The 144,179-nt window shown below is 44.3% G+C and overlaps 1 protein-coding gene and 2 long non-coding RNA genes across 4 annotated transcripts; 1 reads left to right on the forward strand and 2 right to left on the reverse strand.

Annotated features, from left to right (window-relative positions):
* Positions 1-2,012: 2,012 nt before the first annotated feature.
* LOC135556561 (peroxisome proliferator-activated receptor alpha-like) lies at positions 2,013-81,115 on the reverse strand. Of its 2 annotated transcripts, none has more exons than XM_064989864.1 (7): positions 80,958-81,115; positions 45,523-45,771; positions 43,320-43,477; positions 27,706-27,844; positions 18,195-18,394; positions 7,130-7,586; positions 2,013-6,910 (listed from the first exon to the last, which is right to left on the reverse strand). In XM_064989864.1, the coding sequence occupies exons 2-7, from the start codon at positions 45,761-45,763 to the stop codon at positions 6,666-6,668; spliced, it is 1,440 nt and encodes a 479-aa protein (XP_064845936.1). In that variant the 5' UTR covers positions 45,764-45,771; positions 80,958-81,115; the 3' UTR covers positions 2,013-6,665. The 2 variants fall into 2 exon arrangements, with proteins under 2 accessions (XP_064845936.1, XP_064845935.1); XM_064989863.1 differs by having other exon boundaries at positions 80,953-81,115.
* Positions 81,116-91,918: 10,803 nt separating this feature from the next.
* Positions 91,919-123,234, reverse strand: LOC135556564 (uncharacterized). The gene is made up of 3 exons (XR_010458011.1): positions 122,753-123,234; positions 109,444-109,519; positions 91,919-91,964 (listed from the first exon to the last, which is right to left on the reverse strand). It is a non-coding gene; the product is annotated as an uncharacterized LOC135556564 (long non-coding RNA).
* Positions 123,235-125,602: 2,368 nt separating this feature from the next.
* LOC135556565 (uncharacterized) lies at positions 125,603-131,594 on the forward strand. The gene is made up of 2 exons (XR_010458012.1): positions 125,603-126,022; positions 126,239-131,594. It is a non-coding gene; the product is annotated as an uncharacterized LOC135556565 (long non-coding RNA).
* Positions 131,595-144,179: the final 12,585 nt, after the last annotated feature.

Genomic DNA, 144,179 nt, shown 5'->3' on the forward strand with positions numbered 1-144,179 from the left:
AATAGTACGCAAGTATAAACACCATGGGACCACGCAGCCGTCATACCGCTCAGGAAGGAGACGCGTTCTGTCTCCTAGAGATAAACGTACTTTGGTGCGAATAGTGCAAATCAATCCTAGAACAACAGCAAAGGACCTTGTGAAGATACTGGAGGAAACAGGTACAAAAGCTTCGATGTCCACAGTAAAACGAGTCATATATTGACATAACCTTAAATGCCGCTCAGCAAGGAAGAAGCCACTGCTCCAAAACCGGCATAAAAAGCCAGTTTTGGAGGAATGTCCTCTGGTCTGATGGAACAAAAATAGAACTGTTTGGCCATAATGACCATCGTTATGTTTGGAGGAAAATGGGCGGTGCTTGCAAGCCGAAGAACACCATCCCAACTGTGAAGCACGGGGGTGGCAGCATCATGTTGTGGGGGTGCTTTGCTGCAGGAGGGACTGGTGCACTTCCTTCATGAGAAAGAAAATTCTGTGGATATATTGAAGCAACATCTCAAGATATCAGTTAGGAAGTTAAAGCTGTCATAAACCTACCCCCAGGCCAACTTCATGACACAGTGAAGGGAAATAGTAACGCTACAGCATACAATGACATTCTAGATGATTCTGTGCTTCCAACTTTGTTGCAAAAGTTTGAGGAAGGTCCTTTCCTGTTTTAGCATGACAATGCCCCTGTGCACAAAGCGAGGTCCAAACAGAAATGGTTTGTCGAGATCGGTGTGTAAGAACTTGACTGGCCTGCACAGAGCCCTGACCTTAACACCACCGAACACCTTTGGAATTAATTGGAACGCAGACAGTGAGACAGGGATAATCGCCCAACATCAGTGCTGTACCTCACTAATGCTCTTGTGGCTGAATGGAAGAAAGTGCCTGTAGCAATGTTCCAACATCTAGTGGAAAGCCTTTCCTGAAGAGTGGAGGCTGTTATAGTTGCAAAGAGGGGACCAACTCTATGTTAACGCCCATGATTTTGGAATGTGATGTTCGACGAGCAGGTGTCCACATACTTTTGGTCGTGTAGTGTACACACTTCGAAACCCAGAACAGAAATCGTGTTTAATTGCGTCAGTTGCTCAATTTAGTTCTGGGGGCAGGTATATTCGAAAATGTACTAGAACGAGGGCTGTAGCCCCACCTCCTCTCTGTGCAAGTTTCAGGAAAGTCTATGGGCCACATGTCATCCTCTCTTCTGAAATCTAAAAGATGCGAGCACCTGCAATATCGTGATTTGTGAAAAATGATCAGTGACGAAAGATCTGAGTACCGTAACAAACTTCATCCTGATCCCACAGTCTGTTGAGAGACGCTATGATACCATTTATGTTACGTGCGTCTGAGAGATTGCACAATTTAAGACATCATTTGCAGTTGTTTCTGAAGACCAGCAGATGGTGTCCTCAATCTCAACATCCCATGGCTTCATGCATTTACAGGTAACTGCCAAAATAAAGAAAACACTTGAGTTGTTTGAGCTTTTATGGGGTGTATTGTCCTGGCATGGTTTAGTTCCACTCAACCTCTTAGAGGGCAAGGAAAACACCAATAAATACACAGCCATTCTGAGTGATTGCTTTCAACCTATGGTGAAACATTTCTATCCTGATGGGAGTGGTCTCTTCCAGGATGACAATGCCCCCATCCACAGGGCACGAGTGGTCACTAAATGGTTTGATGAGCATGAAAACGATGTCAACCATATGTCATAGCCGTCTCAGTCACCAGATCTCAACCTAATTGAACACTTATGGGAGATTCTGGAGCGGCACGAGTTTTACACCAACATCAAAAAAACTATTCTTTGTGGAAGAATGGTGTTGCATCCCTCCAATAGAGTTCAAGACACTTGTAGAATCTATGCCAAGGTGCTGCCATTGAAGCTGTTCTGGTGGCTTGTGGTGGCCCAATTCCCTTTATTTTGTCAGTTACAATACCTTTCATTTATTCAGCTCTCACTGTCAATCAGATGTTATTATTTACTTGAAATAGATGGACAATAACGTTGATTTTTTTTAAATAATTTTTATTTGTGAATTTATTCAAAGTCAACTTGTTTTGTTGTTTAAATTACTAGATAAACATTCATCAAAAATGTACTTTATTGTTACCAAGCCACAGTATACATAAACAAAGCATCAAAAGACTGTCTTCAGTCTCTTTGCATGACACTAGCCATAAAAACACTGCATCAACTCTTTACTACAAAATACAAACCTTTTCCTATATCTTCTGCACTCATCATCTCTGCAGAGTTGTATTTATTATTATTATTATTATTATTATATGTGTGCTGTATGGCAGGGCACTATAAACTCACTTGAAAAATAAAAGAACAGTACCTCGCTATGTCCTGAGCTAGTATAAACTAAGGGACACAATATTTTCCCTGATACTTGTCAAAAGTCCCTTGTCAATTCAACACAAAACAATATAGATCCTTAAGGGTAGCAGTCATCTTCAATTTACCAATCACATAACTTATCCTCTGGGTTTTTCCTCTCGTGTTTGAACCATTATATAATCTTGTTTGTATTTACACTATTGCAAGAGAGCAACCTCTCTAATGTGGAGGAATGTAATTCCAAACAGTCGTTATGTTCCACAGATTCAACAATGGTCTGTCTGCCTATCACAATTTTGAAACCTTCCTTATTCTATCATGACGCCATATCCTCTCGTTGTGTATCTCTGTACTGTGTAGTATCATATCCATACCAGCAGCTTCTGGCAGGAGGACACAGAACTGTACAGAACTGTGTGCAGCTTTCCTTTACTCCATTGTGTCTAGTGTTGTATGTCATAGGTTAAGGCACGGGTTGAGTTTCATCCCTAATGTGTTCTGTTCACTTTGTGATTCTAGAATCTAGTGGATTAAAGCAGCGTTGCATTTCGCAGAGGTCTGACAATCCAGAGCAATAGATATTGTAGAACTGCCATTACAGGCAGCTTGAAATTCAGTCATCTAACATATGACATGATTATAATGATTATACTTCAGTAAGTTAGAACACAGCAGCGAGTGAGGAGGGAAGCCAGTAAAACGCTTGATACAGCGGAAGCATGTTAATTAAGCAATAAGGCCAGAGGGGGTGTGGTATATGGCCAATATACCACGGCTTAGGGATGTTCTTATGCGCAACGCAGAGTGCCTGGATACAGCCCTTAGCTGTGGTATATTGGCCATATACCACAAACCCCAGAGGTGTCTTATTGCTATTATAAACTGGTTACCAACGTAATTAGGGCAGTAAAAATACATGTTTTGTCATCATACCCGTGGTATATGGTCTGAAATATCAACCAATCAGCATTCAGGGCTCGAAACACTCAGTTTCTAATAAACAATATACTGCATGTTTACTGCATTTAGCTGATTTCTGATGAAATCACTGTTCATTGTGGACAAGTTATGAGTGTGTAATGTTCTATATACTGTACATGTATCAGAACAGAGAGGGGATATAGTAGGGCCACAAAAACAACAAACCGTTTGGCTTGAAGAACATAATGAGACAGTTATGGAGCATTTATGTTCTGAATAGTGAAATTACGCCCTAATCATCCCCTTTATTACCTAATCTTCCACCTGAGACCATAGCAGAGAAGGAAACCTGCAGTATTGATGTAGGATCTGTGCCACGATAGCTTATTATCAGTCTTAACGCTGATGATTTACTTATGCATGTTCAAGACGAATAATATATCCAGATCATGTTGTTGAGTGAAAATAGTGTCAATAACCCATGAAAGGTTTTGCGTTCAAGTGTTGATATTTGCTATGAGTGCTTTTAGTATCCCTACACCGAAGCACAGCACATAGAGAACATGTTAACTCCCCCTCTCTCTCTCCCTCCCTCTCTAGTGTGGGAATTAACCAAAGGAATGTTCCCAGTGGGAATCACATCTATGGTTGTATCACCAGATACTTAGCTATTCTATTTACATTGCATTTTTCAGCCTAGTTATTCAACGAAACAATTTCTGATATACTCATATATATATATGATCCAACTCAATTATAACATTGTCAAATTAGGTAGCGCTTAATCAAAAACATACCTACATTTCTGTACCATTTAAAACATTGAAATGTATTTACCAGACAAAAAGGAATACAAAACATACCCAATAATAGTTAGTATCTTGCATACCTCTGGTTATAGTTGGGGAAAGCAATCACATAATCACTGAATCTATGTACAAAGCATTAATAGAACGTGGTGCAGAGAGTGAAGCTAGGTCCATTACACCAATAAAAAACATTGATTTGTGGATTCATGAGAATTTGCTACGGTAAGCAAAGAACAAACAACATTCCCTCACGGAAAATACACACACGTACTGTATATCCTTTCCATCAGAAAAGCATGCACACAGGAAAGATCATTTCATTCTGTCTTTGAAACATTCTCAACAGTTCTGGCAAGGATGGATGGCTGGTTTGATGAGGCAGCTTTAGTATTTCATCTCTACTAGATAAACAAAACTGGTGTAAATAGTATCAAAATACCCACTGAACCCTAGTCTATGGAGTAATGAGAGGGAGAGAGAGAGAGAGGGGAGAGAGAGAGAGGGGAGAGAGGGGAGAGAGGGGAGAGAGAGAGAGAGAGAGAGAGAGAGAGGGGGGAGAGAGAGAGAGAGAGAGAGAGAGAGGGGAGAGAGGGGAGAGAGAGAGAGAGAGAGAGAGAGAGGGGGGAGAGAGAGAGAGGGGGGAGAGAGAGAGAGAGAGAGAGAGAAGGCTGTCTAGTTAATGGCTTAAAATGCTGTAAATCTGCTCTCAATCTGCCTTTGTTAAGGTTTGAATATAGTTTGAAGTCATATTAGCCCTTTAATACCAGTATACAAAACAAGATGGAGTGCCAAATATTACAGTATATAAAAGAGTCTCATATCATATCTCGTAAGCACACTGTGCTTTAGTGTTGCGTTGTGGGTGCATTTACACAGTGAATCTCTGATTGGTCATTTCCAAATCAGTCTGTTTTGAATGAAATCAAACCACTTACAAACAAATGTCCTGATGGAGCCATGTTCTGAACGGTGGGGGTAACACTATTGACATGCTAGTTTGTTTACTTTTGTTTGTGAAAGTATTGAAAATGAAAAAATCTTTGAAATCATTGAGCTTCACCATGGTTTTATAAAATGAATATAATGTACACAAAGCCTCCGTGTTAGAGTTTGGTCTAGATAGGAGAGGAAAATGAGATGAAGGGCAAGGTATGTGAAAACCATCACTAAAAAGCACATAGTGAATTCTCGGTCAAAGTATGACTGATGAGTAACTGACGTTTGAACAACTGAGACCTGTGGCAGCCAATAATGTGTCCCTCCAACTGAGGCTGTGGGTCTTTGCCCAAAAGAGCAAAGGACTAAAAACTCAGTGGGATAAATGGGGAGCACTGAAACTCTGTAGCCTCATTCATGATAACATTAGCAAATATGCAAATGTTAAATGAACAATTATAGCTAAAGTCATTTTTTTCCCCCAGAGGAATCCAAATTTCTTAGACATGATAAGTTATAGCCTAAGCAGGAGCAAGAGCTTAGAAACGCACAGGAGAGGTTTCCCCAAATGAATTAAGCAATATGTTACATTTACTTGTACTGTGAGTTGGATTTTGAGCCGCTACAGCCACATCTGAGGGACAGTAACCTGGTACAGTGTTAGGAAACTGAATATAGGAGAGACACACACACCGGCAGTGAGAGAGACAGACACTCCTGAGGACCTTATTGACCATGCAATCCCATAACCTCACTGGGGGAGAACATCCAATCGCTAAAAAGCTGTCTTACAGTGAGACACAGTCACTCACATCTGAAATCTGTATTCGGCATTGAAGTCGCTTGGGTGTCTTTACTGCAAAATAGGTGTGCAACATTATCATTATTTTCTCTCACTCTGAAGTTCGTTACAAAATGACATAGTTATGAAGATACTGCTGGAGTGGTGATTCTGTTGATACGTCCTGCTGTTCATCACTCAAGGGCCTGATTAGGTCAGAGATGTGTGTACCGTATAGGAAAGGGATGCCCTCTAGCAGGGACTCTTGTGGCTATAGTCTGACTGAATCATATGCTGCATTTAGACAGGCAGCCCAAATCTGATCTTTTTCCCACTAATTGGTCTTTTGACCAGTCACATCAGATCTTTTCATATCAGATCTTTTTCAGAGCTGATCTGATTGGTCAGAAGACCAATTAGTGAAAAAAATATCAGAATTGGGCTGCCTGTCTAAACACAGCCACTGTTATCTAAACAAGCAATTGATTATTTGATCCGTGTACTTATTTCTGACGTTGGACAAAGGTGTCTAAACCTAGTTAGGACAAACCCTGGAACAGGACACTCAGTTCAGCTTCACATTGCCCATCCACACAAGGTAATATGGCCATATAGGTCCCTGTGGGGATAGTGGACCCCACTACAGGTGCCCAGAATATAGTCCTATTGTCCTCACCGGTCCTGTCTGAAAGATGCATCTGGGGGTCCAGTGGTTCAATCCTTTCATGGTGGGACTATTCAGAGAGACTGTTCACGCATGTGTCCCCAAAATGGAGAGCAACCTCCTTTCTAGACTCAGTACATGTCCCCAAGATGGAGGGTGAGGTGGGTGTGTGACACAGCCCCCACCCTCCTTTCTGGGCTCAGTGTCTCAGTACATGTCTCTGTAGATCTCCTGCAGCAAGGGGTGGAGTGACATGTCCTCTGTTTTCTTGATCTCCTGGACCAACTGAGCGTGCTCAGTGACCAGCTGCCGGAGGTCGGACAGTTTCTGCAGCAGCTTGGGGAAGAGGAAGGTGTCGTCTGGGTGGTTGGCCAGCAGGTGGAGCCGCAGCACCTGAACAATGTTCTCCTGCATGCGCTCAATGTGGCCAACGTTCACCAGGCCGGGACGGTCTGAGGGAGAGGAAAGAGGACAGCAAAATTAGAGAAAGAAGGTGGATTATGCCAATCCAAGAAGAGACATTATGATTTGCATAGAGCTGAAGAGCAAATCCATCAAGAAGATAAGTAATAACACTAGTAATTACCTACCAATTAGTGGCAACTACCAATTAGTGTACCAATTAGTGGTCATTAACCCCGGATCCCAGCCTCGACCTCTCTCTCTCTTACCTCCACAGCAGATGATGGCGGCCACAAACAGGGCCAGGTCACTGTCATCCAGCTCCAGCCCGTTGAACTTCATGGCGAACTGGAACTTGGGTTCCATCATGTCGCTGAAGGGCCTCCTCAGACTCTTGAGAAACTCCCTGGTGATGAAGCCCGACCCGTAGGCCACCAGGAGGCCGTCCTTGTTCATACATGAGGCCAGCAGGGCGAACAGCGCCTCGTACACTCCATACTTCAGCAGAGTCACCTGGTCGTTCAGGTCCAGGCTGGAGAAGCCGGGGACAGACTTGGCGAACTCAGTCAGCTCTGTGACCGTCTCCACGGAGGTGCACTGGCAGCAGTGGAAGATGCGGACCTCAGCCTCCTTCTCCAGCAGATGTCCCCCAGCCGTGCCCACCATCTTGGCAACGAGGGTCTGCTCTGCCAGCTGGAGGGTATCCATGTCGTGGATGACAAATGGCTGCAGGGGCATGAAGGGAGACAGGTTGGTGAGGAGACATACATTTTGATTGAGCTAAAGCACGGATCTTCCACGCTCCGGTTTGAATCTTGGAAATAGTCTGTAGTCATGTGTAATGAATGCCCATTATGTAGCAACGTTGGTAGATAGGAATGGCCCTATTTCAAACACTTGCCCCTAGAAAGGTTACTGTTGGACTAGTAACCGGAAGGTTGCAAGTTCAAACCCCCGAGCTGACAAGGTACAAATCTGTCGTTCTGCCCCTGAACAGGCAGTTATTAACCCACTGTTCCTAGGCCATCATTGAAAATAAGAATTTGTTCTTAACTGACTTGCCTAGTTAAATAAAGGTAAAATAAATTAAAAAAGACCCTGTGGAAAAGGTAAGTATTTGCAATATTACTACTACTAGAGTGAGGAAAGGAAATATGTTATTTCAGGAAGTTTATATTCTTATTGTGACATAATCTGATCCCTGTCCTTGACCCTAGCGTAAGTTTAGATCTCCCCCGTCTCAAAACCTAAAATGGACTTTATGCCATTATGAATCTGGCGAGGTTAACTTGTTTCTACTGAAATATGTTTAGGGACAGGGAAAACAGGTCTAGATGTCCTACGCTGTAGCAAAACAAACAACAGGCAAATCTAATATACAGGAATCACGTGTGTACCCTTTGACACGGAGCCATGTCTTACAAAAACACTGCTGCCTGTGCTTCCTCAACAAGCACTGCAAAGACACCAACTCAACATGATTCCAACAGGAAATACACAAGGACTGTGTTTACTTAAATAAACTCAACAGTTATCTAACTCTACTTTGCAACGGGTTAAAAAAGAACACGTTTGTTTTTAGATTGTAAGGCTGCTAAACAACTGTCTCTGGGTCACTGTTTTGGTGGGGCTGTTTTGGAAGTAGGCTACACTACCAGAGATGCAGTGGTGAAAGTTCCCACAGACGCCAATCCAGCACCTGCTCCTGTATATCAAACCCAGAGCTCTGAAACGTTAATGCTGCGCAAACGATAAACTACATGCTACACACAGTTTACTCAACTCACAATATGATACGCTCCCAACATTTCACTGGCAATGCATGCCAAAATAGTATTGTTGATGGTGGCAACTGGGTGGAAGGCGGAGCAGCTTGATCAAAAACAGAAAATGTGTTCAATCTGTGCATACTGTATGTAGAAGGCACTACACTGTAAATAGAATGAAAAAATATTCAACATATAATTGTAAGGCAACCAGCTGCAATAGGATTGTGTTTGCTCAACATTTGTGAATATTGCTGAAACAATATACAGTTGAGTGAACAAACCTTAACACATTAGCTTCAATTCTTGCCCATTTGAAGTCCACTCAACTCACAGAATAATGCTGATTAAACCATTGATTAAGTTTGCTTTTTTCTTTCTTTTTTTACAGTGTACTGGAGAGTGTTTGGGTAAATTGAGAATTTATTTTTTGTGGCGGGCCGGGCGCAGTGCGCGCTAACCAAGGTTGCCAGGTGCACAGTGTTTCCTCCGACACATTGGTGCGGCTGGCTTCCGGGTTGGATGCGCGCTGTGTTAAGAAGCAGTGCGGCTTGGTTGGGTTGTGTTTCGGAGGAAGCATGGCTCTTGACCTTCGTCCCTCCCGAGCCCGTACGGGAGTTGTAGCGATGAGACAAGATAGTAGCTACTACAACAATTGGATACCACGAAATTGGAGAAAAAGGGGTAAGAAAATTAAAATAAATAAAAAAGAGATATCTATATACAATGAGTGTACAAAAGATTTCCATGACAAAGCTATGATCCCTTATTGATGTAACTTGTTAAATCCACTTCAATTAGTGTAGGTGAAGGGGAGGAGACAGGTTAAAGAAGGATTTTTAAGCGTTGAGAGAATTGAGATGGATGTGCCATTCAGAAGATGAAAGTTCAAGACAAAATACTTAAGTGGCTTTGAACGGGGTATGGTTGTAACGGCGTTCTTCGTTTGTCGAAAGAGAGTCGGACCGAAATGCAGCGTGTTGGTTACTCATGTTTCTAATAGACAAATGACGATACATGAAATAACAAAAACAACAAACGGAATGTGAAAAACCTATACAGCCTGTCTGGTGAACACTAACACAGAGACAGGAACAATCACCCACGAAATACAAAGTGAAAACCAGGCTACCTAAATACGGTTCCCAATCAGAGACAACGAGAATCACCTGACTCTGATTGAGAACCGCCTCAGGCAGCCAAGCCCACACAACACCCCTACTCAGCCGCAATCCCAAATACTACAAACCCCAATACGAAAATACAATACATAAACCCATGTCACACCCTGGCCTAGCCAAATATATAATGAAAACACAAAATACAATGACCAAGGCATGACAATGGTAGTACATGCCAGGCACACCAGTGTGTGTGTGTCGAGAACTTCAACACTGCTGGGTTTTTCACGCTCAACAGTTTCCTGTGTGTATCAAGAATGGTCAACCACCCGGACAACCAGCCAACTTGGGAAGCATCGAAGTCAACATGGGCCAGCATCCTTGTGGAACGCTTTCAACACCTTGTAGAGTCCATACCCTGACGAATTGAGGCTGTTCTGTGGGCAAAAGGGGTGAAACAAACAAACACTTTGTACTTTTTAATTACACTTTTAACATAGGCCAGGCCCTGTTGTTACCTGATATCCCTGCAATAATTCCTTGCATTACGCCTGGTAAGAAAACACTTTAATTTGCTTAACTTGCCATTAGTTCCAACATTGGCAAAATTTTCTCCATGGCCAATGGATCATCTTACCCCAAGGCAAACCTTTTGACTATATTAGCTCACACAGCTACAAGGATGGACTTTCATGCTAGGTTTAGGACCTCATATGGTAGCTTATAAAGACCCCAATGTATAGAACAATCTTCAAATGATCTACTTTGGTTTAGATCACCAACAACTGAATTTGGCTCTGCACGGAGTATCCCTAAAGTACCCTTCATGTGCATTTTACCAGTAGGTCTATGGTCTCATAAGTTTTCTCAAGTACCCCCAGCTGATAGGCCAAGTACCCCCAGGGGTCCTAGTACCCCTGGTTGGGAACCACTGGTTTAGATACAAACATCATAAAACCTCTAACACAATAAATTCATTTGACTTGGCGAAAATCTGTTTTTTGGAACTAACTTTCATATCACTTTTTCAATGTGGTTTCTTCCCCCACAGACTCCATGAAATTATGACCTCTTCCTAAATATTTGGTCACATGATTAATTTTGTGTACAGTGCATTTGGACCCCTTTCCTTTTTCCAAATGTTGTTACAGCCTTATTCTAAAATTAATTAAATAAAAAATGTCCCTCATCAATCTACACACAATACCCCATAATGACAAAGCAGTTAAACATTATTTTTTTTGCAAATGTATTAAATATTCAAAACAGAAATACCTTATTCACATAATTATTCAGACCCTTTGCTATGAGACTCGAAATTGAGCTCAGGTGCATCCATGTTTCCATTGATCATCCTTGAGATGTTTCTACAACGTGATTAGGTCCACCTGTGTTAAATTCTATTGATTGGACATGATTTGGAAAGACACACACCTGTCTGTATAAGGTCCCACAGTTGACAGTGCATGTCAGAGCAAAAACCAAGCCCCGAGGTCTAAGGAATCGTCCTTAGAGCTCTGAGACAGATCTGGGGAAGGGTACCAAAACATTTCTGCAGCATTGAAGTTTCCCAAGAACACTGTGGCAACTATACTATTCTTAAATGGAAGAAGTTTTGAAACACCAAGACTATTCCTAGAGCTGGCCACCCGCCAAACTGAGCAATCGAAGGAGATGCGCCTTGGTCAGGGAGGTGACCAACAACCCTATGGTCACTCTGACAGAGCTCCAGAGTTCCTCTGTGGAGATGGGAGAACTTTCCAGAAGGACAACCATCTCTGCAGCACTCCACCAATCAGGCCTTTATGGTAGAGTAGCCAGACGGAAGCCACACACATGACAGCCTGCTTGGAGGTTTGCAAAAGGCACCTAAAGGACTCCCAGATCATGAGAAACAAGATTCTCTGGTCTGATGAAACCAAGATTGAACTATTTGTCTTGAATGCCTAGCGTCACATCTGGAGGAAACCTGGCACCATCCCTATGGTGAAGCATGGTGGTAGCATCATCATGCTGTGGGTATGTTTTTCAGCAGCAGGGACTGGGAGACTAGTCAGTCGAGATTCTTGATGAAAATCTTCTCCAAAGCTCTCAGGACCTCCGACTGGGGCGAAGGTTCACCTTCCAACAGGACAATGACCGTCAACATACAACATACAACGCAGGAGTCTCTAAATGTCTCTAAATGTCCTGAATAAATGGGTCTTCCTACAAACAAGGGAGGCTCAACTTACCCCTTGAGCTCAACTTAACCCACTCTCCCCTCAAGGCATTGCTAAAGGCTATGCTAAAGCTAAACTGAGTGTCTATCCATACAGTGTAGTTGGTCCACAGTTTCTGCTCACTGTTTACAACACTGTGATACCATGAGCTCATTGGGAAACCTGGAGAAGATCAAACCATGCTCTTAGCTGCTTGGACTGAATCACTTCTAACAACTGGACTAGACTATCATTAACTCTTGTAACTAGTAACTGGACCTGACTACTGAACTCTGAGTGGATACTCAATGGATAATGCCAGAGAAGCCGGTGTTTGCAAGATATATTGGCACGCCTGCAAACAGTGGCAGCTCTGCTTCTAGCTCCTAAGCAACTTTGCTGTATTTTGTTTTTTTGGTGTGTTATTTCTTACATTATTAGCCTAGAACGTTTAAAAATATATATATATTACATACAGCCGGAAATAACTTTTGGATATCAGAGCGGTGGTAACTCACCAGCATTACGGCCAGTAATACGACTTTCCTGAATTGGATCCTTTACTTGTATCCCCTAGGGCAATTGAACTTATCCCAGAGGCTGACGTGGCCAAGACGTGGCCGGAAGAAAATAGGTATTCGGAGTGGACTTCTAGTCCGAACCAGGAGGAGGGCACACCATCCACCGCTTCCGAGTGTATTACTCGCTAATGTTCAGTCTCTGGACAATTAAGTCGACGAGATCAGGGCAAGGATCTCCTTCCAGAGAGACATAAGGGACTATAACATACTCTGTTTCAGGGAATCATGTCTCTCGGGATATACTGTTCCCGTCCATGCAGACAGGAGTAAAGAACTTTCTGGGAAGAAGAAAGGCGGGGGTGTATGTTTCATGGTTAACTACTCATGGTGTGATAACATACAGAAATGGTATATTCCCACTCAAGCCGATACCACAACAGCCCTCAAGGAACTACACTGGACTTTATGGAAACTGGAAACCACATATCTTGAGGCCGCATTTATTGTAGCTGGGATTTTAACCAAGAAAATTGAAAGAAACCGCTATGGAAGTTCTATCAACACATTGGCTGTAGTACTCGCTTAGGAAAAACACTAGGCCACTGCTACTCGCCTTTTCGAGATGCCTACCTTCGGCAAATCAGATCACTGCTCCATTTTTCTCCTCCCTTCCTATAGGCAGAAACTCAAACAAGAAGTACCTGTGCTAAGGACTATTCAACGCTGGTCTGACCAATCAGAATCCATGCTTCAAGATTGATCACAAGGACTCTGATATGTTCTGGGTAGCCTATGAGAATAACATTGACGTTTACACGGACACAGTGACTGAGTTCATCAGGAAGTGTATAGGGGATGTTCCTAAGGTGACTATTAAAACCTGCCCAAACCAGAAATGGAAAGATGGCAGCATTCACGCAAAACTGAAAGGGCAAAAAACTGCATTTAACCATGGCAAGGTGACTAGGAATATGGTTGGATACAAACAGTGTAGTTATTCCCTCCGTAAGGCAATCAAACAGGCAAAACATCAGTACAGAGACTGAACTAGCACTCACTTCTGTCATCATGAAGTGCGTTGAGAGGTTAAGGATCATATCACCTCCACTTTACCTGACACCCTAGACCTACTTCCATTCATTTGCTTACCGCCCCAATAGATCCACAGATGATGTAATCACCATCACACTGCATACTGCCCTATCCCATCTGGACAAGAGGAATACCTACATCAGAATGCTGTTCATTGACTATAGCTTAGCCTTCAACACCATAGTACCTTCCAAGCTCATCATTAAGCTTGGGGCCCTGGGTTTGAACCCCACCCTGTGCAACTGGGTCCTTCAACCTCAGGAGGCTGAAGAAATTTGTCTTGGCCCCTAGGACCCTCAGAAACCTTTATAAATGCACAATTGAGAGTATCCTGTTTGGCTGTATCACAGACTGCACCGCCCGAAACCACAGGGTTCTCCAGAGGGTGGTGCTGTTTGCCCAACGCATCACTGGCGGCACACTACCTGCCCTTTAGGACACCTACAGCACCCGATGTCACAGTAAGTCCAAAAAGATCATCAAGGACATCAACCATCCGAGCTATCATCCAGAAGGCGAGGTCAGTACAGGTGCATCAAAGCTGGGACCGAGAGACTGAAAAACTGCTTTTCTCTTAAAGCCATCAGATTGTTTAATAGCCATCACTAGCCGGCTACCACCTGGTTACTCAACCCTGCACCTTAGAGGCTGCTTCCCTATATACATAGACATGGAATCACTGGCCACTAGTCACTTTAATAATGTTTACAAACTGCGTTACTGATCTCATATGTATATACTGTATTATATTCTAATGTATTTTAGCCATTTATTTGATTTGATTTTCGGTTGCCAGAGACGCGACCCAGTCATTGTCTTTTTGTTCTGTATCTATGGACATGACCGAGTAGTTCGTTCTAAATGTTCCATTGCCATACTGTCTGCCAACGTTCTTATCCCTTGCTTGCTACCGTAGCTAGCCAACTACGGCTAACTTCCAGTCACGCCAAACAGTGCAGCCAGAATAACAACAGTAGCTGCATTTGCGTTTGTTTAAACTGTTTTGTAGTGACATTTTATTTGGATACATTCATAACAATGAAGCGCGATTTCGCCTGGCATAAAAAATGTGCTCTCTTGTCAGGACACAGTTGTTCAGAGGAGCTAGCCAACAACACAGCCAACACAATCACTTCAAACTTAAACTGGAAAGACTGCAAACGAGCTACACTTTGTTTCTTTTTACCTTTTTTCAATTTACATTTCTTTGTACATGCAGTTGAAGTCGGACGTTTACATACACCTTAGCCAAATATATTTAAACTCAGTTTTTCACAATTCCTGACATTTAATCCGAGTAAAAATTCCCTGTTTTAGGTCAGTTAGGATCACCACGTTGTTTTAAGATTAATAGTAGAGAGAATTATTTATTTCAGCTTTTATTTCTTTCATCACATTCCCAGTGGGGCAGAAGTTTACATACACTCAATTAGTATTTGGTAGCATTGGCTTTAAATTGTTTACCCTTGGGTCATAAGTTTTGGGTAGCCTTCCAGAAGCTTCCCACAATAAGTTGGGTGAATTTTGGCACATTCCTTCTGACAGACCTGGTGTAACTGAGTCAGGTTTGTAGGCCTCCTTGCTCGCACACGCTTTTCCAGTTCTGCCCACACATTTTCTATAGGATTGAGGTCAGGGCTTTGTGATGGCCACTCCAATACCTTGGCTTTATAGTCCTTAAGCCATTTTGCCACAACTTTGGAAGTATGCTTAGGGTCATTGTCCATTTGGATGACCCACATTTTAAGATGTCTTGAGATGTTGTTTCAATATATCCACATCATTTTCCCTCCTCATGATGTCATCTATTTCGTGAAGTGCACCAGTCCCTCCTGCACCAAAGCACCCCCACAGCTGCCACCCCTGTGCTTCATGGGTGGGATGGTGTTCTTCGGCTTGCAAGCCTCTCCCTTTTCCTTCAAACATAACGATGGTCATTATGGCCAAACAGTTTTATTTTTGTTTCATCAGACTAGAGGACATTTCTCCAAAAAGTACGATCTTTGTCCTCATGTGCAGTTGCAAACCGTAGTCTGGCTTTTTGAAGGCGGTTTTGGAGCAGTGGCTTCTTCCTTGCTGAGCCGCCTTTCAGGTGATATCGATATAGGACTCGTTTTACTGTGGATATAGATACTTTTGAACCTGTTTCCTCCAGCATCTTCACAAGGTCCCTTGCTGTTGTTCTGGGATTGATTTGCACTTTTCGCACAAAAGTACATTCATCTCTAGGAGACAGAACATGTCTCCTTCCTGAGCAGTATGATGGCTGCATGGTCCTATGGTGTTTATACTTGCGTACTATTGTTTGTACAGATGAATGTGGTACCTTCAGGCGCTTGGAGATTTTCCCAAGGATGAACCAGACTTGTGGAAGTCTACAATTTTATTTCCGAGGTCTTGGCTGATTTCTTTTGATTTTCCCATGATGTCAAACAAAGAGGCACTGAGTTTGAAGGTAGACCTTGAAATACATCTACAGGTACACCTCAAATTGACTCAAATGATGTCAATTTCGCCTATCAGAAACTTCTAAAGCCATGACATAATTTCCTGGATTTTCCCAAGCTGTTTAAAGCCACAGTCAACTTAGTGTATGTTTTCTTCTGACCCAATGGAATTGTGATACAGTGAAATAATATGTCTGTAAACAATTGTTGGAAATATTACTTGTGTCATGCACAAAGTAGATGTCCTAACAGTAGATATCCTAACCTAATTTGTGGAGTGGTTGAAGAACAAGTTTTAATGACTCCAACCTAAGTGTATGTAAACTTCCGACTTCAACTGTATCCATAAAAACTATGCCAGCTGATTGATGATTTCGACTGGCTGAGAAACACTGCCTGCTGATGTTGGTCGGGGCAGGGGTAGCCAGGTGGAAAGCATTGCCAGCCATAGGAAAATGCTTATTGAAACTATCGATTATCGTAGATTTATCAGTGGTGACAGTGTTTCCTATCCTCAGTGCAGTGGGCAGCTGGGAGGAGTTGCTCTTATTCTCCATGGACTTTACAGTGTTCCAAAACTTTTTGGAATTAGTGCTATAGGATGCACATTTCTGTTTGAAAAAGCTAGTCATAGCTTTCCTAACTGACTGAGTATATTGGTTGCTGACTTCCCTGAAAATTTGCATATCGCAGGGGCTATTTGTTGCTAATGCAGAATGCCACAGGATGTTTTTGTGCTGGTCAAGGGCAGTCAGGTCTGGGGTGAACCATGTCTGTTCTTAGTTCTACATTTTTTGAATGGGGCATGCTTATTTAAGATGGTGAGGAAAGCACTTTTGAAGAGGAACCAGGCATCTTCTACTGATGGGATGAGGTAAATATCCTTCCAGGATACCCGGGCCAAGTCGACTAGAAAGGCCTGGTCGCTGTGTTTTAGGTTTTAGGGAGTGTTTAAAGGGAGCGTTTAACAGTGATAAGGTGTGGTCGTTTGACTGCGGACCCATTACGCATGCTGGCAATGAGGCAGTGATCGCTGAGATCCTGGTTGAAGACAGCAGAGGTGTATTTAGAGGGCAAGTTGGTCAGGATGATATCTAAGAGGATGCCCATGGTTACGGATTTAGGGTTGTACCTGGTAAATTGCTTGATAATTTGTGTGAGATTGAGGACATCTAGCTTAGATTTTAGGACGGCCTGGGTGATAAGCATGTCCCAATGTAGGTCACCTAACAGTATGGATTTTTAAAAGTAGAAGCTTGAATTGTTTGGGCACAGACCTGGATAGTATGACAAAACTCTGCAGGCTATCTCTGCTGTAGATTGCAACTCCGCCCCCTTTAGCAGTTCTATCTTGTCGGAAAATGTTATAGTTAGGAAAGGAATTTCTGGATTTTTGATGGCCTTCCTAAGCCAGGATTCAGACACGGCTAGGACATCCGGGTTGACGGAGTGTGATAAAATAGTGAACAAAACTAATTTAGGGAGAAGGCTTCTAATGTTAACATGCATGAAACTGAACCACTGAACAGAGGAACTACAGTAACAGTTTGCTCTGTGTTACATGTGGATGTCTATTTCAACTGACCTGTGACCACTGACCGCTTACTGACTGAATCCTTTCTGACCCTTGCCACACCTACACCCACCGATGATGGAATTCACCAATTTACCAGAAACATAACACTTATCCCACCCATATAGTCTACTCTTGGAGTCCACAGATCTAAGGGCATAATCTTTAAAGAAAGATGGAAGGAGTTTTTTTCCAAATACTGTTAATAATGGTCCTTTATGAGTCAGGATCATACAGAGTGTCTCTTCATAAAGTATATTCAGACAGATGTGTCCTAGAAATGTATTTCTGTCGTTGCATGATTCTTTGGCTCCTATTGGGTAGTTGTTGCCAGGTTATATTGACACATAAGGACTGTTTGATTGCCCATTTCATCACATTTAAACTGGATCCAAATGCAGCCTACACACTCCAAAGGGAATCATTCAAAATATAATATTGGACCCTTCTGGTTGCACAAAAAAAGACATGGTGTAATCATTAGGGTTGGAACAAATAGTATGGCATTTCCAATATTTGAATTATTCGCTTTGGACAGTGAGTTTCAGTTTGGTCCAACATGCTCGCATGCATGCAAGCAAGCAAGCCCCCCCCTTCCACACACTGCTCTTACTGGAGTGCTGGTCTTTCCGGTGAGGATGGTGCGGGCTTTGGCCTTGTTCATGTTGAAGTTTTTGAGGTAGGCCTCATAGATGTGCCTGGCCAGGGTCTTCTGGTCGGCTTGCTCGGGGTCCTCCACCTCCCTGTCCCCCGTCTGGATCTCTGCCTTCAGCTTCAGCTTCTCTGACTGGGGCATCCGACCAAAACGGATCGCTAAACAGAGAGCAGAGAGGAGAGGAAGAAAACACATTAGGTGCAGCATGGCAGTGACGTGTCATTTTTATTGAATTAAACTGCAACGGACAAATATGTATCTGTTTTGCTGAGACAGATATGCAGATGCATGCCAATTGTACGGTATATTGTTTATCAAATCAACATAAGAAAGATATGGAGGTTCAAGACAATTGAGAACTGTTTGCCAAATCATGAACACTGTTGTTTTAAGTTTTCTAGATATAAAGACAGGTTATGGATCCCTGGAGACATGAGTTTAATGTCCTGTATGTTTCAGGAACAGTTGAGAGAATTGGGGGCAGGATGAGGGCTAGTTGAAGATGAATGTGTTAGCACACTAAAGAAAATAGGACAAATCAGGTAGCTAGTGTGTGTGTGACTCTGATCCTAAGTGTCTAGCTAATCAGATTACAGTTGCACTACCAATAACCCCTTCCCTCTGACACACACGCACACGCACACACACACACACACACACACACACACACACACACACACACACACACACACACACACACACACACACACACACACACACACACACAACAGCAGGTGCACCTATTACATATATTTATGGCACTCTAAAGGGATACAGCTGGGCTCAGATTTCACTGGCTTCTACAGCACAAATGTGTTCTATTGTGATTAACCACACCACACACACACACACATTCACTGACTGGTAAATTACAGTAAAACAAGCCGGTGTTCAGAATGGGGCCATATTAGATTACTGTATAAGTGAATGGTTCCTCTAAACTTGGCAGATCCCTGGGAAGGATGACAAACCTGGGTTCAAATACTATTCAACATCATTTCAAATACTTCGCTTGGGCTCGATTGAGTTTACCTGGCAGACTAAAGCAAACGCTTAAAGTATTTGAAACATTTCAAATAGTAGTTGAACCCACGTCAGGAGGATGGGGATCCTGAGGCAGCAGCCAACTGTCATTAGAGAAAGAGGAAATGAGAGATGCTCTGAGTGGGGCCCAGGAGACTCGGGATAAGAACATCAGACTAAGTGGAGGATGAGGATGAGTCTCTGACTCACTAAAGCAGAGCACAGGGACGGTGTGGGACAACAATCTGTCAGAGCGTCTGTCAAACAAACAACAAACAACCCAATCTATGCTTCTGAAAGGCTTAAGGAGCAGGGAGGAATTTGTAATGTCTCCTCTGGAGTGCTGTAGTCCTGCTGGCCTTCAGGCAAACAAAAGTCTACCAAGGCAAGAGTGACTACCAAAATAAATTGCACACAGAACTCAGACTTTTGTGCAAATCTTTCATTGAAATCCATGCATGATTTATGCAAAAGTGGGAGAGAGAAAGAAAAGGGGGGGGGGGTCTAAAGCCTCAGTGTATCAGGTTCTATATGTTCCATGACCCTCTCCCATGTCATTGTCCTGTACACTTTTACATTTAGGTAACGTATGAAACACCCCTAAAAAAATATATAAACAAATTAAATAAACATATGAAACACAAGACACATGCACAGATAGAGGGACTGTATGTACAGATAGAGGACTGTATGCACAGATAGAGGACTGTATGTACAGATCGAGTACCTTATGTACAGACAGACAACTATATGTACAGATAGAGGACTGTGTGCACAGATAGAGGGATTGTGTGTACAGATAGAGGACTGTATGTACAGATAGAGGACTGTATGTTCAGATAGAGGGATGTATAAACAGATAGAGGTCTGTATGTACAGACAGAGGACTGTATGTACAGATAGAGGGACTGTGTGTACAGATAGAGGACTGTATGTACAGATAGAGGACTGTATGTACAGATAGAGGGACTGTGTGTACAGATAGAGGACTGTATGCACAGATAGAGGGACTATGTGTACAGATAGAGGGACTGTGTGTACAGATAGAGGACTGTATGTACAGATAGAGGGACTGTGTGTACAGATAGAGGACTGTATGCACAGATAGAGGGACTATGTGTACAGATAGAGGGACTGTGTGTACAGATAGAGGACTGTATGTACAGATATAGGAAGTGCAGATAAGATAAGTGAACACCCACTTTATTGTTCCTGGGGGGAAACTTGTCTTGAACACACAAGTGCTGGTCCCACATAAACATTTTGAAATGAATACTAATATGGAGCATCAATCCCAGACCTGGGATCAGATACCATTTATGGTATTTCAATTACTTTAAAAGACATTTGGAAGTATTTATTTATTTTTTATTTGAAAAGACTAGTTGAATATTGGAATGTATTTGGAAATATACGTGGCAAGTATTTGAAAATACTGAAATACACTGACTCAAATACACTCCCATGCATTTAACCCATTATTTGAAAATAACATTTTAAATATGTATTTTAAAATACTTTCAAATAGTAGGCTATTTATAGTTAATTATTTTAAAATACTTTCAAATAGTTCCAATAGAAGCAGTTGATTTTGTGCTAGACATGCACCCGTCTAGGCTAAAGAAAATGTAGACAAATCTCGACCCTGTATGTGACCAATGTAGAGACACTTCTGCAGATCTTAAGCATGTTTTTGATCAAGTGTTTTTGCCAAATCTGTAACCAGTGTAGTTTTTGAAGTCAACGTAGAATTGTGCCCCCTGGTGGCCCTTTTTAGTCTACCACCTACTGCCTTAATGCTCTCCAGACCAGTGCAGGATGCACTTGCTTTCTCTACTATCATCTCCAAGAGACGTACAGTTGTTAAGTAGAAAAACGTCCACCGTCCATTGCACAGTCGACAGTTAAATGATTTTATTCACTTTTTAAAACTAGAAAAAAAACATGTTATACTTTAAAAGGGAAAAAGTATGTATTTCATTCCACCTGGGTACTCTTTATAGACCTGCTACTAGGGCCAGACCCTCCGTATGACTTAAAAATTGTCTGGCTTACTGATGCTGTTGCCATTTGTTGTTATTTATTTTTTTAATATTTGATTTGCATCCATTATGTGTGGATGGCTTGGTCTGGAAACAACCTGTCACCATACCTGTCTGTATCCTTCTGAGTTGTGATAGAACCTATCTGTAGGGTTAGGTGGGGGCTGAGTTGTGATAGGTTCTATCAGTAGGGTAAGGTGGGGGCTGAGTTGTGATAGGTTCTATCTGTAGGGTTAGGTGGGGACTGAGTTGTGATAGGTTCTATCTGTAGGGTAAGGTGGGGGCTGAGTTGTGATAGGTTCTATCTGTAGGGTAAGGTGGGGGCTGAGTTGTGATAGAACCTATCAGTAGGGTTAGGTGGGGGCTGAGTTGTGATAGAACCTATCAGTAGGGTTAGGTGGGGGCTGAGTTGTGATAGAACCTATCAGTAGGGTAAGGTGGGGGCTGAGTTGTGATAGAACCTATCAGTAGGGTTAGGTGGGGGCTGAGTTGTGATAGAACCTATCAGTAGGGTAAGGTGGGGGCTGAGTTGTGATAGAACCTATCAGTAGGGTTAGGTGGGGACTGAGTTGTGATAGGTTCTATCTGTAGGGTTAGGTGGGGACTGAGTTGTGATAGGTTCTATCAGTAGGGTAAGGTGGGGGCTGAGTTGTGATAGGTTCTATCTGTAGGGTAAGGTAGGGGCTGAGTTGTGATAGAACCTATCAGTAGGGTAAGGTGGGAGCTGAGTTGTGATAGGTTCTATCAGTAGGGTAAGGTGGGGGCTGAGTTGTGATAGAACCTATCAGTAGGGTTAGGTGGGGGCTGAGTTGTGATAGGTTCTATCAGTAGGGTAAAGTGGAGGCTGAGTTGTGATAGAACCTATCAGTAGGGTTAGGTGGGGGCTGAGTTGTGATAGAACCTATCAGTAGGGTTAGGTGGGGGCTGAGTTGTGATAGGTTCTATCAGTAGGGTAAAGTGGGGGCTGAGTTGTGATAGAACCTATCAGTAGGGTTAGGTGGGGGCTGAGTTGTGATAGGTTCTATCAGTAGGGTAAGGTGAGGGCTGAGTTGTGATAGAACCTATCAGTAGGGTTAGATGGGGGCGGAGTTGTGATAGAACCTATCAGTAGGGTTAGGTGGGGGCTGAGTTGTGATAGGTTCAATCAGTAGGGTAAAGTGGAGGCTGAGTTGTGATAGAACCTATCAGTAGGGTTAGGTGGGGGCTGAGTTGTGATAGGTTCTATCAGTAGGGTAAAGTGGGGGCTGAGTTGTGATAGAACCTATCAGTAGGGTAAGGTGGGAGCTGAGTTGTGATAGGTTCTATCAGTAGGGTAAGGTGAGGGCTGAGTTGTGATAGAACCTATCAGTAGGGTTAGGTGGGGGCTGAGTTGTGATAGGTTCTATCAGTAGGGTAAAGTGGAGGCTGAGTTGTGATAGAACCTATCAGTAGGGTTAGGTGGGGACTGAGTTGTGATAGGTTCTATCAGTAGGGTAAGGTGGGGGCTGAGTTGTGATAGGTTCTATCTGTAGGGTAAGGTAGGGGCTGAGTTGTGATAGAACCTATCAGTAGGGTAAGGTGGGAGCTGAGTTGTGATAGGTTCTATCAGTAGGGTAAGGTGGGGGTTGAGTTGTGATAGAACCTATCAGTAGGGTTAGGTGGGGGCTGAGTTGTGATAGAACCTATCAGTAGGGTAAGGTGGGGGCTGAGTTGTGATAGGTTCTATCAGTAGGGTAAAGTGGGGGCTGAGTTGTGATAGAACCTATCAGTAGGGTTAGATGGGGGCGGAGTTGTGATAGGTTCTATCAGTAGGGTTAGGTGGGGGCTGAGTTGTGATAGGTTCTATCAGTAGGGTAAAGTGGGGGCTGAGTTGTGATAGAACCTATCATTAGGGTTAGGTGGGGGCGGAGTTGTGATAGGTTCTATCATTTGGGTTAGGTGGGGCGGAGTTGTGATAGATCCTATCATTTGGGTTAGGTGGGGGCGGAGTTGTGATAGAACCTATCATTAGGGTTAGGTGGGGGCGGAGTTGTGATAGGTTCTATCATTTGGGTTAGGTGGGGCGGAGTTGTGATAGATCCTATCATTTGGGTTAGGTGGGGGCGGAGTTGTGATAGAACCTATCATTAGGGTTAGGTGGGGGCGGAGTTGTGATAGAACCTATCATTTGGGTTAGGTGGGGCGGAGTTGTGATAGATCCTATCATTTGGGTTAGGTGGGGGCGGAGTTGTGATAGAACCTATCATTAGGGTTAGGTGGGGGCGGAGTTGTGATAGAACCTATCATTAGGGTTAGGTGGGGCGGAGTTGTGATAGATCCTATCATTTGGGTTAGGTGGGGGCGGAGTTGTGATAGAACCTATCATTAGGGTTAGGTGGGGGCGGAGTTGTGATAGAACCTATCATTAGGGTTAGGTGGGGGCGGAGTTGTGATAGAACCTATCATTTGGGTTAGGTGGGGCGGAGTTGTGATAGATCCTATCATTTGGGTTAGGTGGGGGCGGAGTTGTGATAGAACCTATCATTAGGGTTAGGTGGGGGCGGAGTTGTGATAGAACCTATCATTAGGGTTAGGTGGGGGCGGAGTTGTGATAGAACCTATCATTAGGGTTAGGTGGGGGCGGAGTTGTGATAGAACCTATCATTAGGGTTAGGTGGGGGCGGAGTTGTGATAGAACCTATCATTAGGGTTAGGTGGGGGCGGAGTTGTGATAGAACCTATCATTAGGGTTAGGTGGGGGCGGAGTTGTGATAGAACCTATCATTAGGGTTAGGTGGGGGCGGAGTTGTGATAGAACCTATCATTAGGGTTAGGTGGGGGCTGGGGGAGAGACAATGCCAGGAGTTGTTGAGCATTTCCCTCCAACAATATATATATACAGTGCCTTCGGAAAGTATTCAGACCCCTTGACTTTTTCCACATTGTTATGTTACAGCCTTATTCTAAAATGTATTAAATTGTTTTCCCCCTCTTTAACCTACACATAATAGCCCATAATGACAAAGCAAAAACAGGTTTTTAGAAATGTTTGCTACTTTATTCAAAATAAAAAACAGAAATAACAAATTCACATACAGTACCAGTCAAAAGTTTGGACACACCTACTCATTCCAGGGTTTTTCTATATTTTCTACATTTGTAGAATAATAGTGACAACATCAAAACTATGACAATGACCCAAAACAGCTCCAGGCTGTGTAAGGGCTTTTTGACAAAGAAGGAGCATGATGGTGTTGCATCAGATGACCTGGCCTCCACAATCACCTGACCTCAACCCAATTGAGATGGTTTTGGATGAGTTGGACCGCAGTGAAGGAAAAGCAGTCAACAAGTGCTCAGTATATGTGGGAACTTCTTCAAGACTGCTGGAAAAACATTCCTCATGAAGCTGGTTGAGAGAATACCAAGAGTGAGCAAAGCTGTCATTAAGGCAAAGGTTGGCTACTTTAAAGAATCTCAGATATAAAATATATTTTGATTTGTTTAACACTTTTTTTGGTTACTACCAGATTCATAGTTTTATTTCATAGTTTTGATGTCTTCACTATTATTCTACAATGTAGAAAAAAGAAAAAAGAAAGAAAGACCCTTGAATGAGTAGATGTGTCCAAACTTTTGACTGGTACTGTAAGTATTCAGACCCTTTACTCAGTACTTTGTAGAAGCACCCTTGGCAGTGATTACAGCATCGAGTCTTCTTGGGTATGACACTACAAGCTTGGCACACCTTTCTCCTCTGCATATCTTCTCAAGCTCTGTCAGGTTGGATGGGGAGTGTTGCTGCACAGCTATTTTGAGGTCTCTCCAGAGCTGTTAGATCGGGTTCAAGTCTGGGCTCTGCCTTGGCCACTCAAGGACATTCAGAGACTTGTCCCGAAGCCACTCCTGCTTTCTCTTGGCTGTGAGCTTAGGGTCGTTGTCCTGTTGGAAGGTGAACCTTCGCCCCAGTCTGAGGTCTTGAGCGCTCTGGAGCAGGTTTTCATCAAGGATCTCTCTGTACTTTGCTCAGTTCATCTTTCCCTCGATCCTGACTAGTCTCCCTTTCCCTGCCGCTGAAAAACATCCCCATAGCATGATGCTGCCACCACCATGCTTCACCGTAGGGATGGTGCCAGGTTTCCTCCAGACGTGACACTTTGGCATTCAGTCCAAAGAGGTCAATCTTGGTTTCATCAGACCAGAGAATCTTGTTTCTTATGGTCTGAGGTGTCTTTTGGAAAAATTAAGCGAGCTGTCATGTGTATTTTACTGAGGAGTGGCTTCAGTCTGGTTGGTGGAGAGCTGCAGAGATGGTTGTCCTTCTGGAAGGTTCTTCCATCTCCACAGAGGAACTCTAGAGCTCTCTCAGAGTGACCATTGGGTTGTTGGTCACCTCCCTGACCAAGGCTCTTCACTCTAGATTGCCCAGTTTGGCCGGGCGGCCAGCTCTAGGAAGAGTCTTGGTGGTTCCAAACTTCTTCCATTTAAGAATGATGGAGGCCACTGTGTTCTTGGGGACCTTCAATGCTGCTGAAAGCTTTGTGGGAACTCCTTCAAGACTGTTGGAAAAGCATTCCAGGTGAAGCTGGTTGAGAGATTGCCAAGAGTGTGCAAAGCTATCATCAAGCCAAAGGGTGGCTACTTTGAAGAATATAAAATATAAAATATGTTTAACACTTTTTTGGTTACGACATGATTCCACATGTGTTATTTCATAGTTTTGATGTCTTCATTATTTTCTACAATGTACAAAATAGTAAAAATAAAGAAAAACCCTTAGTAGATGTTTCCAAACTTTTGAGTGGTACTGTATATAAAATAAGTAGTTGATTTGGGCCACATTATTTGAAAATACTCAAATACACAGAAAATAGTCTGCCTGTCTGTCTGTCTCTGTCAACTCTGACCAACTACTACAGTGACCTTGCTAAGCTCCCCTTCACATCACATCACTCCACACCACGCACAAGTCACCCCTTAATTCTATTTCAGTCCATTGTAAACAGCAGGACATGGACCTTAGGGTCAGAATGCCATGTTGCATGTTGACACAAAACACACAGGTAAACATCATCCTTCAAATAGGGCCAAAGACTTCAAATCAAATTGTATTGGTCACGTACACAGTTTAGCAGATTTTATAGCGGGTGCAGTGAAATGCTTTGACCTCATTATCCTATATCAAGTTTATTGTTCATAGATTAACTCTATATAAAGGAAAGATCATTATGTTTATATTGCGAATAGTCTGTCTGTCTGTCTGTCTGTCTGTCTGTCTGTCTGTCTGTCTGTCTGTCTGTCTGTCTGTCTGTCTGTCTGTCTGTCTGTCTGTCTGTCTGTCTGTCTGTCTGTCTGTCTGTATGAGAGTGATTGTCTGTGATTTTTGTCTGGACAGTGGACCCAGTTTTTAGTAAGGTTCCACTAGTAATGTATCCTATTGAAAGAGCCCCTGCTCTACACTGCACAGCTCACTATCAGTCTAAAAGACCTTAAATTCTCCACTCGTTTAGTTCATTGATCAGTGGGCAGCCCTGGTCATGTGACCTGTAGGCCCAGACTGAGACTCACACTGCTTGTCTCTGTTCACACCTAAAGGGTGACAGGGTTCAGCCAATGCAATACAGCCCCACCTTACCGTTCTCCTGACCTTCACAATTACACACCACCACGCAGAGAGACTGCATAGAGTCTTGATAGAGACCGCACAGAGACCGAGTAGAGATCGCGCAGAGACAGCGTAGAGACAGCGCAGAGACCGCTTAGAGACAGCACGGAGACCGCGCAGAGACCGCGCAGAGACCGCGTAGAGACCGTGTAGGGACAGTGCAGAGACCTCGCGGAGACAGTGCAGAGACAGTGCAGAGACAGTGCAGAGACAGTGCAGAGACAGTGCAGAGACAGTGCAGAGACAGCGCAGAGACCGCATAGGGACCGCATAGGGACCGCATAGGGACCGCATAGGGACCGCATAGGGACCGCATAGGGACCGCATAGGGACCGCATAGGGACCGCATAGGGACCGCATAGGGACCGCGCAGAGACAGGGAGACATGCATCAATTGCAATTCTGCATCGTTTTCTTCTAGATACAGCAACATATGAAATGGTGCAAATGCTTACATGGGTTTATGAATGAATGAATGCTATAGGATTCACAGCTGTCACTCATTCATCTTGAAAAGCAACCATACACCATAATGTGGTTTTGAATGGCGTACAGTACGTGTGAGTGCGTGTGTGTGTGCGTGCGCGTGCGTGTTATTGTGTGTGTGAGCATGCACGCTCCTTCCTGTTCCTACAAGAGTGGGGTTTTGAATGGCGTACGTGTGTGTGCATATGTCCACGTGCAAATGTGTGTGTGTGTGCTCCTCTCTGGTTGCTACTGGCAGGTTGTGCTGTAAGCAGTAAGCAGTACTCAGGGCTCTGGCTTTGTCTGTGTTCCTCACCATTGTGGGACATGCCCACAGACAGGCACTTCTGGAAGCGGCAGTATTGGCACTTGTTCCGGTTCTTCTTCAGGATCTTACATCGGCGTTCACACTTGTCATATTCCAGCTTGAGGCGGATGGTCCGCCGAAAGAAACCCTGCAGGGAGAGAATCAGGAGAGAGATAAATGTTAGACTGCACTCATGATAAAAGTCACCCTCGACTCAGTAGGGTAACTCAACCACATACAGTATTGTGACTTGGTAAAAGAAAACAATTGCCAGTTTGTACCTGGTATCGTTATATTTCTCAACCTTGGAGCAAACTTCATGCATCTGAGATCTCTCTCAACCTAAGTGAACTATCAGCAAAGCAAAGGCAGTATCCTGACCTGCAACATGCCACTAAGAAAACCCCATTTTCCTCCAATCAGCCAACAGACACTTTCTCTGTAGAAAAAGTGAAATACAGAGAATGGACCCAATGACTGGAGCATGACACTATCAGCCTGGACATACATGCTTATCACGTTCCAAATGGGATTTCACTAGTGTTACACAACTCTGACAAACAGCAGTGTCTGGTTATGGGCAGCTTTAGACGTACTGTCCTGAGTGGTTTAGGGCTTGGACTGGGGTTGGGAGGGGGGGTAGTGAATTGCTTAAGAAGAACATTTAGCCAGCCCCATCCCAAGATGTTGATTTCATAATTCTTGTGAAAGATCTCCTTAATGTGTCCCTACACACGACATGCATTAACGCTTGCAAGGACACGCCACATGCACGCAAGTATGCACATACACCCCTCAAGGGTGACGTGAGGGCAGAATGCTTGTCAAACACAACGACCTCCTGCCAGGCCTGTCTCTGCCTCATGTTTCCATCTCTGCCTCATGTCTCTGTCTCTGCCTCATGTCTCTGTCTCTGCCTCATGTTTCCATCTCTGTCTCTGCCTCATGTTTCCATCTCTGCCTCATGTCTCTGCCTCATGTCTCTGCCTCATGTTTCCATCTCTGTCTCTGCCTCATGTTTCCATCTCTGCCTCATGTCTCTGTCTCTACCTCATGTCTCTGTCTCTGCCTCATGTTTCCATCTCTGTCTCTGCCTCATGTTTCCATCTCTGCCTCATGTCATTGTCTCTAACTCATGTCTCTGTCTCTGCCTCATGTTTCCATCTCTGTCTCTGCATATCATCTCTGTATTACTATGTGACAGCTATGACCAGTATTACTATGTGACAGCTATGACCAGTATTACTATGTGACAGCTATGACCAGTATTACTATGTGACAGCTATGACCAGTATTACTCTGTGACAGCTATGACCAGTATTACTCTGTGACAGCTATGACCAGTATTACTATGTGACAGCTATGACCAGTATTACTATGTGACAGCTATGACCAGTATTACTATGTGACAGCTATGACCAGTATTACTATGTGACAGCTATGACCAGTTTTACTCTGGGACAGCTATGACCAGTTTTACTCTGTGACAGCTATGACCAGTATTACTCTGTGACAGCTATGACCAGTATTACTATGTGACAGCTATGACCAGTTTTACTCTGTGACAGCTATGACCAGTATTACTATGTGACAGCTATGACCAGTATTACTCTGTGACAGCTATGACCAGTATTACTATGTGACAGCTATGACCAGTATTACTATGTGACAGCTATGACCAGTTTTACTCTGTGACAGCTATGACCAGTAGTACTCTGTGACAGCTATGACAAGTATTACTATGTGACAGCTATGACCAGTATTACTCTGTGACAGCTATGACCAGTATTACTATGTGACAGCTATGACCAGTATTACTATGTGACAGCTATGACCAGTTTTACTCTGTGACAGCTATGACCAGTATTACTATGTGACAGCTATGACCAGTTTTACTCTGTGACAGCTATGACCAGTTTTACTCTGTGACAGCTATGACCAGTATTACTATGTGACAGCTATGACCAGTATTACTCTGTGACAGCTATGACCAGTATTACTATGTGACAGCTATGACCAGTATTACTATGTGACAGCTATGACCAGTATTACTATGTGACAGCTATGACCAGTTTTACTCTGTGACAGCTATGACCAGTATTACTCTGTGACAGCTATGACCAGTTTTACTCTGTGACAGCTATGACCAGTATTACTCTGTGACAGCTATGACCAGTTTTACTCTGTGACAGCTATGACCAGTATTACTATGTGACAGCTATGACCAGTTTTACTCTGTGACAGCTATGACCAGTATTACTATGTGACAGCTATGACCAGTTTTACTCTGTGACAGCTATGACCAGTTTTACTCTGTGACAGCTATGACCAGTTTTACTCTGTGACAGCTATGACCAGTATTACTCTGTGACAGCTATGACCAGTATTACTCTGTGACAGCTATGACCAGTATTACTCTGTGACAGCTATGACCAGTATTACTATGTGACAGCTATGACCAGTATTACTATGTGACAGCTATGACCAGTATTACTCTGTGACAGCTATGACCAGTATTACTATGTGACAGCTATGACCAGTTTTACTCTGTGACAGCTATGACCAGTATTACTATGTGACAGCTATGACCAGTTTTACTCTGTGACAGCTATGACCAGTATTACTATGTGACAGCTATGACCAGTATTACTCTGTGACAGCTATGACCAGTATTACTATGTGACAGCTATGACCAGTTTTACTCTGTGACAGCTATGACCAGTATTACTATGTGACAGCTATGACCAGTTTTACTCTGTGACAGCTATGACCAGTATTACTATGTGACAGCTATGACCAGTATTACTCTGTGACAGCTATGACCAGTATTACTATGTGACAGCTATGACCAGTTTTACTCTGTGACAGCTATGACCAGTATTACTATGTGACAGCTATGACCAGTATTACTATGTGACAGCTATGACCAGTTTTACTCTGTGACAGCTATGACCAGTATTACTATGTGACAGCTATGACCAGTATTACTCTGTGACAGCTATGACCAGTATTACTATGTGACAGCTATGACCAGTTTTACTCTGTGACAGCTATGACCAGTATTACTATGTGACAGCTATGACCAGTTTTACTCTGTGACAGCTATGACCAGTATTACTCTGTGACAGCTATGACCAGTATTACTATGTGACAGCTATGACCAGTATTACTATGTGACAGCTATGACCAGTATTACTATGTGACAGCTATGACCAGTATTACTCTGTGACAGCTATGACCAGTATTACTATGTGACAGCTATGACCAGTATTACTCTGTGACAGCTATGACCAGTATTACTATGTGACAGCTATGACCAGTTTTACTCTGTGACAGCTATGACCAGTATTACTATGTGACAGCTATGACCAGTATTACTCTGTGACAGCTATGACCAGTATTACTATGTGACAGCTATGACCAGTTTTACTCTGTGACAGCTATGACCAGTATTACTCTGTGACAGCTATGACCAGTATTACTATGTGACAGCTATGACCAGTATTACTCTGTGACAGCTATGACCAGTATTACTATGTGACAGCTATGACCAGTATTACTCTGTGACAGCTATGACCAGTATTACTATGTGACAGCTATGACCAGTATTACTATGTGACAGCTATGACCAGTTTTACTCTGTGACAGCTATGACCAGTATTACTCTGTGACAGCTATGACCAGTATTACTATGTGACAGCTATGACCAGTATTACTCTGTGACAGCTATGACCAGTATTACTATGTGACAGCTATGACCAGTTTTACTCTGTGACAGCTATGACCAGTATTACTATGTGACAGCTATGACCAGTTTTACTCTGTGACAGCTATGACCAGTATTACTATGTGACAGCTATGACCAGTATTACTATGTGACAGCTATGACCAGTTTTACTCTGTGACAGCTATGACCAGTATTACTCTGTTACAGCTATGACCAGTATTACTCTGTGACAGCTATGACCAGTTTTACTCTGTGACAGCTATGACCAGTATTACTATGTGACAGCTATGACCAGTTTTACTCTGTGACAGCTATGACCAGTATTACTATGTGACAGCTATGACCAGTTTTACTCTGTGACAGCTATGACCAGTTTTACTCTGTGACAGCTATGACCAGTATTACTATGTGACAGCTATGACCAGTATTACTATGTGACAGCTATGACCAGTATTACTCTGTGACAGCTATGACCAGTTTTACTCTGTGACAGCTATGACCAGTTTTACTCTGTGACAGCTATGACCAGTATTACTCTGTGACAGCTATGACCAGTATTACTCTGTGACAGCTATGACCAGTATTACTCTGTGACAGCTATGACCAGTATTACTATGTGACAGCTATGACCAGTATTACTCTGTGACAGCTATGACCAGTATTACTATGTGACAGCTATGACCAGTATTACTATGTGACAGCTATGACCAGTTTTACTCTGTGACAGCTATGACCAGTATTACTCTATGACAGCTATGACCAGTATTACTATGTGACAGCTATGACCAGTATTACTATGTGACAGCTATGACCAGTTTTACTCTGTGACAGCTATGACCAGTATTACTATGTGACAGCTATGACCAGTTTTACTCTGTGACAGCTATGACCAGTATTACTATGTGACAGCTATGACCAGTATTACTATGTGACAGCTATGACCAGTTTTACTCTGTGACAGCTATGACCAGTATTACTCTGTGACAGCTATGACCAGTTTTACTCTGTGACAGCTATGACCAGTATTACTCTGTGACAGCTATGACCAGTTTTACTCTGTGACAGCTATGACCAGTATTACTATGTGACAGCTATGACCAGTTTTACTCTGTGACAGCTATGACCAGTATTACTATGTGACAGCTATGACCAGTTTTACTCTGTGACAGCTATGACCAGTTTTACTCTGTGACAGCTATGACCAGTATTACTATGTGACAGCTATGACCAGTATTACTATGTGACAGCTATGACCAGTATTACTCTGTGACAGCTATGACCAGTTTTACTCTGTGACAGCTATGACCAGTTTTACTCTGTGACAGCTATGACCAGTATTACTATGTGACAGCTATGACCAGTATTACTATGTGACAGCTATGACCAGTATTACTATGTGACAGCTATGACCAGTATTACTATGTGACAGCTATGACCAGTATTACTCTGTGACAGCTATGACCAGTTTTACTCTGTGACAGCTATGACCAGTATTACTATGTGACAGCTATGACCAGTATTACTCTGTGGCAGCTATGACCAGTATTACTATGTGACAGCTATGACCAGTATTACTCTGTGACAGCTATGACCAGTATTACTATGTGACAGCTATGACCAGTTTTACTCTGTGACAGCTATGACCAGTATTACTATGTGACAGCTATGACCAGTTTTACTCTGTGACAGCTATGACCAGTTTTACTCTGTGACAGCTATGACCAGTATTACTATGTGACAGCTATGACCAGTATTACTCTGTGACAGCTATGACCAGTATTACTATGTGACAGCTATGACCAGTATTACTATGTGACAGCTATGACCAGTATTACTATGTGACAGCTATGACCAGTTTTACTCTGTGACAGCTATGACCAGTATTACTCTGTGACAGCTATGACCAGTTTTACTCTGTGACAGCTATGACCAGTATTACTCTGTGACAGCTATGACCAGTTTTACTCTGTGACAGCTATGACCAGTATTACTATGTGACAGCTATGACCAGTTTTACTCTGTGACAGCTATGACCAGTATTACTATGTGACAGCTATGACCAGTTTTACTCTGTGACAGCTATGACCAGTTTTACTCTGTGACAGCTATGACCAGTTTTACTCTGTGACAGCTATGACCAGTATTACTCTGTGACAGCTATGACCAGTATTACTCTGTGACAGCTATGACCAGTATTACTCTGTGACAGCTATGACCAGTATTACTATGTGACAGCTATGACCAGTATTACTATGTGACAGCTATGACCAGTATTACTCTGTGACAGCTATGACCAGTATTACTATGTGACAGCTATGACCAGTTTTACTCTGTGACAGCTATGACCAGTATTACTATGTGACAGCTATGACCAGTTTTACTCTGTGACAGCTATGACCAGTATTACTATGTGACAGCTATGACCAGTATTACTCTGTGACAGCTATGACCAGTATTACTATGTGACAGCTATGACCAGTTTTACTCTGTGACAGCTATGACCAGTATTACTATGTGACAGCTATGACCAGTTTTACTCTGTGACAGCTATGACCAGTATTACTATGTGACAGCTATGACCAGTATTACTCTGTGACAGCTATGACCAGTATTACTATGTGACAGCTATGACCAGTTTTACTCTGTGACAGCTATGACCAGTATTACTATGTGACAGCTATGACCAGTATTACTCTGTGACAGCTATGACCAGTATTACTATGTGACAGCTATGACCAGTTTTACTCTGTGACAGCTATGACCAGTATTACTATGTGACAGCTATGACCAGTTTTACTCTGTGACAGCTATGACCAGTATTACTCTGTGACAGCTATGACCAGTATTACTATGTGACAGCTATGACCAGTATTACTATGTGACAGCTATGACCAGTATTACTATGTGACAGCTATGACCAGTATTACTCTGTGACAGCTATGACCAGTATTACTATGTGACAGCTATGACCAGTATTACTCTGTGACAGCTATGACCAGTATTACTATGTGACAGCTATGACCAGTTTTACTCTGTGACAGCTATGACCAGTATTACTATGTGACAGCTATGACCAGTATTACTCTGTGACAGCTATGACCAGTATTACTCTGTGACAGCTATGACCAGTATTACTCTGTGACAGCTATGACCAGTATTACTCTGTGACAGCTATGACCAGTATTACTATGTGACAGCTATGACCAGTATTACTATGTGACAGCTATGACCAGTATTACTCTGTGACAGCTATGACCAGTATTACTATGTGACAGCTATGACCAGTTTTACTCTGTGACAGCTATGACCAGTATTACTATGTGACAGCTATGACCAGTTTTACTCTGTGACAGCTATGACCAGTATTACTATGTGACAGCTATGACCAGTATTACTCTGTGACAGCTATGACCAGTATTACTATGTGACAGCTATGACCAGTTTTACTCTGTGACAGCTATGACCAGTATTACTATGTGACAGCTATGACCAGTTTTACTCTGTGACAGCTATGACCAGTATTACTATGTGACAGCTATGACCAGTATTACTCTGTGACAGCTATGACCAGTATTACTATGTGACAGCTATGACCAGTTTTACTCTGTGACAGCTATGACCAGTATTACTATGTGACAGCTATGACCAGTATTACTATGTGACAGCTATGACCAGTTTTACTCTGTGACAGCTATGACCAGTATTACTATGTGACAGCTATGACCAGTATTACTCTGTGACAGCTATGACCAGTATTACTATGTGACAGCTATGACCAGTTTTACTCTGTGACAGCTATGACCAGTATTACTATGTGACAGCTATGACCAGTATTACTATGTGACAGCTATGACCAGTATTACTCTGTGACAGCTATGACCAGTATTACTCTGGGACAGCTATGACCAGTATTACTCTGTGACAGCTATGACCAGTATTACTATGTGACAGCTATTACCAGTATTACTATGTGACAGCTATGACCAGTTTTACTCTGTGACAGCTATGACCAGTATTACTCTGTGACAGCTATGACCAGTATTACTATGTGACAGCTATGACCAGTATTACTCTGTGACAGCTATGACCAGTATTACTATGTGACAGCTATGACCAGTATTACTCTGTGACAGCTATGACCAGTATTACTATGTGACAGCTATGACCAGTATTACTATGTGACAGCTATGACCAGTTTTACTCTGTGACAGCTATGACCAGTATTACTCTGTGACAGCTATGACCAGTATTACTATGTGACAGCTATGACCAGTATTACTCTGTGACAGCTATGACCAGTATTACTATGTGACAGCTATGACCAGTTTTACTCTGTGACAGCTATGACCAGTATTACTATGTGACAGCTATGACCAGTTTTACTCTGTGACAGCTATGACCAGTATTACTATGTGACAGCTATGACCAGTATTACTATGTGACAGCTATGACCAGTTTTACTCTGTGACAGCTATGACCAGTATTACTCTGTTACAGCTATGACCAGTATTACTCTGTGACAGCTATGACCAGTTTTACTCTGTGACAGCTATGACCAGTATTACTATGTGACAGCTATGACCAGTTTTACTCTGTGACAGCTATGACCAGTATTACTATGTGACAGCTATGACCAGTTTTACTCTGTGACAGCTATGACCAGTTTTACTCTGTGACAGCTATGACCAGTATTACTATGTGACAGCTATGACCAGTATTACTATGTGACAGCTATGACCAGTATTACTCTGTGACAGCTATGACCAGTTTTACTCTGTGACAGCTATGACCAGTTTTACTCTGTGACAGCTATGACCAGTATTACTCTGTGACAGCTATGACCAGTATTACTCTGTGACAGCTATGACCAGTATTACTCTGTGACAGCTATGACCAGTATTACTATGTGACAGCTATGACCAGTATTACTCTGTGACAGCTATGACCAGTATTACTATGTGACAGTTATGACCAGTATTACTATGTGACAGCTATGACCAGTTTTACTCTGTGACAGCTATGACCAGTATTACTCTATGACAGCTATGACCAGTATTACTATGTGACAGCTATGACCAGTATTACTATGTGACAGCTATGACCAGTTTTACTCTGTGACAGCTATGACCAGTATTACTATGTGACAGCTATGACCAGTTTTACTCTGTGACAGCTATGACCAGTATTACTATGTGACAGCTATGACCAGTATTACTATGTGACAGCTATGACCAGTTTTACTCTGTGACAGCTATGACCAGTATTACTCTGTGACAGCTATGACCAGTTTTACTCTGTGACAGCTATGACCAGTATTACTCTGTGACAGCTATGACCAGTTTTACTCTGTGACAGCTATGACCAGTATTACTATGTGACAGCTATGACCAGTTTTACTCTGTGACAGCTATGACCAGTATTACTATGTGACAGCTATGACCAGTTTTACTCTGTGACAGCTATGACCAGTTTTACTCTGTGACAGCTATGACCAGTATTACTATGTGACAGCTATGACCAGTATTACTATGTGACAGCTATGACCAGTATTACTCTGTGACAGCTATGACCAGTTTTACTCTGTGACAGCTATGACCAGTTTTACTCTGTGACAGCTATGACCAGTATTACTATGTGACAGCTATGACCAGTATTACTATGTGACAGCTATGACCAGTATTACTATGTGACAGCTATGACCAGTATTACTATGTGACAGCTATGACCAGTATTACTCTGTGACAGCTATGACCAGTTTTACTCTGTGACAGCTATGACCAGTATTACTATGTGACAGCTATGACCAGTATTACTCTGTGGCAGCTATGACCAGTATTACTATGTGACAGCTATGACCAGTATTACTCTGTGACAGCTATGACCAGTATTACTATGTGACAGCTATGACCAGTATTACTCTGTGACAGCTATGACCAGTATTACTATATGACAGCTATGACCAGTATTACTCTGTGACAGCTATGACCAGTTTTACTCTGTGACAGCTATGACCAGTATTACTCTGTGACAGCTATGACCAGTATTACTCTGTGACAGCTATGACCAGTATTACTATGTGACAGCTATGACCAGTATTACTCTGTGACAGCTATGACCAGTATTACTCTGTGACAGCTATGACCAGTTTTACTCTGTGACAGCTATGACCAGTATTACTCTGTGACAGCTATGACCAGTTTTACTCTGTGACAGCTATGACCAGTATTACTATGTGACAGCTATGACCAGTTTTACTCTGTGACAGCTATGACCAGTATTACTATGTGACAGCTATGACCAGTTTTACTCTGTGACAGCTATGACCAGTTTTACTCTGTGACAGCTATGACCAGTATTACTATGTGACAGCTATGACCAGTATTACTATGTGACAGCTATGACCAGTATTACTCTGTGACAGCTATGACCAGTTTTACTCTGTGACAGCTATGACCAGTTTTACTCTGTGACAGCTATGACCAGTATTACTATGTGACAGCTATGACCAGTATTACTATGTGACAGCTATGACCAGTATTACTATGTGACAGCTATGACCAGTATTACTATGTGACAGCTATGACCAGTATTACTCTGTGACAGCTATGACCAGTTTTACTCTGTGACAGCTATGACCAGTTTTACTCTGTGACAGCTATGACCAGTATTACTATGTGACAGCTATGACCAGTATTACTCTGTGACAGCTATGACCAGTATTACTATGTGACAGCTATGACCAGTATTACTCTGTGACAGCTATGACCAGTATTACTATGTGACAGCTATGACCAGTATTACTCTGTGACAGCTATGACCAGTATTACTATATGACAGCTATGACCAGTATTACTCTGTGACAGCTATGACCAGTTTTACTCTGTGACAGCTATGACCAGTATTACTCTGTGACAGCTATGACCAGTATTACTATGTGACAGCTATGACCAGTTTTACTCTGTGGCAGCTATGACCAGTATTACTCTGTGACAGCTATGACCAGTATTACTCTGTGACAGCTATGACCAGTATTACTCTGTGACAGCTATGACCAGTATTACTATGTGACAGCTATGACCAGTATTACTATGTGACAGCTATGACCAGTATTACTCTGTGACAGCTATGACCAGTATTACTATGTGACAGCTATGACCAGTTTTACTCTGTGACAGCTATGACCAGTATTACTATGTGACAGCTATGACCAGTTTTACTCTGTGACAGCTATGACCAGTATTACTATGTGACAGCTATGACCAGTATTACTCTGTGACAGCTATGACCAGTATTACTATGTGACAGCTATGACCAGTATTACTATGTGACAGCTATGACCAGTATTACTATGTGACAGCTATGACCAGTTTTACTATGTGACAGCTATGACCAGTATTACTCTGTGACAGCTATAACCAGTATTACTATGTGACAGCTATGACCAGTATTACTCTGTGACAGCTATGACCAGTATTACTATGTGACAGCTATGACCAGTTTTACTCTGTGACAGCTATGACCAGTATTACTATGTGACAGCTATGACCAGTTTTACTATGTGACAGCTATGACCAGTATTACTCTGTGACAGCTATGACCAGTATTACTCTGTGACAGCTATGACCAGTTTTACTCTGTGACAGCTATGACCAGTTTTACTCTGTGACAGCTATGACCAGTTTTACTCTGTGACAGCTATGACCAGTATTACTATGTGACAGCTATGACCAGTATTACTATGTGACAGCTATAACCAGTATTACTCTGTGACAGCTATGACCAGTTTTACTCTGTGACAGCTATGACCAGTTTTACTCTGTGACAGCTATGACCAGTATTACTATGTGACAGCTATGACCAGTATTACTCTGTGACAGCTATGACCAGTATTACTATGTGACAGCTATGACCAGTATTACTCTGTGACAGCTATGACCAGTATTACTATGTGACAGCTATGACCAGTATTACTCTGTGACAGCTATGACCAGTATTACTCTGTGACAGCTATGACCAGTATTACTATGTGACAGCTATGACCAGTATTACTCTGTGACAGCTATGACCAGTATTACTATGTGACAGCTATGAACAGTTTTACTCTGTGACAGCTATGACCAGTATTACTATGTGACAGCTATGACCAGTATTACTCTGTGACAGCTATGACCAGTATTACTATGTGACAGCTATGACCAGTTTTACTCTGTGACAGCTATGACCAGTATTACTATGTGACGGCTATGACCAGTATTACTATGTGACAGCTATGACCAGTATTACTATGTGACAGCTATGACCAGTTTTACTCTGTGACAGCTATGACCAGTATTACTCTGTGACAGCTATGACCAGTATTACTATGTGACAGCTATGACCAGTATTACTATGTGACAGCTATGACCAGTATTACTCTGTGACAGCTATGACCAGTATTACCCTGTGACAGCTATGACCAGTATTACTATGTGACAGCTATGACCAGTATTACTCTGTGACAGCTATGACCAGTTTTACTCTGTGACAACTATGACCAGTATTACTCTGTGACAGCTATGACCAGTATTACTCTGTGACAACTATGACCAGTATTACTCTGTGACAGCTATGACCAGTATTACTATGTGACAGCTATGACCAGTATTACTCTGTGACAGCTATGACCAGTTTTACTCTGTGACAGCTATGACCAGTATTACTCTGTGACAGCTATGACCAGTATTACTCTGTGACAGCTATGACCAGTATTACTCTGGGACAGCTATGGCCAGTTTTACTCTGTGACAGCTATGACCAGTTTTACTTTGGGACAGCTATGGCCAGTATTACTCTGGGACAGCTATGACCAGTATTACTCTGTGACAGCTATGACCAGTATTACTATGTGACAGCTATGACCAGTATTACTCTGTGACAGCTATGACCAGTTTTACTCTGTGACAGCTATGACCAGTATTACTCTGTGACAGCTATGACCAGTATTACTCTGTGACAGCTATGACCAGTATTACTCTGGGACAGCTATGACCAGTTTTACTCTGTGACAGCTATGACCAGTATTACTCTGTGACAGCTATGACCAGTATTACTCTGTGACAGCTATGACCAGTATTACTCTGGGACAGCTATGACCAGTTTTACTCTGTGACAGCTATGACCAGTTTTACTCTGGGACAGCTATGGCCAGTTTTACTCTGGGACAGCTATGACCAGTTTTACTTTGGGACAGCTATGGCCAGTTTTACTCTGGGACAGCTATGACCAGTTTTACTCTGTGACAGCTATGGCCAGTTTTACTCTGGGACAGCTATGACCAGTTTTACTCTGTGACAGCTATGGCCAGTTTTACTCTGTGACAGCTATGGCCAGTTTTACTCTGGGACAGCTATGACCAGTTTTACTCTGGGACAGCTATGACCAGTTTTACTCTGTGACAGCTATGGCCAGTTTTACTCTGTGACAGCTATGGCCAGTTTTACTCTGGGACAGCTATGGCCAATTTTACTCTGGGACAGCTATGACCAGTTTTACTCTGTGACAGCTATGAAGCGAAGGGGAGGGTAGTGGAGTGGAGTGGAGGGTAGGGGAGGGGAGGGGGTAGGGGAGGGGAGGGGAAGGTAGGGAAGGGGAGGGGAAGGTAGGGAGGGGGAGGGTAGGGTAGGGTAGGGTAGGGGTGGGTAGGGTAGGGGTGGGTAGGGTAGGTGAGGGTAGGGGTGGGTAGGGTAGGGGTGTGGTGGGGAGGGTAGAGTAGAGTAGGGGTGGGGAGGGTAGAGTAGAGTAGGGGAGGGTAGGGTAGGGATGGGTAGGGTAGGGTAGGGGAGGGTAGGGGTGTGGTGGGGAGGGTAGAGTAGAGTAGGGGTGGGGAGGGTAGAGTAGAGTAGGGGAGGGTAGGGTAGGGATGGGTAGGGTAGGGTAGGGTAGGGGAGGGTAGGAGTGGGTAGGGTAGGGGTGTGGTGGGGAGGGTAGAGTAGGGGTGGGGAGGGTAGAGTAGGGGAGGGAAGGGTAGGGTAGGGTTGGGATGGGTAGGGTAGGGGAGGGTAGGAGTGGGTAGGGTAGGGGTGTGGTGGGGAGGGTAGAGTAGGGGTGGGGAGGGGAGGGTAGAGTAGGGGAGGGTAGAGTAGGGGTGGGGAGGGGAGGGTAGGGAACACTGCGGCCCACTCTGCTCTGCTATCGCCTGCCATCTGGAACTCAGTGTAACAGTGTGTTGACATGTGGGGGAGGAGCACCGCCAACTTCGCCAAGTGACATCCATTTTCAGACAAAGTCCTGGCACAGGGATAGATGGGCTGGCCATGGGTCCAGAAGACATCGCCCACGCGTTCAGAGTGAAAGAGTATGTAAGAAATGTAGTGGATGACAAACCAATTATATTTGCTTGGCTTTCACAGCAAGGTGAGAATTGACTCTTCTCCTTCGGGCCGAGGCATGCAGTCACAGAAGTAATACAGCATCAATGGAATCAGTACCATCACCAGTTACTTTTGGGTCACAGCTAACGACTGGGTTATGTTTTCTTTGGTGGTTAGTGGTTTGTGAGTCATAATAACACCAAAACTACATTATCTTACAGTCACGTGTGATCTAGTGGCTTTCCAGTGGCACATTAAGAGCTCCTCTGTCCTCCAGTGGCTTGTGACAAAACACAGTAGCCTTGGGTTGCTCTTCAACAGGCTCATAAACAATTAACCCAGAGAGCATCCACACTGTGTTGGAGGGCACATTCTTGTGTCCTGTTTGTGTGTTCAGTCATTATTATTATCTCCAATCCAAAGTTAAATCTAGAATTGTCTTCCTATTTCGCAACAAAGCATCCTTCACTCATGCTGCCAAACATACCCTTGTAAAACTGACCATCCTACCAATCCTCGACTTTGGCGATGTCATTTACAAAATAGCCTCCAATACCCTACTCAACAAATTGGATGCAGTCTATCACAGTGCCATCCGTTTTGTCACCAAAGCCCCATATACTACCCACCATTGCAACCTGTACACTCTCGTTGGCTGGCCCTCGCTTCATACTCGTCGCCAAACCCACTGGCTCCATGTCATCTACAAGACCCTGCTAGGTAAAGTCCCCCCTTATCTCAGCTCGCTGGTCACCATAGCATCACCCACCTGTAGCACGCGCTCCAGCAGGTATATCTCTCTGGTCACCCCCAAAACCAATTCTTTCTTTGGCCGCCTCTCCTTCCAGTTCTCTGCTGCCAATGACTGGAACGAACTACAAAAATTTCTGAAACTGGAAACACTTATCTCCCTCACTAGCTTTAAGCACCAGCTGTCAGAGCAGCTCACAGATTACAGCACCTGTACATAGCCCACCTATAATTTAGCCCAAACAACTACCTCTTTCCCTACTGTATTTATTTTATTTATTTATTTATTTATTTTGCTCCTTTGCACCCCATTATTTCTCTCTCTACTTTGCACATTCTCCCACTGCAAATCTACCATTCCAGTGTTTTACTTGCTATATTGTATTTACTTTGCCACCAAGGCCTTTTTTGCCTTTACCTCCCTTATCTCACCTCATTTGCTCACATCGTATATAGACTTGTTTCTACTCTATTATTGACTGTATGTTTGTTTTACTCCATGTGTAACTCTGTGTTGTTGTATGTGTCGAACTGCTTTGCTTTATCTTGTCCAGGTCACAGTTGTAAATGAGAACTTGTTCTCAACTTGCCTATCTGGTTAAATAAAGGTGAAATAAAAATAATAATATTTTTTTTATCGTTAGACTGTTGTCTGAAGGTTGGTCCAGTCAAGTCCACCCTCACTCTGACTAGGTGTGTGCATATGTATGGCTACGTATGCGTATTTTAATGTTTGTGCGGGCATGCGCTTGTGTGCTTCACATACGTGGACGTGTGTGATGGCTGGTCCATCTCACCTTGCAGCCCTCACAGGCGTGAACTCCATAGTGGTATCCGGAGGCGCGGTCGGCACACACCCGACACTCCAGGTTGAGTGAGGTGGAGGAGAACTCTTCCTGCCCTGCAACCGCCCCATACACTCCCGACGATGGGCTGGAGGCTGGGGTCAGAGCATCTGTAGAACACACACACACACAGAGTACACATTCATGAACTCACTTATGCATGCACAGACAACACACACACACGCACATTAATACACTCATTGCACAGAAAACAGACACACACTCATAACTGTTGTGAAACAATAAACAAACTGTGAAGCCTCTTTGCTCGAGCTGGCAGATGACTACTGTACCAGTGGAAAGTCTCTGTAGTCTCAGGCCTTTGGCCCGACACAGAGGAAGACCACATGTAATATGTGTTCCATTACATCTCTATTAATACGTACAGACCGCCATGCACACCACTGAGTGGATCAGCAACACTTTTAAATTCAGGCGATGAGTCGAATATTGGCCCAAGATACACACACTGTGTCTATTTTAATACCTGAATACGAAACACAGCAAACACACACCAAACACAGCAGCGCTAAGTCAGCCCACATGAGTTGGGTGAGAGAAGCCAAAACAGGCTTATAAATATTAAGGCCTTGGGCCACCTGCACGTGTCACACAGACCACACTCTACAGCCTACACTGTAGACAGGAAAATAATATGATATCACAGATAGTCAGTGTCTGCTTCTCTCTCTTCCTCCCTCAGTCACCATTCCATCAACAACCATAAACAGCCAGCACTTCTCCAACACACTCTCCATGACTTTTCCATGACATCATCAATGCTATTTTCCATGATGCTCCCCCCTCCACTCCTCTTTCCCTAAAACCTCTTCCCCCTCTTCCATTTTGTCAATACACCATCCCCTCTTTTCCTCTAGATTTAAATTCTAACACCCGTCACTCTTTCAATGCCTGTTGCATACTAACTACTATGTAGTAACATATTTGCTAACACATCCAGGTGGTTTCTATTGGACACAAACAAGTTATTGTTTACACAAATATAGTGTGTCTGTGTCCAAAATGGCACCCTATTCCCTATATAGACTAGGGCCCTGGTCAAAAGCAGTGCACTCTATAGGTAATACAGTGCCATTTGGTACACAGATTGTGAGTTGAGGAATGTTTGTGGATTGAGGAAGTCTTCCGTGGAAGTGTGGGGAACAGGAACGTGGCCTTGGGGTGTAATGTATGTCAGACAGACAATCTGTTTGGGGGTGGGGTGTAACATAACAGTTAACCCCTCTGCCAAAAGCATCTCTGTTACCCTGGGTAAGGTCAGAGGTTAAACAAGCCGAGTGTCCTCTCTGAACCCTCTGACTCAGGGTGAATTAGCGATGAGCTATGTGAGGAGGGCTCCTGAATGATCAGGAAACACATGGTCAAACAATAACAACATAGAGATACTACTGCACTGTTGGAGCTAGGAACACAAGCATTTCGCTACACTAGCAATAACATCTGCTAAATATGTGTGTGTGTGACCAATACATTTTGATTTTGATTTGATTTAGAGCTGGTTTACAACAGGATTACTACACCGTAGACTACTCATTCTTACTTTTAGGAAAACTAAGAAACTATTAGACAGGCCCACTAGGAAAAAACCTGGCCCTAAGTATAAGGCACTTGAAGTCTCAACATTTCTATAAGGGAAATCTCAATGTTTATATAAGGGAAGTGTCAACGTTTCTATAAGGGAAGTCTCAACGTTTCTATAAGGAAAGTGTCAACATTTCTATAAGGGAAGTGTCAACGTTTCTATGAGGGAAGTCTCAACATTTCTATAAGGAAAGTCTCAACGTTTCTATAAGGAAAGTGTCAACATTTCTATAAGGGAAGTGTCAACGTTTCTATGAGGGAAGTCTCAACATTTCTATAAGGGAAGTTTCAGTGTTTCTATAAGGGAAGTCTCCACGTTTCTATGAGGGGGGTCTCAACGTTTCTATAAGGGAAGTCTCCACGTTTCTATGAGGGGAGTCTCAACGTTTCTATGAGGGAAGTCTCAATGTTTCTGTAAGGGAAGTCTCAACGTTTCTATAACACTACCATCACACTACTATCACACTACCATCACACTACTATCACACTACCATCACACTACTATCACACTACCATCACACTACTTCGAACCATTGAAGGTATGGCTCTATACCTAGAATGGTGGATCCTTCAGAGCCAGAGCCGTTACTGGACTGGGACTGGTACTCAGGGACGTCAAAGGAGCTGTGGGCATCACCATCGATGGATTGGGAGATGTCCTGCAGCTCCTCCATGCCCCCGATGAAGTCCCCACACAGCGGGCTGCCCAGCACCGAATCCTCCAGGGGGGACGGAGGCCGGCAGTGGCTCTCCATGTCGACCATGACGGGGGACGGGACTAGGGGGAGGATCATTCATCAGACTGAAGAGAGAGAAACGGGGAGAGGAAGGGAGAGAGAGAAAGAGGGTTAGTAAAAGCCCCCAATGCAGCCATTTTATATATCAAATAATTTATGGGCAACAACTTACTATAATAGTTATCCAATAAAATGGACCAAAAAAAATATATTTTTTTGCAAAAAACTATTCCTTAAGAAAGAATTTTGCCAAGACTATGGTCTGAGTTTTGAGGGGAAAACAGAAAACTAGCTGTTATTGGCAGAGAGGTTTGGAACTCTCTTTGTTATTGGTCTATTAACTAATTTATCTCCTGGTGATGTCACCAGCCAAGCCGAAACTCCACCCATGCAAGGTCCTGTGTAGATTGTATTTTCAGCCAGCAATTATGAAGGACACTGATATAGAAAATCACACTTTTACAGTGTTAGTTTAATCAGTTATTGTACAGTATGATACAACAACAACAAAAACTTAATGTTGACTGCACTGAGCCTTTAATGGAATGTCCAGATCATAGGAAAGAGTAAACAAGAAAATCTCACTCCTGTTCTTACATCATTGCACTCTTTCCATCACCAACAAACATCGCATCAACACATGAAGTGTTAACAACACTGATAAGAGTTCCTAATGAGGTGTATCCTTGAAGCCAAGGGTTGAACTGAAGCTGTTCAGCCTGGTCTCATAGACTTAACAAAGTAAATGTAAAATCTAACCCCATCCTTCACCCTTTAACCTTTTAACCTAACTCCTAAACCTAACCGTAACCTTAACCCTAATGTACTGGAATGTAGGGCCCTGTGCTGGGCTAAATTGGATGATGTGGTGGACGTTTGAGGGGTAAGAACAGAGAGAAGGTATCAGACCTCATAGTTCCAGGTAGAAGCTACCCTAAGTCAAAGAGGATCAGCTTATCCTCACCAAATCCTAACCTGAGTCTGTAGGGGCACCAACCCATATATCCACACCAAAACTTGGTCAAGCTATAGTAAAGCTCCCTGGTCAGGCCTGGTGTAGAGAGAGGGGTGTGGGTGCTGAGTATTTGCGAGTAGGGCATGGAGCAAGGAGACAGCAGCTGCTCCATCTGAGACCAACCCGCAGTAAGCTACCAGGGCTTGATCCTATGGAGTCTAAGTCTAACCTAACAGACCCCATACAGTACTCATGTCTATTTTGTGCTCTGGTCAATGACTGTCTAATGGACGTGTCTAACAGTACGTACATGTTCACGTTCAAAGATGAATTCCAGCCCCACACCTCTCAATGTATTCCAAGGTCACAGATGAGAGAAATGCATGGTATTTCATTGAAGCATAGTGTCTAGCCGTAGGTCTAAGCTGGCACTGCAGCAGGTGTTTTGAACACAGAGAGAAAGAGACAGAGTGTTTATTTACCCAGGAGGAATAGAGCTGGCCTCTATAACATAGTCCTCCTGCTTCTAGAGGTCTTCATTTAGAGGACATCCTGTTTCAGGACATTCACTCATCACTATGTCATTACAACACTGGGCCTCTCCATGGCAACCACAGTACCAAGTACAACAGTACCTAGGCTAGACACTGCTGTGCCAATGTAGATAATAAACTATTTGTTTCAAGAGTAACAATTGGCCCAGCGTCGTCTGGGTTAGGGGAGGGTTTGTTTCGGGGGTACGCAGTGGCTGTACAGTAACATGCTATACATGACGTCAGAGCTCAGGTTGTGTGCTTCACAACGCTGTATGTCTTTTCACTGACAGCTTTTCCAAACTTGAACACCACATGCGACAAGAAGCTGCCCCCATCCCTCCCGCTAATTGAGCAACTTTTGCTCATTTGTTGTTGTCTGAGTGAGGGAAAAGCTGTACATTAAGATGACAGGATGTATTCTGAAAGATGAGACTTTGAGGATTATAATAAAAAACGCTTTGATGTCAAACAAGCTGGCCATAAACCTGTGAGTCCAAATGTGCACTTCACATTTCCATATCATAAAACTTATGTCATATACAGTCAACGTGTTTAATATACAGTTACATAATGACATGGTGTCATATGACATGGTGTCATTGGGCTCCCGAGTGGCGCAGCGGTCTAAGGCACTGCATCTCAGTGCTAGAGGTGTCACTACAGACCCCGGTTCAATTCCAGGCTGGCTGTGATTGGGAGTCATGGGGTAGGCCGGCATTAAGAATTAGTTCTTAACTGACTTACCTCGTTAAATACATTTAAAAAATACCCTGGGTTCTTCTGAACAGAATGAGCCTATGCTTGTCTATTGTGAAGAAAATGTAATGTGCAACACACAGCTGAGTTCACACATGACTCCTTTCTATGCGCACCAAAACTGAATTGCCCCGTGAAACCCTAATACTCTAAGATCATACACTGCTCAAATAAATAAAGGGAACACTGAAATATTCTTATTAAATGCTTTTTTCTTTACATAGTTGAATGTGCTGACAACAAAATCACACAAAACTTATCAATGGAAATCTAATTTATCAACCCATGGAGGTCTGGATTTGGAGTCACACTCAAAATTAAAGTGGAAAACCACACTACAGGCTGATCCAACTTTGATATAATGTCCTTAAAACAAGTCAAAATGAGGCTCAGTAGTGTATGTGGCCTCCACGTGCCTGTATGACCTCCCTACAACGCCTGGGCATGCTCCTGATGAGGTGGCGGATGGTCTCCTCCCAGACCTGGACTAAAGCATCCGCCAACTCCTGGACAGTCTGCGGTGCAACGTGTCGTTGGTGGATGGAGCGAGACATGATGTCCAAGATGTGCTCAATTGGATTCAGTCACATGTGCTCAGTGTGAACCTGCTTTCATCTGTGAAGAGCACAGGGCGCCAGTGGCGAATTTGCCAATCTTGGTGTTCTCTGGCAAATGCCAAATGTCCTGAACGGTGTTGGGCTGTAAGCACAACCCCCACCTGTGGACGTCGGGCCCTCATACCACCCTCATGGAGTCTGTTTCTGACCGTTTGAGCAGACACATGCACATTTGTGGCCTGCTGGAGGTCATTTTGCAGGGCTCTGGCAGTGTTCCTCCTGCTCCTCCTTGCACAAGGGCGGAGGTAGCGGTCCTGCTGCTGGGTTGTTGCCCTCCTATGGCCTCCTCCACGTCTCCTGATGTACTGGCCTGTCTCCTAGTAGCGCCTCCATGCTCTGGACACTACGCTGACAGACACAGCAAACCTTCTTGCCACAGCTCGCATTGATGTGCCATCCTGGATGAGCTGCACTACCTGAGCCACTTGTGTGGGTTGTAGACTCTGTCTCATGCTACCACTAGAGTGAAAGCACCGCCAGCATTCAAAAGTGACCAAAACATAAGCCAGGAAGCATAGGAACTGAGAAGTGGTCTGTAGTCACCACCTGCAGAACCACTCCTTTATTGGGGGTGTCTTCCTAATTGCCTATAATTTCCACCTGTTGTCTATTCCATTTGCACAACAGCATGTGAAATGTATTGTCAATCAGTGTTGCTTCCTAAGTGGACAATTTGATTTCACAGAAGTGTGATTGACTTGGAGTTACATTGTGTTGTTTAAGTGTTCCCTTTATTTTTTTGAGCAGTGTATTTAATAATTTAGCTAGTCATGTTGGCAATAGAACAAGCTTTCAAACGATGCCCACCTAACCTAGATTGTGATTTATAATGGTGCGATTTATAACAATGCACAGTAATTGTGTGATGGGGTTGATGCAGGGTTGTGTTCCAAACAAAACAACTACAAGTGTGCTTTCTCTAGTTCCTCAACGGCACAGCTAAGAGAGCTAAAAAAAACTTATAGTTGAAGATTTCTTTGTGTCATAAAAGTGCATTGAAATGACTTAGGAACTGTGCACACTTTAGAGAGGTGTGTGTACACTTGGAGACACCAGTTAGTCCTCTCAATCAAACCCTTGTCATTTGTATTGTCTTATGTTGCACCTACAACACATTTTCCAGGAATATTCTTTTCATGTTTCTGAATGTTTCAGAATATTTCCAGATTTTGTTATCAACAAATGTGGCAAAAAAGTACAGTAAATGTAAAATGCACATATAATCAACAGTGTAATGTCTTGTGTCAGGTGAACTGTTGCATCCTCAACTTTGGTCTAATAATTTTTACATAATCTCCAAACTGTTCCCTCCAAATGCTACCATGCTTAATTGCTACCAGACTGTTTGCCTGTCTGACTGAATGACTAGTTAGCTAACTGACTAACTGTTTGACTACCAGACTGACTGACTGACTGACTGGTTGGTCGGTTGGCTGACTAACTAACTTTTTGACTAACAAACTGACTGACTGACTGACTGACTGGCTGAGTGACTGGTTGAGTGACTGACTGACTGGCTGGCTGGTTAACTGTTTGACTAACAGACTGACTCACTGGTGGAGTGACTGACTGGTTGGCTGACTGACTAACTGACTGTTTGAGTGACTGACTGACTGGTTGCTAACTGACTAATTGTTTGACTAACAGACTGACTGACTGACTAGCTGACTGGCTGGCTGGCTGACTGAGTACAGACATTGGATGTTTCTTAAAATGTCCCGAGCACACAAAAATGGAGCACGGGAAGGTCAGAGTATGAGTCCAAATCAAAGTTTGCGAAACAGAGCATGGACGGCACTATTGAAAAGTGTACTCCGTTTGTACATTGATGCAAGCTTCAATGGAAAGTATGCAAAGAAATATGACGCAACCACGTAAAAAATGAGGCAACAATTCTTGAAATCAATGGCGGACATTATTTGAGCTGAAGCGAAAGAAATTACCCTCTGATTTCGAAATGAAATGTTGGTTATTCACATCTCATATGTTGCTTGACTACAATATTTTATCTTGATACGTTAATAAATACATACTGTGTTACTTTTGGCATGTTTACCTTGGCTAATTGGCTAGCTAACAAATAGCAAATTGACACCTATCTTGCATAATATTCATTTTAAGTAATCTTTGCCTGTTAAACTATCTGGTGATCTACATTATTACGATTCACATATAACTAGCTGATAGTTATGAAGTAAACGGTTGCTTTGTGTATATCTTGTTTTGTATCTATTGCCATTGTCATGACTGGAAGAAGGTTTATTGAATGGGGAGGTGAAGTGTGATGTAATACAGTAGGGGGAGTGCGAGTGCTTCTCAAATGTAATGTTTAATGCATTCTCCACACTCACGTCCTCACAAGAACGTACTCAAGTGAATGTCGTCGGAGAACGCACTCGGAGCATGAGAGTGCGGAGCACGGTAATATGCATATTGAGAAACACTCATTGTGTAAACAGAGACCTGTTACACAGTGACATAGACCCTGGTCACAGCTGAGCCTGCATGTTTAGTCTACTTATAGACATGTCTACTGATACCATCACTGAACGCATGACCCCACCAGCAGCGGCTATGCTGTACAGTACTGCCTTTCTCCACTATGCCCTAGTCATGGCTGAATCCCAAATCACCCCCTTCCCCTTCCCCTTGCCCCTCCATTTGTGTGTTCATGTGCGCCTCTGTTCATGTGAGCCTCCGCCAAAACGGAGGGAGTGAAAATTATGGAGGGTGTAGGGGCTAATTAGACCCTTTGATAACTAGCCACTTTGACTGAGCAAGCTACGCTGCAGGATTCAGAGCGAAGTGGTATCCCAAAATGCACGCATCATTTTGGAGCACAATTTCACAAAACATAACGGAGCGGCGTACCGAATTCTTATACTGGTTTGTGTCTGATTTTGAGGCTTGAAACATCCCAAATGAACGTCCCAAATGAAATGTTTACGTCCCAAATGAAATGCTTACGTCCCAAATGAAATGTTTACGTCCCAAATGAAATGCTTACGTCCCAAATGAAATGTTTACGTCCCAAATGAAATGCTTACGTCCCAAATGAACGTCCCAAATGAAATATTTACGTCCCAAATGAAATGTTTACGTCCCAAATGAAATGCTTACGTCCCAAATGAAATGTTTACGTCCCAAATTAAATGCTTACGTCCCAAATTAAATGTTTACGTCCCAAATGAAATGCTTACGTCCCAAATGAACGTCCCAAATGAAATGTTTACGTCCCAAATGAAATGTTTACGTCCCAAATGAAATGCTTACGTCCCAAATGAAATGCTTACGTCCCAAATTAAATGTTTACGTCCCAAATGAAATGTTTACGTCCCAAATGAAATGCTTACGTCCCAAATGAAATGTTTACATCCCAAATGAAATGTTTACGTCCCAAATGAAATGCTTACGTCCCAAATGAAATGTTTACGTCCCAAATGAAATGCTTACGTCCCAAATGAACGTCCCAAATGAAATGTTTACGTCCCAAATGAAATGTTTACGTCCCAAATGAAATGTTTACGTCCTAAATGAAATGCTTACGTCCCAAATGAAATGTTTACGTCCCAAATGAAATGCATACGTCCCAAATGAACGTCCCAAATGAAATGTTTACGTCCCAAATGAAATGTTTACGTCCCAAATGAAATGCTTACGTCCCAAATGAAATGCTTACGTCCCAAATGAAATGTTTACGTCCCAAATGAAATGCTTACGTCCCAAATGAAATGTTTACGTCCCAAATGAAATGCTTACGTCCCAAATTAAATGTTTACGTCCCAAATGAAATGCTTACGTCCCAAATGAAATGTTTACGTCCCAAATGAAATGCTTACGTCCCAAATGAAATGTTTACGTCCCAAATGAAATGCTTACGTCCCAAATGAAATGTTTACGTCCCAAATGAAATGCTTACGTCCCAAATTAAATGTTTACGTCCCAAATTAAATGCTTACGTCCCAAATGAAATGTTTACGTCCCAAATGAAATGCTTACGTCCCAAATGAAATGTTTACGTCCCAAATGAAATGCTTACGTCCCAAATGAAATGTTTACGACCCAAATGAAATGCTTACGTCCCAAATGAAATGTTTACGTCCCAAATGAAATGTTTACGTTCCAAATGAAATGCTTACGTCCCAAATTAAATGTTTACGTCCCAAATGAAATGCTTACGTCCCAAATGAAATGTTTACGTCCCAAATTAAATGTTTGTCCTCAAGGCAGATATCTGGAGAAGGGTACCAAATAATATGTCTACAGCATTGAAGGGTTCCAAGAACACAGTGGCCTCCATCATTCTTAAATGAAAGAAGTTTGGAACCACCAAGACACTTCCTAGAGCTGTCTGCCCGGCTAAACTACGCAATCAGGGGAGAAGGGCCTTGATCAGGGAGGTGACCAAGAACCCGAGGGTCACTCTGAAAGAGCTCCAGAGTTCCTCTGTGGAGATGGGAGAACCTTACAAAAGTACAACCATCTTTGCAGCACACCACCAATCAGGCCTTTATGGTAGTGGCCAGACGTAAGCCACTCCTCAGTAAAAGGCACATGACAGCCTGCTTGGAGTTTGCCAAAAGGCACCTAAACAAGATTCTCTGGTCTGGTGAAACCAAGATTAAACTCTTTGGCCTGAATGCCAAGCATCACGTCTGGAGGAAACTTTGCACCATTCCTACGGTGAAGCATGGTGGTGGCAGCATTATGCTGTGTGGATGTTTCTCAGCTGCAGACATTGGAAGACTAGTCAGGATCGAGATGAACGGAGCAAAGTACAGAGAGATCCTTGATGAAAACCTGCACCAGCACACTCAGGACCTCAGACTGGGGTGAAGGTTCACCTTCCAATAGGACAACGACCCTAACCACACAGCCAAGACAACGCAGGGGTGGCTTTGGGACAAGTCTCTGAATGTCCTTGAGTGGCACAGACAGAGGCCGGACAGTTCTGGAGAGACCTGAAAATAGCTGTACCGCAACGTTCCCTATCCAACCTGACAGAGTTTGAGAGGATCTGCAGAGAATAATGGGAGAAACTCCCCAAATACAGCTGTGCCAAGCTTGTATCCCTATACCCAAGAAGTCGAGGCTGTAATCCCTGCCAAATGTACTTCAACAAAGTACTGAGTAAAGGGTCTGAAAACGTATGTAAATGTAAATTTAGTCATTTTTATCAAATTTCTAATAAACAATTTTTGCTTTGTCATTATGGGGTATTGTGTGTAGATTAATGAGGGGGAAAAACTATTTCACTAATTTTAAAATAGGGCTGTAACATAACAAAATGTGGAAAAAGTCAAGTGGTCTGAATACTTTCCGAATGCACTGTATTTCTTGTCGAACGCCAGGTGACATTTCCTCATTTGAATTTCATGCTTGTTTTATTATCTAATAATCTGGAACAAGAATTGCATCATTCAAGTCACAAGTGTGTTCCGAAGTTGATGGTTTTATTTGATCCCCTCACCACTCTTTAAGTTACCCTCAGAATTGTGTTAGCAACACAGAACAATGGAGGGCCCTCCGAGCGAGTTGCTAGGGGAGAAAGGGTTGGTTTGGCATTCACAGCATGTCATCAACAGAGAAAAAGGGGTAAACAAACACATGATTAGTCACTCTATACAGATGTAGGATCTTAATTTGATCACTCTTTTGATGCTGAGAATTTTCCTGCATAGCAGGAAATGCAAACGTGTTGTGTATTCAAGGTTTAAAATGGGTTCTAAAGTTTGTCATTTCCACTTTAAAATGTCAGACTTTGTCAGACATTATAATCCACATAATAATTCACATTTCTTGTTGCTGCAGGATTATTTTGCTGCTGTAGCAAACTGGCTCAAATCAATATCCTACTGTACATCTTTATAGGCTCCCCATATCAGCCATGTATTACTTTAACCTAGGCAGACCGATGAGAGGGTGGGTGGGTCAGATGGACTGAATCAGAGCGCTGGAGTCAGATTAAGACAGGCCATAAGGGGCAAATAAAGAGAGTGAGAGTAACAGAAAAAAAGATAACATAGGAAGACAGCGAGAGACAGGGAAAGGGGGGAGAGAGAGAGGGAGAGGAGGGAGAGAGACAGGGAGAGGAGGGAGAGAGGAGGGAGAGGAGGGAGAGAGACAGGGAGAGGAGGGAGAGAGACAGGGTGAGGAGGGAGAGAGACAGGGAGAGGAGGGAGAGAGAGAGGTAGAAGAGGGAGAGAGACAGGGAGGGGAGGGAGAGAGAGACAGGGAGAGGAGGGAGAGAGAGAGGGAGAGGAGGGAGAGAGACAGGGAGAGGAGGGAGAGAGAGAGGGAGAGGAGGGAGAGAGAGAGGGAGAGGAGGGAGGTGGTTCCAACAGTAACAGAGCTTAAGCCCCTCTTGTGCTCGCTCAACCAAGCCTGCTGAGGAAGGCACTGCACACACTGCACCGAGGACAGGCAAGGTCGTCTGCGTGCATGCATGTGTGTGTGCCTGTGTGTTTGTGTGGACATGTTTAACTATACTTGTGGGGAACACAAGAATAGTAAACAAACAAAAATTTGACCAACTGGTGTCATTATGTTAGTCTTCTCAAGGCCAAATGCTATTTCTAGGGTGTTTAGGGTTAAAGTAGAATTAGTGTTAGGATTAGAATTAGGATTAGGATTAGAATTGGGGTTAGGATTAGAATTAGGATTAGAATTAGTGTTAGGATTAGAATTAGGGTTAGGAATTTGGGTTAGGTTTTGGGGTTAAGGTTAGAGCTTGTATTTGTATTTATTAAGGATCCCCATCAGTTTACTCTTCCTGGGGCCATCAACATTAAGGCAGTTATATACAATTAAAAAGATGACATGACATTACGTTCCATAACACTTTACCCAATACATTTAGTGTTCCCTCAGGGCACTACTCCACTATTACATATTTACAATACAACATCCATATGTACATGTGTGTAGATTGTGTGTCTTATCATGTGTATGTGTGTCTGTGCCTGTTCGTGTCTCTTTACAGTCCCCGCTGTTCCATAAGGTGTTTTTTATCTGTTTTTTAAATCTCATTATACTGCTTGCATCAGTTACCTAATGTGGAATAGAGTTCTATGTAGTAATGGCTCTAGGTAGTACTGTGTGCCTCCCATAGTCTGTTCTGACTTGGGGATTGTGAAGAGATGTTTGGTCATGGCATGTCTTGTGGGGTATGCATGGGTGTCTGAGCTGTGTGCTAGTAGCTTGTCAACACTTCTTACAAAAACAAGTAGTGATGAAGTCAATCTCTCCTCCACTTTGAGCCATGAGAGATGTACATGCATGTTATTAATGTTAGCTCTCTGTGGACATTGAACGGCCAGCCGTGCTCCACTGTTCTGAGATAATTGTAATTTTCAGGGGTCCCTCTTTGTGGCACCTGACCACATGACTGAACAGTAGTCCAGGTGCGACAGAACTAGAGCCTGTAAGACCTGCCTTGTTGATGGTGTTGTTAAGACGGTAGATCAGCACTTTATTATGGACAGACCTCTCCCCATCTTAGCTACTGTTGATCCAACATGTTTTGACCATGGACAGTTTCAAATCCAGGGTTACTGCAAGCAGTTTAGTCACCTCAACTTGCTCAATTTCCACACAATGTATTACAAGATTTAGTTGAGGTTTAGGGTTTAGTGAATGATTTGTCCCAAATACAATGATTTTTAGTTTTTGAAATATTTAGGACGAACTTATTCCTTGCCACCCATTCTGAAATGTATTTTATTTTATTTTTATTTCACCTTTATTTTACCAGGTAGGCAAGTTGAGAACAAGTTCTCATTTACAACTGCGACCTGGCCAAGATAAAGTAAAGAAGTTCGACACATACAACACATACAACAACACACGAGTTACACATGGAGTAAAACAAACATACAGTCAATAATACAGTAGAAAAATAAGTCTATATACAATGTGAGCAAATGAGGTGACAAACTAACTGCAGCTCTTTGTTAATTAAGTGTTGCAGTGATTTCACCCACTGTAGTAGCTGACGTGTATAGTGTTGAGTCATCTGCATACATAGACACACTGGCTTTACTCAACGCGAGTGGTATGTCATTAGTAAAGATTAGGGTTAGAGTTAGGTTTATGGTTAGGGTTCAGGCAAAATAGGATTTAGAATGGTAAATTGCGTGTCCCCACAAGGATAGTTAAACAATACTGTATATTAGGGTTAGGAATGTGAGGGGGAGGGGAGGGCTCAGCTCTATCCCCGGGGGACTGACAAAAGGACTTCTCCCGTCAGCTACTGAGATCGCCATGACAATGTCATGAAAATTCCGGCACATTGATCATGTTCAAAATCGTGAGGAGACAACAATCTACTACCACTGGTTCCATTTGCTCTCCAATATGATGTATAAATGAGTCTCAGGAAGGTGTATTAGCAACATGATAATAAACAGAGAACAGAGGAAGTGTAAGCCCACATGCAGTCTGGTTGGCCTAATAACCCTACTCTAGTATCATCACTGAGCAGGCTGCGTGAGTCCTCTCACTCTCTCCGCTGCAGAGCCCTGAGAGCCTGTAAAGTAGACCACATGCTGGGGGAGATCTGTTATAGGGACATGTTCTAAACATGTCACAGGCATGCAGACTGCAGACAGGCTCTCTCTCCCATGGGATGGGTGTGTATGTAGTAGAGGTCTTCTAGCCTGAGCTGTGTGAACTCATTGTTGCCTTTGAACCATAGTAGAGGCAAGCTGAGCTTTTGTGGTTCAGCTGTATTATTGCCGGTTGTCTCAGAGCGAATTGCTGCTGGGATATTGAACCCTGGAACAGGATGTTATACACACTATCTATAGACACCCACAGCGACCCACAGCTACACATAAGTACCCAGTGACTGAGCTACACTCTAAGACAGGTGACCAGAATGGATCCATGTACTGAAATACAGGCATTAACCAGTCTGAGCCAATACTGATGTAGGACTAAGACAGCCCCGGGTTTAGGTTCCCCTAAGGAGGAAATAGAACAGCAGTCTGATAGTTAAGAACATGATAACAACGCTGGCAGCAGATCAAGACAGAGGTGTGTATAGGCGTGTTTGTTGCAGGTAGAACTCAACTGAACACACAGTAACATATTGCTGGCCCAGAAAACCAAGAATTCAATGGTAGACACACAGCCTTATCAAATCATGCTGGTCTAATTGTCATTGAATACAAAATACTTCTCATATGCAATACATGGCATATTCTGAAAGAAAGCATACCAGTAATCTCATACCAGTATAAACCAATCACAAAGTACACAACCCCTTCCTTTCCTGATCCCATCACACAAAGTCTCCATTCCCGGCCCTCGTCTTTGTGTGTGTGTGTGTGTGTGTGTGTGTGTGTGTGTGTGTGTGTGTGTGTGTGTGTGTGTGTGTGTGTGTGTGTGTGTGTGTGTGTGTGTGTGTGTGTGTGTGTGTGTGTGTGTGTGTGTGTGTAAGCAAAGCTAGCATTAATGTTTGGAGACAGGGCTGGCCTCACCAACCTACTACACTGAGGGATATATGGGGAGATAGGGCTCTCCTCACCAACCCACTACACTGAGGGATATATGGGGAGATAGGGCTGGCCTCACCAACCCACTACACTGAGGGATATATGGGGAGACAGGGCTGGCCTCACCAACCCACTACACTGAGGGATATATGGGGAGATAGGGCTCTCCTCACCAACCCACTACACTGAGGGATATATGGGGAGATAGGGCTGGCCTCACCAACCCACTACACTGAGGGATATATGGGGAGACAGGGCTGGCCTCACCAACCCACTACACTGAGGGATATATGGGGAGACAGGGCTGGCCTCACCAACCCACTACACTGAGGGATATATGGGGAGATAGGGCTGGCCTCACCAACCCACTACACTGAGGGATATATGGGGAGATAGGGCTGGCCTCACCAACCCACTGCACTGAGGGATATATGGGGAGATAGGGCTGGCCTCACCAACCCACTACACTGAGGGATATATGGGGAGATAGGGCTGGCCTCACCAACCCACTACACTGAGGGATATATGGGGAGACAGGGCTGGCCTCACCAACCCACTACACTGAGGGATATATGGGGAGATAGGGCTCTCCTCACCAACCCACTACACTGAGGGATATATGGGGAGATAGGGCTGGCCTCACCAACCCACTGCACTGAGGGATATATGGGGAGATAGGGCTCTCCTCACCAACCCACTACACTGAGGGATATATGGGGAGATAGGGCTGGCCTCACCAACCCACTACACTGAGGGATATATGGGGAGATAGGGCTCTCCTCACCAACCCACTACACTGAGGGATATATGGGGAGATAGGGCTGGCCTCACCAACCTACTACACTGAGGGATATATGGGGAGATAGGGCTGGCCTCACCAACCCACTACACTGATGGATATATGGGGAGATAGGGCTGGCCTCACCAACCCACTACACTGAGGGATATATGGGGAGATAGGGCTCTCCTCACCAACCCACTACACTGAGGGATATATGGGGAGATAGGGCTGGCCTCACCAACCTACTACACTGAGGGATATATGGGGAGATAGGGCTCTCCTCACCAACCCACTACACTGAGGGATATATGGGGCGATAGGGCTCTCCTCACCAACCCACTACACTGAGGGATATATGGGGAGATAGGGCTGGCCTCACCAACCCACTACACTGAGGGATATATGGGGAGATAGGGCTGGCCTCACCAACCCACTACACTGAGGGATATATGGGGAGATAGGGCTGGCCTCACCAACCCACTACACTGAGGGATATATGGGGAGATAGGGCTCTCCTCACCAACCCACTACACTGAGGGATATATGGGGAGATAGGGCTGGCCTCACCAACCAGCGGCAGGGTAGCCTAGTGGTTAGAGCGTTGGACTAGTAACCGAAAGGTTGCAAGTTCGAATCCCCGAGCTGACAAGGTACAAATCTGTCGTTCTGCCCCTGAACAGGCAGTTAACTCACTGTTCCTAGGCCGTCATTGAAAATAAGAATTTGTTCTTACTGACTTGCCTAGTAAAATAAAGGCAAAAATTAAAAACCCACTACACTGAGGGATATATGGGGAGATAGGGCTGGCCTCACCAACCCACTACACTGAGGGAGATAGGGATTTCCTATATAGTGCACTACTTTTGACCAGGGCCCACATAGGGCTCTGCTTAAAAGTAGTACACTTTGTAGGGAATAGGGTGCCATTTCGGATGAACACAATGGGTGTTTTCTTTAAAGGTCTTGGAGTTCAACTGTGCCCAATGAACAAACAGCAGAGTGGTCCTTATCTGAGCCCAGTGATACGCTGGCTGCTTAGCACCCTGTCATCTCTAAGGAGACCGGTCAAAGGGCAGGGTACTGGTAAGGTGATGGACACTGCACTGGCTGGGGTGATTTTCTTTCTGCTGGAGTTGAGTAAGTTTATGATGGGGCCATCCATGCGGTGTGATATCTAAAGGCTCAAACATACCACTAATGGGTTGTTTATCTAACCCATGTCAAGGACAGGACAGTTTATTGAACATGAACATAAACTCAGTGCTCTGCTAAATGGGGTCAGTGTCAAAGGGAGGCAGTAGTAGACAGTAGCAGCTAGGTTACTGGGACACCACTATCTGTGACCATGATACACTTCACTGTATTTAAATGGTAATTTAATCTGCTGGAGTCATAAGGAGTAAGCAACATAATGTGCTGAAGTAATTTCTTTCCCAACAATTTTCATTTCCAAACAGAATAAAATTAGACCTGTAATTTGCTTGAGATATTTACTTTGCTTGCTTCATTTGATGAGGGGCCAGGATTTGGGACCATTATAGTTAGTCAAGATGTGCCATTGCCTCTCCTTATGACCAATTGTCATGTGCAGTCAGTTGCTGGTGCATAGAAGCACTGGGAAAGAAAACATTACATCGAACGATACATAAACTCCTCCACTGGACTTGAGTTGCCAGCAGGTCCAGTGTCAGACTGATAACAATGCTCACACTACAAGAGGTGAGAGAGTGAGGGAGAGAGAGAGAGGGAGAGAGGGGAGAGAGGGAGAGGGAGAGAGAGGGAGGGAGAGGGAGGGGGAGAGAGAGAGGGAGAGAGAGAGAGGGAGAGAGAGGGAGGGAGAGAGAGGGAGAGGGAGAGAGAGGGAGAGAGAGGGAGAGGGAGAGAGAGGTCATGGGCAAACAGGTCCTACTTATGATGCGTCCATGTCGGTGCAGATGTGGTGTGGTTAGTGACACTGAGGGTACATGGGGTAACAACACACCTACACACGCACACGCACACACGCACACACACACACACACACACACACACACACACACACACACACACACACACACACACACACACACACACACACACACACACACACACACACACACACACACACACACACACACACACACACACACTCTTCACTCTCTCTCCCCCTGTATTTACCCCTTTCTTTCACTCTCTCTCCCCCTGTATTTACCCCTTTCTTTCACTCTCTCTCCCCCTGTATTTACCCCTTTCTTTCACTCTCTCTCTCTCTGTTGCTCCAATAAGCACTTAACAACAACTTAAGCCACAGTACACCTCAGCTCTGTTCCAAATTCTTGGCTGCTGCCATGCCGAGCTTACTTCCAAATCAGTCAGCAGGATCCGACACAAAGCAGCGTTAAAAAACACTCAGTCCAAAATGTACTTTACATTTCATAGTGAGAAAACCAATCTTTCCAAGTTGTTTTATCCACTGGACACCTGGAGGACTAGCTGAAGAGGAAGGCATTATGTCTGTGCAGCACAGGCAGTCTCTATGCACTATATTCTCCAGAAAGAGCAGTACAATAGCCACAGAAGGCCAAATATCAAAACCATAATACACTATTGCCCACATCCACACAAGTCACTTAGTGTAAAGTAGGTTTATATGATCTGTTTACAACGTTCACTGTTTACTACTTCCTCTGTGTTTACGGATTATATCCCCTCTCCCAGATACACAGCTGGAAGAGAGAGGCGGACAAGACAAGTGCACATACCTCCTCCCCTGCCCAGTTGAGAGACGTGCAGGAACGTGTCCCTCCCTTCCCCTAACCAGATGCTGTCCCCACTGTGCCAAGCTGCTCAGGCCTGGAAACAGTGGCACAGGAGGGTCAGGGCAGACAATGTCCCCATATCTATGTACCAGGATCACCAGTCTGTGCCCATGTGGATTGGGTTGGCAGGACTCCTGGCTAGCAGCTGCCAGCCAAACTTCATCAGCCGTCTGATTGATGAGGATGGAGTTACATATGTAACACGGATAAGAACGCTTTACGGTAAAGCTTAGCATTTGACTGGTATTGATGGGGTAAGTTGTGCAAAGCGAAGGAAAGTGAGGAGGGAACATAGTTTGCTGTCCTTGCATGAAGGGCAGCATTCGGTGAAGGTCATCTTCATACTGTGGAGCGTGTGAATGATGGTCACTGGTCACACATTTAAAGCAAGCTCACCTCATTCTTTCTTGCTTTTTCAATGCCTTAAAACACAGTCGACAGGGGTAAAACAACAGCAGACACACAACAATGAGCTTTTCTGCCCTCCGTATTACAGCAGGGACAGCATGTGCATGAAAACAAACAGGGGGCTGAGGACAGAACAATGTTCCACCTCGATCGCTGCGTGAATTCTGTCTGTTTCTGAAGTAAATACTACCATAAGGACAAACATTGGGAGGTGGACGTTGAGAGCACTTCTCCCTGCTAGATCAGCTGTGTGGGTCCTGTTACATTTTCCAGCATGACATTGGAATCCTGTACTCCCCCGGTGTGGCTGCCAAGTCAGCCTACATGTTTGTTGGGTTGGGAGTTAGGCATGCAGCGGAAAGCGGAGCGGTACAGTAGCGTTTGACAAAATTGCACAACCCAAAAGACACTCTTTGTGGAATGAGACACACTGTTACAGCTAATGTTGCAGCCTGAGGGAGTTGTGATAGTTTAGGTTGCCCCTACTCACTGGTTCACTACCCGTAACGGTTGGAGTTGACAAACTGTTCCTGGGCCAGCCTATTTTCACACTTCAACACACTAACAGTGTGTGTGCCTCTCAAACACACATAAACTACAATTTTGTCACCTTCATTCTATTTATTCTGAACAGCATTTATATGCCAAGTAGGTGTCAAGATTATTTTAACTGCAACAGTTTCCCTTTATATACTACCGTTCAACAGTTTGGGGTCACGTAGAAATGTCCTTGTTTTTGAAAGAAAAGCACATTTTTTGTCCATTAAAATAACATCAAATCGATCAGAAATACAGTATAGACATTGTTAATGTTGTAAATGACTATTGTAGCTGGAAAGGGAATATTTTTAATGGAATATCTACATAGGTGTACAGAGGCCCATTATCAGCAACCATCACTCCTGTGTTCTAATGGCACGTTGTGTTAGCTAATCCTGTCACGTCCTGACCTTAGTTCCTTTTTTATGTCTCTATTTTAGTTTGGTCAGGGCGTGAGTTAAGGTGGGCATTCTATGTTTGTTCTGTGTGTTATAGTTCTATGTGTTTGGCCTGGTATGGTTCCCAATCAGAGGCAGCTGTCAGTCTCTGATTGAGAACCATACTTAGGCAGCCTGTTTTCTCACTATGGGTTATGGGTAATTGTTTTCTGTGTCTGTGTTTTCCCCGTACAGAACTGTTTTGATTTTCGTTTGTTATTTTGTGTTCAGTTGTAATAAATTTAACATGGACACGTACCACGCTGCATTTTGGTCCGATCTTGACTACTCTTCCTCAGACGAAGAGGAGAATCGTTACAAATCCAAGTTTATCATTTTAAAAGGCTAATTTGTTATGTACTTGAGTGAAGACCCAAAAGCGGTTTTAACAGAAAACAGAGTTCTTTAATGAAAAACAGGAATGGCATAAATCCTCTTCCAACGTAGTCAATGGAACAAACAGAACGTTAGTATAATGCAGGATGCACCTGCCAGGCAGACTCCGACAGGATAGGACAAGGTGGAAGCAAACGGGACGACAGCTTGCTTCTGGCATCGAAAACACAAACAAGAATCAGACACTGAAAGTAGCAGGAACAGAGAGAGAAATAGAGACCTAATCAGAGGGGGAAGAGAGAACAGGTGGGAAGGAGAGAATGAGCTAGTTAGGGAAGATGTAGAACAGCTGAGGAATGAGAGACAGAGAAGGTAACCTAAAAAGACCAGTAGAGAGAGACAGAGTGAAGAGAAAGGACAGGAACAGACATAACAAGACATGACAGTACCCCCCCCCACTCACCGAGCGCCTCCTGGCGCACTCGAGGAGGAAACCTGGCGGCAACGGAGGAAATCATCGATCAGCGAACGGTCCAGCACGTCCCGAGAGGGAACCCAACTCCTCTCCTCAGGACCGTACCCCTCCCAATCCACTAGGTACTGATGACCACGGCCCCGAGGGCGCATGTCCAAAATCTTACGAACCCTGTAGATGGGTGCGCCCTCGACAAGGATGGGGGGAGGGACGAGCGGGGCGCGAAGAACGGGCTTAACACAGGAGACATGGAAGACCGGGTGAACGCGACGAAGATAGCGGGAGAAGAAGTCGCACTGCGACAGGATTAATGACCTGAGAAATACGGAACGGACCAATGAACCGCGGGGCCAACTTGCGAGAAGCTGTCTTAAGGGGAAGGTTCTGAGTGGAGAGCCATACTCTCTGACCGCAACAATATCTAGGACTCTTGGTCCTACGCTTATTAGCGGCCCTCACAGTCTGCGCCCTATTACGGCAAAGTGCCGACCTGACCCCCTTCCAGGTGCGCTCGCAACGCTGGACAAAAGCCTGAGCGGAGGGGACGCAGGACTCGGCGAGCTGAGATGAGAACAGCGGAGGCTGGTACCCGAGGCTACTCTGAAAAGGAGATAGACCGGTAGCAGACGAGGGAAGCGAGTTGTGGGCGTACTCTGCCCAGGGGAGCTGTTCTGACCAAGACGCAGGGTTACGAAAAGAAAGACTGCGTAAAATGCGACCAACAGTCTGATTGGCCCGTTCGGCTTGACCGTTAGACTGGGGATGAAAGCCGGACGAGAGACTGACGGAAGCCCCAATCAAACGGCAAAACTCCCTCCAAAATTGAGACGTGAACTGCGGGCCTCTGTCGGAAACGACGTCAGAAGGAAGGCCATGAATTCGGAAAACATTCTCGATAATGATCTGAGCCGTCTCCTTAGCAGAAGGGAGCTTATCGAGAGGAATGAAATGAGCCGCCTTAAAGAATCTATCGACAACCGTAAGAATAACTGTCTTCCCCGCTGATGAAGGCAGTCCGGTGATAAAATCTAAAGCGATGTGAGACCACGGTCGAGAGGGAATGGGAAGCGGTCTGAGACGGCCGGCAGGAGGAGAGTTCCCAGATTTAGTCTGCGCGCAGACCGAACAAGCGGCGACAAATCGACGCGCGTCACGTTCCCGAGTGGGCCACCAGAAACGCTGGCGAATGGAAGCGAGCGTACCCCGAACGCCGGGGTGGCCGGCTAACTTGGCAGAGTGGGCCCACTGAAGAACGGCCGGACGAGTAGGAACGGGAACGAACAGAAGGTTCCTAGGACAAGCTCGCGGCGACGGAGTGTGAGCGAGTGCTTGCTTTACCTGCCTCTCAATTCCCCAGACAGTCAACCCGACAACACGCCCGTCAGGAGAATCCCCTCGGGGTCGGTGGAGACCTCAGAAGAACTGAAGAGACGAGATAAAGCATCAGGCTTGGTGTTTTTTGAGCCCGGACGATAAGAAATAACAAACTCGAAACGAGCGAAAAACAGAGCCCAACGAGCCTGTCGCGCATTAAGTCGTTTGGCTGAACGGATGTACTCAAGGTTCCTATGGTCAGTCCAAACGACAAAAGGAACGGTCGCCCCCTCCAACCACTGTCGCCATTCGCCTAGGGCTAAGCGGATGGCGAGCAGTTCGCGATTACCAACATCATAGTTACGTTCTGACGCCGATAAGCGATGAGAGAAAAACGCGCAAGGATGGACCTTGCCGTCAGAGAGAGAGCGCTGAGAAAGAATGGCTCCCACGCCCACCTCTGACGCGTCAACCTCAACAACAAACTGTCTAGAGATGTCAGGTGTAACAAGAATAGGAGCGGATGTAAAACGATTCTTAAGAAGATCAAAAGCTCCCTGGGCGGAAACGGACCACTTAAAGCACGTCTTAACAGAAGTAAGGGCTGTGAGGGGAGCTGCCACCTGACCGAAATTACGGATGAAACGACGATAGAAATTAGCGAAGCCCAGAAAGCGCTGCAGCTCGACGCGTGACTTAGGAACGGGCCAATCAATGACAGCCTGGACCTTAGCGGGATCCATCTTAATGCCCTCAGCGGAAATAACGGAACCGAGAAAAGGAACAGAGGCGGCGTGAAAAATGCACTTCTCAGCCTTCACATAAAGACAGTTCTCCAAAAGGCGCTGGAGGACGCGTCGTACGTGCTGAACATGAATCGAGAGAGACGGTGAAAAAATCAGGATATCGTCCATGTAAACGAAAACAAAAATGTTCAGCATGTCTCTCAGGACGTCGTTAACTAGTGCCTGAAAGACAGCTGGAGCGTTAACGAGGCCAAAAGGAAGAACCCGGTATTCAAAGTGCCCTAACGGAGTGTTAAACGCCGTCTTCCACTCGTCCCCCTCCCTGATGCGCACGAGATGGTAGGCGTTACGAAGGTCCAATTTGGTGAAAAACCTGGCTCCCTGCAGGATCTCGAAGGCTGAAGACATAAGAGGAAGCGGATAACGATTCTTAACTGTTATGTCATTCAGCCCTCGATAATCCACGCATGGGCGCAGGGACCCGTCCTTCTTCTGAACAAAAAAAACCCCCGCTCCGGCGGGAGAGGAGGAGGAGACTATGGTACCGGCGTCGAGCGAAACCGACAAATAATCCTCGAGAGCCTTACGTTCGGGAGCCGACAGAGAGTATAATCTACCCCGGGGGGAGTAGTTCCCGGAAGGAGATCAATACTACAGTCATACGACCGGTGTGGAGGGAGAGAAGTGGCCTTGGAACGACTGAACACCGTGCGCAGATCGTGATACTCCTCCGGCACCCCTGTCAAATCGCCAGGCTCCTCCTGTGAAGAAGAGACAGAGGAAACAGGAGGGATAGCAGACATTAAACAGGTCACATGACAAGAAACATTCCAGGATAGGATAGTATTACTAGACCAATTAATAGAAGGGTTATGGCGCACTAACCAGGGATGACCCAAAACAACAGGTGTAAAAGGTGAACGAAAAATTTAAAAAGAAATGGTTTCGCTATGATTACCAGAGACAGTGAGGGTTAAAGGCAGCGTCTCACGCTGAATCTTGGGGAGAGAACTACCATCTAAAGCGAACAAGGCCGTGGGCTCCCTAACTGTCTGAGAGGAATGTCATGTTCCCGAGCCCAGGTCTCGTCCATAAAACAGCCCTCCGCCCCAGAGTCTATCAAGGCACTGCAGGAAGCAGATGAACCGGGCCAGCGGAGATGGACCGGAAAGGTAGTGCGTGATCCAGAAGGAGAGGCCTGAGTAGTTGCGCTCACCAGTAGCCCTCCTCTTACTGATGAGCTCTGGCCTTTTACTGGACATGAGGTGACAAAATGACCAGCGGAGCCGCAGTAGAGACAGAGGCGATTGGTGATTCTCCGTTCCTTCTCCTTGGCCGATATGCGGATACCCCCAGCTGCATAGGCTCAGCATCCGAGCCGGCGGAGGAGGGTGGCAGTGATGCGGCAGGTGGCAGTGATGTGGAGAGGGGAGCAACGGAGAACGCGAGCTCCTTTCCACGAGCTCGGCGACGAAGATCAAACCGTCGCTCTATGCGAATAGCGAGAGCTATTAAGGAGTCCAGACTGGAAGGAACCTCCCGGGAGAGGATCTCATCCTTAACCTCGACGAGGAGACCCTCCAGAAAACGAGCGAGCAAAGCCGGCTCGTTCCAGTCACTAGAGGCAGCGAGAGTGCGAAACTCAATAGAATAATCCGTTATGGATCGATTCCCCTGACATAGGGAAGACAGGGCCCTGGAAGCCTCCTCGCCAAAAACAGACCGGTCAAAAACCCGTATCATCTCCTCCTTAAAGTCCTGATACTGGTTAATACACTCAGCCCTCGCCTCCCAGATTGCCGTGCCCCACTCACGCGCCCGTCCGGTAAGGAGAGAAATGACGTAGGCGATGCGGGCTGCGCTCCTGGAGTAAGTGTTGGGCTGGAGAGAGAACACCACATCACACTGAGTGAGGAATGAGCGGCACTCAGTGGGCTCCCCAGAGTAACACGGCGGGTTGTTGATCCTGGGCTCCGGAGACTCGGAAACCCTGGAAGTGGGCGGTGAATCGAGGTGGAGTTGGTGAACCTGTCTTGTGAGGTCGGAGACTTGGACGGCCAGGGTCTCAACGGCATGTCGAGCAGCAGACAATTCCTCCTCGTGTCTGCCTAGCATCGCTCCCTGGATCTCGACGGCGGAGTGAAAAGGGTCCGGAGCCGCTGGGTCCATTCTTGGTCTGATTCTTCTGTTATGTACTTGAGTGAAGACCCAAAAGCGGTTTTAACAGAAAACAGAGTTCTTTAATGAAAAACAGGAATGGCATAAATCCTCTTCCAACGTAGTCAATGGAACAAACAGAACGTTAGTATAATGCAGGATGCACCTGCCAGGCAGACTCCGACAGGATAGGACAAGGTGGAAGCAAACGGGACGACAGCTTGCTTCTGGCATCGAAAACACAAACAAGAATCAGACACTGAAAGTAGCAGGAACAGAGAGAGAAATAGAGACCTAATCAGAGGGGGAAGAGAGAACAGGTGGGAAGGAGAGAATGAGCTAGTCAGGGGAGATGTAGAACAGCTGAGGAATGAGAGACAGAGAAGGTAACCTAAAAAGACCAGTAGAGAGAGACAGAGTGAAGAGAAAGGACAGGAACAGACATAACAAGACATGACATAATTGATAATTAGAAAACCCTTTTTCAATTATGTTAGCACAGCTGAAAACTGTTGTTCTGATTAAAGAAGCAATAAAACTGGCCTTCTTTAGACTAATTGAGTATCTGGAGCATCAGCATTTGTGGGTTCGATTACAGGATCAAAATGGCTACAAACAAAGACCTTTTTCTGAAACTTGTCAGTCTATTCTTGTTCTGAGAAATGAAGGCTATTCCATGCGAGAAATTGCCAAGAAACTGAAGATCTCGTACAATGCTGTGTAATACTCCCTTCAAAGAACAGCACAAACTGGTTCTAACCAGAATAGAAATAGGAGTGGGAAGCCCCGGTGCTCAACTGAGCAAGAGGACAAGTACATTAGAGTGTCTAGTTTGAGAAACAAATGCCTCACAAGTCCTCCACTGGCAGCTTCATTAAATAGTACCTGCAAAACACCAGTCTCAACGTCAACAGTGAAGAGGCGACTCCGGGATGCTCGCCTTCGAGGCACAGTTCCTCTGTCCAGTGTCTGTGTTCTTTAGACCATCTTAATCTTTACTTTTTATTGGCCAGTCTGAGATATGGCTTTTTCTTTGCTTTCTGCATAGAAGGCCAGCATCTCGGAGTTGCCTCTTCACTGTTGATGTTGAGACTGGTGTTACGTTACAGCCTTATTCTAAAATGGATTACATTTTGTTTGTGTGCATCTGTATGTTGTCATTTGTGTGTGGATGGTTTGTGTTGTAAAAAAAACAAAAAAAGGTTAATAAAATGTAGATGTTTATTTTTTTGAACAAATGCAGTTTCATTGAAAATTCCCTTACAGGCCTTGAGCAAAAAAAAGATGGTGGTGGTCGTTAAATGGGTTGCTAACTGTTCATTCTTTTCAGCAAAGACATATGTAATAGTTCCACATAGTTGCCCCTGGGCCTGTTTGATGAGCAGGCTCTCTCATCACTGCCACGTAATGCCAACTCCTGTTTATCTACGTAGGTAGCATGATGTAGCATTAATTAGCTAGGTCTTACAGAATCTCACAGTTCTCTTTTACCTTTGCATTGTGCATGATGATGTTCAATCTCTGTTGTTCATTCAATGCCAGATCTGTCTTAAGAGCTATATCGCTTTTGGATGTGAGACACAGATTTTTCATGCTTGTTGAGTGCTGTAGGCAAGTTGTCCAAGTCTCAGTAACCAGAATGTTGTCCACACGCTGTCACTGGTGGAGAACAGCAGGCAGGGGAAGTGTCGGCTGCTAGCAGCTCTGCCACAGAGACAGTTTTTTTGTTGATACAACTCAGATTGAAATTATCATGTTATTTCTGTCCCTTCCTTTGATGTTGGTCCCTAAACTCAGGTGTTGGTCTTCCTTATCCCCCCCTGTTTCGCTAGAAAATCCAACTTTGGAAACGGTTTCAGATGCAATATTTCAGCCATCCTGATCAGCTTACTTTAGCTAGCAGTAAAACGAGCGTAACTGTCAAAAGGCTGCAGATGACGTGTGACGTCCTCAGGCAGGAGCGAGTATGTATTATTCGAGTGCAATGATACCAACGTCCTCTGAAACCACAGCCTTCATCTTCACCACCAGGTTCCCTTAGGTATGCATCCCAAATCGTACCATATTCCCTTAATGGTGCACTACCCTATGGGCCCTGCACAACAGTAGTGCACTGCAAAGGGAATAGGGTGCCATTTTTGACGAAGCATAGATCTTCCATGAAGGGGACATATTGACACATGAAAGGCAGCGAAGCTGGCAGTATAGGGTAGAAACACGCATGGCAAGGTCATGTCAATGCCTTGAGTTTGGAGTTTGAAGGGCGGGAAAAAGGCACACATTGAGGCTGACTTTCCCCTAGCATCCATGCACACTGCCTACCCTCCCTACCCTGACCACACATCACTATTCCAGGACTTCCCACTGCACACAGACGTCTATTCAGCGTCTATTCCACATTGGTTAAAACGTAATTTCATAGAAATGATATGGAAACAATGTTTATTCAACCAGTGGGTGCCCAAAGGGTTATGAAAGATACCAACGTCCTCTGAAACCACAGCCTTCATCTTCACCACCAGGTTCCCTTAGGTATGCATCCCAAATCGTACCATATTCCCTTAATGGTGCACTACCCTATGGGCCCTGCACAACAGTAGTGCACTGCAAAGGGAATAGGGTGCCATTTTTGACGAAGCATAGATCTTCCATGGTAAAATCCCTCAGTCCCATCTATAGGATTGGGTCACAGACAGACTTACTGTAAGCTGCTCTGGACAGGAGCTTGTCTGAGCTAAGTATGGGGAGGAGCCATCACCATCATCATGGCCCATTGATGTCAGCTGACTGACTGTCAGGGTACTTTGAACCCCAAGGGGCTTAAATCTATGGGTGCCGGATTGGACTGGTTTGCCTATGATGCTTGTGATGGGCTCACTTGAGTGTCTCTTTCTCATCTCTTTGCTCTGTAGTTTTGGAGTTGGGGTCTACTGTATCTGTCAGAGCGGGGTGTATGGAGCGGGGTGTATGGAGCGGGGTGTATGGGGCGGGGTGTATGGAGCGGGGTGTATGGAGAGGGGTGTATGGGGCGGGGTGTATGGAGAGGGGTGTATGGGGCGGGGTGTATGGAGAGGGTTGTATGGGGCGGGGTGTATGGAGAGGGGTGTATGGAGAGGGGTGTATGGGGCGGGGTGTATGGAGAGGGGTGTATGGAGAGGGGTGTATGGAGAGGGGGTGTATGGGGGCGGGGTGTATGGAGAGGGGTGTATGGAGCGGGGTGTATGGAGAGGGGTGTATGGAGCGGGGTGTATGGAGCGGGGTGTATGGGGCGGGGTGTATGGGGCGGGGTGTATGGGGCGGGGTGTATGGAGCGGGGTGTATGGGGCGGGGTGTATGGAGAGGGGTGTATGGAGAGGGGTGTATGGGGCGGGGTGTATGGAGAGGGGTGTATGGAGAGGGGTGTATGGAGAGGGGTGTATGGAGCGGGGTGTATGGGGCGGGGTGTATGGAGCGGGGTGTATGGAGCGGGGTGTATGGAGCGGGGTGTATGGGGCGGGGTGTATGGGGCGGGGTGTATGTGGCGGGGTGTATGGAGTGGGGTGTATGGGGCGGGGTGTATGGAGCGGGGTGTATGGAGAGGGGTGTATGGAGCGGGGTGTATGGAGCGGGGTGTATGGAGCGGGGTGTATGGAGCGGGGTGTATGTGGCCGAAGGGGTGGGAGGTGGGGTTTAGGCATCCATGTGGCTGGTGAGTCGGAGGTGGAGGTGGTAGTGGGAGTGGAGGTGGAGGTGGGAGTGGGTTTGGGCTCGGCCACGTCTCGCTACGTGAGGCCCGTCTAGAGAAGTCAGTCACCTAGTTTCAGCCTCTTCTGCTCTAGTAATGTCTGATTCCATTACTGGGTAAAGCCCTGACCAGTCTTCATAGGTGTTCCACCGTAGACGTTCTACTGTAGAGCCCCACTATAAATCTCCACTGACCAGCTCAGAGTGCCACTGCAGCCTGTTCAGTTGATTGGATGAGCCTAGGTAAGTGGAAATTATTTATCAACACGATGCTGTGGAGAAGGGCTGTTCCTGCTCCAGTGCATTCGGAAAGTATTCAGACCCCTTGACTTTTTCCACATTTTGTTACATTTCAGCCCTTTTCTAAAATGTATTAAAATCTTTTTTTTCCCTCAGCAATCTACTAAAAAACAGAAATACCGTATTTACATAATCAATCAATCAATCAAATGTATTTATGAAGCCCTTTTTATATCAGCCGATGTCACATTGTGCTGTACAGAAACCCAGCCTAAGTATTCAGCCCCTTTGCTATGAGACTCGAAATTGAGCTCAGGTGCATCCTGTTTCCATTGATCATCCTTGACGTGATTGCAGTCTATCTGTGATAAATTCAATTGATTGGACATGACTTGGAAAGGCACACACCTGTCTACATAAGGTCCCCCAGTTGACAGTGCATGTCAGAGCAAAAACCAAGCCATGAGGTCAAATGAATTGTCCATAGAGCTCAGAGACTTTTGTATCGAGGCACAGATCTGGGGAAGGGTACCAAAAAATATCTGCAGCATTGGAATTCCCCAAGAACACAGTGACCTCCATCATTCTAAAAAATGAGAATGCACACAAACATCCACAACATCACACCTAGACCCACCTGCTCACACCCCCTTCTCCAGTGCCTACAGTACATCCCTCTCCGCCACATGGCCTCCTTTTGTTTCTGTCCACCGGCCAACGCACTTTCAACACAAAGCTGTCATCAAGACAAAGGGTGGCTATTTGAAGAATCTCAAATATGAAATATATTTTAATTTGTTTAACACTTTTTTCTTACTACATGATTCCATATGTGTTATTTCATAGTTTTGATGTCTTCACTATTATTCTACAATGTAGAAAATAGTAAAAATAAAGAAAAACCTTTGAATGAGTAGGTGTTCTTAAACTTTTGACTGGTATTATATATCTCAATCAGTAGCGCCGTCTACCATTATTACATTACATATCTATTGTGTTAGTATATATCTCAATCAGTAGCGCTGACTACCATTATTACATTACATATCTGTTGTGTTAGTATATATCTCAATCAGTAGCGCTGACTACTAGGCATGTTGTATGTATAGTGCTGTCTACATGTAGGCCTACTTGCTGGCATTTGGGCTGCTGTCTGTAGTGCTGAAAGTCCCCTGTTTGTGCAGGGCACAAGCTATTAGGGCCTGTGAATGTGTGTCTAACCGGGCATCAGACCTTACCGGGCATCAGACCTTACCCGGCATCAGACCTTAACCGGCATCAGACCTTAACCGGCATCAGACCTTAACCGGCATCAGACCTTACAGGGCATCAGACCTAAGTCGCTCTGGATAAGAGCGTCTGCTAAATGACTTAAATGTAAATGTAAATGTTACCGGGCATCAGACCTTACCGGGCATCAGACCTTACCGGGCATCAGATCTTACCGGGCATCAGACCTTACCGGGCATCAGATCTTACCGGGCATCAGACCTTACCGGGCATCAGACCTTACCGGGCACCAGACCTTACCGGGCACCAGACCTTACCGGGCACCAGACCTTACCGGGCATCAGACCTTACCGGGCATCAGACCTTACCGGGCACCAGACCTTACCGGGCATCAGACCTTACCGGGCACCAGACCTTACCGGGCATCAGACCTTACCGGGCACCAGACCTTACCGGGCACTAGACCTTACCGGGCACCAGACCTTACCGGGCATCAGACCTTACCGGGCACCAGACCTTACCGGGCACCAGACCTTACCGGGCATCAGACCTTACCGGGCATCAGACCTTACCAGGCATCAGACCTTACCGGGCACTAGACCTTACCGGGCACTAGACCTTACCCGGCATCAGACCTTACCGGGCACTAGACCTTACCGGGCATCAGACCTTACCGGGCATCAGACCTTACCCAGCATCAGACCTTACCGGGCACTAGACCTTACCGGGCATCAGACCTTACCCAGCATCAGACCTTACCGGGCACTAGACCTTACCGGGCATCAGACCTTACCAGGCATCAGACCTTACCGGGCACTAGACCTTACCGGGCATCAGACCTTACCCAGCATCAGACCTTACCGGGCACTAGACCTTACCGGGCATCAGACCTTACCAGGCATCAGACCTTACCGCACACTACTGCTTTGGAGCTAATCCAATGGTTACTAGAGAGAGAGAGATCACTCATGCACAGACAGAGAATTACATAGATACACATACACACATGTACAAACAAGTGCACACATGTGCATGAACATATGCACCTACACACACACACACGCACACACGCACACACTCACACGCCTCAACACATACACACGCTCACACGCCTCAACACATACACACGCTCATACGCCTCAACACATACACACGCTCACACGCCTCAACACATACACATGCTCGTACGCCTCAACACACACACACGCTCACACGCCTCAACACATACATACGCTCACACGCCTCAACACATACATACGCTCACACGCCTCAACACATACACACGCTCACACGCCTCAACACATACACACGCTCATGCGCCTCAACACATACACACGCTCGTACGCCTCAACACACACACACGCTCACACGCCTCAACACATACATACGCTCACACGCCTCAACACATACATACGCTCACACACCTCAACACATACACACGCTCATGCGCCTCAACACATACACACGCTCATGCGCCTCAACACATACATGCGCTCATGCGCCTCAACACATACACACGCTCACACACCTCAACACATACACACACTCATATGCCTCAACACATACACACGCTCACACGCCTCAACACATACACACGCTCATATGCCTCAACACATACACACACTCATATGCCTCAACACATACACACGCTCACACGCCTCAACACATACACACGCTCACACGCCTCAACACATACATACGCTCACACGCCTCAACACATACATACGCTCATACGCCTCAACACATACATGCACTCATGCGCCTCAACACATACACACGCTCATATGCCTCAACACATACACACACTCATATGCCTCAACACATACACACGCTCACACGCCTCAACACATACATACGCTCACACGCCTCAACACATACATACACTCATACGCCTCAACACATACATACGCTCACACGCCTCAACACATACATGCGCTCATGCGCCTCAACACATACATACGCTCACACGCCTCAACACATACACACGCTCATGCGCCTCAACACATACATACGCTCACACACCTCAACACATACACACACTCATATGCCTCAACACATACACACGCTCACACGCCTCAACACATACACACGCTCATATGCCTCAACACATACACACACTCATATGCCTCAACACATACACACGCTCACACGCCTCAACACATACACACGCTCACACGCCTCAACACATACATACGCTCACACGCCTCAACACATACACACGCTCATATGCCTCAACACATACACACACTCATATGCCTCAACACATACACACACTCATATGCCTCAACACATACATACGCTCATACGCCTCAACACATACATGCGCTCATGCGCCTCAACACATACACACACTCATATGCCTCAACACATACACACGCTCATATGCCTCAACACATACACACACTCATATGCCTCAACACATACACACACTCATATGCCTCAACACATACATACGCTCATACGCCTCAACACATACATGCGCTCATGCGCCTCAACACATACACACACTCATATGCCTCAACACATACACACACTCACACGCCTCAACACATACATACGCTCATACGCCTCAACACATACATGCGCTCATGCGCCTCAACACATACACACACTCATATGCCTCAACACATACACACGCTCACACGCCTCAACACATACATACGCTCACACGCCTCAACACATACATACACTCATACGCCTCAACACATACATACGCTCACACGCCTCAACACATACACACGCTCACACGCCTCAACACATACATACGCTCACACGCCTCAACACATACACACGCTCATGCGCCTCAACACATACATACGCTCACACGCCTCAACACATACATACGCTCATGCGCCTCAACACATACACACGCTCACACGCCTCAACACATACACACGCTCATGCGCCTCAACACATACACACGCTCATGCGCATGCCGATACCTCCATGAACAGATCCTTTGTATTGCTGAAGCCTCTTACTAGTGTATGGTGTCATTTCTCTTCAGAAATGACTCTCAACTGTCTCAACAAAGTCACCTAATGAACATGCATACCAGGCTTCCGAAAGAGGATTCTTGTTGCAAACCTACTGACAACATGTTCTTTATGGACTCACAGAGAAAGACCGGTGATAAATGTAAGAAAGAACGCAGTTCAGAGGAAACCGGAAAGTCCTGTTTGAGGTGAGAGGAGGAGAAATCCCTCCCCTCTGTCTCTCTTTCTTTCTGTCTGTCCCTTTCTTCCTCTGTCTCCTTGTCTCTATGCAGCTGTCTAAAGCAGCCAAGCACAAGCTGATTACAGGTCTCAGGTTCCTAGAGTAGAGACAAGTCTCTCACAGTGCAGCCAAGCCGCATAGAAACAGACTGCCTAAGGACAGAGCAGGAGAAGTCTCCCATAGATCTTTAGGAATAGACTAAACATGTACAACACATGGTTAGGAAGAGACTGAGTCCCGAGATTGTGGGTCAAAGACATTATGTAGGAACTATTCATCTGCAGTGTTTTTCTAAACTATATCTCTGTGGAGTGTGATGTGAAGTTGCATGAAAAACTCAGATGAGAAACTATAACTTTTTGAAAACTAAAGAAGATCCATTGGGTTCTTTCAGTGCGGTACCAAGTCAATGTGCGGGGGTACAGGTTAGTCGAGCCTTTTGGACCTAAACTTGGTGCTTCAGTACCGCTTGCCGAGCGGTTGCAGAGAGAACAGTCTATGACTTGGGTAACTGGAATCTTTAACAATTTTTTGGGCCTTCCTCTGACACGCATAGTAAATAGGTCCTGGATGGCAGGAAGCTTGGCCCCAGGTGATGTACTGGGCCGTACGCTCTACACTCAGTAGCGCCTTACGGTCGAATGCCGAGCAGTTGCCATACCAGGCGGTAATGCAACCAGTCAGGATGCTCTTTATAGTGCAGCTGTAGAATTTTTGGAGGATCTGGGGACCACTGCCAAATCTTTTCAGTCTCCTGAGGGGGGGGGACTGTCTTGGTGTGTTTGAACCATGATAGTTTGTTGTTGATGTGGACACCAAGGCAGCAGGTAGCCTAGTGGTTAGAGCATGGGCCAGTAACTGAAAGGTGGCTAGATCAAATCCCTGAGCTGACAAGGTAAAAATCTGTCATTTTGCCCCAGAACAAGGCAGTTAACCCATTGTTCCTAGGTCATCATTGTGAATAAGAATTTGTTCCTAACTTACTTGCTTAGTTACAAGTAACTCTAAACTCTTGACCCCCTTTTTCTTCCCAATTTAATGGTCTCCAATTGGTAGTAGTTACTGTCTTGTCTCATTGCTGCAACTCCCGTACGGACTCGGGAGAGGCGAAGGTCGAGAGCCATGCGTCCTCCAATACACAACCCAACCAAGCCACACTGCTTCATGACACAACACAAATCCAACCCGGAAGCCAGCCGCACCTATGTGTCAGAGGAAACACCATATACCTAGCGACCTGGACAGCATGCACTGTTCCCAGCCCACCACAGGAGTCACTAGTGCACAATGAGACAAGCATATCCCTGCCGGCCAAACCCTCCCTAACCCAGAGCCAATTGTGCACCACCCCATGGCCCTCCCAGTCGCGGGTGGCAAAGCTAACACTGCAATGCAGTTCCTTAGACCACTGCACCACCCGGGAGGCATCAACCATGGCAGATCATTGCTGGACCTTAAAACAAGTAGAAACTTTTCAGCGTGAAGAGGGCCTAGGTGGAAAGGTTTCACTGATGGAAGGGTGACCTTTGAACTAAAGGCAAACTCCACGTCCACATGGCCCTGGCAGTATGAAGAGGGCCCCAAGGCAGCAACCTGAGAGACTAATGTAACCCTCAACTACCACTACACAGTGCAGTCAGTGACGGTCCAGGCTATCCTTACCAAACCTCACAGAGAATACTGTGATCAACAGTTGTGGTCAAATATATTGGCACCGTTGCACCATTCACTATTTCTTAAAAAATAAGTAAAAAAAAAAAATGTTTGGTGTTCACATGTGTATTTGTTTGATTTATAACTGTTAAGGTTTAAGAAAAAAACAACAACTATAATTTAGATTTTCCACTTCAAAGCAAAAAATGGCCTGGACTAAATTATTCAAAATTCAAATTAATTTGTTTGGAGGCAGGTGATTCTCTTGTATGTCTAATTTACCTCACCAGTGGTAAGTTGCAGGTGCCTACAGGGTCATAATAGCCATTCAAGGGCCTCCCGAGTGGCGCAGCGATCCAAGGCGTCACTACAGACCCGGGTTCGATCCCAGGCTGTCTCACAGCCGGTCGTGACCGGGAGACCCATGAGGCGGCGCACAATTGGCCCAGCGTCATCCGGGTTAGGGGAGGGTTTGACTGACCGGGATGTCCTTGTCCCAATCTGCTCTAGCGACTCCTTATGGCGGGCCGGGTGCCTGCAAGCTGACTTCGGTCACCAGCTGGACGGTGTTTCCTCCGACACATTGGGGTGGCTGGCTTCCGAGTTAAGTGTACGGCTTGACTGGCTTGTATTTCGGAAAATGCATGACTCTCGAGCTTCACCTCTCCCGAGTCCATACTGGATTTGCAGCAATGGGTCAAGACTGTAACTATCAATTGGATATCACGAAAAGGGGATAAAAGTACTACATAATAATAGCCATTCAACCAGAGAATACTGAACATTCTGCTCCATTGCACTCCGTTGTAAAGTGCAAGGGTGCCAATATATTTGACCGCAACTTGTATGAGTACCAAATTCACATTTTTTTTAGGTGACTAAAATAAGGTAACAAGTGGATTAAAATCCCAACCAGCTTGGATGTGGAAAAACCCAGGCAGCATTCCTGTAGCTTGGAGGACTGGGGCAGGAACAGGAACGGCAGGATTTGGGTCAAGTTTCAGACTCACAGAGGAAGTGTGCAATTTGGCACTGAAAGGCTCTATTGGTAGGTTGTTGATTCCCTTCATAAGAGATCATTGCACGGCAAGCATTATACACATACTAGGTTACAATTTAGTTTGATTAATATACATTTAGCGTAATGTGCATAACTTTGATCTGCTAAAAAAGCAAGTCATTTCGGCACCACGTTACGTACTAAATGTAGGTATGAACTAACCATTAGCAGTCTAGAAATAACTTTATATTGTACTTGTATATCCTTCACAAACCCTTTATAAACGTATTGTGAAGCCCATTATAAAGACCTGACCATTCAGACACACATGTGGGACCCTTTTATGCCATCTGCATACACACATAGACAAGTATAATAGTATATCGTTTATAGATAGTGTGAATGAAGTACATTTATTCTAAAAACAGAGCAAACCTGGAAATATCCTCATGATTAGAAGGGAGGCAAACCTGCAGGCCAGGACAAAAGGATGATCACCCTGAGCACTGAGCCAACTCTCAACACATGCTTCCTCTTCCCTTACAGTAATACCCATTCACTATCAACAGGCCTCCAAGCTTTCTTCCAAAACCTGACCGCTCAGACAAACGTTTTAGCGTCATTACTGATTCTGTCCTCAACACCGCCTCTCACCCCTATTTGCCATATAAAGACCAACTTCAAAGTGTAGGCTAGTCACACTCAACATAATATACTCATTCTGAGCAAAATTATTAGTACTGAGTTATTCTGAATGAGAAAAGCTGGGAAAAACAAAAACAATTACATTGTAGTAAACTCAACAGTGTCATGCATATGCAACTTGCAGCCTAATGATGTATTAGAATGTTACAAAGCTCACGTTACAAAACTCTCATGGCAATTTTCCAATACATCATTTATAGAAGTAGCCTAACCCAGGGGTCTTTAACCTTTTCTTGCCCAGGGACCCCCTCTCAGGCAAACTGGCGACCCAGGGACCCATCATACATTAGCAACAATATATATTTTTAAATGCATGTCTTGTCTTATGGTCAGGTGAATGAGAACGTCAAGGAGAAGTAATTCACATTATAAAATAAATAGATTTGGTCGTTTTTTATTATTATTTTTACCTCCCCACATTAGCTAGAAAGTTAACTTCAAATACATTTTCGCTAAGAACAGCTATTGAGCTGGTTAAACAAAGGTTAGCCGTGTGTTGGCAAACATGTATGTCCAAGTCAAGAAAGCACTTGCCGTACTGGTAGCGGGTACTTTTTCAAAGCCCATGTCAGTTATTCCATATTCCATTGAGTGTATTTGGCTCCAATGAGTTCAATTTGTTCAACATTAGGAGTTGAGAAATAAAGAAATGAAGTAAAACATTCTCCTCTACTGTAGGTATGTCATTCAACATGGGTTTATTCTGTTATTGCTAGCGATATTCATTAAAACATTGAAATTATCCAATAATCAATATATTTTCGCGGACCCCTGCAGTACGGACCCCTGGAGCTATCAATAGCCATTGGCCTACATCCCAAAAAGCATGTATCATATACATAGGTCGGATGCGCAGGCGTACTCGACTGTACAATAACAATGGCCCCAGATATCTTGTTGCAACATGCATTCATTGATTATTCAGTTTTTGTTGCTGAAACTATCATGAATGGGATAAATTCTTTAAAAATATCAGTCGATGAACACCGGCAAATTTCAATCTTAACACTTCAATTCAATGTCAAAACTATACAGTCTAGAAATTCTGTGATATCAGTCATGAAGCAAGCAATGCATTGAGAGTCACATCGATATGTGCAATAATAAACCTATCAAATCGATCTACCTTACAATGGACAGCCCGATCGGAAACCGACATCCCGTCAGGAACCTCCGCGCGTTGAGAAGCTGTCTTTGCGAGTTCGAGTGGAACAAGGAGGGAAAGAATTGTCCCCTTCAACACGTCCTTGTTTGTCTCCTAAACAACTCTGCTGCTGTCAAAATCGCCCACATACAGCCCACAGAGCACTGCCCACCAGCCGGAACTGACGTAATGATTGACAGCTGGTGTGAAAGAACCATACACCCCCCCCCTCCCCCCTTGACACACCTATCTTTTCAGCGAATAGAAAGAGCCCGTCTTTCCCTTGAGCAGGACGCCCCCTAACAAAGGAATGACATTAGGGAGCAAGGCAATAATCCAACTCATGTTCACTAGCTGCTGCGTTGGCCAATGTCGTAGGAAAAATGTTCACAGAAGCTGAAGACCAGAAATATGGGTATTCTAATAACTTTTAAATTCCCTTTATCTACAATTACTAAATGTTTTTATATGTATGTATATGTATTACAGGGTTATAAACATAACCTACAGCTCCTATTATTGTTCCTGTACTACTGTGCATTCCTCTTATCATAATAAAATAGGATCTTATTCTGCACTGAAGGGTGCTGTGCTTTCTCCCGTATTCAGTGCTGCAGAAGGCACACATCCTGTGGTCAGACAACCCCTGAAATGTCATCACACACAGACACGTCACGTGACTCTCCTTCATGTCATGTGTCATGCCCACCTGCCTCCACAGCTCACCATTGGCCCAAGACATAGGACTTGATTTTACATTTCAGTCATTTAGCAGACGCTCTTTTCCAGTGCGACTTACAGGAGCAATGAAGGTTAAGTGCTTTGCTCAAGGGCACATAGACAGATTTTTCACTTAGTCGACTCAGGGATACGAACCAGCAACCTACTGGCCCAATGCTCTTAACCGCTAGGCTACCTGCCCATAGCATTTTTGATAAGGTCATACTATAGCCTACTGTGCAAACAACACAGGCACAGCAGGGCAGGGATGGAGGACCTGGTCAAAGAACAGCTTGTATAAAATAGGTTTAAAAAATACACTTCATTCAAAAAAACTGTTTTTCTGTTGCCTAAATTCTTCAGCCACACTTCTGTGGATAATATGAAAACCAGTCAATACAGTATCACTGTGAAGAATGCCAAACTCATAATGGGGGGGTGTATTAAGTTACCCACAGTTTAATAGATTTAGATACATTTTAATATGATAATATTGACTAGCCAAGCCATGAAGTCCTCCAATAAATTGCTGCAATATGTTCAACATTAAAAGAGAAGTTTCCTTTGTTACAACCAAATCTCTATTTTTGATATAAATGGCATGTTATAGAAGGTTCCAGACATCTTTTTTTGTGATATCGCATGTTTTTGAGAAAGTTAGCCCAAACAGCAAATCACTTCTTCGTCCTCGTTGTGTATTATGGAGCCCTGAAAAAACATTAACAAAGGCTCCAAAAACACCCAAATACGTCCTTTTAGAAACGACAAAGCACTCAGTATAGTGATGCAGATGATAAGATGTTGTACGCATGAAATTGTGTCATTCCGAACTTTTATCCGCAATGTTATATTCCCTTTTGCACAACTCAAGCCGTTTCCCCTATCCAGCTGTTCCATTTTCCGCATAGAATGCTGCTACATGTAACTGCCAAAATAAGGGAAACCCGAACATAAAGCATCTTAGCTGTGGAAAGCATGGGGTGCTCCCACACAGGAAGTTTCAGACACTTGTAGAATCTATGGCAAGGTGCATTGAAGCTGTTTTGGTGGCTCATGGTGGCCCAACGCCGTATTAAGCAGCCAGGTCACCCGTGATACTAGTCAGTATTCGACATCCATCCATGTCTGAGGACATTGGGCGATGACGTATAAAATGGCCTCTAGGGGCAACAGTGAATGCTGTTACCTTCAAGTAGGTCTCGGTTTTGCTAGGGTGTTGTGGGCTGGGATGGTGGATGGGCATCTGATTTTAAATGTTGCATGTTGGATCCAGCGATAGAAAGTTGTTTTTAGTTTTGTTTTAAGCCTATCCCAAACCTTAACCATTCAGAGTTAATACCTAACCTTAAACATGTTGAGTTAATGCCGAAACTTAACCTTAAACACTTTGAAATTTGACGTTTGGAACAACTTTGAAATTTGACGTTTGAGAAACATCTTATTCTGATGTGAGACTGTGAGAGCTGCTAGCAGCACTTTGTATCCCTCATTTACTCAATGTTTCCTATATTTTGGCAGTTACATGTAAAATAGACTGAGAGGTATGTCTGGAATCGCTACCGAATGGAATAGGCCTATAACGTTGCGGATAAAGTTTGGAATGACACAATTTCATGTGTTCAACATCTTAAGATCTGAAGACATGCATCACTATACTGATAGCTTTGCTGGTTCTAAAAGTGTATCTGGGTGTTTTTGGAGCCTTTGTTCACGCACTTTCAGGGGCCCCATACTACACAATGAGGATGAGGATGTGATTTGCTGTTTGGGGTACATTTCTCAAAAATGTGAAATCACGAAGAAGGTCTCTGGAACCTTCCATAACATGCCATTTACATATAAAAAATTAGATGTGGTTGTCAAAAGGAAACATTCCCTTAATGGACCATTTGTGTTTGTACTGGCCTGGTCAGGTGCTGAGTGTGCAACAACCCTCCACCGATTTCTCCTGCAGCCTGTTTCCTCATGTTCTGTCCCTGGTCTGGACTCCATCACACTGTGTCCAGTGCCATTGGCAGAGTGCTGTGTGTTGCTCCATCAGACCTTGGCCCAGATACCCTCCTCCTCTTCACACACACAAATATATGCACGCACGAACGCAAGCACACACACACACACACACACACACACACACACACACACACACACACACACACACACACACACACACACACACACACACACACACACACACACACACACACACACACACACACAGAGAGCCTCATGACAAGCGGTAATCGGCAGCTCTCTGCATTCCCTGGAGTGGCTCCAAGGCCCTAGTCACCAGCCATTGCACTGGAGGTTCCCTGGAGTGGCTCCAAGGCCCCAGTCACCAGCCATTGCACTGGAGGTTCCCTGGAGTGGCTCCAAGGCCCCAGTCACCAGCCATTGCACTGGAGGTTCCCTGGAGTGGCTCCAAGGCCCCAGTCACCAGCCATTGTACTGGAGGTTCCCTGGAGTGGCTCCAAGGCCCTAGCCACCAGCCATTGCACTGGAAGTTCCCTGGAGTGGCTCCAAGGCCCCAGTCACCAGCCATTGCACTGGAGGTTCCCTGGAGTGGCTCCAAGGCCCCAGTCACCAGCCATTTGCACTGGAGGTTCCCTGGAGTGGCTCCAAGGCCCTAGCCACCAGCCATTGCACTGGAGGTTCCCTGGAGTGGCTCCAAGGCCCTAGCCACCAGCCATTGCACTGGAGGTTCCCTGGAGTGGCTCCAAGGCCCCAGTCACCAGCCATTTGCACTGGAGGTTCCCTGGAGTGGCTCCAAGGCCCTAACCACCAGCCATTGCACTGGAGGTTCCCTGGAGTGGCTCCAAGGCCCCAGTCACCAGCCATTGCACTGGAGGTTCCCTGGAGTGGCTCCAAGGCCCCAGTCACCAGCCATTGCACTGGAGGTTCCCTGGAGTGGCTCCAAGGCCCCAGTCACCAGCCATTGCACTGGAGGTTCCCTGGAGTGGCTCCAAGGCCCTAGCCACCAGCCATTGCACTGGAGGTTCCCTGGAGTGGCTCCAAGGCCCTAGCCACCAGCCATTGCACTGGAGGTTCCCTGGAGTGGCTCCAAGGCCCTAGCCACCAGCCATTGCACTGGAGGTTCCCTGGAGTGGCTCCAAGGCCCCAGTCACCAGCCATTGCACTGGAGGTTCCCTGGAGTGGCTCCAAGGCCCTAGTCACCAGCCATTGCACTGGAGGTTCCCTGGAGTGGCTCCAAGGCCCCAGTCACCAGCCATTGCACTTGTAGGTTCCCTGGAGTGGCTCCAAGGCCCCAGTCACCAGCCATTGCACTGGAGGTTCCTCGCTGTGAGCAAAGGAACATTATAAGGCTCATTTCAACACTTTTCAGAGGGGTTGTCAAAAAGTGTCGAGCATTGGATTTTTTCTGTCTGTCCCTCTTTATTTGGTTTCACAATCTGAATCTGGGGGATTGACACAGAATGTTTCCCCACAGCTCCTTCATTGAGGAACAACCCATTGACTCCCATTTGAGACAGAATGGCACAATGTCCTGAACCTAATTCCTCAAACCTACTTCATTCACCTCGTTTTGCCCCAAAAAACCCTGGCAGGCATCTTTAATCCTAATCTTCTCCGCATTCTGACTGTGCCCGCATTTTTAGACAGGTGTAGATGATTAAAAGACGCATTGTGATCTGATTGTGATCAGATCTACCTGACCATAATTGTATAGGATCATGAATCAGTACGAGGAGATGAGATGCACAGATACTTGCTTACAAACTGCTCATAAATGCCTACCATAATTGTACCCTCAAACCACGACAGGCTTTGGAGTCAGACTGAATCCTACACTTTCTATTTCTTGTCATCTTTTCAAATACAGTTTTTATTTGGTTAATTTTACCTTTATTTTAACAGAGTCCCTCTGTTAAAATAGAGACCAGTCTCTCTTTCACAAGGGAACCATGTATACAAATAATTTACTAAATACAGTATAATGCAAATATACAGAAACTACAAATACATTCAAGAAACCAAATTACATTCATCAGCAAAGTGGGCCCCAATCAGTTTGAACTGCCAGAGAAGCACCAGAACATCCAGCTGTATGAACTCTGTAGATACATGGTGTGCCAACAAACTAAAAGCAGATTTACCTAACTCTGAGGGGAACAAAGGTATTTCCAGAGTTAGCCATCCCTGAGACAATGAACGGTAACTCGTATGTCTAAAGGTTATTAACAAAGTCAGATGCAGTGGGTGTTTTTGTAAGAGAGCTTTATAAATTAAAAAGAGAGCGTGACATCAAAGAGGGCCAGCCTACTTCTGGTAAACAATGTAGTGATGTGTCCTGAACCTGTCTCCCTTAGTAAAGCGAAGTGCGGTATGGTAAACTGATTCTATCGGTTTTAATGAAGTGGCAGCTGCATTCATATAGATCAGGGATGGGAAACATTGATGGGGGGGGCACAAAAAATCTGAACGCATCATGAGGGGCTGCAGTTCCCACATACCCTCCACACACAGTCAGACCCCCCCCCCCAGGCTTTTGGAAGCACTAAGCAACAACAAAAAAGATCAGCGTGCCTACCATCCCTGATATAGAGGATGTCGTGATAGTCTAGGACCGGTAGGAACGTCGATTGAATGACCTACTTTCTACTATTTAGCGGGTTTCAACTGTTCACACATTGGAGTAATGTCTTTATGCTGCCAACTGCATAGAAGTTATTACATTTTTTTAGTAGAGATCAAATATCAATCAATATCAATTAAATATCTGTGTCTGGACTACTGGCCTGTAGTGGTTAGAGCTTTGGGCCAGTACCCGGAAGGTTGCTGGATTGAATCCCCGAGCTGACAAGGTAAAAATCTGTCGTTATGCCCCTGAGCAAGCAGTTAACCCACTGTTTCCCGGGTGCCGAAGAAGTGGATGTCGATTAAAGCAGCCCCCCTTCACCTCTCTGATTCAGAGGGGTTGGATTAAATGACACATTTCAGTTGAATACATTCAGTTGGACAACTGACTAGGTATCCCCCTTTCCCCCTATATGGGTCTGGATTTAGTAAAATGGCCCTCTACCCCCACCTGCTGCTGAAATGCACACTGTGCATCAAAATTTAATTTACTTAAATGTGTTGAAATTCAGATGCACTCTAAAATCAAATTTAACTGCAAAATAGATTGTGCTGAGAAATATATATATATATATATATATATATATATATATATATATATATATATATATATATATATATATTTCTCAGCACAGGGTTCCCTATATATATATCCCTAATCCCTATATATATCCCTAATTGCTAAACAATTTCTCAGCACTAACTATTTTGCAGTTAAATTATATTTTAGAGTGCATCTGAACTTCAACACATTTAAGTAAATTGAATTGTGATTCACAGTGTGCATTTCAGCATACAGCATATATATATATGCATATGGAGCAATGTAGAGACTATGTTATTGTGTGATTGTTGAGTGGCTCTGGTCTACAAGCAGGCACTAGATGGCGATCTAATCACCTTTCTGAATTCAAAGCAGATTTAAATATCAATGTTCATTTTTTTAAATTGAACCTTTTTTTTAACTTGGCAAGTCAGTTAAGAACAAATTCTTATTTTACAATGAGGGCCAAACCCTCCCCTAACCCAGACGACATTGGGCCAATTGTGCGCCGCCCTATGGGATAAGGTAATACGTGGAATAGATCTTGTTCATCCCAGTAAATTGTGTTTCAAGTTTTAAAGTGGAATACAATTTATCTAAATGCAGATTGTGACTAAATATGATTCTGTTTATAGTAGGGGAAAGTCATATTTCAGATGGATGTGTGAGAGGACACCCACTTTGTGGCTTTCTTTCAAGTGAATGCCTTGAAAAGGGTGCAGATGAAGACAGTCACTGGGATTGATATGACCTCATCCCACAGGTAGTCACTGTTACCACTATCTACAGAAAATGAATAATGTAGTCAAAATGCTCAGTGTCTCCCTGAGACAGAGTGAACAGACAGAGAGCCATTGTCTCACGTGTCTTAGTATTCAACTCCCTCTCATTTGTCACAAGGGCCGAGGCTCAAGTCAGTTCAATATGGTGGCCGGTAGGAGGATTGGGAAGAGGTGCAGCATCCATACTAATCTACGCTGCACTGAGGGAGTGAGAAACTACACACTCATACATTTGGGGGATGGATAATGCTATTTACAGTGCATTCGGAAAGTATTCAGACCCCTTGACATTTCCACATTTTGTTACGTTATAATCTTATTCTAAAATGGATTTTAAAAAAAAACGTTTTTCCCCTCATCAATCTACACATAATGGCAAAGCAAAAACAGGTTTTTAGAATCTTTTGCAAAAATGCATTAAAAATAAGAAAGTGAAATATCACATTTACAGGTATTCAGACCCTTTACTCAGTACTTTGTTGAAGCACCTTTGGCAGCGATTACACCCTCAAGTCTTCTTGGGTATGACGCTACAAGCTTGGCACACCTGTATTTGGGGGGTGTCTCTCATTCCTCTTTGCAGATTTTCTCAAGCTCTGTCAGTTTGGATGGGGAGCGCTGCTTCACAGCTATTTTCAGGTCTTTCGAAAGATGTTCAACCAGGTTCAAGTCCGGGCTCTGGCTGGGCCACTCAAGGACATTCAGAGACTTGTCCCGAAGCCACTCCTGCGTTGTCTTGGCTGTGTGCTTAGGGTCATTGTCCAGTTTGAAGGTGAACCATCGACCCCAGTCTGAGGTCCTGAGCGCTCTGGAGAAGGTTTTCATCAAGAATCTCTCTGTACTTTACACCATTCATCTTTCCTCGATCCTGACTAGTCTCTGTCAGGACCCGGTTACGAACCTGGGTCTCCGGAGTGAGAAACAGTCACTTAACCAACTGAGCCACGAATAGTCAGCAGAACCCAGAAGATGAGGCAGACACAGCAGTACTTAAGACGGTGTATTTAATAAAGTAAAAAAGGAGAAGTCCTTCAATACAAAAATGGCAAATCCAAAAGGTGGTAGGAATAGCACAAAAAAGCCTTAAGAGATACTCAAAAACAAAAACAGAATTCCACAAGAGCATCCACCGGAATCGACAAGAATACACAGAACACTAGGGCTGGGTGCTAACATACAAACACAGAGCACAGAACTGAGGGAAACAAAGGGTTTAAATACAATCAGGGGAAACGAGGCACAGGTGCAAATAATAATGGGGAACAAGGGAAAAAACATAAGGTCAAAAAGCACAATGGGGGCATCTAGTGACCAAAACCCGGAACAACCCTGGCCAAATCCTGACAGTCTTCCAGTCCCTGCCGCTGAAAAACATCCCCACAGCAGGTCCTGAGCGCTCTGGAGAAGGTTTTCATCAAGAATCTCTCTGTACTTTACGCCATTCATCTTTCCTCGATCCTGACTAGTCTCCCAGTCCCTGCCGCTGAAAAACATCCCCACAGCATGATGCTGCCACCCCCATGCTTCACCGTAGGGATGGTGCCAAGTTTCCTTCAGACGTGACGCTTGGCATTCAGGCTAAATAGTTCAATCTTGGTTTCATCAGACCATAGAATCTTGATTCTCATGGTCTGAGAGTCTTTAGCGGTCTTTTGGCAAACTCCAAGCAGGCTGTCATGTGCCTTTTACTGAGTGGCTTCTGTCTGGCCACTCTAGAATAAAGGCCTAATTGGTGGCGTGCTGCAGAGATGGTTGTCCTTCTGGAAGTTTCTCCTATCTCCACAGAGGAACTCTTGAGCTCTGTCAGTGACCATCAGGTTCTTGGTCACTTCCCTGACCAATGCCCTTCTCCCCTGAGTGCTCAGTTTGGTCATGCAGCCAGCTCTAGGAAGAGTCTCGGTGGTTCCAAACTTCTTCAATTTAAGAATGATGGAGGCCACTGTGTTCTTGGGGAGCTTCAATGATGCAGAAATGTTTTGGTACCCTTCCCCAGATCTGTGCCTTGACACAATCCTGTCTTGGAGCTCTATGGACAACTCCTTTGACCTCATGACTTGATCTTTGCTCTGACATGCATCGTCAACTGTGGGACCTTATATAGATGGGTGTGTGCCTTTCCAAATCATGTCCAATCAATTGAATTTACCACAGGTGGACTCCAATCAAGTTGAGGAAACATCTCAAAGATGATCAATTGAAACCGGATTTTCGAAAAACCTGTTTTTGCTTTGTCATTATGGGGCATTGTGTGTAGAATGCTGAGGATTTGGTTGTATTTAATCAATTTTAGAAAAAGGCTGTAACATAACAAAATATGGAAAAAGTCAAGGGGTCTGAATACTTTCCGAAGACACTGTATATCAATGCAAATTGTGTCTGAGTAGTTTACTGGCACATGTACTTGCGACCTGAAACCCTTGGTGTGCCATACGTTTCAAATCTGCACTTGACCTCCTGTTGAGGTCATTTATACTTCACTCTGCAGTTTTTTTCAGATGAGCTTAAATGAAGCAAGGACACAATTAATGAAAACATTTGTTTTTGTCATTTAGCAGGTCCCTCTTACCATCATTTGATGCACATACGCATCAAAGACTTTCATATTATCATTTAAGATGAGAAAAAAAAACTCACACTGCTCTTGCTCGTATGGGCTCCTGAGTGTCACAGCGGTGTAAGGCACTGCATCTCAGTGCCAGAGGCATCACTACAGTCCCTGGTTTGAATCCAGGCTGTATCACATTAGGCTCTTCAATAAGCTTTACGTATCAGCCTCAAGGCCTTCGTCAGAGCTTTTGTGAGTTTTTTTTAATTAGCACCCTTATGTAGACATAGCTCCACCCACATCCGTTCAATGCATCGAATGGGGTTGCAGTTTTTTCTCATCTTATTACCATGCACCTGCAAAAAAGATAGCTCAGATGTGCGAGTGCCATTTGAATATTATCATTTAACAAATCCAAACACAGCAAAAAGAAAGACAAGGTACGGACGACGTTTATAAAATAATAATTTTTATTACTCATTTGAATACATACAATTTCAAAGTTATCCAATAACATGTTAGCTACATGGTAATCATAGATTGTCAGTAGACTTTACCTGAAATGCTCCTGTGTCCTCTGGAGCTGATTAACAGATAACTATTTTATACCTAGATACCTAAATGAATACCTATTTTCGATGCTAGATTATCATGTGGTGCCAATGGTGGCCTCTGCTGTTGTCTGGTGAAGTCTTGCTGCCCTTCAGGGAAGGCAGTAAATTGTATAGTTATCTCCTGATGGGGCAAAATCACTACCCTGAAACCACACAACCTACTACCTCACCCCGTGCGAACATCATAGAGGCAGAGCAGTTTCACGGCAAAATAATAAATAAAGTATACAAAGAGTCAGAACAGAACCAAATGATGCATAGATACAATATAAATGACATTACAATCATGTTATAAACTTGAATTAGTACATAATACGTATTCCTATCGAGGTCCAAGTGACGAGAGCTCTGCAGAGATGATGGATGATATTACAGCCACCTCAGGAAAGACAGTAAGTTGTATAGTTATCTGACAGGAAGGGTATGACCCTAAAACTATACAACCTACTACCTCACCCCAAAGGACAGTGATAGACCCGTCAGTCTACTCTGGTCCTCCAGTACCATGGTCCCAGTCAGCTAAGTCAGGAAGACAGCTTCAACGACACCTCAGTAAACACAGACAAATGGTTAGGATTGAAACATAGTGAAAAGCAACCTGGTTCAAGCATTAATGTTGTAACTCTGTGTGCTGCAACGTTGGTTATGTTTACTCGTTACATTTTTGGGAGCAGAGTGTGGGAGCAGAGTGTGGGAGCAGAGTGTGGGAGCAGAGTGTGGAACTTTCTTTTGTTTATAAAGAATTAAACATAAACACATAATCACAGATTCATTCACCTCTAACCAACTCTAACAGAGATACTGGGATTGTCTGAAGTGTCAATGGGACAGTTTTCCAGATGTAAAAAGCATATTTAATAGCGAATCTCCATTTAAAGAGCTATTTAGTACAGGACTGGGCTTAATGTGTGTCCAGGAAACCTTTACTAAATGCATTCCTGGTAACTGGTGTACACTAGGCATTTCCCAGAAAGGAGTGAGTTTCCACTTGTGGACAGACAGAAAGTGGGGTGGACTAGTTCAAACCCTCAACCACATGTGCAGAGCAGTGCAGCTGCTGCTGTTAATGTTTCTCACCTGCTCCCTAATGAACAGAGAGAGAGAGAGGGGAATACACTGGCCTACAGCCTCCTCCCTCCCTCCCCTCCCTCCTCCTCCCTCCATCATGCTCACAGCAGCTTGTCAGGTAGCTCTGTCTGAAAGGAACGAACAGGAGAAATCAGTTAGTTGTAGGGAAAACATCAACTTGAACTTTGCCTTCTTGCAACAAAATGCAAGAAAAAGGTCATTGCCGTACAGTAAATGAGTATGTTTTCAATCAATTGCCTGGTGAAATGAAAATAAAATGCAGTTTGTGTGTTAATGCATGAGTAAGCACCCAAGGATGCACACACATTCTCTCATTCACTGTCACAATGCCTGCTGTTCGGACATATAATCCTGCTGGATGCGTTGCTATATCCCCTATGTCTGATAGGAGCAGGAGAGTACAGTACAGTACAGTAGTACAGTAAAGTAGTACAGTAGTACATCAGTACATTAGTACAGTACAGCAGTACAGCAGCACAGTAGTACAGTACATGAGTACAGTAGTACAGTACATGAGTACAGTAGGACAGTGGTACAGTACAGTAGTACAGTAGTACAGTATGTTAGTACAGAAGTACAGTAGTGCAATATAGTAGTACAGTACAAATCACAGTAGTATAGCAGTACAGTACAAATCACAGTAGTATAGTACTGTAGCACAGTAGTCCAGTATAGTACAGAACAGTATAGTACAGCACAGTATGTCTTGAGAGGATCATTGTGTCATACAATCCTGTTGGATGCGTTGCTATATCCCCTATGTCTGATAGGAGCAGGAGAGTACAGTACAGTACAGTAGTACAGTAAAGTAGTAAAGTAGTACAGTACATGAGTACAGTAAGACAGTGGTACAGTACAGTAGTACAGCAGTACAGTACAATAGTACAGTAGTACAGTACATGAGTACAGTAAGACAGTGGTACAGTACAGTAGTACAGCAGTACAGTACAATAGTACAGTAGTACAGTAGTACAGTAAAGTAGTAAAGTAGTACAGTACATGAGTACAGTAAGACAGTGGTACAGTACAGTACAGCAGTACAGTAAAGTAGTAAAGTAGTACAGTACATGAGTACAGTAAGACAGCGGTACAGTACAGTACAGTAGTACAGTAAAGTAGTAAAGTAGTACAGTACATGAGTACAGTAAGACAGTGGTACAGTACAGTAGTACAGCAGTACAGTAAAGTAGTAAAGTAGTACAGTACATGAGTACAGTAAGACAGCGGTACAGTACAGTAGTACAGTAAAGTAGTAAAGTAGTACAGTACATGAGTACAGTAAGACAGCGGTACAGTACAGTACAGTAGTACAGTAAAGTAGTAAAGTAGTACAGTACATGAGTACAGTAAGACAGCGGTACAGTACAGTACAGTAGTACAGTAAAGTAGTAAAGTAGTACAGTACATGAGTACAGTAAGACAGTGGTGGACAGAGTGTAGTCTGGCCCAGGAGTGGGAAGGTGAACGGAAAGGCTCTGGAGCAACGAACCACCCTTGCTGTCTCTGCCTGGCCGGTTCCCCTCTTTCCACTGGGATTCTCTGCCTCTAACCCTATTACGGGGGCTGAGTCACTGGCTTGCTGGGGCTCTCTCATGCCGTCCCTGGAGGGGGTGCGTCACCTGAGTGGGTTGATTCACTGATGTGGTCATCCTGTCTGGGTTGGCGCCCCCCCTTTGGGTTGTGCCGTGGCGGAGATCTTTGCGGGCTATACTCAGCTTTGTCTCAGGATGGTAAGTTGGTGGTTGAAGATATCCCTCCAGTGGTGTGGGGGCTGTGCTTTGGCAAAGTGGGTGGGGTTATATCCTTCCTGTTTGGCCCTGTCCGGGGGTGTCCTCGGGTGGGGCCACAGTGTCTCCTGACCCCTCCTGTCTCAGCCTCCAGTATTTATGCTGCAGTAGTTTATGTGTCGGGGGCTGGGGTCAGTTTGTTATATCTGGAGTACTTCTCCTGTCCAATTCGGTGTCCTGTGTGAATCTAAGTGTGCGTTCTCTAATTCTCTCCTTCTCTCTCTCGGAGGACCTGAGCCCTAGGACCATGCCCCAGGACTACCTGACATGATGACTCCTTGCTGTCCCCAGTCCACCTGGCCGTGCTGCTGCTCCAGTTTCAACTGACCTGAGCCCTAGGACCATGCCCCAGGACTACTTGACATGATGACTCCTTGCTGTCCCCAGTCCACCTGGCCGTGCTGCTGCTCCAGTTTCAACTGTTCTGCCTTATTATTATTCGACCATGCTGGTCATTTATGAACATTTGAACATCTTGGCCATGTTCTGTTATAATCTCTACCCGGCACAGCCAGAAGAGGACTGGCCACCCCACATAGCCTGGTTCCTCTCTAGGTTTCTTCCTAGGTTTTGGCTTTTCTAGGGAGTTTTTCCTAGCCACCGTGCTTCTACACCTGCATTGCTTGCTGTTTGGGGTTTTAGGCTGGGTTTCTGTACAGCACTTTGAGATATCAGCTGATGTACGAAGGGCTATATAAATAAATTTGATTTGATTTGATTTGGTACAGTACAGTAGTACAGCAGTACAGTACAATAGTACAGTAGTACAGTACATGAGTACAGTAAGACAGTGGTACAGCACAGTAGTACAGCAGTACAGTACAATAGTACAGTAGTACAGTAGTACAGTAAAGTAGTAAAGTCGTACAGTAAGACAGCGGTACAGTACAGTACAGTAGTACAGTAAAGTAGTAAAGTACATGAGTACAGTAAGACAGTGGTACAGTACAGTAGTACAGCAGTACAGTACAATAGTACAGTAGTACAGTACATGAGTACAGTAAGACAGTGGTACAGTACAGTAGTACAGCAGTACAGTACAATAGTAAAGTAGTACAGTACATGAGTACAGTAAGACAGTGGTACAGTACAGTACAGCAGTACAGTAAAGTAGTAAAGTAGTACAGTACATGAGTACAGTAAGACAGCGGTACAGTACAGTACAGTAGTACAGTAAAGTAGTAAAGTAGTACAGTACATGAGTACAGTAAGACAGCGGTACAGTACAGTAGTACAGTAAAGTAGTAAAGTAGTACAGTACATGAGTATAGTAAGACAGTGGTACAGTACAGTAGTACAGCAGTACAGTACAATAGTACAGTAGTACAGTACATGAGTACAGTAAGACAGTGGTACAGTACAGTAGTACAGCAGTACAGTACCATAGTACAGTAGTACAGTAGTACAGTACGTTAGTACAGTAGTAAAGTAGTGCAATACAGTAGTACAGCAGTACAGTACAAATCACAGTAGTATAGTACAGTAGCACAGTATAGTACAGCACAGTATGTATTGAGAGGATCATTGTGTCTGCTCAGTAGTGAGTATTTTGCTGCCTGCATTATTAAACATAGCCTTGCTTACTGTTCTGGGATGTGAATTACTGGAGGCTTGGCTTCTAGGTACATACACACGCACACGCATACACTCACGAACTTACGCAGGCACACACACTCACAAGCGCAAACACACACACACACACACACACACACACACACACACACACACACACACACACACACACACACACACACACACACACACACACACACACACACACACACACACACACACACACACACACACACACACACACACACACATACTCAAAAGCACCAGACATGGTCATGCAATAGAATGAAAACCACCCTGATTAGCAGGAGCGGGGTCACCTAAAGAGAGAGAGTGTCTTTTTTTTCTGTTGTATTTTAGCCCCCTTTTTCTCCCCAATATTAAAATGTTGTCTCTTTGCTGCAACTCCCCAAGGCCCCGGGAGAGGCGAAGGTGGAGTCATGCGTCCGCCGAAACAAGACCACTCTAACCGCGCTCCTTAACACCTACCAGCTAATCCCGGAAGCCAGCTGAACCAATGTGTTGGAGGAAACACCGTTCAACTGCCTCCTCCATGACGACAGGCAGAGACTCACAGACCTGCCTCCTCCATTAGCTGTCTGACTACAGGCAGAGGCTCACAGACCTGCCTCCTCCATTAGCTGTCTGACTACAGGCAGAGGCTCACAGACCTGCCTCCTCCATTAGCTGTCTGACTACTGGCAGAGGCTCACAGACCTGCCTCCTCCATTAGCTGTCTGACTACTGGCAGAGGCTCACAGACCTGCCTCCTCCATTAGCTGTCTGACTACTGGCAGAGGCTCACAGACCTGCCTCCTCCATTAGCTGTCTGACTACAGGCAGAGGCTCACAGACCTGCCTCCTCCATTAGCTGTCTGACTACAGGCAGAGGCTCACAGACCTGCCTCCTCCATTAGCTGTCTGACTACTGGCAGAGGCTCACAGACCTGCCTCCTCCATTAGCTGTCTGACGACAGGCAGAGGCTCACAGACCTGCCTCCTCCATTAGCTGTCTGACTACTGACAGAGACTCACAGACCTGCCTCCTCCATTAGCTGTCTGACTACTGGCAGAGGCTCACAGACCTGCCTCCTCCATTACCTGTCTGACTACAGGCAGAGGCTCACAGACCTGCCTCCTCCATTAGCTGTCTGACTACTGGCAGAGGCTCACAGACCTGCCTCCTCCATTAGCTGTCTGACTACTGGCAGAGGCTCACAGACCTGCCTCCTCCATTAGCTGTCTGACTACTGGCAGAGGCTCACAGACCTGCCTCCTCCATTAGCTGTCTGACTACTGGCAGAGGCTCACATACCTGCCTCCTCCATTAGCTGTCTGACTACTGGCAGAGGCTCACAGACCTGCCTCCACCATTAACTGTCTGACTACTGGCAGAGGCTCACAGACCTGCCTCCTCCATTAGCTGTCTGACTACTGGCAGAGGCTCACATACCTGCCTCCTCCATTAGCTGTCTGACTACTGGCAGAGGCTCACAGACCTGCCTCCTCCATTAGCTGTCTGACTACTGGCAGAGGCTCACATACCTGCCTCCTCCATTAGCTGTCTGACTACTGGCAGAGGCTCACAGACCTGTCTCCTCCATTAGCTGTCTGACTACTGGCAGAGGCTCACAGACCTGCCTCCTCCATTAGCTGTCTGACTACTGGCAGAGGCTCACAGACCTGCCTCCTCCATTAGCTGTCTGACTACTGGCAGAGGCTCACAGACCTGCCTCCTCCATTAGCTGTCTGACTACTGGCAGAGGCTCACAGACCTGCCTCCTCCATTAGCTGTCTGACTACTGGCAGAGGCTCACAGACCTGCCTCCTCCATTAGCTGTCTGACTACAGGCAGAGGCTCACAGACCTGCCTCCTCCATTAGCTGTCTGACTACTGGCAGAGGCTCACAGACCTGCCTCCTCCATTAGCTGTCTGACTACTGGCAGAGGCTCACAGACCTGCCTCCTCCATTAGCTGTCTGACTACTGGCAGAGGCTCACAGACCTGCCTCCTCCATTACCTGTCTGACTACTGGCAGAGGCTCACAGACCTGCCTCCTCCATTAGCTGTCTGACTACTGACAGAGGCTCACAGACCTGCCTCTTCCATTAGCTGTCTGACTACAGGCAGAGGCTCACAGACCTGCCTCCTCCATTAGCTGTCTGACTATTGGCAGAGGCTCACAGACCTGCCTCCTCCATTAGCTGTCTGACTACTGACAGAGGCTCACAGACCTGCCTCTTCCATTAGCTGTCTGACTACAGGCAGAGGCTCACAGACCTGCCTCCTCCATTAGCTGTCTGACTACTGGCAGAGGCTCACAGACCTGCCTCCTCCATTAGCTGTCTGACTACTGGCAGAGGCTCACAGACCTGCCTCCTCCATTAGCTGTCTGACTACAGGCAGAGGCTCACAGACCTGCCTCCTCCATTAGCTGTCTGACTACTGGCAGAGGCTCACATACCTGCCTCCTCCATTAGCTGTCTGACTACTGGCAGAGGCTCACATACCTGCCTCCTCCATTAGCTGTCTGACTACTGGCAGAGGCTCACAGACCTGCCTCCTCCATTAGCTGTCTGACTACAGGCAGAGGCTCACAGACCTGCCTCCTCCATTAGCTGTCTGACTACTGGCAGAGGCTCACAGACCTGCCTCCTCCATTAGCTGTCTGACTACAGGCAGAGGCTCATAGACCTGCCTCCTCCATTAGCTGTCTGACTACTGGCAGAGGCTCACATACCTGCCTCCTCCATTAGCTGTCTGACTACTGGCAGAGGCTCACAGACCTGCCTCCTCCATTAGCTGTCTGACTACTGGCAGAGGCTCACAGACCTGCCTCCTCCATTAGCTGTCTGACTACAGGCAGAGGCTCACAGACCTGCCTCCTCCATTAGCTGTCTGACTACAGGCAGAGGCTCATAGACCTGCCTCCTCCATTAGCTGTCTGATGACTGGCAGAGGCTCACAGACCTGCCTCCTCCATTAGCTGTCTGACTACTGGCAGAGGCTCACATACCTGCCTCCTCCATTAGCTGTCTGACTACTGGCAGAGGCTCACAGACCTGCCTCCTCCATTACCTGTCTGACTACTGACAGAGACTCACAGACCTGCCTCCTCCATTAGCTGTCTGACTACTGGCAGAGGCTCACAGACCTGCCTCCTCCATTAGCTGTCTGACTACTGGCAGAGGCTCACAGACCTGCCTCCTCCATTAGCTGTCTGACTACTGGCAGAGGCTCACAGACCTGCCTCCTCCATTAGCTGTCTGACTACTGGCAGAGGCTCACATACCTGCCTCCTCCATTAGCTGTCTGACTACTGGCAGAGGCTCACAGACCTGCCTCCACCATTAACTGTCTGACTACTGGCAGAGACTCACAGACCTGCCTCCTCCATTAGCTGTCTGACTACTGGCAGAGGCTCACATACCTGCCTCCTCCATTAGCTGTCTGACTACTGGCAGAGGCTCACAGACCTGCCTCCTCCATTAGCTGTCTGACTACTGGCAGAGGCTCACATACCTGCCTCCTCCATTAGCTGTCTGACTACTGGCAGAGGCTCACAGACCTGTCTCCTCCATTAGCTGTCTGACTACTGGCAGAGGCTCACAGACCTGCCTCCTCCATTAGCTGTCTGACTACTGGCAGAGGCTCACAGACCTGCCTCCTCCATTAGCTGTCTGACTACTGGCAGAGGCTCACAGACCTGCCTCCTCCATTAGCTGTCTGACTACTGGCAGAGGCTCACAGACCTGCCTCCTCCATTAGCTGTCTGACTACTGGCAGAGGCTCACAGACCTGCCTCCTCCATTAGCTGTCTGACTACAGGCAGAGGCTCACAGACCTGCCTCCTCCATTAGCTGTCTGACTACTGGCAGAGGCTCACAGACCTGCCTCCTCCATTAGCTGTCTGACTACTGGCAGAGGCTCACAGACCTGCCTCCTCCATTAGCTGTCTGACTACTGGCAGAGGCTCACAGACCTGCCTCCTCCATTACCTGTCTGACTACTGGCAGAGGCTCACAGACCTGCCTCCTCCATTAGCTGTCTGACTACTGACAGAGGCTCACAGACCTGCCTCTTCCATTAGCTGTCTGACTACAGGCAGAGGCTCACAGACCTGCCTCCTCCATTAGCTGTCTGACTATTGGCAGAGGCTCACAGACCTGCCTCCTCCATTAGCTGTCTGACTACTGACAGAGGCTCACAGACCTGCCTCTTCCATTAGCTGTCTGACTACAGGCAGAGGCTCACAGACCTGCCTCCTCCATTAGCTGTCTGACTACTGGCAGAGGCTCACAGACCTGCCTCCTCCATTAGCTGTCTGACTACTGGCAGAGGCTCACAGACCTGCCTCCTCCATTAGCTGTCTGACTACAGGCAGAGGCTCACAGACCTGCCTCCTCCATTAGCTGTCTGACTACTGGCAGAGGCTCACATACCTGCCTCCTCCATTAGCTGTCTGACTACTGGCAGAGGCTCACATACCTGCCTCCTCCATTAGCTGTCTGACTACTGGCAGAGGCTCACAGACCTGCCTCCTCCATTAGCTGTCTGACTACAGGCAGAGGCTCACAGACCTGCCTCCTCCATTAGCTGTCTGACTACTGGCAGAGGCTCACATACCTGCCTCCTCCATTAGCTGTCTGACTACTGGCAGAGGCTCACAGACCTGCCTCCTCCATTAGCTGTCTGACTACTGGCAGAGGCTCACATACCTGCCTCCTCCATTAGCTGTCTGACTACTGGCAGAGGCTCACAGACCTGCCTCCTCCATTACCTGTCTGACTACTGACAGAGACTCACAGACCTGCCTCCTCCATTAGCTGTCTGACTACTGGCAGAGGCTCACAGACCTGCCTCCTCCATTACCTGTCTGACTACAGGCAGAGGCTCACAGACCTGCCTCCTCCATTAGCTGTCTGACTACTGGCAGAGGCTCACAGACCTGCCTCCTCCATTAGCTGTCTGACTACTGGCAGAGGCTCACAGACCTGCCTCCTCCATTAGCTGTCTGACTACTGGCAGAGGCTCACAGACCTGCCTCCTCCATTAGCTGTCTGACTACTGGCAGAGGCTCACATACCTGCCTCCTCCATTAGCTGTCTGACTACTGGCAGAGGCTCACAGACCTGCCTCCACCATTAACTGTCTGACTACTGGCAGAGACTCACAGACCTGCCTCCTCCATTAGCTGTCTGACTACTGGCAGAGGCTCACATACCTGCCTCCTCCATTAGCTGTCTGACTACTGGCAGAGGCTCACAGACCTGCCTCCTCCATTAGCTGTCTGACTACTGGCAGAGGCTCACATACCTGCCTCCTCCATTAGCTGTCTGACTACTGGCAGAGGCTCACAGACCTGTCTCCTCCATTAGCTGTCTGACTACTGGCAGAGGCTCACAGACCTGCCTCCTCCATTAGCTGTCTGACTACTGGCAGAGGCTCACAGACCTGCCTCCTCCATTAGCTGTCTGACTACTGGCAGAGGCTCACAGACCTGCCTCCTCCATTAGCTGTCTGACTACTGGCAGAGGCTCACAGACCTGCCTCCTCCATTAGCTGTCTGACTACTGGCAGAGGCTCACAGACCTGCCTCCTCCATTAGCTGTCTGACTACAGGCAGAGGCTCACAGACCTGCCTCCTCCATTAGCTGTCTGACTACTGGCAGAGGCTCACAGACCTGCCTCCTCCATTAGCTGTCTGACTACTGGCAGAGGCTCACAGACCTGCCTCCTCCATTAGCTGTCTGACTACTGGCAGAGGCTCACAGACCTGCCTCCTCCATTACCTGTCTGACTACTGGCAGAGGCTCACAGACCTGCCTCCTCCATTAGCTGTCTGACTACTGACAGAGGCTCACAGACCTGCCTCTTCCATTAGCTGTCTGACTACAGGCAGAGGCTCACAGACCTGCCTCCTCCATTAGCTGTCTGACTATTGGCAGAGGCTCACAGACCTGCCTCCTCCATTAGCTGTCTGACTACTGACAGAGGCTCACAGACCTGCCTCTTCCATTAGCTGTCTGACTACAGGCAGAGGCTCACAGACCTGCCTCCTCCATTAGCTGTCTGACTACTGGCAGAGGCTCACAGACCTGCCTCCTCCATTAGCTGTCTGACTACTGGCAGAGGCTCACAGACCTGCCTCCTCCATTAGCTGTCTGACTACAGGCAGAGGCTCACAGACCTGCCTCCTCCATTAGCTGTCTGACTACTGGCAGAGGCTCACATACCTGCCTCCTCCATTAGCTGTCTGACTACTGGCAGAGGCTCACATACCTGCCTCCTCCATTAGCTGTCTGACTACTGGCAGAGGCTCACAGACCTGCCTCCTCCATTAGCTGTCTGACTACAGGCAGAGGCTCACAGACCTGCCTCCTCCATTAGCTGTCTGACTACTGGCAGAGGCTCACAGACCTGCCTCCTCCATTAGCTGTCTGACTACAGGCAGAGGCTCATAGACCTGCCTCCTCCATTAGCTGTCTGACTACTGGCAGAGGCTCACATACCTGCCTCCTCCATTAGCTGTCTGACTACTGGCAGAGGCTCACAGACCTGCCTCCTCCATTAGCTGTCTGACTACTGGCAGAGGCTCACAGACCTGCCTCCTCCATTAGCTGTCTGACTACAGGCAGAGGCTCATAGACCTGCCTCCTCCATTAGCTATCTGACTACTGGCAGAGGCTCACAGACCTGCCTCCTCCATTAGCTGTCTGACTACTGGCAGAGGCTCACAGACCTGCCTCCTCCATTAGCTGTCTGATGACTGGCAGAGGCTCACAGACCTGCCTCCTCCATTAGCTGTCTGACTACTGGCAGAGGCTCACAGACCTGCCTCCTCCATTAGCTGTCTGATGACTGGCAGAGGCTCACAGACCTGCCTCCTCCATTAGCTGTCTGACTACTGGCAGAGGCTCACAGACCTGCCTCCTCCATTAGCTGTCTGACTACTGGCAGAGGCTCATAGACCTGCCTCCTCCATTAGCTGTCTGATGACTGGCAGAGGCTCACAGACCTGCCTCCTCCATTAGCTGTCTGACTACTGGCAGAGGCTCACAGACCTGCCTCCTCCATTAGCTGTCTGATGACTGGCAGAGGCTCACAGACCTGCCTCCTCCATTAGCTGTCTGACTACTGGCAGAGGCTCACAGACCTGCCTCCTCCATTAGCTGTCTGATGACTGGCAGAGGCTCACAGACCTGCCTCCTCCATTAGCTGTCTGACTACTGGCAGAGGCTCACAGACCTGCCTCCTCCATTAGCTGTCTGACTACAGGCAGAGGCTCATAGACCTGCCTCCTCCATTAGCTGTCTGATGACTGGCAGAGGCTCACAGACCTGCCTCCTCCATTAGCTGTCTGACTACTGGCAGAGGCTCACATACCTGCCTCCTCCATTAGCTGTCTGACTACTGGCAGAGGCTCACAGACCTGCCTCCTCCATTAGCTGTCTGACTACTGGCAGAGGCTCACAGACCTGCCTCCTCCATTAGCTGTCTGACTACTGGCAGAGGCTCACAGACCTGCCTCCTCCATTAGCTGTCTGACTACTGGCAGAGGCTCACATACCTGCCTCCTCCATTAGCTGTCTGACTACTGGCAGAGGCTCACATACCTGCCTCCTCCATTAGCTGTCTGACTACTGGCAGAGGCTCACAGACCTGCCTCCTCCATTAGCTGTCTGACTACAGGCAGAGGCTCACAGACCTGCCTCCTCCATTAGCTGTCTGATGACTGGCAGAGGCTCACAGACCTGCCTCCTCCATTAGCTGTCTGACTACTGGCAGAGGCTCACAGACCTGCCTCCTCCATTAGCTGTCTGACTACAGGCAGAGGCTCATAGACCTGCCTCCTCCATTAGCTGTCTGATGACTGGCAGAGGCTCACAGACCTGCCTCCTCCATTAGCTGTCTGACTACTGGCAGAGGCTCACATACCTGCCTCCTCCATTAGCTGTCTGACTACTGGCAGAGGCTCACAGACCTGCCTCCTCCATTACCTGTCTGACTACAGGCAGAGGCTCACAGACCTGCCTCCTCCATTAGCTGTCTGACTACAGGCAGAGGCTCACATACCTGCCTCCTCCATTAGCTGTCTGACTACTGGCAGAGGCTCACAGACCTGCCTCCTCCATTAGCTGTCTGACTACTGGCAGAGGCTCACATACCTGCCTCCTCCATTAGCTGTCTGACTACTGGCAGAGGCTCACAGACCTGCCTCCTCCATTAGCTGTCTGACTACAGGCAGAGGCTCATAGACCTGCCTCCTCCATTAGCTGTCTGACTACTGTCAGAGGCTCACAGACCTGCCTCCTCCATTAGCTGTCTGACTACTGGCAGAGGCTCACAGACCTGCCTCCTCCATTAGCTGTCCACCATAATGCTATCAGTACGCCAAGACAAGGTGAATAAGCATTAACGCTACAGTCAATATGAAGTTTATTTCCCAAATGCTAAATCCACAAATTTATCACATTTGTGTTTTTTCATCAGAAATGATTACTTATGGGTTTCTTCATTTGTGCGTAAAATATTACTGTTCTCTGATTTTTAATTCATAGATTTTCGACTTGTATGATTGTTATAATTTATTTTAGCAAAACGCTATATATCCATTGTGCTGGAATAGCTGGAATGGAATGTTGGTATCTTGTATATTTGACTGTGATATGTGGCTATCTTTAGATGAATGCACATACTGTTAATTGCTCTGGACTTACATTTGACTAAAATGTGAAATGTAAACGTTTTACATCCAGATCTCATATTACTGTTTTTTATTACTTTTTCATTTGTTACATTTGACTGTGTAAAACCCAGCAGTACTACTTATTTCTCTGAGAGTGAGGCGGATATATAGCGTTTTACAAAAAAATTATATTATTTGTTTCTCTGAAATAAATCCATCAAGTGATAGATTTTAAACAAATACATGTCTGTCATTGAACAACCCTATGCCAAGATTAGATAGTGAAAAAAACACTAATCTCTTTCAAAATTTCTTTAAACAATAAAAGCTCATTTACCAACATTTCTGCAAATAGATATATTGCATTTTGGAATGAAAGTCTTCATGCAGTATATCAATCAATATTAGCACAATAAAGCTGAATTTCACTGACCGGTTTAGTGTGGAAACCTGAGCTGGAGGGCATGAAGTGCCTGGACACAGAGTTCCGTGTGTAGGCCAGGTCACCAATGGGAGATTTAATTGGTCGGTTAAAGACAGGCAGCGTCTCTACAGTCAAAACGAAAGCCTTTCTCCTCAAACGTACACCTCTGTCTGCACTCCCCCTGCCACAGAGCTTCTGTAGACTGATGTGTGTGTGTGTGTGTCTGTATGTGTGTGTGTGTGTGTGTGTGTGTGTCTATTGGTGTGTGTGTGTGTGTGTGTGTGTGTGTGTGTGTGTGTGTGTGTGTGTGTGTGTGTGTGTGTGTGTGTGTGTGTGTGTGTGTGTGTGTGTGTGTGTGTGTGTGTGTGTGTGTGTGTGTAGTCCAGAGAGGTAACCAGGTGCAGACAGGAGGCATCCAGACAGACACGTCATAGTGTTTAAAAAGGGAAGAATGGCTTCTTGGCCCCCTGGGTTAAGGGAGGGAGCAGGCATGGACATCTATTTATACCAGCCCAGAGAGAGGAGAGCAGAGAACAGGGAGGGGGTTGCCAGGCCAGGTCCAGTTACACATGGCTGGGTGGGTGGGTGGGTGGGTGGGGGGTGGGGATTCTGGTCAAAGTCAGACAGGCTGACCTCCCTATAACCTCTGGTGCTGATATGGGCCTTGTGAGGCGTCCTGGTTGTGCTGTAACTGTGTGTCTGCCTGTGGAGTGACATTCTGCTGTACATGTTGAAGGTATGATTTAAAAAAAAATCACATAAGTGCGATCCAGTTCATAGCAAATCCTTAACCTTCACACCCAGAGCCAGAGTTAATATGGCCTGTATGGAAGTAGGATTAACCAAAGTTAGCTGATCTAGCCCCAGTTAGCTGATCTAGCCCCAGTTAGCTGATCTAGCCCCAGTTAGTTGATCTAGCACTAGTTAGATGATCTAGCCCCAGTTAGCTGATCTAGCCCCAGTTGGCTGATCTAGCACTAGTTAGCTGATCTAGCCCCAGTTAGCTGATCTAGCACTAGTTAGCTGATCTAACCCCAGTTAGCTGATCTAGCCCCAGTTAGCTGATCTAGCACTAGTTAGCTGATCTAACCCCAGTTAGCTGATCTAGCACTAGTTAGCTGATCTAACCCCAGTTAGCTGATCTATTACTAGTTAGCTGATCTAGCCCCAGTTAGCTGATCTAGCCCCAGTTCGCTGATCTAGCACTAGTTAGCTGATCTAACCCCAGTTAGCTGATCTAGCCCCAGTTAGCTGATCTAGCACTAGTTAGCTGATCTAACCCCAGTTAGCTGATCTAGCACTAGTTAGCTGATCTAACCCCAGTTAGCTGATCTAGCACTAGTTAGCTGATCTAACCCCAGTTAGCTGATCTAGCTCCAGTTAGCTGATCTAGCACTAGTTAGCTGATCTTGCCCTAGCCTCATCTTTATAGAAGAACAATGGCCTCAGTCATTGCAGTGACAGGGCATGCAGCTGGGATCACCCAGAGGAGGGAGCTTTACCCTCCAGCTGCTTCTCATCACACGCACGCACACAAGCATGCACATAGACATGCACTCAGTAAAGGTCACAGTCCCACTACTACCCATAAGCCACCATGCTAACACCCTAACCCTATTACCCATGCATCTTCCTGATGACCCAGAGAGCTTCTTGTCCATTAAGACAAGTCAACAGATCTGAAACGTCCACCCCTCTGCCTGCCGGCTGCCTCTTTCAGTTTGACGGTGCCCCAGCCCCTGGCCATCTGACGAGGCTAGCGCCTGCTGCGGAGTGCCCTGCCGACACAAAGCTGCATCTGTCGTAGATCTATTAATAGAGGGTGGGACACATACCTCTCCTCTGCTCTCTCTCCCTGGCTCTGAACATTACTGGACCACTGGCTGGCAGAGTGGACAGACAGGAGGTGTACTACAGTACATACAGTAACCTTGACGAACAGGCTAGCAGCTAGGACAGTTAGCTACTGTACAGTTAGCTATGATACAGTTAGCTACTACTGTACAGTTATCTACTGTACTGTACAGTTAGTTATACAATTAGCTATGGTTAGATATAGCCAACAGTTAGCTACCATATAGTTAGCTACAGTTAGCTACTGTACAGTTAGCTATACAATTAGCTATGGTTAGCTATAGCCGACAGTTAGCTACCACAGAGTTAGCTACAGTTAACTATTGTACAGTTCAAGCTTTTGCCAGGATAAGGTCTGCCATGTAAACCATTGCTATCAATGCCAGCTAGCTGTAGAATTGGTCATACAGGACAACCATAAAATGCATTGATAAAGCAGACTAACGCTCCTGTATAATGTATATCAGAGATATAATAAAAACCTCTTGAGTCCAACTTGATTTTTCTTCAGGCCTGTGTGTGTGTGTGTGTGTGTGTGTGTGTGTGTGTGTGTGTGTGTGTGTGTGTGTGTGTGTGTGTGTGTGTGTGTGTGTGTGTGTGTGTGTGTGTGTGTGTGTGTGTGTGTGTGTGTGTGTGTGTGGCAGTGCCAGTGAGTGTTAGCGTGAGATATGTGACCATGTTGCGTGGCCATCTGTTCTGTGTAACCATAAAGACACAGGCCCACCAGAGGCAAGGCAGCTTCACAGTATCATTTCCACAAGGTCTGGTCTGGGTATGGATGCATGGGGAAATGGGTGCTTATGTCTCTGGATAGATGATACACAGATAAGGCATGGTTAATGCGATATTTATAATTCATTCCAGAAACACAATATGGAGGCCATTCTGTGCCATACTGGAGCCCATGGGCAGATTAGAAGAAGGAGAGTAAAGAGAGCGAGAACAGACTAAAGAATTGAGCTACAGTAGGGGGTCTCCGGGGGTGAGACTGTCTGTCCCCAAAGAGAGTGTGTCGCATCACGGTGAGCCAACTACCTGCCGTGCAGGACACCTACAGCACCCAATGTCACAGGAAGGCCAAAAAGATCATGAAGGACAACAACCACCTGAGCCACTGCCTGTTCACCCCTCTACCATCCAGAAGGCGAGAAGGTGCATCAAAGTTGGGACCGAGAGACTGAAAAACAGTTTCTATCTCAAGCCCCCAGACTGCTAAACAGCAATCACTAACTCAGAGAGGCTGCTGCCTACATAGAGACTCACTAGACACTTTAAACAATGCCACTTTAATAATATTTACATATCTTACATTACTCATATCATATGTATATACTGTATCTTATACCATCTACTGCATCTTGCCAATGCCGCTCGGCCATCGCGCATCCATATATTTATATGTACATATTCTTATTCCATCCCTTTAGATTTGTGTGTATTAGGTAGTTGTTGGGGAAATGTTAGATTACTTGTTAGATATTACTACACTGTCGGAATTAGAAGCACAAGCATTTCACTACACTTGCATTAACATCTGCTAACCATATGTATGTGACCAATAAAATGTGATTTGATGATTTGATTTGATTTAATGCTTGTCTTCGAACCAAATAACACGTGTGACAGAGTAGATCATTATACAAATGCATATACAAGGTTGTAGGCCTACATTTAGGTGTGCATGTCCATGTAATATAGCCTATGCAATATTATTATTTGGCCATAGCAGTGTGCTTGTCTGCAAAAGTGAAGAATGAGGAAGCTCCTTATTAAATTAATTCTTCATCTTCATTTTCAAGCTTTTGTCTGTAGGGTGTCCATTTTCAACACACTAACACAATACATGTAATTCTACATTTCAAAGGGGGAAAAGACTAATGTGAGATTCAAACCCTTGCCACAATCTGGACATTTACGTGGAGCAAGGCACAAAGAGCTATTTGACCAGTCAGTCAAATGTGATGTAGTTGCTTTGATTATCAGAAAGTGCTGTTGGCCCACGTCCAACTACGTTGACGATTTTAATTGGTTTGATACGGACACTTGCTGAGGTTAGCCTAGGGCTAAATGTGCAAGCTTATGTAATGGAAACAGCTAATCACATGCAACTTTTTCTAATGTTCGTAAGTATTGCCCCCATGGGTCTTTGAAGCGGTTTCCCACATTGCTAAAGAGATCAGATAAGGGGGTGTGTGGTTCCCTATAGCTGTGGTCTTAGGCCTAAGCAACATGGGATCTATACACCATATGCCTGTGTAATCAAATGCCTGGCATGTGCTGACTTCTAGAGCTGTAGGCAGTACTGTCTAAGGATAGCCTGGGTCTGAGGTTGGGGTCAAGTTTGGAGCTGGGGCTGGGGGCTTGGCTGAGGATGGGGCATAGGGCTTGTACTGGGGGTGAGGTTGGGGTCAGGTTTGGAGCTGGAATTTGGGGCTTAGATGAAGATGGGGCTAGAACTGGGGCTTGGGTTGAGGTTGGAACTAGGGCTGGGGCCTGCAACTACCACCAGGGCATAGGCATGGGCTGGGGCTGTAGCACGAGGTAGGGGAAACAGTTAGGGATGTTAGAGAGAACTAGAGCGGCCCCTGCTCCTATTCTTCTGCACTGAAAGCATGACAGGAAGGTTGTGTTACGGGCCAGGCACAGGCTTGCTGGGGGAGTCCGGGCGGGGTACAGAGCGGGCTGGGGCAACTGCAGGCTGTAGCACATTTTGGGCCACTAGAAAATAACAGTTTATGGCGTCTGCCCAAGGTCAGCTCTTCGAGAAGAGGAGCTGAGAAGGCTCCATAGGCACTGCTTATTTGTATGCAGTCAGTCATTCAGCAATTAAACCTCCAATATGAAAGACCTCCCCCACAAAAAAAACTCTGGACTAGTGCTCTCCTCTTTTCTACTTATTTTCTAGCCTAGCCTAACCTATCCCTTCACTTGAACTCTCCTTCTCTCCCTCTCCTCTCATCTTGCTATCTGACAACTTTGACAGTAGCACACAAAATGGATGGGAGAGCTACAAGGAGCTGGAGGCAGAGAGTGGAGGCCATTTTGTAATGGCTCCAGGCACAGCAGAGAGATAGCGGTGGTCGCCTATGAGGCCGAACTTCGTTTGCACCAATGGTTTCTAAAGATTAGGTACGGTGTGTTTGTGTGTGTGTTTTAACCACCTGCACTTGCTAATTGCTGTTTCAAATTAAGATGGGGCAGTCATAAATACTAAACAAATCCAAATCTATTCAATATGATAAAATATAAAATAGCTTACAATGTGTTACTTACTGCTAGGGCCATCTGTCTGACCATGGGGTTCTCTGCTTGGCTAAAAGTCCTGTGCCATCGGCCTAAGAGACAGACAGAGAGAGAGAGACAGAGAGACAGAGAGACAGAGAGAGAGAGAGAGAGAGAGAGAGAGAGAGAGAGGGGGAGAGGGAGAGAGAGAGAGATCAGTCTGGTTCCAGGGCCTCCCGTCTCTGTAGTCTGTTGACTAATAAGCTTACCCCACAGTCTCCCCATGGTCTCACCTGGCTAAGGAAATTCATTAGTGAAGCAAGTACCCCACCACACGCTCTCTGCTCCCTCTGCTGAACACTGAACACACAACAACTTTCTGTGCCGCATGACCAGTCAACACCAACACAATAACCTGCATCCGCACGAGCACCAACACAAACACAAATCCCAGGAACCACAACAACACCACTAATACCAACACTAATGCCGACAACAACCCCAAGACTAACACCAACCCCCACACCACCACACCAGCCTCAATGGATACATACTAACAAAGTCTGAGTTAACCCTGTGCTTAAACATTTCAGACCAACTATAGTAGCTGTTAGCATTTCCCATAGATAAACATGTCACAACCAGCCAGCCTTACTTCCACGAGACCTTGTGGAACAGCTAAACTTTTTAATATGGATGATTTTTTCTCTCTCGCTATAGAGCATATTGACTTATATTAAGCTCTTTGATTGGTTTGTGCCCTGCTACCGTCTACTTCAGTCATTGGTTGGCGCGCTATTATAAGTGCGCACGCGTGACTCGTGGTAGCAAGGCGGCTAACTGTGACATGTTTTCCTATGTGAAAAGCTAACAGCTAATATAGTTGTTCTAAAAGGCATAGTATAGACCCAGCGTGTCCACAGCCTGGTATTGTGTTATGTCACCGACTCGCTGCATATGAGTGTTTGTGTGTGTGTGTGTGTGTGTCTATGGACCTCCCATGTGAGAGTGAGTGTGTGGCAGTCAAAAGGGGAAAGGATGGAGGATGGGGCTGGTTGCTTCAACATCATAGTCTCCACAAAGCTAGGAGGAGAAGAGGATCCCTGTGGTAGCATCAGCTGTCCCTATTGGAATGGAGGAGAGGAGCACCAATTACCAGCCTCCACTTAGCCGTGCTGCTGAAGGGTGATCATTCTATACAAGGGCACAACTTGCAGTTGGAGTAAGTAGCCTTGTCGAGTCAGCCAGGGCTCTTTTATATATTGTTTTTAACGTTTGTAATTACAGTAGAGTGAACTGGTTCTACGCCAGTGCACGTTTATGGCCCTGATGTGAGTAACCCAACTCCTGTAACCACGGAGAAACATGGGTGGAGCAGAGGCAGTGGAACTTAATGTTTGACAGTTTACTAAAGTCTACTAATTTGGAACAGTTTACTAATTTGGAACCATGGAGTTACAGCAAGTCGGCACAAAGACAACAGCAGCACCGTCTCCATTATTCCAGCACCATTTCAACTTAAACATTTAAACATCATCAAATCAACAAAGCTATACTGTATATGATTTGTGTAGTAGATTGAAAACAAAACAAAGATACCAAAAACAATTTAGTCCAATCAATGTTGCTAAATATCATGTGGCTGTCGAAGGGCTTGAAGAAGTAGGTGCCAACTGCAGAGGACAGGGGACACTGACGAAACCAAACATAAAGAACACCACAGTTGTGTCAACTTAACTGGATGTCCTTTGGGTGGTGGACCATCCTTTATACACACAGGAAACGGTTGAGCGTAAAAAACCCAGTTGCATTGTAGTTCTTGACACAAACCGGTGCGTCTGGCGCCTGTTCAAAGGCACATGAATATTTTGTCTTTCCCATTCACCCTCTGAATGGTCCACATACACAATCCATGTCTCAATTGTCTCAAGGCTTAAAAATCCTTCTTTAACCTGTCTCCTCCCCTTCATCTACACTGATTGAAGTGGATTTAACAAGTGACGTAAATAAGAGATCATAGCGTTCACCTGGTCAGTCTAATGTTTTGTATACTCAGTGTATGTGTGCTGTGTGGGTGAACCAAGACACACTGTAGGATGGCACACTGTTCTACTAGCGCTGCTTAATTTGAGAAAATGGTGGTGAGGAGAGGAGAGGGACTGGAGTAGATAAAATACACTCTGCTCCAGTAGCCTACTTCTAACTTTACACTTCTGCGGAGTCTGCAATTTTTCTGTGACAAAATTGCCATGGTGATGACTGAGGCCAAAAAAGGGAGAGAATATATGAGTGCTGGAAGAAAAGCTAGGAGAGGCTCTCAGCCCAAATGCTATCTGGAATATCGCTCAGCCTGGCAGGTACATAAAACAAGTATCCATCCAAACGATGCATACGGTAGGGGCCCTTTGGACGTGGTATACTACCGATTACAAACTCTCTAAAACATGATTATCTACTATCTGAAACTAGCCCAACTGCAAGAAACTAAGTACACGCAAGTTTATTTTGCTGGTGATTTGATTCGCTCATTTGACCGTGCTCATTAGGTCTGCTGAGGTAAACTGATCGCGTGCAGGTCAAAGTTAAGACAAAAAGGCCTACACGGGGGACTTATAGTGTTGGGGAGGAATATCTACATCATCCCCAAACTCTCTCCCAGTCAAACATTATGTCATTATTACTGTGCTCAGCGTCTCTGCGGAGCTCGTGTGGTTTCATGGATAAATTGCATGTGACGTCCCAGCTGACATCCCGATAAATGCAGAGAGAATGAAATGGCCCCCAATCCTCAGTGTTGAGCGACGTAATGGGCTAATGGCTTCCATGTGTGAGGAGAAAGGAGAGGAGAGGTAGGGGGTCTGAGGGGAAGCCGTCCCAGTCTCTGCTCTGCTCCGGCCTTCTCTGGCCCCAGTGTATTGTATAGAATCCTGCTTATTACTGAGACTAGAGGATCTGTAGTGGCCACTGTTACCCACTATTTAGTCTATAGTCTCCTTCATCCTCAGTGCTGTAAGCCTGGTAGTCTACACAATATATAACTGAGCCGGCAGCCCAGCCAATTCATTCACATGGCAGGATATAATTGAACTCTAGAATTGCCAGATTAATAAAACATAAATGGTACCGAAAATAAACAAACAAAGAACATACATTTAGGAACATTGTTGACTGCTGGATTCTGTGTATTTAATAGCTAAATACTGGTCGTCCCTGGTGACTTACTGGTCAGTACGATACTGGTCTAAGAACCATGGTTGTTCCTCCTATCAACTAAATGTCATAACAGTAAGAGCTGAAAATCAGAGTCCATTTAGATTCTTCTAACTAGTAGTGACTTGTTTCAGCTGATGATCAACGGACCACAGTGTTAACTTATGCAATCTGTCAGTTACATAGAATCTGGCTAGGTGGTACTGCAAGCTCGTCATATTCCTATGTGTCTGGGGAAATCAAATCAAATCAAAGTTTATTTGTCACGTGCGCCGAATACAACAGTGTAGACCTTACAGTGAAATGCTTACTTACAGGCTCTAACCAATAGTGCGGGGGGGAAAAAGTATATGTGTGTGTGTGTGTGTGTGTGTGTGTGTGTGTGTGTGTGTGTGTGTGTGTGTGTGTGTGTATGTAGGTAAGTAAAGAAACAAAACAACAGTAAAAAGACATTTGAAAATAATGTAGGCCTACATACAGCACAGGGTTAACTCTTCTCAAAAATAAAGTCTAAATATCTAGGCCTAAGTTTCGTCACAAAACCTGTAAAGTAAGATATTGTACATCATACTGTACTCATATCTATACTCATATCAAATACTGTACTCACATCAAATACTGTACTCATATGTGCACTCATGTAGGCAGGGGCGGCAGGTAGCCTAAGCAGGTTAGAGCATTGGGCCAGTAACCGAAAGGTCACTAGAACGAATCCCTGAGCTGACAAGGTAAAAATCTGTCGTTCTGCACCTGAACAAGGCAGTTAACCCACTGTTCCTAGGCTGTCATTGTAAATAAGAATTTGTTCTTAACTGACTTGCCTAGTTAAATAAAGCAACAAAAAAATACATCAAATACTGTACTCATATCTAGCTGTGGAAACAGGCACAGCCAAAACCTAAATAAAGCTCTACCCAGTGTAGGTAATTTAATAGCTACATTGTTTTATATTCATAACAGTACATTATAGAAATTGTTCATCAAAATAATTCAAACCTAGATTGAAAATGACACTAAATACTGGACTGCATTTAGGCTTACTGGTCTGCTGATCAGATTAAATTAAACATTAAAAAAATTACACAGTGCACTAAATGTCAGAAGGAGCAGGGGCGCAACTTTCCCTGGGGATGGGAGGGATGTCCCCCCCGGGAGGGATGTCCCCCCCACATTCCCCACATTCTGAAATTGCATTTTTGTCGCCCCAGTTTTATCATTGAAATGTGATACAAAACTAGGCAACGGTAGGCTGTTTGGAGTGTTTATCTGACTGGATAAAAATAAATAATGTATGTCCCCCCACGTCTAAAACCAAAGTTGCCCTTGGTTGAACTAATACTAGTTGAACCAGTCAAATCATTTCTAGTTTCGTTATTGCAGAAATAGAATTTGTGGTGAGCATTTTGGTTCAATGATGGCCACCATCCTCAGATCTGTGCTTAACAGCTGGAATGAAACATATTGGATGAAAATCACTAATACTACAACCTCTGTAATGAACAGCAATCAAATTATTCTAAATACCAATTTCTCCATTCAACAAATTAAGCAAAGTACTGGTGGTTTATGGTTAAGTTGTGCTGGTGGATGATTCACTTTCAGTATGAGTACCATTGGTAAGAAAACATTGAACAATGTGTCACATGAGTCAAACCACAGACTCAGAGCCCCAAAAGACCATGTGGGTAAAAATACACATCATATGCTGAAACCTAGCTACTGTGGACAAAATGTAGGCCTAACTGTCAGCACAGGGTTACATTTATTTCATCTTTTTTCCAGCCATTGAGCATCAATCTAATTTGCTCAGGACAAACATACTTTTCAGATTAATACATATTTCTCAATAACCAAAACGTTATGTGTTGAAATGAATTATGATTCCCAGCATCGTAGGAATTATGAATCCGAATTGTACAGTAGGCCGATTCTTTACATTAAGTAACAATGTACACATTGCACTAGGTTTGCGATGCCAAACAAGATGCTAATCTCCTTCTTCCACCAAAATCTATTTAATCAACTGAGAATGAATGGTTTTATTGTGACAACTAAATTCAGTAAGAATTACAAACTATTGGCAACAGATAAATAGCATTAGCTGAAATGTGGGAGCCAATATGCAGTAGTCTATATTTCCGAACCCTGAGTTACTACTAAAGACCCATTTTAACTTAAACAGATATATATATATATATATATATATATATCTATTTGACTATTGATAGACAAGCGGAATTGTGATGACTGTGAATTATTAACTAGGGATGCACAATATATAGGTGAACATATCAGGATTGGCTGATATTAGCTAAAAATGTCAACATCAGGATCGGCCCGATGTCTAATTTAAAACCGATGTGCAAAACCGATGTCAAAGCTGACGTGCAAACCTATAGAACGTAGGTACATGACGTAATGACGCCACGTAAAACGTTGCGCTACACGTGCAACAAAGCGTTCCTAAACTAGCCCACCATGTCTGCTGTGTGGATCGAGCAGTTAACAAGTCAAGCAGTCATTTGAACAAGTAAGAATTTCAGCGAGATAACTCAAAGGCGAAATCCATTAACGTCAAGTTAATGAAATTCACTGCCCTTGACAATCAACCGTTCTCTGTCGTGGGTGATGTTGGCTTTTGCCGACTGGTCGAGCACCGGTATACATGTTGCCCCCTGAGTTACACAGTAACTGTTATTAGCTTCATGACATACTATGGAACGCCATTTGGGTCATTGTGTGTCAAAAAAGATACACGTCAAATAACTGCAAACTGCAAAAATCACTAAAGCTGGAGACTCTTACCTCCCTCACTAGCTTTAAGAACCATTTGTCAGAGAAGCTCACAGATCATGTAACGGCGTTCTTCGTTTGTCGCAAGAGAGTCGGACCGAAATGCAGCGTGTTGGTTACTCATGTTTTTTAATGAAACAAATAACGATTACAAGAAAATACTGAGACAAATACAAAACAACAAAACGGACCGTGAAACCTATTACAGCCTATCTGGTGAACACTACACAGAGACAGGAACAATCACCCACGAAATACAAAGTGAAACCCAGGCTACCTAAATACGGTTCCCAATCAGAGACAACGAGAATCACCTGACTCTGATTGAGAACCGCCTCAGGCAGCCAAACCTATGCAACACCCCTACTCAGCAGCAATCCCAATAACTAAAAAACCCCACTATGAAATACAACAACATAAACCCATGTCACACCCTGGCCTGACCAACTAATTAACGAAAACACAAAATACTAAGACCAAGGCGTGACAGATCATTGCATCTGTACATAGCTCATCTGTAAATAGCCCATCCAACTACCTCATCCCCATACTGTATTTATTTAATTATCTTGCTCCGTTGCACCCCAGTATCTCTATTTGCACATTCATCTTCTGCACATTCTGCCATTCCAGTGTTTAATTGCTATATTGTAATTACTTTGCCACCATGGCCTATTTATTGCCTTACCTCTCTTGTCCTACCTCATTTGCACATGCTGTATATAGATTTTCCTACTGTATTATTGATTGTATGTTTGTTTATTCCATGTGTAACTCTGTGTTGTTGTACATGTCGAACTGCTTTGCTTTATCTTGACCAGTTCGCAGTTGCAAATGAGAACTTGTTCTCAACTAGCCTACCTGGTTAAATAATGGTGAAATAAAATAAATAAAAATAACACTATTTGACGAGTCAAATAAGCTTTTAATTTGACATGTCAAATAACACAGTTCTATTATAGAATGTTGTGTTTTCTGAATTTGCATTATTTGTAAATTAATAAATAAAGCATTATTTGTTTGACCACAACTTCTGGGGGTAGCTAGCTAGCTTTAGCTTGGTACCTAGCTAGCACCAATACAACCAGCCTCAAAAAACAAAGACTAGTAGAAACTGCAGTAATTCTTATTATTTCTTAGCAATGATTTAGGAATCCTTGTGAGTCCTTGTGAGTAAGTATTAGCTTGGTAGCCACTTGTTCACATATTGAAATTGAACTTCAGTTCATGAAAATAAATAGCTAGCCAGCTACTTAACCCTGTTGCCCAAAGCTAACATTATAAGCAGCCAGCTAGTTTCATCTGGCTAGTGAGGCTCGACCGGACCGAATTATGTGTTGTGAAGCTAGCCAAAGTAAGGATTAGGCACAATAGTGGAATTTGCGGTTTGCCTTCAAAATAAAGGTACCTCTTTGAAAGTAATGCAGAAGGTTACATTTGGTGGAATCATGCCATATTTAGACTAGATAATGTTAAACAAGGTTGGAATGTGAAGCAATGAAATGGGGTATCAGTGTACTCGGTGATAACCACAGAACACAACTGTGAAGAGTTTACGCAAATATTAGCATTGTAGCTCTTATCGCAGGACTGTGACCATGTGAAATCACCGTCCCAGTTAGCCTATTGTGTGTCTTGATATTCATATTGCACTGTACAGCTTTACCTAAGGATTGGGGATCAATATAATGGGGTATCAGTCTACTCAATACCCAAGATATTTTTTTCCAACATACTCCTCAGAGTTATCAGACTCCAAAACATTCACACAGTATTATTTTTCCTCGGGAATAGTGTTCAATACACATAGGTTGACAGTAAATGTGGCTCAATTCACAGTTGTTTCAGAGTCCCGGCAATAAGAGCTACGACGCTAATGTTCTGTGGGTGTCACTGAGTAGACTGATACCCCATGTCATTGATCCACAATCCATAGGTAAGGCTGTACAGTGAAAAAAGTATGCCCTCAATGCAATTCTAAAGTATAATACATCCAGTGTGATTTCAACACATTTTGGTCAAATGAACAAATTATTGTCTTTTGTTGATTTTATATAACAACATTCCAACCTCGTTTAGCATGATCTATTCAATTATGGCATAATTCTACTATTTGTATTAATTTGTATCATTTGCATGACCTACTTTTAACCGCAAAGTCCACTATTGTGGCTAATCCTTATTGTGGCTAGCTTCACATAGATGGGTCCACCCACTATTAATCAACTAAGAACAGTATCATAAATTAGGGTTATTTTAGATTTTGACACTTAGCTAGATAGTTAGCTAGCTAACTATAGCTACTGAAACAGATTATTAGCTTTTTATAACCAACACTGTAGGTGCGCGAGACAACTTTACCAGCATCATAGCATAAGTATCGATGAATCGTTGTGACATATGAAATACGAGTGATAGTGTAATTAATGTGTAATAACTACGAAAAAATGTGTGAACGCGTTCAATTATTATGTGACGTGCAGTCATATTCAGGTCCTGATTGGTCAACAAGCTTATTTGACACGTCAAATAGTATTATTTGACACGCAAAGACCCAAACGGCTTTCTATAGTATGAGAAATCCAGGTTGAGAATGAAACGACTGAACAAATGAACAACGAAACAGCACAGCAAGTAAGTGAAAGAAATAGGTTTGATTATGTTTTACTGGTAATGGGGACATACATAAATGCCAACAAAATATCTATTTGGTCAGTGGTGTGTGTGTGTGTGTGTGTGTGTGTGTGTGTGTGTGTGTGTGTGTGTGTGTGTGTGTGTGTGTGTGTGTGTGTGTGTGTGTGTGTGTGTGTGTGTGTGTGTGTGTGTGTGTGTGTGTGTGTGTGTGTGTGTGTGTGTGTGTGTGTGTGTGTGTGTGTGTGTGTGTGTGTGCGTAGGCAAGTCAGTTAAGAAAAAAAAATATTATTTAAAATGACGACCTACCCCAGCCAAACGAGGACGATGCTGAGCCAATTGTGCGCTGCCCTATGGGACTCCCAATCACGGCCAGATGTGATACAGCCTGGATTCGAACCAGGGACTGCAGTGACGACTCTTGCACTGAGATGCAGTGCCTTAGACCGCTGGGTCCACGTGTGTGTTAACTATTTAACTGTACTAGAATGCTTAAAAGGCCGCAAAAATATTAAATATTGGATATCGGTATCGGCCAAAAATGTCATAGCGGTGCATCACTATTAGTAACAGTTCAAAATGATATTTTTCTAGTACAGGTGAACTGGATTGATCACACTCGTTCTAACTACTCAGAAGAGAAACTCAGTCCGAATGATTTTTGTGATGAAAAATATGAGCTGATCCAATAGAGAAGAACAAAGCTAACATAGACTATAGTTATCAAATATATATATTTATATTACTGTAATGACCATGTAATGAGTCTCTCTCACACACGCACGCACGCACGCACGCACACACACACACACACACACACACACACACACACACACACAACACACACACACACACACACACACACACACACACACACACACACACACACACACACACACACACACACGCCTAATTTCTATCCTACAATTCTGTGAAATAGCCTTGATCTATATAATTTCTCCAAATGTATCAAAATAAAACACAATATATTAACAAAAGGGGATAAGAATATACTGCACGTTTTAGTGGATTCATTTCATTTAGCTGCGGTGCACCAACAAATTGTTGACCCCACACCCAAAACGGTTTTGTTTTGTTTTTTTGCAGGATGGAAAAAAAAACACTTTCAGTGTGAACTGAAATAACTAAAACCAGACAGAAAGTTTGTAGAAAATATAATTTAATCCAATTTTGAGAACTCGAAATTGTCAAAATAAAAAATAAAAATGATTAAACCAATAAAAGAAAACAATTAATTTAGGAGTACTTTTGGCATGTCGGCATTACCAACCAGGTACGCAGGGCACATGCTTGGGGTCACAATTGATTTTGTTATAATGTTTCAGCATAAGAACACAGAATTAGCCATGGCAAAATGTGTAGAATTGCTGAAAAATGTGCTTTAAAATTTCACTTTTTTTCTCTCAGCTCCATGGAATTCTATAAATGTAGAAAATGTTTGATCCAGAAAAAAAACATTATTATTTCTAATAGCACACTTGCCTGATAATATACTGTAGTATGGTGCCATGTATAGGCTATGGTAAAAGAGTTATCCCTAAAATATTGTTTTGGGGGGGATTATAGATAGATGGTGCCAGCATAATTCGATTTTAATTATATTTTGAAGTAATCTTCTTTCAAAAAGTCAACAGAAATGACCTTCTCACAGTTATTCTACAAAATAATTAACCCGAGAGGGGGTGGGACACAATTTCTATATTCAACGAGGATCAAATGTCTACTGGAATTGTCCGTACAGTATTTCAGTTATTACATTTAGCACCACCGTACAAAGAGCAGCACTTTGCATTCTAGCAGCATACCATCACAGCTGCATTGGATGTGCCTATTTGCCTTGTATTGTTTATGTATTTGAATGACTGTACACAACATTGGACAGCATCTTGGTAGCTAGTGATTCAAATTTAGTTCAGTTTTCTTAAAGATATGTACTTTTCAGGACAGTATATGAGATGCAACTTGTCTTTAAAAAAGAGAGGGAAATGGCTACTTGTTACTATACTTTCAAAGCACCTTTCATTAACAGTAATCGATTTCTATGACGTTTTGTCAAAATATCTCTTCGTAATGAAAATATAACACAGTAGACCTATTCTGTGTAGCTATGAAAATAATGAAAATCAAACATCGAAGTAGGGGCCTTTGAAAAAAAGTATTTCATATATAATCCAATCACCTGATTTCACTATCTGTTACAAGCCACACCCCACTGGGCAAATCCTGGTTGAATCAACATTGTTTGTCATGTCATTTCAACCCCACAACATTTTTTTGATGACTTTGAATCAACGTGGAAAACTGATTGGATTTGAAAAAATGTTATCAACGTTTTTTACCCAACTTTGAACTTAAATCCAATGATATGGGGACATGTTTTGTTGATTTCACATTGAATTCACATTATTTAACAACCCAAACAAATGCAAACCAAAACTAGACGTTGAAATGACGTCTGTGCCCAGTGGGACAGCACAATAAAAAACTACTCCTCAGTTTGGTTTCCCTGCAAATACAGATATGATGTTGAAATGCTATGGCATCTGTAGGACCAGCATCACTACAACCCAGTGAAAATGCAAGTTCAAGTACAAATGCTCAAGTACAAATACACAGACTTGCCGGGGGCATTCTTTAAGCAACGAGTATGTTGTCTGCTTACATACAGTTCACAGATACACACACAGTCATGTAATAAGGCAAGATAGTTAACTATCAGTTAGCAACATTTATTCAATTGTTAATTATTAGAAATTGACAGGAAATAATAATAATTTTGGCGTTTTACCAGTGTGTGTGTGTGTGTGTGTGTGTGTGTGTGTGTGTGTGTGTGTGTGTGTGTGTGTGTGTGTGTACAGTACAGTACAGTACAGTACAGTACAGTACAGTACAGTATATGCGCACAGTTGTGTGCTGAGTACGCCCAAATCTTCTTTGTATCTGTGTGTACCTACCATACAGTATACTAGACTACAATGCCCACATGTGAAGGAAGGGCTGTCCGGGATCTATTATTGGGCAGGTATAGTGTTACAAAGAGAAAGAGAGAAGGAGAAAGAGAGAGAGAGTGAGAGAAAATACTGCAAACCATCTGCCCCTCCACATGCAACAGAGTTAGCTACCCCTGGAAGACTGCCATCCCCACCAAAAAAGGCCTTAGGGGCGGGTTGGCTCACTCAACTGCCAGCCAAATTCATGCACTATCGGGGGTTAGCAAGTGGGCACATACAGGATATCCGTGGATAAATCAGCCCTACCTTCATGACCGTGAAGTTCCATATATGTAATGGACTGAATACAAACTACTATAGAAGCCTGTCAGTACAGGCCTCCCGCTCATCATTTGAAAATGTGGATAGGAGGTAATAAGGCCTATGTTTTTTATCAATCAACAAATTCACTAAACAATAGTGCAAGTTCAAAGTCTAATGTAGCCTGATTCCTGTTCTTCATGAAAACCATGAAACTGCTCATAACCTCACAGATAGGCATTTCACATCATTGAGGAAAAAGCTTGTATACTCAGTTTGATTGTCCATGAGACAATTAAGTGAAATATTGCAGTTATTATAATGATATCATAATTACTTACAATTTAAGGGTATTGAGTGTAATCTACTAAAATTACATTTTGTGCCAACAACATCTAATATGTAGTATGAATTAATATTATCGCTAGATAATTACGTTCTCATTTATTTCAGCGCTGCTAAATGTATCATAAAATGACAGCAACCATATTATAATGAGCAGATCGCAACACACTGAATAAGTGTGAAATTGTAAATTAGAAGGAAATAATTGTCAGTCAGATTGATTTATTTGCTTCAATATTAGCTTAAAATCTGTAAAGAGATGATCATTTATCCAGGGGAAATGTCTGTGCATTGCAGGGACGTGACTTGTTACTATTTGTATTATAATTGCGATTGTGTATTGAAAATGTATGTATTTTGTAGGTATGTATGCTGCTGTGCAGAGAAGAATAAGGGATATGAGAAAAGCACAGGAGCCACACGTGCCTTCTCCTGTTGCTCAAAATAACCCTGTAGAAGAAATCCATTGTATCAGTTTAAATCAAATCTTCGATGAACGAAAAATGAGCCTGTAATATAGCAAAATTAGAATAACTCATAATTCCAACACCAACCTTAATTTACATAGATTTTTGACCAAATTGGGTACCACAATGTATCACTCCACACACATTGTCACCTAAACCAAAACCGCATTACTCACACTAAATATCTCCACAAACGTGGCCTTCCACAGACCCAATGATTACCACGAAATCAGATTAACTTGGCAGTAATCAATGCACCATTAAAGGATCCCTCTGGTTTTAAGAAAAACACAGATTCTCTAGATTTTGTGCGGAAGTCACAGTATTATACTTTTTTAGTTTGAGTAGTTATATATATAGTAATATGCCATGAATTAAACAATTTCATAACAAACATAAAGTAGTATCTTTGTGCAATACATGACTATATACAATGGCTTCCGATTGCATTTTTAATTCACCATGTGCATCAAAATCAAAAAGAAACCGATAAAAACTATAGTGCGTGTGAAAGTCCATTATTTTGTACAAAGGCTACAAAGAGTAATAAACATAAATTATACTAAAGGGAATTCAACACATGTACACAATGAATAGACTCACACACACATAGAGAAACAGGTATTACCTCCAGATATTCCATAGTAGAGGCGATTCCGAAACATTACGAATCCGGAGGTGAAATTCTAAGCAGGTTCTCTCTTCCTCTCTTTTTTTCCTGCGGCATCCAAATACAGTATCTGTTGAGGAGAACAGAAAGCCATCATCCTCTGTGTCCCTGGCAGCTGTGGTAAAGCAGCCAGGCAGGCAGGCCCAGTGACTCTCCAGGCAGTCCCTCTCGTAGCCCAGCCAAGACCCAGCACAGAGCCCCAGCCCACGGCCGCTGCTACCTCGCCTGGCCGCCATGGGCTGGGCCCAGGCCTGGCGTGCCTGCAACAAAAGGAGGCCATGAGGCTGTCTGGAAGGCTCCAGCTAAGCCGTCTGCTAGTTAACAAGTCTTTGAATGAGGAATGTTAGCAAACAGACAAACAGCATGTCTGATGCATGCAAATAGCACAACCAGTCCAATCACAGCCTTGGCTGCCCACATGAATAATTCAGCAGTCTGAAAAAGGAACCCCACTCCCTCCCTCCCTTCTTCCCTCCCTCCCTCTGTCTTCCCAACTCGAATGTGTTCGTTACCAGACTGAGTGCTGTTACAGTAAGTATTCATTTCCCAAGCTGTCTCAGCCCCTGAAATCAGTTATAATACTTAACTCAATCATGCATCGTTGCCACAAAACCATGGTCACTTCTTATGTTTTCGCTGAAAAAGAATATAAAAAATAATCAGCATTATTCTGTCATTTTTGGCGGGGAGGCACCTGTCCCAGAAAGAGCTCCAACCCATCACAGCATTCAAAAGAGAGGGAGAGAGAGAACAAGGGAGGGAAAGAGAGGGTGCAAGAGGGAAAGACAGTGAAAGCAAGGAAGAAGAGGGAGGTGCAGTACTTCTAGGTGAGAGAGTTTCTGGCGCTCACGAAGAGCATGTCTTTAACAGGCAGATGTGCAACATGCTCAGAGACTGAACACGTTCTCCTGCTTGTCACCCACAGACAGTCACTAAGAGGAAGAGCGTGAAGAAGACGGCTTAACCTAGCAGAAATAGCATGGCGCCTGTACGCATACATCTCCAGGAGGAAGAAGGCCCATCACGTGGAGGGAGACAAAATGACCAAACAACGACACAAATAACATGATATTTAAAAGAAACGCCAACAGAAACTCTTTCACATAAAAATACACATCTCTGGGTAACAATGCAGATAAAAAATAACCCCAAATAGGAGAAATAACACCAAGATACAAACTGCCGCAAAAATCAGCACGCAAAACTATGAAAAGGCCCCAAAAAAGAATCTTGTTGCAAGGTATTTGCAGAGCCACTGTGCAGATAGTTGGAGGCAGAGGGTTAAAATCCAGCTAGTAGTAAAAAATGTCCCTCTGTGGAAGGGCGGGCTGTGGGGAGGCCCTGACTGGAGGAATAGCAGCAGACTTCTTTTCTTTTTCCTTCCCCACAGAGCCTGAGTCTCTCCCTTGCATGCAGCTGGAGCTGAGAGAAGGGGAGCGAGCGAGAGAAGAGAGGAGGAGAGAGGAGAGGAGAAGAGAGGAGCGAGGATAGAGGAGAGGAGATTGCAAGCGCAGAGTGAAGGAGAGAAAAGCTCAAGTGATGATGAAATAGGAGGTGCGGCGGAGCGCGAAAGCCAGACACTTCTTGATCACACGTCCAACACGGCAAGGAACTGTATTTGCACTTGAGAGGGAGAGAGAGAGAATGAAGGAAGGGAGATGGAGGCCGAGAGGGAAAGAGAGAGAGAGAGGGGAGAGAGAGTGGGAGGGCGGAAAGCAGGCACGGGTGGGAGGGGGTAGAGGAGGAAGAATGACACAGAAATCCACTCCTCCAGCAGTGCGCAGACGCAGTGCACACACTCACGCCATACTAGCACACGCTACACCCCGGCAATCAACTACAGAGAAGAGCAGAAATAAGAGAGAAAATAGAGAGAGAAGGAGAGAGAGATAAAAGAGAGAGAGAAAAAGAGAGGGAGAAAAGAGACAGAGAGAGAGAAAAGAGAGGGAGAAAAGCGAGAGAAAAGAGATCAACAGACAAACACTCAGAGTGGATAAGGAACTTGAAATATGCAACAGTTCTGAGAGCAGGTTAAATGATTAACCTTATCTGGTACAGTACATTACAGTACTGTAGCGCTCTCTCTGTCGTCAAGCTGCAACAGCTTTTCTGGATCACATTCTGCAGCCAGCCACAACTCAAAGACAGAGTATTAACTCTTTAGCATGCCACAGCAGCTAGCGAGGAAGCAGCATGGAGAAGACAAAAAACATAAGCTAGTTGCGTATACTTGCGTACTGTAGTGTAGCACGTGGCAGGGTAGGAGCAGGGTTTGTAGAGTTAGAGTACAGCAAGACCCTCCTCCTCCTGCCCTGACTCGATCACTCCGAGGGGCTAAACATTGCACGACCCTTACAGCTATTTTGGCAAGGAGTCAAAAGCCTGATAACCATTCTGTTCTGGAAGAAAAACAGCTGCCGTGATTACAATGTGATTGGGAATTCACATAAAATACGAGTGGTTCTGATTTGTCCTGGGTATAAAGGCAGAGGATAGCTTATCCAAATAACCCAGGAACTACAGCTGTACTGACTAAAAACGTATCATATTTAAAACCAATAGGAAAGGATTGTTGAGTGTATTTGGGTCTAAAGTATCCCTTACCCTAGAATCGTCTTGAGTCCTGCATCGTGACGCGCTCCACCCTCCCTAAACCCTGCTGTTTGCGCACACGCACGCACGCACGCACGCACGCACACACACACACACACACACACACACACACACACACACACACACACACACTCACACACACACACACACACACACACACATTATGTACTACAGGACTACAAAACAACATGGCAGACTAGTCCTCCATCTTAGTTCATACTGATTATTCTTCACGTGTCTGCCTATCTCAGTTTTCATGCTCCTTCTCTTCCTTCCTCTCTCCCCGCTTCTCTCTCTCTCTGTCCCGCCACCTTCTCCACTCTGCGACCAGCATTTGGCTTTTTCCACTTGTGGCAGATTACTGTAAGGCTATTGTAAAACAACTTCCTGCCTCTTTTGGCTCTGGTTCCAAAAAACGGCAAAGGCTGGGCTCACGCGTCTCCCCCTCTCTCTCCCCGAAGTATCAGAAGGTCTAAAAAGAGAGAAAGCCAGAAAAAGGAAAAGTGTAAAATCTCTGTCTCCTCTTGAGGACTTATTTTGATGCCTTGTGTCTTTAATGCCACATGAGAAGTAAAGGAGGAGAGCAGGGGACTGCATGCCTAGCAGAACGGAAAGGTGGGGAAAACTCTCATTTTGCTGCTTTTACTGTGTAACCTTCTGTTGGTTTGTGGAGGACATTTATGCTGTTTGGTTAGCTCAGACAAAACTACCCAACATGGCTGCTGCTGCAGGGTTCCCGTCTTGTCTGCGGAGTGAGTCTGTGAGGGGTACTTTTCCTAACGCAGCCACCCGGTTCCTTTCATCGCTGGCTTTTTCTCTCTCCTTCGTTAGAACAGCAACACCGGACCGACTGGAGGCTCCTCCGCTAGCTCACTCCGAGGACTCTCTCCTCTCCTCCTCTCTTCATGACAAGGTTCAATAAGACACAGGTGGCCACATTCAATGGACCTGCAGAGGGAAAAAACATTGTTTGTATTTACTTACTGAAGACATGGTGCAAAACCAAGTTCGGGCATTATTACCAGTCTCTCTAGGCTTCTTTTTTAAAAATGACACAAAATGGGTTGGATGTGTCTGCATTGGAATGAGCTAGAACCCTAAAACCCTAGAACCCAATCCAAAGCAACGCAGCCTCACGTCACATCTCGCCATGCGTTTTAACCAATTGAAAAACTCACGTCTTTGTGTTGAAACATATAGGTTTAAACATACAGTTTGTGGATAATGTAGATATATATTAAGAATATGTATTTTTGAATGCACAATCCTGCACAGTTTCAGTAGAGGACAGACAGTAGGGAAAATGGACATGGAACTATGAATTTGTTTTAGTTGTTGGTTTGGAACGGTCTGTAGTAATAATTTAGCTTAGTGTGCATGTAGCACAGCATTTGCAAGAAGTTCACTTGAGGATAGGGTTTTGGTTTTGGGAGGATGCCAACTTTTATGACTGCATGCCTCTACCTCGTTCCCCTCTTCTCTACTCTGGTTGCATTTGTCTGTAATGAATTATATTTAAACATGTATTTATATATGTAATTATATATGTAATTATTATATTTTAATTTGTGTTTTAGAATTATAAATTATTTTAACCATGCTTTCTTTAAACACATTTCAAATAATAAATTAAGCTATTTTAAGGCACGTTTTAATATTTTTTTTACTTAAATATTTTTTAAGGAATGCTTTCTTACACAGGTGTGTATAAGAACTTTATAACAATACCATTAAAAAAAACATGTCCTAGTACTACAGAAAGGAAGCGTGGAGGGAGGACAGGGAGGTAAATGTAACTTTTCCTTCTGTAGTATATTTGAAGGGATTTCTTAACTCTATTGTTAATAATTACGATATGCTATGATATGACGTGTCCTATTCAAGGAAATGTTCATTAAAATGGCGGACGCTGCCATGTCATTTACAGGCTTCATTCGGAATTTTAACGTATTGTGATACATTCAAAACTTAACCTTGCTTAATAAAATGTATTCCTGTACTACACATTTACAAAAAGTGAACTACAACGTCTCCAGGAAAAATCCTCACACATTTAGTTTCTGTCTTTTAACCCTTAAATTAACAAGCTGGTTATACATTTGTAAGGAAGTATTTGGAATAACAAACTCATAATTCAACAGAAAAAACTAAGCACAATCAAAATGAAAATTGCTATGTGGTCTTAGATAACTTAAAATCTATGACAAAACAACTAAAATAGTATCCAATAATTTCATATGTAGTTGCTGTACAGATTAATAAATGCATTCAATGTTAACCACTATGTATAATGTATATCACTAGTATATATGGTAAAAACAGGTCATGCAAATATTATTTTCTCCAACTGGTCCTACAGAAAATTATAACTTCTGTTAGTATGCATGTTGGATCTTATCATGGTAAACAAAAAAATATGTAATACATCAAATGTTTATTTTGGGATAATAACAATTCCTGATCATGCAAAATGTAGGCTGTTGGATTCTCACTTCTTGCTTTTCTCATGTGTTATGAATAATTAACAAAATAAAAGGGTCGGCCAAGGGAAGATCAAACTCAATGCAACATATTATCTTTGCAAAAGAAGGACAAGATAGATCTATGTACAACACCACATCTTTATTTTCTGCACAGGGGGCATAATCATGGCATTCTCTGATTTATCTCATTGAAATGTCTTTTGTTTTTTGCCTCACTTTAAAACGTTTTGTGCTCCATCATTTTTATACATAATTTGGAGTCACAGAGTAACAGTCACAAGGTCTCTTTATTTTCAAAGCTGTCATACCTAACACTTGGTATTCCATGCAGGTCACATAAGGAGAGTCGAGGACACATGATTAGGAGCCTGTTCGCTTGTCTTTAGTGTCTAGAAACACAGGAAACAGCCAGGAAAGGAAGGCTGAGGAATATGAAATTGCAGTGGGCAGTAGCGCCGCATAGGCAAACATGATCTACACTCCTTTACCCATTAACCACCAACAGGAGTACAAGCCAGATTTCTGACTGTGCAGGATCAGAAACTGCAATGCATCAGAATACCAGGCACATACAGCTGACACATCAGACAGAAACAATTGATATTCTATAGCAGGGTTCCAAAACAGGTGGCCTGCGGGCCAACTTCGGCCTTCGGGTGATTTTATTTGTTTTTTTTCTGATCAAAAATAATAAAAATAATAATACAAAATAAAAACTATATCATTTTCATTGTTGGACATAAAAGACTTTAAAATCACCAGGAAATCAGCTTAAAGTGATTTTAATTAAGAAAATCTGTTCCCAAGTATTCCCACGCATAAACAGAGGCATACAGTATGTGATCGTATCCCAATGTTATCAAGGTTTGAAATGATTCTGTTTTTGTCAAATACTATGTCTGTTTGGGATTATTGCGGTCAATTTGCAGTCTACAAATTATTTGTAACCATGTTCCGGCCCCCCGACCATCCACTCAAGGAAAAATTGGCCTGTGACTGAATATATTAGGGACCCTGTTTTAAAGGAAGCTAATCAGGAGGATAGCACCAACCCACAAGGCCGGATGGCCCTACGTACGCAGGGATGAAAGACTTGGACTCCCTCTCTAGGAACAGGGGCCGAGTGAGTCTATGAGGTGGTCTTGCTTCAACCCGGCACGTGTCTAAACAACTTCTCTATTACACCTGACCTCTGAGGGCACTCCCCATCGAGCAGGGAACAAAGGCCATGACCCTGGGGTCAAAAGTGTTATACGGGAGGCCCAATGAGGAACCCAGTGCTGTTTGCTTTAAGAAGGTAAAGATGACTAACACATTAACTAATGCTGAATAGGGGATTATCCCCGAGGGACGTCACTCACAGGGTCTACACATCACGTCTTATTAACACCCCTGACCTCTGGCCCGTCACCTCAGGCAGCTGACTGCGACCGCCACTCTCCCTCTCTGTCTATGTGTAAGGATAACACGCACACATACGCACGCACACACACACACACACACACACACACACACACACACACACACACACACACACACACACACACACACACACACACACACACACGCACACACACCCACACACACTACAAGAATGTTGGTAGGGATGGGTGCAACGTTGCTTGAAAAAGTTTTTACAATCACTATAATTACTGATAATCAATTCTGAATTACAAACAGTAATACTTAATAGTAGTATTGCCATGAGAAACAAAATATAAGAAACCTTTGAACTTTATACCGGGCATTTTGTTAAATTTCAAGTCTTTGTTTTATGTATGATTAGCACATGTGTATCTTTGACATTTAATTTCACAATGATCATGAGTCAAGGAATTTATTTACACCCTACACAACAATAGATTCCCTCAAATGGATCCTCCGTGTTACTGAGCTGCAAGTGTTCCATGGCACTTCATAAAATGGGAGCATTTAGATAAAGTTCTGATCACAAAATGGTGGACAGAAGACATGCGCAGTGTGGATATCATGGATAATATTACACGATATGATAGATAGACCCTTTCAACAACACATGCTTATTCACACATTTTCAATTATTACGTATGTACTGAGTGGGTGACGTAAATTAATTGTGTCAATGTGAAAAAGTGGAAGCTGACTTAACCCTGTATCTCCTGACAGATTACACCTACATATTCATTATTGAAACTAAACAAGCATGGTTTCATTTCATTGGGTGTACTGTTACGTGCAATACCTCATAATGTCATGATACCATTTTCTTCTTAAAAACAAATATGAAATGTGATTATTATGTGTATGAGGAAATCAATTTCTGAGATGGTGATGTTTAAGAATTAAGAATTTGCTTTGTTGTACACATTTACACTTGAATATTGTACAATCTTAAAGGAAATTGTATTCGTGAAATATGTTCTATTCGTCACATGTGTTTTCTTTTTAGAAATGGGTTCACAGCTCAACATAACATTATAAAAGTAAAGTATTCATTTGAATTGAAAATAGAAGATATAATGTCTTTCTAATGACAACACCATTTTCAATATATGAATAATGAAGGGCCTTTGGAAAAAATATCAATACATAACAAATAACTCTGTAGCTATAGCAATGAATAATACAATAAATTAGTTACTGTAACAAAATATGTTGTATACATACCTCAATAGAAAAAGGTGGAACGTTGTACCACAAAGAGCTTACACTTCAAATCAAATCAAATTGTATTTGTCACATGCCCCGAATACAACAGGCTTAGACCTTACAGTGAAATGCTTACTTACAAGCCTCCAACCATGCTTCAAGACGTTTTAATAAAAATAAGTGTTAGGTAAAAAATTGATAAGTAAAAAATTGAAAATAGAAGTAAACAAAAAATTCAATGGCAGCAGTAAAATAACAATAGTGAGGCTATATACAAGGGGGTACTATATGATTAATATAGAATGAATACATCATTGGAAGTGCATTGATTAGATAATAACTGATATTACAAATCAAGAATGAATATCAACCGGGTAAGAAGAAATAACTTCAAACCTAAATTGGGCTATTCCAAAGAATCTGTCGAAATTTGTCAACCACGTGTCGAATTAAAATCAGGTGCATCTGCGTGTAATTGTAACAACTGATGCAACAATAAACTGCCATATAGCAAGTCCTTCATCTACAATCAAACATTGTGATTTACATTTTTTTAAGCTAAAATAATGAATGTCTGCCAACAAGGTTAAGCATTTTTCCATGATCAGAATTTCAAAAAAGATGGGAACAAATTATTTATACGTAAATTATATTGAAAGGATTTTGAAATATCGAAATAGCATATTTTTCCAATAAAAAATGTATTCAAAGGAAATAAGCTCGCACACACCACTCTGGCAAAGTATCACTAATTTACTTCCACGCCAACTTATTTTCTTTGAATAACTGTTTCACTCTTCCAATGCACCTGCTAAGCAACAAGTAACACTCTCTTTAATTGAAATAAAACATTAACAAGTAGAAAATAATCATTGAATTTATGAAAATTAACTGCACAGTATAATTTGTAAGCAAGGCTGCAAATGATACATATTCACTTCTAATTGAAGAGGTATGAACCTTTATCAGTAACATTTAACACTTTAACCTCTACATCTGTATATCTGAATGTATTCATCTGTGAAATTCCAGCAAACCAATATGTTATGGTCATTAAACAATGAGCTATGTGATTATTTTATTGATGCTTTCTTTACACAGAGATGCTTTTCATAAATGTGAAGTTTTGAATGAGAAGTCAAGGCCAAAGCATGTGGGAATAACTTACAAGTTTCAAGAGTCATGAAAATTAATGTCATCTTGTTATGTTTTTTATGCATTGAGTATGTCGGAGAATAGTAATTCAACTATTTTATCATGTGTTTTCAGGGAAATATTTAAGTAATTTTACTTAAATATATATCATATGAAATTACTTACAGATGTCAGATCTTAATTTTAGCCAGTTTGCTACAGCAGGAAAATAATCCTGCACCAACAGGACATTTTAATTATTATGTGGATTATAATTAATGGCCATTTTTGTAGGAGTTTATACATTTTTAGTATAGAACAATCAAGTTAGAAATTTGTGGAAATTACAAACTTCAGAAGCCTTTTTAAACCTTAAATTCACATTGCAGGAAAGCCTGCAACAGGGTGATCAAATTAAGATTTACACCTGTACACTATTACTAAAACATTATTTTGCAGACTATATTGTCGATTGCCAATTCATCATCCAACTTCAGTAGCATTTAGCTGGTGTTTAGTCACCTTTGTATGCAAAAACTTGAATCAGAAGCTAATACAGAGGCTCTAATACATACCTTCATATCTTACATATATACAAGCATTTCACTACACCCGCAATAACATCTGTTAAACCCGTGTATGTGACCAATAAAATTTGATTTGATATATTATTGTATAATTAAACATATAAAACACACAAATAAACACAGTGACTGAATGTAAAGTAGATGGTTTTCAATAAGTAAGAACAAGACAAACAGATATGATATTCCATCAGCGCTAAACTCACCTCGCGGTGTCTCACCGGAATCTGAGAGAAAGAGAGAAGGAGAGAGAGGGAGGAAGGGAGAGAAAGCTTGGGAGCTTGCAATACAAAATGGACCCTATCCGATATCAGACCTCAGAATGGACAACCTTCATAAACGGGGCGACACCCAGATTGCAACGAGTCAGGACTACTTCTCGTGGCCCTTCAGGAAGCAGACATATTATGTGGAGAGACACACCACTACAGCAGAGGTCAGAATCAGAGCTCATCACCATAAAAAGGGTTATAATATATCAGGGTTCAGTTCAAAATGGATTGATCTTGACTTTGAGTAGAATGGTTAACATGAAATTCTAATTGAAAAATGCCCTATACTGCCTTTGTCACGTGAGTTGCAAGTTCAATTCAACAGTAGTATTAAATTGAAATGGATAGACATGAGTTAGGTTTTTACAATGAAGATAACATTGTTATTTTATCCGATTCTATTTTGTTTAAATGTGATCTAAGCTCATATGATTTGAAATATCACTGGCATTTAGAATAATGTAAAATTACCATTATATTTGGCCTAAATCTAAACATTTAACAGTGATAATCATTGATATGATGCAATATAACACATTTACAAATGCATATTTCAAAGATAATGCACATTCTTACAAAGAAAAATCAACCAACCTTAACTTTCAGTAACATACATAAATCCGAAGAAGAAACAACAACAGAAAAGCACTAAGACAAAAGTCCCCTTGACCTGGTGAGGCGTAACAATACAAGTAAATACAAGTAAATTCTCCTTTCCCCCTCTGTGCCCTTGACCAGCACCACCAGCCTGTGTGAGTCTGGGGCCATGGGCTCTTACATACCTGAGCTCCCCCTCTGCCTGCTGTGGTCCTCTGAGGAGGAGAGGTCTGCTAGCTGCTAACACCCTTCACATATCCTACAGCCTGGGCTACTCACTTTTATTATTCCTGTGTGCCAAGCCAAGAGCGGGCGAGCCAGGCGCTAGCCTGGTGATGTAGGGGCCTTTGCCCACCGCCAACGAGGCCGAGGACAACTCTGTGCAACATCACAGTGCCTTTACCGGCACAGACTGGGGCGAGAAGACGGTGAGAGGATTTTCTGTCTCCAGCCGAACCCGGTGCACCTAATCGCCGCTCCTCACACTCTCTCACTCTCCTTTACACATTCTCCATGTGCTTTTCCTCTACTTCGGTCACACACACTCCCTGTTTGCTGTCGCTGCATCATAACGCACACCTCTTAACACGCACACACTCTTCATGCTCTTTCTCTATCTAGTAACACACACCCTGTGCCTGTGTCTCCCTAGGACACTAACAAAGCCTCAATCACTCACTGTCTTGGCAGATACACTCCCGTTCTCTCAACCTGACGTGGCTTCATTACAGTACAGAGGGCTGGGACACAGAACAGGACTGATCCCAGACACACTCTCACCAGTGAAACTAATGAAAGTAACAGATGCATAAGAAACTGTGTAGCAGCCGGTCCAATGTAGCTGCTGTTTCAGTAAAGTTTCTACCAGCTGCTGCTCTAACAGTACTGAGCACGGTTCTACTGGGGCAGTGGAATCAATTACAGCAGTAACATTACTCCAGTGTTAACAACACCTCCAGAATGAGGTCATTTCATTGAGGAAATATCGCAGTTGAAATGGATCAGACAGTTTGATTTCTGTACCACAATAGATTTACAGAATGATAATGTTGGATGCAAATCCACGTGAGGAAACGTGGCAATGTTTTGGTGAGCAGTTCAATGTTTACTATTAACAACTGGGCTATTGCATTACATCACAGTACATTTTATTTGATCGTTGTACAATAATATAAAGGTAAATTAAAATGTCATAACATTTTGCATTACGGTTCTATGGTGTACAAGTTCTGTGCAGTAACCTACATAGGTGTAATTAACATAAATCTGGAGAAAAACAAAAATATAAAATTAAACTAAACAACATTTCCATTTGTAAACTGAGCTGCTCTGTTGAAGTCTCCATACCATATTTTAGAGTATCACCCCAAAATCTTTTAGAAACACATTTGTAATGTACTCTGTAACTTGTCTCACACTCACTGTTAATTAAGCCACTGATGTCTCGATAGACCTTAAAGCAGGGAGTTGTCTGTCTCTCTGCGATGGAAAAGAAATGACTCCCTGGCCCTCCCATCAGGGTGTGGGGTAGAGTTGTGGACAGGCCATCCCAGCCGGCTACATGACAGCCCCTGACTTGTCATGCAACAGGGGTCAGGGAGAGGACATGGGACTGTGCAGTATGGACAACGGAGGAGAAGTCAGTCTTCTCCTTCCACTCCTGAAAAGGCTGTGCAGCGATAGCAAGACGGGCTGGAAGAGCGTTGTAAAATCGACACTTATTTGGACTGAAAGTGAAGGCATCAGGGCAGTGTGTGTTTCAAAGGAACTGCTGAGGAGAGCAGTTTTATGGCCCGTGTACTCGACAGTGTGTGGTACACCTGTCTCCTTACTTACGCTCTCTCCCCCTCCCCAACCGACTCTGACTCTTCCCAAATGAATATCTCTCCGTCATCATTCACTGCCAAAATGGCAGCCACTGGATTGAATTCTTGAGAAAAACAGCTCATCGCACTCAGAAGTACAGAACGACAGTAAAGCACCTTTTCTGAAAGGCCATGTTTTTACACTGCAATCGATATTCTCTGATGTATTTTATGGATGTTTGAACCCCTTTGGTCTTCATTAGGTCAGACCTGGATCGAAACCTCATCAATAAAGTACATGAAATCGAGGAGCGCAGACTGCAGTCTCATAATGGCACTAACTGTCGTCCTTTCTGACAGGTTCATACCAGTTTGTTGTTCCCCCTGCTCTCAGAACTACAGGACAGTAGGATGAAAAGACAGACGGCTCCACAATGACAGTGTGAAAACCGGCAGCTCTCAGACAGTCTGCAATCCCAAGTGTGCCTTTGCCACAGTAATAGGGGTGATGGCATGGTACCAACCACTAGTGCCCATTCAGTACACTTAAATATCAGAGATGGGAGAGGAGAACAAAAAACGAGAGCGCATTTATATTTTAGGACAGCAGATGCTTTAGTCCACTGTGACTCACTGTGAGTGCTGCACAGAAGGGCCAAGAGGAGGGAGGGAGGGAGGGAGGGAGGGAGGGAGGGAGGGAGGGAGGGGAGGGAGGGAGGGAGGGAGGGAGGGAGGGAGGGAGGGAGGGAGGGAGGGAGGGAGGATGAGAGAGCAAAACTTGAGCTCCCTAAACTAAGAAATTAAGACTTGACTAGCATTTTGATGATGTTGAAAATCACTTAACAGTAATAAGTGAGGTATAGCTCACTGATACCTCTCTTTATTTCTAATAAAGTGTTTAAGAACTTCTCTGGTAGGGAGGGAGTGGTTGGAGGGCTGCAGAGGATTGGGGAGCCTGGGGGATTGGGGGTGGAGTTGGTTGGCGGAGACAGAGTGGTCTTTTTTCTAGGGGGTGAAAGGCGGACGATCATGTGTGCGGAGCCCATGACAAAAGGCTCTTTTATGTGCAGCGTATGCAGATAGAGGAGGCTCCTTTGTGCGCAAACGGAGATCCCACCACTCGGTCTGCCCGGGGCGGAGGGAAGGAGGGAGGGAGGAGGAGTAAGGGAGTGAGAGAAGAAGGGGTGGATCTGGTATCGAGCGCCATCAATGTGTCGGCCAGGGGAAAAGGAAGGGGTGTGGTGGTGTGGTAAAGACAACCTGGGTTGCCCTGCCCTGTTGTCCAAGTCAGGTTCAGATATTCAGATACAGAGGAATCACTGGGGTTATTAGGGGGATATTAGGGGAAACACTGGTTATTAGGTGGATATTAGGGGAAACACTGGGGTTACTAGGGAGATATTAGGGAAAACACTGGGGTTACTAGGGGGATATTAGGGGAAACACTGGGGTTACTAGGGAGATATTAGGGAAAACACTGGGGTTACTAGGAAGATATTAGGGAAACTCTGGGGTTACTGGGGGATATTAGGGGAAACAATGGGGTTACTAGGGAGATATTAGGGGAAACACTGGGGTTACTAGGGAGATATTAGGGGAAACACTGGGGTTACTAGGGAGATATTAGGGAAAACACTGGGGTTACTGGGGGATATTAGGGGAAACAATGGGGTTACTAGGGAGATATTAGGGAAAACACTGGGGTTACTAGGGGGATATTAGGGGAAACACTGGGGTTACTAGGGAGATATTAGGGGAAACACTGGGGTTACTAGGGGGATATTAGGGGAAACACTGGGGTTACTAGGGAGATATTAGGGAAAACACTGGGGTTACTATGGGGATATTAGGGGAAACACTGGGGTTACTAGGGAGATATTAGGGAAAACACTGGGGTTACTGGGGGATATTAGGGGAAACAATGGGGTTACTAGGGAGATATTAGGGAAAACACTGGGGTTACTAGGGGGATATTAGGGAAACACTGGGGTTACTAGGGAGATATTAGGGGAAACACTGGGGTTACTATGGGGATATTAGGGGAAACACTGGGGTTACTAGGGAGATATTAGGGAAAACACTGGGGTTACTGGGGGATATTAGGGGAAACAATGGGGTTACTAGGGAGATATTCGGGAAAACACTGGGGTTACTAGGGGGATATTAGGGGAAACACTGGGGTTACTAGGGAGATATTAGGGGAAACACTGGGGTTACTAGGGGGATATTAGGGGAAACACTGGGGTTACTAGGGAGATATTAGGGAAAACACTGGGGTTACTAGGGAGATATTAGGGAAAACACTGGGGTTACTGGGGGATATTAGGGGAAACAATGGGGTTACTAGGGAGATATTCGGGAAAACACTGGGGTTACTAGGGGGATATTAGGGGAAACACTGGGGTTACTAGGGAGATATTAGGGGAAACACTGGGGTTACTAGGGGGATATTAGGGGAAACACTGGGGTTACTAGGGAGATATTAGGGAAAACACTGGGGTTATTAGGGGGATATTAGGGGAAACACTGGGGTTATTAGGGGGATATTAGGGGAAACACTGGGGTTACTAGGGAGATATTAGGGGAAACACTGGGGTTACTAGGGGGATATTAGGGGAAACACTGGGGTTACTATGGAGATATTAGGGGAAACACTGGGGTTACTAGGGAGATATTAGGGGAAACACTGGGGTTACTATGGGGATATTAGGGGAAACACTGGGGTTACTAGGGAGATATTAGGGAAAACACTGGGGTTACTAGGGAGATATTAGGGGAAACACTGGGGTTACTAGGGGGATATCAGGGGAAACACTGGGGTTACTAGGGAGATATTAGGGGAAACACTGGGGTTACTATGGGGATATTAGGGGAAACACTGGGGTTACTAGGGGGATATTAGGGGAAACACTGGGGTTACTAGGGAGATATTAGGGGAAACACTGGGGTTACTAGGGGGATATTAGGGAAAACACTGGGGTTATTAGGGGGATATCAGGGGAAACACTGGGGTTACTAGGGAGATATTAGGGGAAACACTGGGGTTACTATGGGGATATTAGGGGAAACACTGGGGTTACTAGGGAGACATTAGGGAAAACACTGGGGTTACTGGGGGATATTAGGGGAAACACTGGGGTTACTAGGGAGATATTAGGGAAAACACTGGGGTTACTATGGAGCTATTAGGGAAAACAAATGGGGTTATTATCTTCTTATTATCTTCACTCATGCTGCCAAACTTACCCTCGTAAGCCTGACTATCCTACCGATCCTCGACTTCAGCGATGTCATTTACAAAATAGCCTCCAATACCCTACTCAATAAATTGGATGCAGGCTACCACAGTGCCATCCGTTTTGTCACCAAAGCCCCACATACTACCCACCACTGCGGCCTGTACGCTCTCGTTGGCTGGCCCTCGCTTCCTACTCGTCGCCAATCCCACTGGCTCCAAGTCATCTACAAGACCCAGCTAGGTAAAGTCCCCCCTATCTCAGCTCGCTAGTCACCATAGCAGCACTCACCTGTAGCACACGCTCCAGCAGGTATATCTCTCTGGTCACCCCCAAAACCAATTCTTCCTTTGGCCGCCTCTCCTTCCAGTTCTCTGCTGCCAATGACTGGAACGAACTACAAAAATCTCTGAAACTGGAAACACTTTTCTCCCTCACTGGCTATAAGCACCAGCTGTCAAGAGCAGCTCACAGATGACTGCACCTGCACATAGCCCATCTATAATTTAACCCAAACAACTACCACTTCCCCTACTGTATTTATTTATTTATTTATTTTTCTCCTTTGCACCCCATTATTTTTATTTCTACTTTGCACATTCTTCCACTGCAAATCTACCATTCCAATGTTTTACTTGCTGTATTGTATTTACTTCGCTTTTTTTTGCCTTTTCCTCCCTTATCTCACCTCATTTGCTCACATCGTATATAGACTTATTTTTCTACTGTACTATTGACTGTATGTTTGTTTTACTCCATGTGTAACTCTGTTGTTGTATGTGTCGAACGGCTTTGCTTTATCTTGGCCAGGTCACAGTTGTAAATGAGAACTTGTTCTCAACTTGCCTACCTGGTTAAAAAAAAAAATTGTAATAAAAATATTAGGGGGATATTAGGGGAAACAATGCAGTTATTAGGAGGATATTAGTTGAAACACTGGGGTTGCTAGGGGGATATTAGGGGAAACGGTAGGGGGATATTATGGGAAACAATGGGGTTAGTTGGGGAATATTATGGGAAACAATGGGGTTAGTAGGGGGATATTAGGGGAAACGGTAGGTGGATATTAGGGGTAACAATGGGGTTACAAGGGGATATTAGGGGAAACAATGGGGTTAGTAGGGGTATATTATGGGAAACAATGGGGTTAGTAGGGGGATATTGGGGTAAACACTGGAGTTATTAGATTTATTAGGGTACTGGTAGAGACTAATGCATGCTATACTTTACATATGATCTCATAGAAATATTCACTCATCATACTATCTTTCCTTTCATGTATTCACTCTGATCGCACACACAGCAGGAGGTGTCTTACGGACAATGGCAATGCAGTGGATAGCAGCTGTCTCACGGGCTCTTGACCAATTCTGCTATTTTGTGTTTTTTTACTCTGATCTTAACTTTTTTGTACATAATGTCACTGCCATCATTTTCTTTTGCCGACACCAACTTTTGGACATCAGAACAGCGATCACTAACCTCGATTTGGACGGAAATGTGCCTGAACAAGGACATCGATACACTGTACATCTCACAAGTTTTTCGATGCATTGTCAAGACCGAACGGCAGACTTGTGTAAGACAAAAGGAGGAGGTGTATTTCTTTATTAACAACAGCTGGTGCGCAATCTCTAATGTTAAGGAAGTCTCAGGCTTTTGATCACCTGAGATAGAATACCTCCTGATAAGCTGCAGACCATACGATTTGCCAAGAGAATTTTCCTCTTCCAGTCAAAGGTTTGGACACACCTGCTTATTCAAGGGTTTTTCTTTATTTTTACTATTTTCTACATTGTAGAATAATAGTGAAGACATTAAAACTATGAAATAACACATATGGAATCATGTAGTAACCAAAAAAGTGTTAAACAAATCAAAATATATTTTATATTTGAGATTCTTCAAAGTAGCAACCCTTTGCCTTGATGACTGCTTTGCACTGTAAGGATCAACGCTGGTAGAGAAGAGAAGCAGGTACAGGGAGTGAACATTTAATTGTCAACAGACATAGAACGGAACAGACATGGAACGGAACATGGAATGGACATGAACACATAACAACATTAATGCAGGCACAAGGAAAAACGGGGGTACCGACAGTTATAGACGGGGCAATCAACAAAGGGAAGGAGTCCAGGTGAGTCCAATGAGCACTGCTGTGCGTAATGATGGTGACAGGTGTGCATAATGAAGGTCAGCCAGAGAGGGAGAGCGGGACAAGGCATGACAGTGCCCCCCCCCCCCCCCCCCCCACCCTCCCCCCTCTGACGGGCCGGCCGAGGCATGGCCGCTGGACAAGCTGGCTGGGGCATAGAAGCCCGATGATCCGGCAGAGGCGTGGAAGCCTGGCGAACAGGCTCAGGTGTGGGAGACTGACAATCGGCTGAGGCGTAGGAGCCCCACGAAATGGCTGCGGCATCTCCTTGCCGCCTTGCTCGCACACACTTTTTTAGTTCTGCCCACACATTTTCTATGGGATTGAGGTCAAGGCTTTGTGAAGGCCACTGCAATACCTTGACTTTGTTGTCCTTAAGCCATTTTGCCACAACTTTGGAAGTATGCTTGGGGATATTGTCCATTTGGAACACCCATTTGCGACCAAGCTTTAACTTGATGACTTGAGATGTTGCTTCAATATATCCACATAATATCCATATCCACATAATTTTCCTCCCTCATGATGCCATCTAGTTTGTGAAGCGCACCAGTCCCTCCTGCAGAAAAGCACCCCCACAACATGATGCTGCCACCCCTGTGCTTCACAGTTGGGATGGTGTTCTTCGGCTTGAAAGCCTCCCCCTTTTTCCTTCAAACATAACAATGGTCATTATGGCCAAAAGGTTCTATTTTTGTTTCATCAGACCAGAGGACATTTCTCCAAAAATTACGATCTTTGTCCCCATGTGAAGGTGCAAACCATAGTCTGGCTTTTTTATGCCGGTTTTGGAGGAGTGGTTTCTTCTTAGCTGAGCCGCTTTTCAGGTCATGTCGATATAGGACTTGTTTTACTGTGGATATAGATCATTTTGTACCTGTTTCCTCCAGCATCTTCACAAGGTCCTTTGCTGTTGTTCGGGGAATGATTTGCACTTTTCGCACCAAAGTACGTTCATCTCTAGGAGACAGAACTCATCTCCTTCCTGATTGGTATTACGGCTGCGTGGTCCCATGGTGTTTATACGTGCGTACTATTGTTTGTACAGATAAACGTGGTACCTTCACGTGTTTGGATGAACCAGGGTTGGGGAGGTCTACATTTTCGGTAGCTCCTAAAGCTCCTATCAGTAGCTCCTAAAGCCATGACATCATTTTCTGGAATTTTCCAAGCTGTTTAAAGGCACAGTCAACTTAGTGTATGTAAACATCTGACCCGCTGGAATTGTGATACAGTGAATTATAAGTGAAATAATCTGTCTGTAAACAATTGTTGGAAAAATGACTTGTGTCATGTACAAAGTAGATGTCCTAACCGACTTGCCAAAACTAGCTTGTTAACAAGACATTTGTGGAGTGGTTGAAAAACTTGTTTTAATGACTCCAACCTAAGTGTATGTACATTTCTGACTTCAACTGTATCAGTGAAGACCACCTCTTCCAGGGCAATAGGAGACACCATATTTCTCTCCATACTCAGCAAGGGGACAAAATAATCATGTCTAAAACAATTTAGGGAGGGACGAAATGTGAGTGCCTGGAAATACAATTTAAAGTTTGTTACGGATAGTCCTCCTATGTCTTTCACTCTTTGTAAATGGGTACATTTTATCCAGGATTGTTTACCTTGCCATATACATTTAGAAAACGCACTATGAATTTTATCCCAATAGCCAGAAGGGGGAGACGAGGGAAGCATTGAACTACAGAAGTTCAGCCAGGGCAATATATTCATTTTGACAATAGTTATTCTGCCGGTTAAAGCAACTGGGATATTATTCCATCTGCTGAGTTCAGATTGATTAGATTTGAGCGTTCTGTTAAAGGTTTTGGCAATGGCTTTATCTAAAGATGGAAATATATCTATTCCCAAATATTTAAAATGGGAATTCATAAGAAAAGTTGGAGTCCTCCATTGGGGTCTTGAGAGGCAGTAGGGCTGTTTGGGTTAGATACATTTTATCTTGAAATGAAGCCAAATTTATCTATGATCTTCAATGCATTTGGGAGCGTTTGAGATACATTTTCTAGATATAGTAAGTCCTTGGAAGTCCAAGATGGCGTAGCAGTCAGACATCTTTTGTCCTCGTCTTGTCGTGTCCAGTGTATATATCTTTTTATATATTTTTCTTCGCATATCTTTTTTATATTTTTTCTAAAACTCAACTTCTAAAACTCAACACTTTCCTGCAACCCACCTCACCCAATGTGGTGCGGATCTGTTTTCATCTAAAGTATTATTCACCTCGAATCCGAAATCCCCCAACAGAAGCTAGCCAGCTCACTAGCTACTTGCTAGGAGTCAGCAGCTAACCTTTAGCTCGGAAAGCTCTCACCAGTCTGTACAACGCGACTCAAACCAGAGTATACCGGACCTATTTTCTCTCCATATCCCCAGATTCCTACCGCAAGCTCTGGGCATTTTCACCTGGACCTTTGTAGCTAGCTAGCCCAGGCTAGGCCCTTTCTCCCGGTTAGCTAAAGATACCCATCAGCCACTCCTGGGCTACATTACCCGGACCCCTTCTACTGCCGGTACGGGCCACAGAACCCCGCCGATACTTCCCGACTGGACTACGACGTAATCTGCTTGAGGGGGTACTCAACTGGCCTCTACATCGCGACCACCCCTGAATGCCCGCTAGCCACGACCCGCTCGCTGCCAGCTGTCTAGAGCAGATTGGACTGTTAGCTATATAGACCCATCGGCCAATTTCTTGGGACACTATACCTATTTTGCCAATTGGACTTTGATCCCTCTGCTACTTGGAACCCTACTAATCCATCACGACTGGTCTACCGACTTCACCGCATGCAGAGGCCAAAACAGACTTTCCTCCGTCGAGACGTCCCTCTAAGGCCCTTCTGCTAGCTTGCTATCCCCGGTCTGCTAGCTGTCTGAATAGCCATGTCTCCAGCCAGCCCAACTCTCTCATCATTACTCAACGCCTAGGTTTACCTCCAATGTACTCACATCCTACCATACCTCTATCTGTAAATTATGCCTTGAATCTATTCTCTTACGCCCAGGAACCTGCTCCTTTTACTCTCTGCTCTGAAAGCACTAAACGACCAGTCTTGATAGCCTTTATGCGTACCCTCATCCTACTCCTCCTCTGTTCCTCTGGTGATGTAGAGGTTAATCCAGGCCCTGCAGTGCCTAGCTCCACTCCTACTCCCCAGATGATCTCATTTGTTGACTTCTGTAACTGTAAATGCCTTTTTTTCATTCATGTTAACATTAGAAGCCTCCTCCCCAAGTTTGTTTTATTCACTGCTTTAGCACACTCTGCCAACCTGGATGTCCTAGCCAAGTCTGAATCCTGGTTTAGGAAGTCTTCCAAAAACCCTGAATTGTCCATCCCTAACTATAACATTTTCCGACTGTATAGGACTGCCAAAGGGGGCAGTGTTGCAATCTACTGCAGAGTTCTGTCTTACTATCCAAGTCTGTACCCAAACAATTCAAGCTTCTACTTTTAAAAATCCATCTTTCCAGCAACAAGTCTCTCACTGTTGCCACTTGCTATAGACCATCCTCTGCCCCCAGCTGTGCCCTGGACACCATATGTGAATTGATTGCCACCCATCTATCTTCAGAGCTTGAGCTGCTAGGTGACCTAAACAGTGACATGCTAAACACCATCCTACAATCTAGGCTTGATGCCCTCAATCTCACAAAAATTATCAATGAACCCACCAGGTACAACCCCAAATCCGTAAACACGGGAACCCTCATAGATATCATCCTAACTATCTTGCCCTCCAAATACACATCTGCTGTTTTCAACCAAGATCTCAGCGATCACTGCCTCATTGCCTGCATCCGTAATGCGTCTGCGGTCAAACGACCACCCCTCATCACTGTCAAACGCT

The sequence above is a fragment of the Oncorhynchus masou genome, chromosome 15 (assembly GCF_036934945.1).
Source record: "Oncorhynchus masou masou isolate Uvic2021 chromosome 15, UVic_Omas_1.1, whole genome shotgun sequence".
NCBI classification, from domain to species: Eukaryota; Metazoa; Chordata; class Actinopteri; order Salmoniformes; family Salmonidae; genus Oncorhynchus; species Oncorhynchus masou.

Bases quoted from the DNA above. Each gene is read 5' to 3' on its own strand.
- LOC135556561 (XM_064989864.1), bottom strand. From the start codon at position 45,763: ATGATCCTCCCCCTAGTCCCGTCCCCCGTCATGGTCGACATGGAGAGC. The intron at 27,845-43,319 runs GTGAGATGGACC...CTCTCCCTGCAG, and splicing joins ACGCCTGTGAGGGCTGCAAG to GGTTTCTTTCGGCGGACCAT. The intron at 6,911-7,129 runs GTAAGAGAGAGA...CCTCTCCCTCAG, and splicing joins CGCCATCATCTGCTGTGGAG to ACCGTCCCGGCCTGGTGAAC.